Genomic DNA, 109,136 nt, shown 5'->3' with positions numbered 1-109,136 from the left:
GCGCTGACAATAGAGTTGAACTACTTAACACTTACTAATTTCTGGCACTTCTCTGCTCTGACATTACATGTTGCCACTCTCCATTCACAAACCAAGCAGGCTATTCTGTGGGGGAGTTACATTGCTACTATGGCCACGGTTATTCATAGCTCATTTTATATCGCAGTCTGTCTCTCCTCCCTCTTTTCTCTTCTTTCTCTCTCCTCTCTCTCCTCAATCCCTGTAGAGATGGCCCAACCTCACTCTAACTAATCACCATGGCAACCTGGTAATCCCTGAACAGAAAAATTCTCTCTCTATCTCTCTCTCTCTCTCTCACACACACACACACACACACACACACACACACACACACACACACACAAACACACGCAACAGGATTGCGTGCACACATGGGCGCACACATGGGAACATTCACACTTTCTCACACACACTCACACTTACACTCTAAGTGATGCAAACCAATACACAGGTGTTTACTGGTAAGGCATATCTTGCCACAAACATGTGCTTCCATGCACCATTGTGGGGATAAAGCTTATGTGTGTGTTGGCGAGGTTTTAAATACGCCACTGTTTGGGGGAAAAAAAAGGTTGTGTGAGTAAATGCTATTCGTTTGAACACTATTTATGTTTGCGTTTTGTACGTGCGCTCATATGTGTGCTCACGTTTGAATGTGTGAGCATGTGTGAGGTTGTGTGTGTGTGTGTGTGTGTGTGTGTGTGTGTGTGTAACTGTGATTAATTTCACACTCAGGTCAATGGTTTTACAGCTACATGAGAAAAGCACACAGATTCATTCTGGTTAGATTCTCATCTCTGTTTCCCCTGAAACCTTGCTTTGAATGTTGCTACCAGCTTGTCCATTAATTAAAATGGTTTGTCTTCAGTTAAAATCAAATTTCCTTTATTTACTGAATAAATGTCTTACAACAACAATATACAGCCCACATCATGGTGTGGTTGAAAAAAAATCTTGGCAATATCCAACAATCACTTCATACATACATCATATATTTAGGGTAAAGCAGGTCGGTTCATTCACAATAAGTAAGATAGCTTTTTCATAACCTCATATTTAGATTACAGCGAGGACACATGAATTGACATGATATTCACATATTTATTTGCACACTTAAACATTTTTGCTGACTGGGTACTGTAATGTTATAAGACCCCTCCCACTACACTAATTCTAATCATCTAATCAATAAAGCTCCTTCTCTCGACAGACAGAGTGGTTGGCAAATGAGCCTGATTTTCAGGATAGATCGATAGGCTGATTGACATGTCAGATGAATGAATGAATATACTCCAATCAGGTGTATTGATCTTACAGACCAAAGCCTAACTGACAGGCATGGTCATCGACTATTTCAGCACCTCTGTGTAAAGACATGAGATTATAAGCCTCTGCACCTACTTTGAAATTTAAAATTGGTTATAGTAAGTGCAGTGCATTGTTTCAGGTATTGTGGAGATTAATTTGATTTGCATGGCATTGATGGTCTATAGAGTCAATGGACAAAACAATGGGCAAATACACTTGGCAGTGGAAGAAGGAATGGTTTTCCTGTATCTATAAATACATTCAATATAGCTTGTGTGTGCCTGCTGGTGTATGTTTTGTTGATTTTAGATTGAAAACAGGCAGCACTGTCATCGTGGTTATTGTAGTATCTGATTTGACCACTAGGTAGCGCATTTAGACGGTGCAAACATGCCCAAAGTTAACATATAAACTTATTAAAGTAGTACACAGGTGAATCCAAAGCAGCACGTCTTTGAGTATGTGTGTATGCACATGTATTAGCAAGTTTATGTGTGTGTATCTGTGCGCATTTGTGCATATATGTGTCATACATGTCTCTGCCCGTGTGCATTTGTGTCCCAATGTGTTGTGTTTGTCCTCTATGCATGTCAGTGTGACCTGGGCACAGGATGCTGCAGGGTCATGTGCTCTGCTCCAGTGAAAGGCAGTCTGTGCGTGTGGTAGTGGTGGACCAGCTCAGGGATACTGGAGAAGACACAGCTACTCTGATCCAGTGTGTAGCCCAAGCCCTTACTGCTCTTGGTCTGGGCCACAATGATGTGCACACAACTCTGGCTGGTCCTACACAGGAAACAGGGAGAGAGACACAAAATATTGTCAGCTAAAATACCATCAAAAGCAACAGGCTAGCAAGTAGAAGTTACATAACCCCAGTTACAGCTAAGAATTATAAGATGATGAAAAACGGAAGCATTATATAGATTTTGTAATTAAAGAATTTGCTCTTTTATCTGTCTTTCCCTAAATGAGGCTGTGCGTTTTCCCAAGTTCAGTGGATGTGTAAATGGAGTTAATGATGTGGACTCTCAAATGAATGAGCAGCGTACAACCAATGTGCACTCAGGCGTATGCACACACACGCGCACACACACACACACACACACACACAATTCTCCTAAAGAACCTGTTCCTGGCACACTTATCAGTAGTGTCTACTCCACAAATGACACACATCTCATGCATGAACGCCTTACAGATTGCCACGATAATGCCAGATACTCTAGCTCCTTAGTGATATCATAAATATAGTCAAACAGGGTTGAAGGCAAAGCACCAACACCTAAATATGTTATATGATGTTTTTGAAAATTGATGCATTCATATCTTGTCTTTTAAATACACTACCTAACAGGATAAGTGCCATGATCATGCTTATTTTTAACTGCCAGGAAGACATGTGGAATAATAAAAGGAAAATAAAAATCAGAGAGCTATATTTTAGATTCTCAATGACACTATTGTAACCGAAATAAAACTGAGATCATGATGCGGCGAAACAAAGGGGGTTAAAAATAGCACCATAAATAAATATGTACACGTTGCATTATAAAGCGTGCATGTACTGTGCTCAACAAACACACACACACACACACACACACACACACAAAGGCGAAACACACATCTGTACACTCACTTCAGAGCGATGGAGTACTTGCTGGTTCCTGATTCGCTGTCTCTCACCAGGAAGCTGGCTTCCCTGCAGCGCTGCAGCTGAGCCTCAGCCTGCTGCCGACTCACACTGCCATGGTACCAGCTTGGAGAGGCGAGGGAGGGAGGGAGAAGGGGAGGAGGGGGGGGGGATGCAGAGAGAGACAGAAGATCACTGACATATAGCACGGTGACATATGGAGATAAGTCAGATGTCAACTTAATGATAGGTGATGATGGTGAGAGAGAGAGAGAGACAGAGAGAACAGACAGACTGACGGGAAGAAGGAAACAGGCTGACAAAGATTTACAGTCACCGTAAATCAGACAGACAGATTTATGTTGTGGACTGAACGCGTTTACAGTGTCAAAGGTGAACTTGAGAGGCCAGATAGATAAATAAATGCATAAACAAAATGCATGTGGCCGTGCAGAGGGTCGAGGGAGGCCTATTAGGACACAAGGTGGTGCTGACAGTGGCTACAGGCTAGAGCCATTTATAAACAGGCTGTATGTGGCCTTAATGCTAAGAGGCAAAACACACTGACATTCAACTACAACATGAGAGGAACAAATGCTAACATGCTCTGAGCATGTTCCTCACATGTTCCATTTGAACAGAAAGGCCATGCTTAGTGATATAAGGGAAAAGGAAGGTTTACAGTTGAAATGAGTCCCTCCTGTCTATTCAATCAAACCTCACCTCAAGGGTGAACTCTGCATCCAGCACCTCATTCTGAGAGTGTGCTTCAGGGGCTGCTGCTGGCTTACACTCTCAGTAATATATGTCCAATTTCACTTAAAATTACAGTGCCATGTTTAATATATCATATATGACATTTTGGCCAAGAACACTGGCAGCGTGTGGACTGTATTTGACCTTGTGAGCCATCAGATCAAATATTGATGTAAATCTGCTTGATTGCTTTACAACTTTCATTAAGGGAAAATTAATTGGCAGCCAACACTGAAGAGTGCAGTTTTTCCAGTGCAAACATAACTAAATCTTTCTGTGTTTTTACAGGCCGGGGGGAAAGGACTTCCAATTTACTCTGTAGAGTTTATGATAAATGTGGTGTTCATTTTGTTAAGTAATAACAATACAATGTTTCAGCCCTCATTTGTTTAATTAGCTCTACTCACTAATCTTGTTCAGGGTTGCAGGGGACATTGTTGTACATCGCAACATGCCGGAGGCAGGATAGGCAGGAGGCCATCACAAGTCTATCAAAAGTCTGATATATAAATGGAATAACACTTTAAAACTCTGCCCTCGTGGCATTTTAGAGTTTCCAATTCATATGACCTGCATGTCTTTATACTGTGGGAGAAGCCTGGATTTGAACCCAGGACTTATTTGCTATATACAGAGCTACATACTGTATGTATGTTTAAATTTATCAAATTAATTGTTGTTTATACCAAGGTATGTATATGGATAATTTAAAAATGCATCGTCATATTATTTCTTAGTCAGCAGGGTCTACTAATTCTTATACAATGATGTAATATAGATTCAAATATTTTCAATTTTTTTGCTAATACTTACCTTTTGAGTCTCTAATTGTAAGTGTTTATATATATATTTTTTAGAAAGTGTCTGTTGAGCATAATAATCAATTCGGGCATACTTTCCCCTTTGTCATGTTGCCTCTTTGCCTATAAAAAGGAGGTATAATTCCAATGTCCGGATATGTATTCTCTCTTCTTACCTCTGCTTCTCCAGCGGCAGACTGGGCTCCACTTTGGCTGCCTCCCCATCCAGTGGGGCTCCAGGGGAGGTAGGGGAGGGAGGTGAAAGTTTGTTTGGGCTGGAGGAGGGTGAGAGTGGTGAGAGTTTGAGGGTGGGGAAGGAAGGAGAAGGGGGTGTGAGAGGGGAGAGTTTGAGAATAGGAGAGGAGGGAAAGGAGGGAGAAGAGGAGGAGGACGGGGAAGAGGAGACAAGTGTTTTGTGGTTCCAGCTCTTCTGTCTCAGGGTATGTTGCTGCTGCTGCTGCTGCTGCTGCTGCTGCTGCTGCTGGCGGCCTGAGATTGAACCATTCTCTTTACTGGGAGAACAATCCACTGCCTCAAATTGAGCTGAAGGAAACAGGAGAGACAATATCGACCGGTCATGATAAAATTCTATCAAAGCGTGCCAGAGCTACCAAAGTAAACACATCTCTGGAAATTGATTCAGCGGGATTGTTTTGTTTCCTCTCTAAAGCAAACATAAAACTGTTGTGGCATTACTGTACAAATAAAACTCATAGCATCCTTCCTCCACACCCTAACCACCCCACCCCCACCCTTCCCATCATCCCATTCTCCCTTTCTCTACCTGACAGCGCTCTAACAATGTCCTCCTTTCTCCACTCCCAGGGCAGTTCGTACTCTCCAGCGGGACGGACGTCAGACTCTGGCCGTGTGACAGGGATCCACACCCCCTCACTGTCGCCCTCCAGTCCGCCCTCATATGGTGTGTCGTAGATATTTGGAGGCGTGGGCTTGCTCTCCTCTCCTTTCCCCTTTCTCTGGCCTCGGTCCAGGAGAACACACACTTTCAGGAGGTCTTTGGAGCCCCGTCTGCGAACCTCTACAGCAGAACAATCATGTGATTAGTTACTTTTAATGTGTAGATGATTTTCACTTGTCTCTCATTTGATAAAGCAGTTAGTAGTAGTGGGATCTAACTGAGTACATTTACTTAAGTTCTGTACATAAGTTGCTGCTATTTTACACTTAAACTCCACTACATTACAGAGGGAAATATTGTTTTTTTTACTCCACTACATCTATTTGACAGCTATACTTACTAGTTATTTTGCAGATGAATCTTTTACATACAAAACATATGATCAATCTATAGAATAAAATGCATGGTTATAAACAGTAACTATATAAAGTACTTAAAATTATCAACATGAAAATACTATTTACATGTTAATGCATTAATAATATTACAGTCTGTATATAAATTGTATGATTATGTTATTAAGATATGAATTAACTTAAACTTTTGAAACTTTAAGTACATTTTTCTTATGATACTTCTCTTTTGCTTATGTAAAAATTAGAATGCAGGACTTTTGTTTTTAATTAAGCATTTTTACTACCACTACTTTAACTTAAGTAAAGGTTTTGAGGTGTGCCCTGGTAGCCTACTGGTTAAGATGCACGCCGCATAACCACACCATCTAAGGTTTGATTGCAGCCATGGACCAGTCTGTCTGCACTTTTGACTGTCAAATAAAGGCAAAAATGATGTTAATGTTCTGAATACTTCTTTCACCACTGCCAGTCACTGATGTTGTATCAATGACTAATTATGGATCTGTTATCTAGGTAAAAATCGCAGGAGTTACCCTTTCAGCTATAGTTAGTATCCATTAATCTACCTCAAACAAATTCAAACAGTTTATGGCAAAGTAACAGCTTTGCCTGTACATACTGTATAATATTCGGTTCTATAAAATGGTCTGAATGTGTTGACTTGGTATCCTATCAATAATGTAAGTGTGCTCTCCCATTCTGGTGTGACCTTTGATGAACCTTGATATTATTTATGTGTAAAATAATTAAATTATGATACATAATTAATATTAATAATAAAAACAAAATCATTCTGATAAATTATTATCAGGTATGCACGTCTAGCAAGGTACCCAAAATTCATTTGCATGGTTGTGTACCATCTAACACGTCACATAATCTTTGGCAAAAAGTATTTGTTATGACAAGTGGTTACATATTTCGGGGGAATTTGACTTGTTGTGTTTCTTTGCTGTCCGACAGGTAGCCTGTGTGTCTGCACTATTGTGTGACCAAACAATGGAGTTACAGGAAGAAAAGGTCAACACAGCTGCTGATTGGCTGACTGGCTAGGCCACTTCCTGACTGCTGGGAAGTGATTGGGCGAGACCGGGGGGTGGTGGAGGGGACCTGTAGGTTTTGCGGTGGGGTGAGGGGGGTCTTTCGATTCTTTTCACACATAAGCAACCATAAAGTATTATGTGTGTGTTTGTGTGTGTATGTGTGTGCGCACTTGTCTATGTGTAGAGGGGGGGCACTGGGGCCAACTTCCTATCAAGAGAATGGGGCAAAGGAAACAGAGGCAGGAGACAGGAAGTTGGAAGAGGAAGCTGCACCCATTGTCCCTGCACAACACTGTTCCTATAGCAACCGCCAGCGGGGAGGGAAGTCAGCGTGCAGACTGAGGGTCTACTTTGGCTCTGAGTCCCTTTAAAATGTCCCTTTAGGAAGAATGTGAGATAGTGTGGGTGCAAACAAACTGAGCTTAAGTGTGTAAAAAGTGCTCCTTGGCTTGCATAATATTATGGACAGAATTATAAACTTCACAAGCTTGTACAAGCTGAAAGTGCTTTAAGAGATAAATAAATGTTGTCAGCAGTCAAACTGCAGTCCAGACACCACTTATCTTAATCAAATGATGGTTTGATATATTCAGATCTGCTATATCTCAAGAAGGTCTTGACAATGTGATGTTGTAACAGGCAGGGAAGCTATTTGGGCTGTGCATCTCTGTCATGTATTTGCATTTTTTCCTACATTCTACAGTCAACATTTCTGCCTTTACTTAATCAGATTTTTCGTACAGCATATGAATATGACTTATTGTCTTTTTAAGGGCAATCTCTCAGAAAACAGAGCAGTGCTGAATCAAAGACAGACTGGTTTGAAACCAGGAGGCCAAATTGGCTCTTTTATAGTAACCAGAAACTGTAAGAGTTGAGCAGGGGGACTGACCCTGAACCCTGCTTTCTGACCTCACCCGTGATGATGACCTGGGCGTCATAGGGCTCCATGTAGCCATCATTCATTCCTGCTCTCTCGGCCTCTCTTTGCTCCTTGGTTTTCTCTGCATCGAAAGGATCTGCATAGTCCTCCAGGATAATCAGCTGTGAGAAGGAAATAGACAAGTCAGAAAGCACAATGCACCTATTCAGATGTTACTTTTATGTGGAGACAACAGGGCAGGAGGGGAGGGATCAGTATGTGTCTCTGTGTGGTGTCCATGTCTGAGTGACAAGTAATGAAGGAACAAGCGGAAATACTTGTGCAAAGAGGTCAGCGCATTGTGTTTGTTCGTTTGATCTGACACAATGTAGTGAAACTGCATTGTGTTCTTTTGAGAGCGATGGAAACTGAATACAGGGTTATGAACTGAGATGGGAAGGGAAAACACAAAGGAAAGCAATGACCTCAAGCCCACAATGAAATTTCTGTTTTGCACTTTATAGTGACTTTTAATCAGCATGCAGCTATGACCACCTCTGTCTGGTTTGGTTTGATTCTAAATAAATAGCAGATGAAATATTAAGATCAAAGGTTGGTGCATGGGGTTTGCATTAGCTTTGTTTCCATCCCCAGGAGTTACTCACCGTTGTTTTAATGTCAGACTTTCCCTTCTCGCTCTCGGCCATCTTCTGTTCACTTATCCCGTTGAGTTTGGGGGTCTTGTCTTGCTTGTCCACTTTGATCATCCTGCTGATGTACGCTTGCGCCAGACTAGAGGTCCTGACCGGACGGTTCTCGTCTGATGTCTCGACCTTGGAGTTCTTGCGACCTTTTCCAGGTGTGAGACTATCCCAGACTGTCCCACCAGAGCCTGTGTTGTTACGGCCCAACTCTGTAGCCGAATTTTTCCTATTTCTCCCTGCCAATAGACCCCCCACTCCACCATCTTTACGTTGATTTCCTTTCAGACTGTCTCGAGAAAATGAAGGTTTTGGTCGTGTTTGGGGACCAGATTCGGAGGCCGAGCGGACCCGTTCATTTCCGTTCTTCAGGTTGATAGGGAAATCTCTGAACCACTTTGCCATGACTGTCGAAGTATTAACTCTTCTCACAGATTTAAAACTTAACAAATCTCTTGTCTTTCACACGCTCTTGCATTAGCTGCCCTTCGAGGATTCAGCTATTTTAAATTTCAACCGTGCGCAACAGCACCAACTTTACGCACAAATATTTTACGCACGCCTCAGTTGAAGTGATTGTGGTCTGAAATTACAAGATTCTCTTCAGCGTCTAACTCAGATAAGCCCACTTTATGGTGTTAAACTGATTTCTAGCGTCTGAATCTCCCTGACAACTTCTGATGCGTCTTGGAAGTCATTGGCCGGTGGCCCTTTGTTGCTGTCACCCTGCACCTGCAGTAACAACTATCCCTGCAGTTTGAAAAGTAGCCTCTGCAAAGCGTAAACTCGAAAAAATTGGAAGTTTTTCTTTGAACCCAGTAAAGATCCCATTCCCGGAGTGTGAGATGATGCGTCCAGTTTGTCGACCAAGCGAAGTGATGAGACTGAGAAGAAAGTTGTGTGCGCAGAATGTGGGATGTCGCTGGAGTTTGGGGAGTGGCTGTGGGGACTGGGCGGGTTTCTGAACTGGATCATCTGAAACTTCCAGGCTTTATCATTAGTGGTCCAACGTCAGTAAACGCCTGACATTAAACAAAATAATGATCCAACATGAGAAAGTTATGAGTTATTACGCAGTTTGAAAGTTTTGACATGTCCTTTTGAAATGTCAATATTTTGCAGTGCATTGTACTACAATTAAAATCACATCTGGGGTACTCATTGGAGGACATCTGCAGAGAACTAGGAGTCAATAGGAGTTACCCATGGTCTAATTTGTTTGAGCACGGTTTATTGTAATTTACAATGTAACAATCTATATATTGTAATAAATCTTAATCTAATGTGAGCTCTGAATTCATACAGTGGACCCCTCTAAAATACATCTTACTGACTTTTATTTATTTATTTTTATTGTTTATTTAACAGGGGCAATGTACATTTTTTGCACCAGAAATAGCTAAAAGCTCGTTTTATTTATATGTGACTGGGTACTTTTTAAATGAGCTATGGTAGATTGGTAAAATGCCTTTTTTAAATTAGTTTTTCTTTTTATTCAACTTATTCATCCTTCATGGAAATTAAAAATCCCTTTCTCAAAAGTGTGCTTATTGATATTAATCAAACCTAGCAGCATAAAACAGACAAAATCAAACAGAAACTGAAATTTAGAATAATGGACACAATTACTAAAACAAATCATGTGAAAGATTGCATCCTTGAAACAACCTAAATATCACATTAAAACAACCATATAATCACTGATAATGAGCAAAGTGTCGATAAAGTAACAGCACTTCTGCTTGAGAGGGGCACTGCATGTATTAAAAACTTAATTTTCCGCAGTCAGTTCTTTTACTGGAGGCCATGCAATTGCAGCAGAGGTTCCCAGCTTTTTGTTAGGGGCCCTGGATGAAGATGTTGATCTGCCAGCAAGTAGATAATTACGCCATCTACTGGTAAATTAAAGAAATAAATACATGGAGTCATCAGTCTGTATTCACCTTGGTCCATCACTGGCCCTGAAAAGCATTTGTTTATCTGGCTCTTACCGGAAGTTTTGTATTTATTTCAGCTGGACTGAAAATACGGGCCTCCGTGTTCACCCTAATTTAAGGTCATAATGTGCTTCAACAGATGGAATTATTGACACAAAGATTGCACCAATAGTAAACTTAGTAAATATCTATGATCCCGCCTACGTCAGCGCGCTGGTCCAATCACAGCGCTCTCTGCGGCGGGGCTGGGCGGGACGGTTACATCCCCGACAAAGGTAACAGGTTGCAGTCGCCACATAATGAACTTGTTGCTCGGTTAATTTGCGGTGGAGTTGTTTTCCACCCACTTTTCTGAGTGGACTTTGATAGATTGTATGTCTGTGAAAATATTTGAAATTATTATCAACATAAGGGAGGCGAAGAGACGAAGAGGAGGAGAGAAGTAACTTAAACGAAAGAGGTAACTTAACGTTTGATTTTCGACTTGTCATAGCCAGACAGCTAAACCAGACACACACAACCTGTCAGACAGTTAACTTTGCTCTTTATGGGAGGTTTGATGCTATGTGACTCTTACACGCACGTTTGCGTTTAGGTTGTTTTTCTAATCACAGTATTGTACCATTATGAGGTTTTTCTGTTTGTCAGTTTAGCTTGGTTGCTAATGTTAGTTTGAGGGACCAGTCCTCCCAGCTAACGTCACTTCAAGACAACTTTTGAATCTGCTTGTTATGTGATGTGAACTCTAATGTGAGACATACCTGCAAATTATTTATATACATACAGTAAGCCATAAGATCAAAGAAGCAGTAGCTGTGTCTCTGCACACCTGAACTACCAGGGGGATTTGTCAATGGAAAAACTGTGCATTAAGAAACAAACATTTTCAAACCTCTGAGAGGTCTCCAAGGCTAATTGTAACCATATTTCAAGTCCTTTAAGGCTTTTGAATCTAGGCAACATAATGATGAAACAGCCTGACATGTACTGAAACTGGTCTGTAATGCAGAGATGCCCCTCAAGATGACACTTGAGTTAGATTAGTTAGATGAAAATGATGACCAAGCAAGACAGAAGTGCAGATTATAGTTTTTAGGTGTCTTGAAACTCAGTAATTATAGCACTGAACTTGCTTCCAGCACTGACCATGCTGACACAGTTTGATTTTCGAAACAGGTCCTGGTGAGTGGTAAAAGTTAGTCCAGTGCTTACAGGTACAAACAGTAGATATACTCAAGTATGCAGATAAAATCCTGTAAATCTCTCTCTCTCACACACACACACACACACACACACACACACACACTCAGCCTATGAAGAGGACAGAGAGAAACAAGTGTCTGGAATGTGGGCAAAAGGGAGGGGCGTATTTATGTGCTCCTAATATGGTGTAATTTGTGTAGTATTTGGTAACACTGAAGTCTCTCTTTGTTATGCCAATGAATGTATTTGGATCTGAAAAGAGGAATAAATGGCTGTTTGTTTGGGGGAGACAGAGAGGCAGTGGCAAGTTTGGAGAGAGGCTGGAAAGAGGAAGAGGGCCTGGTTTTATGTCAAGAATGTAATGGACGTCATGTCAGTGTTTGCTTTATAGGATGCTGTAAACTAGTTGCCGCAAGAGTTAGTCAGTCATTTTATTAGTCCACAGGAATTTTGATAATGAGTAATAATTTGAAGTAATGTGTCAAGCAGGAATTCCAATTATTCTCGTGTGATGATTTGCTGCTTTTCTCTTTTTTTAATATCATTGTAAATTAAATTTGAGCATGAACATTAGGCCTAATTCTTGACTTTGTAAGCAGTAGTTTGACAAAAAAACTTGAATAAAGGTCCACTATGGGCTTTTTCCAGAGCTTTCAACCATGTCTCATGGTATTCCTTGGCGGATGCAGTTTGATTTTCCATCCTGGAGTATCCTTTTCAGTCAGAGAAAACAATCGATTTGAAGATGTCAGCATTGGAAATAGTAATTTTATAGACTAAATAATGGATTCATTGAAACAACAATCAGATTTATGATAAAATGATATTTTAATTGCAGCCCCGTTGCGGACATTAGCTGTGTCTGAATTGTTTGTGCATTGAATATTACATACTATTATTACATACACGTTCATGTGTTGAATGGAAACATTTGCATATTCAACTGCACACACAAAACTTTGCATGTCCAGGCCGAGGACGTGGACATCCAAACTGTTTTTACTCTCCAACATTAAGTTTGATATAAATAACCTTAATTCTTTGCTGTTGTCTGTAGCTTTATCAGTTTCCAGGCAGCCCACGGATGATCTGATCACATGAACCATGCTGACTCACTGAGTCAGCGCTGGCACTTTCATGACTCCGCACATTGTTGTTGTTTCATTTCTCTCCAGACCCGCTCTAATCTCCTAATTATATTTTCCATTCCATCTTGGATCTTAACAGGGGAAGCAGCTCCAATTCGATTTACCGTGCGAGAATTCAATTTGAGGCCAGAGGCAGAGGACCCGTCAGCATAACTGTAGGATTACATGACTGGCAACAGAATCAAAAAGCACCAGCTTCACTCTTACAGTAGCTGGGCAGGCAAACCTGAAAAAGTTGGTCTGTGGTGAGGTAGAAACCTTCACCTGAGAGCCTGTAGCCTGTTAAAAGAATACTAGGGCTGCAAATAATGATTATTTTCATTATCAATTAATTAACCTTCTGATTCTTACTTGAATAATCGTTTGTTCTATAGAATATCAGTCAGTAGTGAAGAATCACAAACCCAAAGATAATCAGTTACTGTCAAATAATATAAAAGAAAAGCAGCAAATCCTCAAAATTGTCAAACTGGAACTAGAAATTGTTCAACGTTTTTGCTTAAAAAATGACTCAACATAAATGGATTATCAAAATAATTTCTGATTAATCTTCTGTCGATCGACTGACAGATTAATCACCTAACACTTCAGCTCTAAAGAATAAAGTGTTTCTTTCAAACAAAGCAATAAAATTAGGTGTGACATGTATTTTATAATCACACAGATTAAAGAAGAACCTGTTTTTATGACCTAATTTCAACATGGAAAAGGATGTTTATTTTAGAGAGGCGTGGATGAGCTTTGTGGAGAAACTTAAAAGGGAAGGTAGGCTACACGGGAACAAAAATGTCAGTAATGAAACAAAGTGTTATAATCATCGGGCAGTGTAAGGGAGGGAACGAAAGAACAGGGGGGATAGTTTTGGCATTCTCAGAATTACTGCCCTCATTTTCCACCCCATATCCACTGGACAATAGGATGGGTTCCCCCTCACCCCTGCCCCTCTTTGAGCTGGCACTGCTTCCCTCCTTAGTGACGTAACTGAATGAAATTAAAATTATGTAGGTGAACAGATATATTGAGAGAGAGAGTGTCGTTACTACCTTACTATAGTAATAACTCTTCATATCTGTAAGTAAGTTTGACCCACAACTCTACAGATTATCGTGGTTCAGATCGGCATTTCACATTAAATCAATAGACACCGTCTTCTGCTCTCCTCATATGGCGTGTCTGTGGCCCGTTTGTAAAGTGCATGACATGTTTGCTTGACCTTGGTGTGAAGACTGTGGGCTGCAGAACTTATGCTCGACTGCACAAATGTGTTGTGACACGGTGCTTCCTCTGTGGTTCCCAAAGGGTGGAAAAGAATCGACTAACTGTGCATGTCTGATGAGCAGGTCTGTCTGCACTCTACGTATGCGCACCACAAACACTCAGATATCCTCAAAGGTCATTCACGTTGTGTCACTCCGTTCGCTGCCAAACCAGACATTTTTCTTCACCTGCTCCTGCTTCAAAGTTATTTTATGCATTAGTATTCACTTTCACAGCGAGGTGAAGTACAATATATTCACTCTTGGCTCTCTTTGCTTGACTGTTTTTTTGTTCTGCTCTTCCTCAGAAGTGTTTTTTTTGGGCTGCGTCATGCAGCTTTCACAATCTGTATGAAAATTTATGTCTAGGCATTCAATAATGTATGCGTGTTATCTGTTTGATGGTTACTTTTTAGTCAGTCCTTTGTGCGTCTGAGGAGGAGGGTTGCACACAGAAACAGCTTGACCTTTGGATTTTGTCACATAAGGCACTGATAAGAGAAGAAAAAACTGGGTGTGGTTTTTTTTTTTCTTCTCCTTTTCTCTCTCACTTCACCCTCCCTTTCTGTCTGCCTACCTTGGGAAGCTGCGGAGAGGTCAGGAGGGAATGTTGTAATAGGTGTGTGAGTCTGTTTAATGAACCATACCATTGTTTTATGACATGGGAATGGGGTCTTACAAAGTGACATAACACAGGGCATGATCAGTCAATCGATGAAAGACCGAGAATGTTCGGTACTTGATGTAATTGCCATTGCTGAATGAAACTAGCGGTGACTTTTAGCTAAAGCTTCACAGACTGTAGGTGTGATCAGTTTCAGTATAAGAGAAATAGTTCCAGAATTACTCATCAAAAGATGTCAGAGTATAGAAAAAGGGAGTAAAAGGGAGTCAAGAAAAAAGTAGAGAAATGACAGAATGAAAAGGGTCAGACCAGTTGCCATGGTACCTGCCTGTATTCAAGCTGTCAACGTTTTTGTTGAGGAAAATAGGCTTGGTATCTGTCTGGGAACGTTCCAAAAGTTGGGAAAGGCTTGGTTGGTCCTCTCAAGGGGAAAGTGATATGTGGGTGTGTGCTTTCAGGTTAATGACTAATGGAGTGCAGTGAGGACAAAGTCCACAGAAGCAGTCAAAAGCCGAAACTAAGTGTTACTGTGTATAAATCTATGTCCCTGTTTGCTCATAGCAAGGCTGCGTATCTGCATTTGACCAACAAAGTTTTGACATTTCAGGGTTGCTTGCTGACCTGTCTCTAGGTATTGTTTGTTTGATTTCCTAATTTGAGGGATAACAATAAGAGAAGAGCTGTTTTGATGTATATCAACCTGGCTATTGAGTTTCATCTTTATTTTTTCTCTGTTTTTTTGTTGTTTTGGGGAAAGTATGACCCTAACCCATGTAAAAATTATCTTCTTGCTTTGAATTACTGTACAATGATGTAAAAAATACAAATAACCATTGATTAACTCAGGTGATAGAGCAGGTTGTCCATTAATTGTAGGGTTGGTGGTCCACATGTTGGAGTGTCCTTGAACAAGACTCTGAACCCCATATTGTGTGTATTTGTGGGGGAAATATAAGTTGCTTTAGACATGATCTGCCAAATAAATTTAATGAATGTAATAAGACAAAGTATATGAATTGTATTTAGAACATTTTGGGTAGTAGATTATACTAGACAAAAGCAAATATGTAGCCTACTGGTCAGGTGAAGCAAAGTAGTCAATAGTTTCTTTCTTTCTAGGGCTGCAACTAATGATTATTTTCATTATTGATTAATCTATTATTTTCTCGCTTAATCAATTGGTTGTTTGGTCCTAAACAATGTCAAAATAGTGAAAAATGTCAATCACTGTTTCCCAAACCCCAAGATGACATCCTCAGATTTATAGTTTTGTCCCAACCTACAGGCCACAAACCAAATATATTCAGTTTACTATCACAGAAAACTACAGAAACCAGAAAATGTTCACATTTAAGAAGCTTAAAAAACAGCTTAAAATGATGAATCTATAGATGGTAATTAATTTTAGTTGGCAACTAATCGTTTAATTGACTAAGTGTTGCAGCTCTACTTCTTTTTATCTGTTCTCTTACCCTATCCTTGCTTTCTTACTCTTTTATTTACCCTGGTCTCTCTGTGTTGGCAGCATGAGCACACCATCCTCAGGTCCGAAGACTCCAGTGGACCATGGTGTCCAGATCCGCTTCATCAATGACCTCTATGACACCAGTGGCAGGCAGTATGGGTCCCAGCCCAAGACCAAGACTCAGATCGCCTCCAAATACGGTGTGGCGGTCAGAGTGCAGGGTATTGCTGGCCAGCCGTATGTGGTCCTCAAAGACGGACAGAAGGGAGACTCATATGGGGTCCAACTCAAGACCCAGTACTCCTCTGGCTACAATAGCCTTCCCCGGAAGAGAGAGAAAGCTGAGCCAGGAACACAGGGGGCAGATGTAGGGGGAGGAGGACTGCAAGGAGGGGCGCTACGCCGGGCTCAGTCCCATGGGTCACTGCTAGACAGGGAGGGAGGGGCAGGTGATGAGGATTTTCAGCTGTCTAGACCACCAGGGGATGGGAAGTCTGGTAGCTATGGGAATCTGGATGGAGGAATAGGTGTAAGGGGAGAAAGAGAGCTGGTTCAGCATGTTGGTGTGAGAGAGGGGGGCATGGAAAGGAATACCTGGGGTGGTTCGTATGAGGCAGGGCTCAATGGTTCAGTGAGAGGCAGTCAGTCCTACCCTAACCCTCCTCAACAAACAAATGAGCTTCACTCTACTCACAGACAGACCGCTGGCAACAGAGGAGTAAACAGGTTTGATGGTGGTAATGCTGGAGGCCAGCATAGAGGGTTCTCTCCTGCACAACAGGATCCCAGAGCTGCATCTCCTCTCATCACTCCTAACCCCTTCACCTCACCTCCGTCCTCAACTCACAGCAGCCTGGGACGCAGCCAAGGTGCTGTCACCAAGGTTCCTGGAGTCTCTGCTAATCAGTGGACTTCAACAGGGAGATATGCTGCTATGGAGAGACCACAGGCCAGTTTGACTGAGGCACAAGTAAGAATAAAATCTTTTCTGTCTTAGCGTTACAGCTGATTTTCATTGAGCTCCAAATGCCACAGTGCATGCAGCATTGCAAGAGTAGTTTTCTGATCTATGTCTTAAGGTGACCCCTGACCTTTTGCTGGACCAGGGTCAGAATGCAGAGATGAGCAGCGAGGAGGAGCAGGTCATGCAGACAATATATAACATCCTGAGAGAAGGGTATGGACCTCTACGCTGTCCTTCTGTTAATGGTTTAGCATAAAGAATTCTTTTTTTCAACAGTAATATTGAAATGCCAATAAATTATTACAGCTCGTTAATGTAACTTAAATGTCTTGACCATTTTCACTTTCCCTCAGGACCAACGACAGTGATGTTGTCATCAAGCACAAAGTTAAAGTCATCTTTCAGAGGATTCAGAACCTAAAGGTTTGTCTTTTTTTGGCTGTGGATGGCTTGTTCTTCTGCTGTTCCATATGGCAGATAAAGAAACAGTTAACATGAGCTTACACCTCTGTCTTTACCAGCCCAAAGAAAGCCCCGGGGACTGGATGAGAGAAAAGAGGGAACTTGAGAGAAAGATGGTTGAATTACAAACTGCCCTGCAAGAGGAAAGGAGGGTAAGTGGAGCAAAGCGAGAAGGTGGTAGAAAGTTATGATGTGGATAACTGTTACAATACATTAGAGTTTATTAGCAGTGATAACATGTTATATTTCCTACATTTTCCTCTGGTGGATAAGGGAGTTTTTTTCAAATTTTTGAATAGAATAAATAGCACATAATGTGTTTATTCTCAGTAGCATTACAATGTACTTGTTTATTCCAATATGTAGTCAGAATATAGTGAAATAATACATGCTTAGCCTATAGTGTGATGTTATGGTGCCTTTGATGATCCACCGAGCCTCCCTGAATTCAGCTGGCTGATTGGAACTGCACGCCACCAGAGGACGTTAACATTCAGAGAGTAACCTGCCACTTCAACTTAGCTCTAATTACATGGAGCACGTCCAATACCACACATAAACACTTATCCATGCCTCCTCGAAATGAGAGCAGCGACTATCAAGTGAAAGAAATAGCCATTGGTTGTAAGAAAGGATACTGTCCTCAGAGTTTTTATGTCTGTTTAACTAATCCAACCAGGAGGGCTGGGCGTTCCTTGGAGTGTGCTTCAGATTAATCCTTAGATTAATCCTTAAAGCCCTCTGGCCTGGTCAGAGGTGCACATACACAATAATCTAACTTCAATAATGACTCATTATATGCTGGTTTAAGGAAGTTGGGCAGGTCTTAATCTCTAATAGCTCCTAAGAACTTAATCCCTTATGTATATTAATCGGTGGGCTAATGCAAGGCTGCTTTACCATTTCCTAAAAGCTCATTGTTTATGCCACCAGAGCTACCTGTCTTATGTTTCAACGCTCTCATTTATTCATCGTGTCTGCTTGTGTTGTAGGGTTCTGCTAGCAATTCGGATCCTGCTCTGAAAGCCGAGCTGGAGTCCTGTCTGGATGAAAATCTGCAACTCCAGGAGATGCTGGATAGGAAGAAGAAGGAATTAAATGACACACAATCTGAGTGAGGACTCAACAGCATACACACACAAACACACAGTGAAAGGAAATCGAAGGCGCCCTGGTACCATTGTCTGTAAATCTTGGTGGTCAGGAGTGTGAGGGGGGTTGACAAACTCACTTTGTTTTCTCCTCACAATCGCCTCACAATTTCACTTAACAAGCAGTCACTCATTCACAAGGCCAAACAAGTATGCCATAGTAACTTGAATTCGAAGAATCATTCACTAGTGTATATGTTCTTTTTTCCTGCCAGGCTGACTCAGCTGCGTATGGATAGGGAGAATGCGGAGGCACGGGTCAGAGAGATGGAGGACCACCTGGCTGAGCTTCAGGATGAACTGAGAAGAGAAAACGGCAACAAGACGGTAAAACAGAAACAAAGAAAAACACACAGATATACAGGGATACATTATCTCAACCCACCACTGGATTGTTTAAAAATTGCCTCTTAAGATTGCATTTTCATAGTGTGGAATCATATTTACTGGCTGATAAGATGAAAGGGCTACTGCAGGTACAAGCAGCATTACCTTCTCGATTCCTTTTTAAACATGGCTGTGCAAACGGCAGTCTTAGAGTTTTGGGGAATCATGTTAATACTGTATATTACTGATGTTTGCAGGACCTGATGTCTTACCAGGCACAGGTGATGGAGCTCTGCCAAATGAAACAGAGGCTGGAGGAAACGTTAAGACAGAGGGAGAGGGAGCTAACAGCTCTGAAGGGAGCTCTGAAGGAGGAGGTGGCCACACATGACAAAGAGATAGAGGTGCTCCGAGAGCAGTACAGGGCTGACATGGAGAAGCTCCGGAGTAGCATGGAGCAGGTGTCCCAGGTACACACACACACACACACACACACACACACACACACACACACACACACACACACACACACACACACTGATACACACACACACACACTCATAGTAGTTTGTTGAACATCACTTACATCTGAAATCTGTTTTTAAGGCAGACAATGGGCTATAAATTCTTCCGTCTTGCCCTTTAGTCTCATGCAGGAATCGAGGCTGAGCGGTTGCGTGTAAACGCGTCAGTTCGTTCCCTACAGCAGCAGCTGGAAGACTGTAGAGACGAGAGCAGCCACTGGATGGAGCAGTTTCACACCACCAGAGATGAACTTCGATCAACTAAACAAGAGTGAGTCTATAGACATTTCAAACACATCATATTGTTCACAACATGTTTTCATCATTGTTGACCTAGATTTGGGATTTCCAGTGCTTACCTGGATATGGATTTTGTCATCCTCTTTACGTCGTTTCTCTTTGCACCTACTGTACTAATAATCTGTGTCCATCTCTTCTCTTTCATTCTACCCGGTCAATGTTTCTCCCTCTCTCTGTCAGAGAGACACCCAACAGCCCTGAAACACCGTGAGAGTCACCAGTTGAACAGTGTTTTGTGTTTAGATATGCAGATGTGTAAATGTGTCTAGCTGTGCTAACTACTGTCGCGCTGTAGTTTCAAGACCATCCACACTTACATCCTCTATTCAAGACTGATGTAAAACTCTGTTTTTGAGTCCACATTCAATTGCACACTGTGTACACTCTCCTCTGTGGGCCACTATGTGAATGTGGACTATATTTAGTCCTTTGGTTGAGCAGAAATGTTGCTGTACATCCGAGCTTTGGCAGATGACATTTTCACATTTGGCTGTTTACGTCTTCATTGTGTGCACTGTGAAAGTATATAAGCAAGAACAAAAAACTACAGAAAAGTGGTGTGGACGGTCTTATATATGTGTGTTTAGTACAAAACATAGATGTTTTTTGTGAATGTGTCTGACTGTTAAGTGGTAACAGGGAATGTTGATTTATTTCCTGTTTGAAAATTAATGAATTACTTATTTGCTTGTTGACTACATCAAAGTATTGTGTCACGATTAACCCATGCAATCCAACAGCTGCTGATCATATAATCAAGAAGTAATGTTATATGGAACAATTTGTTTAGATCAACTGTGTGTTCTCACTTTTCAGACTCCTGCAAGCCCGTTTGGAAAAAGAAGAGTTTGAGGAGGAACTGAAGGAGCTCCAGGAGAAAGTGAGCACAATGAAACAACAGATACCAGACCCCAGCCACACACAGACTCTTAACCAGGTGCAGTGAACACATGATCACTGATGCACAGGTTAATGACCTAATCACCTGTTTGGAAAGGAAATGAGGCACTTGAACCACTCTTTGTTCATATTTCTGTTCAGGAGTTCCAGCGTTGCAATGCTGATCTACAGAAGACCAAGTCTGAGTTAGAGAAGCATAGGACGGAGTTTGACAAAAAGGTCATGGAGGTCATCTCTGCAAAAAAATCTCACCAGGAACAAGAGGCAGAACTGAAGTATGAGATTGACAGGCTAAAAGACCAGTTACAGAGGGCCAAAGATGACTTTGCCAAGGCACAGGAGAAAAACAAACGGGTAAGTTTAATTTCACAGAGAGGTACCACAGCATACTAAAGTGCTCATTTAAAATCTTATTGAGGTTTTAGCAATGTAAATGAACAACATGGCAAGGACACCAAAGTGTGATGATGTGTATGTTGTAGTTCTGACTTTGATTAGGATGATGGAATTCATGTTTAAATGAGTAGTTTGTTAGAAATCCTTAATTTACATACTTTATGTACTCTCCATCATCTTTTATTATATTTTTTTCTGCATCCTTCCCTTGTTTTCTGGCCTATAGCTCCCAGACCCAGCCATCATCTTAGAGCTAGAGCAGAAGCTTAATGAGGCGCGTAGTGAAGCTAGCCAGCTCAAAGAAAAACTCTCACTGGCTGAGGAGGAACTGGAGTCCAGTAAAACACGTCTGAGCAGAGCTCAGGTGGACCTTAGATCGCTAGAAGATGTCCAGCAGGAGCAAGAGGAGGCCAACACACGTCTCAAAGAGAAACTGTCACGATTAGAGGTAAGGTTGCATCCTCGTACACACTACGCTGTCATAAACTGTGTTATGCTCAGTGTGTTAGAAAGCTGTTGACAAAAACTGGACGACCCCTGTGATTTTCTCAGGCTCAGCTGCAGACTAACGCCACAGAGAGTTCAGAGGCAGAGCTCGCCCTCCACACTGAGGTGAGAGGGTTGAGATCTGAACTTGATGAGGCCAAGAGAAAAGCCTCTAGACTGAGCCAGGAGCACCGTGAACTCAGTCTGCGTTTAGAGGACACAGACAAAGACAAGGAGACACTCAAACAGACCATCAACCAGCTGGAAGAGATCAAGCAACAGCAGGAGAGAGCTCTGGAGAAACTCAACAAAGAGGTAAGAAAGAGAGATCCTTTTATACCTTTTCAAACAATGAAAGCCTGCGCAGCCTGGAGCATCCTAACTGCTCATTACAAAACACACAGCACAAAAAAAATCACCCTCTTTTTTTCTTTCTTTCTTTTTTTTTCCCGGTTTGTCCTTTCTCCTCCCCTGTCACCCTTTCAGTGTGAGTCTCTGACCATGTCCTCAAGAGAGGGGACACAGGCTCTCAGGGTTCAGCTGGAGGAGCAGAAAGAAAAAGCACGCAAGGAAATGCAAGAGGCGCAACGTCACGGAAACGAGGCTCAAACCGAACTGGAAAGAAGCAATATAAATCTAAGGAGACTGGAGGAAGAAGTGAGTGTTTGTATGCATGCTTGCTCACTTGCTTGGCCTGGTTTTTGTTTTTATTATGAAAACTATGTCTGGTCTGAATTTTTCCAGTAGTTGTGACACATAATATTCATGGTGCACGCTTGATGTGTCTGTGATATAACATGCAAAACATATTTTTCTCATGGTGAACACTCAGTTTGGCATGACTGTTTCTAATATTTTTATGGCTCTAACTAGATGTCACGACAGAAGAAGGAGCTTCTGCTGGTGTGTGAGGAGAGAGACAACCACCAGCTGGATAAAGAGCTTCTCACCAACAGACTGCGCCACCTTGAGGGAGAGCTAGAGGCCAGCAAAAACAACCACAATGACAAAACCCGGGAGACTCGCATCCTAGAGGTAAGATATGTGCATCTGCTCACCTCTTGGTTTAAGAGAATGAATCCTTTGGGAGAACAAACCATGACTACAGGTCTCTCAGCTGTCTATTTTAACTTTGCTTTCTTTGTCTCATGATAGCTTTGCTCTGCATACAGCATATTATCATCTGTACATATTTCTGAACACAGTTGATTTAAAATCAAGTCAACGAACAGGTCGGACCCTGATGAAAGCAATGTAGCGTAAAACATTTTTGTAGAATCAAGATTTTAAAGAATAGTGGTTCAACCTGTTTGTCAGTTTGGTTTCATGAACTTGCTCATGCTTTTGCTCACACTGGTCTTCACCTTGCTGTGTGCATTCTCAGAATAAGAAATTAGGAAGTAGAAAAAAACAAGAATAAATACACACTTACACATCTGGACTCCACCATCAGTCTCCTCTCTGAGCACCTAATAAAGCTGATCTCATCTCGTCTCCGTCAGGACAAGCTGAAGCGAGTGGAGTTGGAGCTGGAGGAGGAGAAAAGCAGTGCGGAGATGCTGACTGACAGAGTGACCAGAAGCAGAGACCAGATCGATCAGCTCCGCTCTGAGCTCATGCAGGAGAGGTCCTCCAAACAGGACCTGGAGTTGGATAAGAACGCCATGGACAGACAAGTACGTACACATGAGTGTCTACTAACATTTGTGATTCATCATTAATTGACATCATCATTCTGCTAAAATGCACTTTTTTACTCCATGCACTCTTGTATATTTACTTTAAAGAACACAGCATTTAGCATTTTTTGTCTTTCCCTGCAGCTGAAGGAGCTCAAGAGTCGTGTGGCTGACATGGAGGGCCAGTCTCGCTCCTCAGCAGGGGTCTCTCAGCTGGAGAGCAAGATCCAGGAGCTTGAAGACCACCTACGGAGTGAGGAGAGGTACAGTGCAACAAACTGCTATGCAATAGATCATGAACATACTGCAATCTAACAGAGCTTTGTTCTGGATCACATTTTGAAATAGACAATATAATTTCACCCTTGATTATTTGTCAACTGGATATATTCTTATGAAATTTGCTGGATGGATACTATTGGTCATTGGCTAAGAAAAAATTAGATTTTGTTGGTGCTCCCACATTTATCTGGTCATTTAAACAATGAAACTGTTTTATGAAGTATTATTCAGCACTGGTGATGGTTTGCACCTTCTAATTGAAACATTTATTTAAGGTTCCTGCTTGTCAAACAAGAGAGGGATCACTTAGCAAGCATAATCTTAAAAACACGTGTTGGCATAAGCGTGCTTACATGCCTCATATGCTTCTTTTTCTTATATAAAGAGAGAAGAATTCTGTGTTGGCGTCCCAACGTCGTCTGGAGAGGAAACTGAAAGAACTTAACATGGTGCTGGATGAGGAGAAACAAACGCATACTGAGCAGAGAGACCAGGTATTACATGTTCACCACGTTCCGCATGTCAGTATTTGTTTTTACTCAAAGACGGGAGACAACATCAAACATATTATCCTATGTTGCAGCTGGCTCTGAGAGTGAAGGCTCTCAAGAGGCAGGTGGATGAAGGAGAGACAGAGTTGGAAAGGATAGATGGACTGAGAAGAAAGGCTCAAAGAGACATGGAGGAACAGATGGAGCTCAAAGAGGCCTTGCAGACTAGAGTCACAGCTCTGGAAACTGAGCTCAAGTAAGAGTTCTCTTTCTTTCACCTCCATTTTTGTTTCTTATCCGGTTTGTTACTGTGCAAGCTTTTGGTAACGATTATGCAAGACAGTTCCTGGCAGCCAGATTATCACAGCAGTGTGTGTGTGTGAGAGAGAGAGAGAGAGAGCACAAGACAACATCTCCTCCTTCTTATGTCACAATGAATAAACCTGCATGCAAATGATGCTATAACCAGCGAACCCAGATTCCTTTGCTGTTACACACAATTACAGACACCTGGTAGAGATTCACACAGTGTCCCTGAGGTGCAGTATTTCACAATGTGCTGTGTGTAAAACATATCAGCAATCACCCACGTGTGAATAGATATTTCATTAAACTAAAACGCCACATTACTCACGTCCCACCACGGGAAATTAAATTCCAGACATGCTCCCACAAGAACCAAAGACAGCCATAATTTTTCCTTTACATCACCAGCAGAGGGAGCACTGTGACTATCACTTTCAGAATGATTCTTGATGCCTGTGTGGGCAAGCAGAATATTCAATGTTTCAACAGCTGATAATTACTAATGATGATGATGATGATGGTTATCTGTTGCAGGAGGAAAACCCAGGCAGCAATGCGCCCAGCTTTGGATTCATCTGCCCTCAGCTCAGATGATGACGACAGCTTTTATGATCCCTCCACCATCACCTCCATCCTCACTGAGAGCAACCTCCAGACCAGCTCCTGTTAAAGCAGCATGTCAGGGACAGGGTGAGGTGGGAAAATGTAGCACTGCCAGGGGGGAAAGACTTGCACTATAGGCAATAAGGGAGGTGTACAAGAACCTGGTGGGTTAATGATATATTGTAGAGGTTAGTAGGGGAATAATTTTCCACACAAAAGTGAACGGAAGGAAACAAAACACCCTCAGTATTTCAGGGCTGTTTCCTTCAATTTTTAATGTACGCAGTACAGTTGGAAGGACATTGAATGCATGCAATACACTACCAAACACAAGGTACTCCAGCATACAAAAACTTATTACTACACAGACTAATAAAGAGAATAAAAGAGGAGAGAAATTAATTGAAAGTAGAGGAAAAAAAGAAAATACCTCTTTTTTTTGGTACAAATACTGTCAAACCATTTCAGGGTAGAGATTCCGGTTTAAGCACTTAACATTACCAAGTGTGGCTTTGACTGAATAATAGTGTTATAGTGTATAAAGATAATCACATCATTTCTTCTTTGCATCATTTCTTCTTGTGTAGACAGTTTACATGTTGGACTTCAGATTTCTCTGTAGAATAGCCGACAACTGACTGACTCGAATTCTACAATAATACTCACTGCTGAATCTGTACGCCACCAAGCACAAAAAATGTTGTAGAGATACTAAAAGACATGGACCAAATGCTGACACTGAGCACATACAAGTGACTGAAAACTGCAAGCAATGCAACACTATAATCCTTATACTATTTTTCTGAAAGTTAATAAGAAAGTTAACTGCTGCAAAATATTTTTACTGAAGGAAATCTGCCTTTGGTTTATGTAAAACAAAATATGCTGTATTTTCTTTTTTTTTTTTTTTGTATTTTTTTTTAGCTATGAATACGTCATTCCTGTGCCTGAGGATAGTCTGGGAGAGTTTACTCCCTGTCAAGTCACCTGGTACAGAATTATAAACAGTGAGTTTTAATGTCGCTCCTCTTAGTAAGTCTTTATTCATTGTGTCTTGAGCAGGTTCTCGATAAAACTAAAACATGTTAGTCTTTAGATTCTGTAGTTTGAAACTCTGACTTGTTGAGTATCACACATAAAAGTAGTTTTCAACTTTTAAAGCAAAAATAATGGCCAAAATATGTCTGTCTGAATTTTAAATATGTATCTGTAGAAGCTGCACAATTTCTATGCATTCCCTTTTATGAAATCACTGAAACATAAACTGTCATTTCATTATGATGCCTTAAAACTGTTAAAAAATAATTTATAATTGACTTGTTACTCTTAACGATTTTTGTAATGTCTTTGTATTTAACATTTGTAGATTGTATTTGAGTCTTTAGATGATTTTGTATACACTTTGAATAATCAGTTGGAAATATAATTACATTTCTCTGCAATATATTGTTTCTCCCCCTTTCTTTTCAGTGAAACTGGAGAATGATACTTAAAATGAATTGTTAGACTGTTGAGTATAAAGATGTATATACTGTAATTCACTGGAAAAAACTTCACACTGTGACTGTATTTCACAAAATAAATCTTTTCTGTTGCATTTAAATTTAGAGACAATAAAACTGTGAAGTTTACAGCAGAAGGAGGAAGTGCTGCATGGTTTTGATGGCCCGTACAACAGTGACAGTGGTAAAAGTACAAAAAACAAAATCCAGGAAGTCTGCCTTTATATTTGTCCTTAAGTGGTGCAGACAATCGTGCAAAAAAACTAAGGCACTCCGTCCTCCTTTGTTTTATTAAGTCCCTGTCATAACTAATAATTACACACAATTATCTACTTTTATTGTATACTGTAGATTTGTTTTTGCACATTTCAGGATACATTACTTCTCATTTTTTTTGCGCATTTAATGCCTTTTCAGTGCCTTTAATAGGAGGAGTCAGATCAACTTGGCTCTCTGCCCACTAAAGGAGAGGTTTATTGTCTATAACAGTTCCTTTCCCGTACATGTCATTGGAAGGTCAGTTGGCTTCTTTGGAAGGGATCACTATAGGTCAAAGTCTACTTCAATAAAAATAATTCACATGGACCTTGGATTTAAAGTTTAAAGCACAGGATTTCTTTAATTGAGTGCCCTTATCTCTTCCTCCTCTTTCTTCTTCATATAATATATCAATTATGTTTTGTTTTTGTTTTGTGAATTACCCCAAAACCAGCCTTGATACCAGTACTAGATGAGAAAATATTTGATTCTATATAGTTTGATTGATGAATATTACTAATTCATTTTTAATAATGCTGATAAGGATTTAAGCAGAAACTAGTATCCACCATTTGAAGGGGCTTGTGAGTATTTCATAAAGACAAGACAATAAAGGTGGATTGTGTTTATTGTTTTGGCTGCAGGGTTTGGCTTCTCTGAAATTAGTGGTAATGTTTGTTATGTAGGCCTGAGTTGCACAGAAGTGTATTGCTGAATGAGCTATTCAATGCTACCTACAGGAGCTGGTTAAGAACATAATGGTTATTATCACTACACCATAATAATAGATGACAAGGACTGTGTGTGTGCCCAGTTCTCAGCCTCCGTTTACACTGGCTGTTCATTAACAGGTGAGATCTAATTACAGCTTTGTCTTTTTCATACGTCAAACGTTTGTTTTGAACAAACAAATTGCTGTAATGCTGTGTATGCTTTATGACATGTTATAGCAGGAAAACTACAGCTGTAACTAATAACAATAGCAGCTTCTTTCCATTTGGGTTGGATATGGATAGAAGCTGCTATTTGGCCCCAGTAAGCTCAGTATGGCTTACTGGAGCCCTTAAATCATAAATGTTATTAATTAACCCTGTGCTTTCTGCTATATTAAAATGTCTGCTGTGAAAAAAGGTCTATAGACAGACTAGTTTATCCTTTATGAGTGCAAACATTTCTAATATTTGTGACACCCTGCATAGAGTGGAGATACAGCAGGCCTGCCAATGCAAGACTATCCATCCTGTGCCAGCCCTGTATTAAATGAAGCATCCTCCAGCGGTACATATTTCACAAATATACTGTTATGTTTGCATCAGCTGTTCCATTAAGGAAACAGAGCGTGTGTTGACATGCCATTCACTGAACCTGCAACAGTGCGATTAGGTGCCAGTGTTGTTGTTTTGCGCTCATATCTCTTGTTGCAGAGTTGTTTTTGTTCATCATAGCTGATAAGTATTGTGCAGGGGAAAAATCAACTGGGCTTATGTGTTGATGAACTACTGTATATGTTTCCATTTGTGTACATGTTCACACATTCACACACAGCTGGATTGTTCAGGCCTCTATTTTTCGCATTCAGTCACAAATTCAGAAAACAGGAGAATACGACACAACCCACCTCAGCTACACCCCTCGATACATTTACGTATGAACGATGTGTGTTTGTTGAAGCTCAAATTGTACAAAGAGGATTATGCTGTGATGCAGGTTGCTCCAGGGAGCAGAGGCCAGTGTCTTTGCGGTTGAGTGTCTTGTGATGGATGGCTTGTTGCTGCCAGGAGAACCACAGGGTTAGGCACGTCAGGAATGAAAACAGGTTCAAGCGAACTTCCACAGAATTACAAAATGAACAAATATAATTCCGGTTGATATAAGCAAAGTCTCTTTACGGTAATCGAAATAAATCCCTCCCTTTACGCTTCATGCCAAAAACCTCTTCATAACTTCAGGCATTTGTTTTTTTTTACATTTACATAAGAGATGGAAGTCGGCACCCTGGAGGGACACTTCACCAGCCTCTTAAGTTATTTATGTGTTTACATCCTATTTGGCATGTTGGTACTCACAACAAGACAGTGTTTGAATATTTTGAGACACCATAGTGACGTCTGTGTCTCAGAAGTTTATGTGTTTCTTGCTGATTTTGACAAACTTACTCTACTACCTGTGGTGCTATTGTGCGATTGATCTACAAAAGACCTGAAAAAGCCCTTTTCCTCTCCTGGTTGCCAGGAATTGAACTTTTAAATCTTTACTCTGAACTTTTTTTTTTGGCATGAAGTCACACCTTCAATATTTGCTGTAAAACCTGCTGCAGTGTCCATGATACTGCACCTCCCATCCAGTGCAACCAAACCTGTACAGTAGCAACATATAGTGTGCAATACCAGTTTTGTTAGTTTTGTATAAATTATGACAGAACATACTTTCCATGGGTGGGATTGGGTTTCCGTGTCATTCCAGCTTTCCAGGAACAAATGTACACCTCCGGGCTTATTTGCAAAGCGCTGGGTGTGTTGCGTTTTGAAATAATGATGTGTGTGTGTGTGTGTGTGTGTGTGTGTGTGTGTGTGTGCGCAATTGCATATGTTGTTTGGAAAGAATGCAGCCCTACTATACATCCATGTGCCTCCTGGTATCACTCATGTAGAAATACAAGTCTTTTTTAGGCTTGTTCACATTTAATGTGTGTTTCTAATTGTTCTGCATCCATTTAGATTCAACAAAGCAAAAATGAAAGGAGTGGAGGAAAGAATGTCACCTATGAATACGTCAGTGCTATAAATATCTATCAATCTATCTGAGTTGAGAGGACATGACCTCGGTGTCCTCAATAGTAGCTACAGCCCTGATGATAATGAGGGAGCGGAAAGGGTGGAAAAGAAACCTTTCCCTATGATGTTCACTTCACTAAACCATAATGTGCTGTTTATAGTCTTGGCTTGTGCACCTTTAAATGTTCAATCATTGTTTTCATGAACACATCATCACTGTATCACCTCCCAGTGACTCTGTGTCACTCCGGTGCACTTTTAACCTTGTGACCATTTAACTCCACACCAAAACATGAGCTTATTTTGTGTGTTCCTGTTTATTGGTCAGTCTTCTGAGCTGTTGTTTATCTGATTGCATCTTTAAAGTCATATCAGTGTGAGCGAGTGTGAATAGCAGGATTCTGAGTCACTCCATAGTCTCAGACATGGATGTATGTAAACACGCAGACCTCTCGTAACTGTCCGCCGTCTGATCTCTGGATCAGTCTGTCTGAGTGTGGTCGACTGTGTGATGTAAACACATAATTATGGCCCATATTGTTGCCTCACACACTGGAACACATGATGACTTATGAAGATTTAGGTGTGTTTTTTGTTGGTATGTTCTGGTTTTGTGTGTGTGTGTGTGTGTGTGTGTGTGTGAGTGTGTGGGAGAGCCTCATTCCAACTGATAAATCAACCATTAAAATGAACACCCACTCTGATATAAAAGTACATTCCTGGTTGGCAATCTATTGCAATGAAGCGTTATCCGAAAAACATTTACTTATTAAAAATCTCACTTTTTAAATATATTAATGATTGTCCGATGAATGTGAGATAATCTGTTTCTGTGCGTGTTGTTTCTGTTGCTGGTTCAGATGTGTTTAGCATCATCCCTCGTATGCCACAGTGAGCTGTTGTTTGCTCCTCAACAGCCATTAATGCCATTAAAGTCTTTATCCAATTTGAGGTCTGTGCCGGCCTGGTTCAGCTGCCGCTGGACTCAGCTAAATGCCAGCGGAGAAAAGCTTGTTCTGTTACTTGTGATTTGTCATCTTGTTCCTTTTGTGTGACCTCAGTCAACTCCGGAAAAATGTTGCTCATATTGTGTTATGAAATGCTGTAAGAACACTCGAAATACAGTAATAAATCTGATTCATTCAGCATGTTTTAGCCTATTTACTACATATTTTACAGTGCTGTTGACAATTTTCTTAGAGAGTTTTATATTTCTGAATGTGTTTGCCCTACATTCCAGTTTCAATTGATTTCAAAGACTTTCAAATGTTTGTTTTTTTTGGAGCCCTTATCTGAACCAAGGGTGAGGAAGTAAGGATAAAGGTCGTCATGCTGTACAGATAATAAAAACCCTTGAAGCCAAATTTGCGAGTTGAGATTTTGGGCTTTATAAATAAAATAGACTTGGCTTCATAGGTCACAGTGAGCAAGTCTGCATTTATTTTTGTCAAAGCTGCATTGTCCTTTTGTGGCAATACAGTTGTAAGTACAGACTGAACTGAAATGTCTGTGTGGTATTAACCAGACAACAGTAAGGCAACTTTAACAAAACTAAGAGTAGCATGATGTCCACTGTGGGAGATTATCTCAAACAAGCTCCAAGTCTCTGCAAAGTCATTTTAATACTGTACGGCCTTCTTTAAACTTCAGAAAAAACATTGAAAAACATTTAAGGATGCTTTGGAAAATGGAGCAGTAATGTAAAGTTCAATATTTGTGATTTGCTGATAAGAGGTTAAAATTGAATATAAATTACTTTATGATGAATAAAACGTGTGAAAAAACACCATAAAAATCCTTAAATCACTGAATTGAATTCTTGTTGTTTTCCATTGCTTTGTAAGCCTAGTAGACACTTTTTGAACAGGTTCAGTCAGGAGATACACCTAACAGTTAATGATTTATGGATAAACTGAGCTGTGCACTGATCAACATTTAGAAGACATTGTCTTTGGACAGTTGAATAAAATTGTTTTAGTCTTTATAGCGGCTACCACCATAACACAATAATCATGATGTTGTAAATGGGAAATAATGCTGTAGGACATGTTGACCTACGCTGTTTGTTTTCACTGAGAAACTGTTTTGCATTGTTACTGTTGCTAGTCTGACACGACGTTAAGCTGATGAAACGCCTTAAAGGACCCGTGTGTAGGTTTAAGTGGTGGTGAGGTTGAAGATTGCAACCAACTGATTACCCCCACACCCATCCTCATCCTCCCCTTCCAAGCGCGTAGGAGAACCTACGGTGGCTGCAAACCTTGCGAAAAACACAGAAGGCCCTCTCTAGAGCCAGTGTTTTGGTTTGTCCGTTCTGAGCTACTGCAGCAATATGGTGGTGCAAAATGGCGGGCTCTGTGGAAGAGGACTCGCTTCCTATGTAGATATAAAGGGCTCCTTCTAAGGTAACAAAAACACAAAGATCCTTATTTTCAGGTGATTGTACAATAATAAAAATATACTTGTCAATATTATATTCAATTTCTGCCAAGTCTGTTCTGCTAGATGCCACTAAATCCTACACACTGCACCTTTAAATGTTCAATCAAGAAAAAGTTAAGTACAATACACAGTACATGCTAATGCTGCTGCCAATACACAATTGATTGTGTCAGTTTACTGCTCTGCAATTTCTTGCCAACATACACAATGTATTCATCTGGCTGTACCACCACATTAAAAACAATTATTATCGTCTTTATGTGTGGATGACATCACACCATAAATCATCTTATTTTATTATTATACACTAATGAAAACATACTTTTGAATGTTATATTCCATTTCTGCCAATCGGTCCCCTCTGAATCCTACACACAGACCCTTTAAAATCCCAGGAAAGCTTATCCTCCACTCGTCTTGTATTTTGTACAGTTGTTTAACAGATTAGGAGTGAACACAAGCGCGAGGGAACATTGTCATCACCTAAAGTAACAGTCACGCGTTACATTGTAAAGTTCCTGAAAACTATTGTGCCAGAAGTTGCCGTACTGGAGCCAGCAGGTACTTCCAGCCGTGTACTGACCCTCCCAGTAAAGAAATCCCCTGTTCCCACAGTGCCCTATTTGGCTGTTTCGGTGTGCTAGTGGGCGGGCAGGCGTGGATCACTCCCACAGTGACGCGATCACAAAAGTGTGCTGAGAGGCAGCCAGAGAGGAAGGAGCAGCACACACATGAACACACCGGGTCAGAGGACTGATAACAGCAGCAGCTACCGTGGACGAGCAGCAGACAGAAATTGACAAATTCTTTTCACGGAGGAAGGAAGCTTTATATATTAATTCATCATTTGATTTATTTATTTATCTGTGGAGTATTTACTATTATATTAGTGACGAAAGATGAACGGAGTGACGAGAAGTCTGTGCACATTTGAGGACATCAGAAACCAAGAACATGGGGTAAGTTACTTATTCATTCACAGGTGTTTTTCCTTCTTCTATTTAATTATAAGTAGACTTGAATGTGTTTATTTCAATTATGGGCGCATTATGGGAAACATAAGCAATGCATGGATTGATGCATTAACCAGAACACCAAGAGAAAAAAACTACTTTTTCTCCCACTTTTTGCTCAATTTTTTGAATCTGTTTGTCCTTTTTCAGTTATTGTTTTTCTTTACTGCTCAATTTTGTGGACTTTTGTGGAGGCTCTGTGTTATTTTGTGATTCTGTCATGGATCTTTAGGCTGAGTGTCCTCATCTGTTCTAAGTGGTGTATTTACAATTAAGTCTCTGGTCTAGTAATTAAAGTATTAGCCCCCTACCTCCCAAGACCCACCGTGCACACATACTGTAGATGTAGAGACAGAAGCTCAGTATTAAGTTAACATCTGTGCCTGTCACAGGTGCCTTCTGCTCACATCATTTAAGAGCTTACAGTTGCAGTTGTGACAGACAGTGAAGGCAGCTCAGGAAACTAAAGCTTTGCTGGTGCAGTATGAGCACCACCTGTGCATGTGAAGTTGTTTTAAACAGGATTAAACTGCACTCTTCTTTGATTTGCGTGCATGCTTTACTGCCTGATACTTTTTAATGAGTGATCAGCAGCTTCCCAAGTCACGCATCAGGCTTTACCCCTGTCCACTGTCTGTATAGTAATGGTTTAATCATTTACCTCACCTGTAAAAGAAGACTGTTAACCTGCACTGTGGTTTATGAGGTTGCGGAGCAACCAGACACTTTCATATTATCAGCTGCCTCCTGCTGAGCTCAATAGTAGAGGCAGCAGACAGATCGGCTGCGCTCATATCAGATTATTTTCTCTAATAGAGACAAACCTCTCAGCCAGGATTGTGTTGAATAAAATCTAACTGATTATGGTTATAGTAGTTAATAGTTTTTGATACGAGTGCAGAATCCAAAAGCCTGATTGTACATCTGTGTCAATGCTAAAGGTCCAGACTTAAATGAGAGTGACTGTTGTGTAACAGTTCAACCGCCAAAAAGGGTACAAAGTGTACAAAGGGCAGCACCAATCACACTTCTAATGAACTGATTTAATTGTGTGAGAATGTGTCATGAAGCAATATGTGAAACTCCATATTTACTCAGCGTTTATTCAAGTTGTCATGTTGTTGTCATTTTAACACGTAGCTGCTACCACATTTGCATCACCTTCATACAGAACACAAATTCGTCTTTATCAGAGACAAATCCCATAGTCAAATAATCATACAGCTACAGTATTTACATATCTGATATGGTTATACAGGTCAGACTAAATATAGGAGCCAAAGTATTTTACTTCTACATGTAACATACAGAAATGACTGTGCACGTTTGAAAGATAATAAATAAAACTGACACCCTTACTATTAATCAGGGATACGTCTGTAAGGATACATGAGGAGAAGGAATGTGCCTGATGTAGCAGAGAAAAGCCTTCAGTGTTGTTTTGTTGATATGTGAGTTTCCCGGAATTGAGATGATATGATGTGAAACTAAAGAGGAGGAACAACCAGCTCTGGATATGAAACAAAATGTTCTATAAAGTTTAAAAAATTGACCAAATTTAACCTTTTTATTCATAAAATGATTTGAGACTTGTGGTGCAATTTCCCATAAACATAATGACGCAATATACCGAAACCATTTTCTGTCCTCTCAGGCACTTTTTAAATAATGCCACAATTATCCCTCCAGACATTTAGTTTCCCTGCGTTGTGTGACTTCAGACATTCCCTCCGTTTTTCCTTATCCCCAGTCATCATCTCAGTCAGGAGTGTCTGACATCACTGGCTGGGAATGGGCCAAACATGACATATACATGCATCTATGTAGAGGAACGAGAGGGGCACACCTGCTTCACACACAACACAGAGAAGGAAAAATAAACAGAGTTTCTCTTATTTTCTGTAGAAAATATACTCTTATCAGTGAGGGAACTCACTGATATAGGACAAGTCTATCTCACTTCATGACTCAGGACTGTGCTCCTAGGCTAGCCGTATACGGTCATGGTCCACCTAGTCAGGTATTCACATGATGGTAACACACACACAATCCAACAAACGTTTCACTTCACACCCCAGCTCGACTCTTCCCTTTAAGTTTACTTAACCTTTTAGTTTGCACAGACTGTTGACTAACTGAAGAGTCAGGACTCACAGTCAGTCAACACTTAACTATCCTTTTAAACTGCAACTCATCGAGTGACATGAGCTGTTAGATGCTAAATGATTTAATCAAGAGAGGACATACTTTAAACTAATCATTTTCATTATCTATTAATCTGCTCTTTTTTTCATTAATCGATTAATCATCTAGTTTATAAAATGTCAAAAAATAGTGAAAAATGCCAACATTTTACACCCAAAGGTATTTAATTTATCATCATATATGACATATGAAACATATATGATATGAAAACTTCTCAACACAACCATTTTGTGAAACAAAATGTTGCATTGTGTCATGAAAAATGACTAAAATGATGATCAAAATAGTTGCCAATTAATTGACTAATTGTTGAAGCTCTACCTAAAACTCACTAGTACCTGCTTAGGATGAGCGAGTCAAATGTTGTTTGACCTTGTCCTCCCATTCCATTCCTGCCACAATTCTTAGTCTTGTTTACTTATTCTTCGATCAAATATTTCTGCGTCTCTGTCATAGCTTTGCTAAGTTTAAACTGTATTTTACCACAGCAAAGTTCCTGCTCAGCTGTTTGTGTTAAGACAACATTAAACACAGAGGAGTTTGGCAGATTATGCTAATGATGACAAAGGATTTTTAGAAAAACAAATTTATCTTCCTTATTCCATATATAAGTACGGTATTGAAGGAAGTATGACTTTTGCACTAGTAAAAACATTCAAAGCGATGCCTGCAGCACCTGTGTTGTCAGCTCACACCTGTCGGCTCAGGGCCTCATCGGCAGAAGGTTTACGACGCAGATGGATTAACGACATAAGTGACATCTGTGCAGCAGGTTTGGGAAAGCAGAGGGACGGAGTGATTTAATGGATGGCGAAGTGCAGTCACGCATACAAACTCAAAAACACTTGAGGAGTTGCTTGTAGAATGCAGGTACAGCACCTGGAGGCACAAGAGGGATGATTTACTATCACAACCACTTCAGAAATCAGAACACCTTCATATAATCTTTGTGGTTTTATATATCACGTAGAGCTTTAAGTAATATCTTTCCTTTTGCCCCAGATTCTGTTTATCAGCAGCATTCCCAGGGAGGTAGTCACCCCCCTCAGCTAATTTAACCCAGATGATTTACAGGCCTCCTGATGCCAAAATCCAAAACAAAAGTGTCTTCATACCCGTTAAGCCCTTCAGCCTGGCCGTACCCCGTGATCTTTTGTGCCCATTGTCGGTGTACCCAGCAGTGTGGCCGCTGTGTGTGCTTAGTTTCAGATTTCTGCTTTGTTATAAAGGTAGTGTGTACTTTGTGTATGTGTATATGTATTTGTGTGTGTTTCCCCGCGCGCGAACGGCTGTGTACGTGTGCATGCATGCGTCACCGTCCATGAGCACATCCCACTGGTCCCTTTGTCTGTGTCCCCGGGAAAGTCTAGTATTACAGGTTATCTTTGTAGGTGATATAGATGTCATTTGTGTGTGTGGATATGAAAGAGAAAATAGACAGAGAGGCTAGTGTGTAAATAGTTGATGGCAGAGCGAGGATTAGCAGAGTCTTTGGTTGTCTATGAGGGGCCAGAGAAGTTGTATAATGATGGATTCCTTCTTAACAACTCTCCCACTGTTCCCCTTTCTCTCCCCCTCTTCTCTTTTCCTTCCCTATTAGAGCTTTCAGGTGTAATTTGAGAGGAAAGCATGTTGAATAAGAGAGGAATTTTTTGCTTTCATTTTCCTAAGTCCTGTTTGTTGTGGCTGACCATCTGTTATTTCCTCTGCCCACTTGTATTGTTCTTGTTACTCCTTTTCTGATCTCTCATGGCTTTTTCAGGCTCATCTGTTTCTCTCTGCTTGTTCTTCCATTACTCTACTTCCTGAGCAGATACCCGGTTAATCATAAAGACCTCCTGTATGCTACACAGCTTTTCTTTCATAACATCTCGCCGTTCTTTATCATGGCATTACGCAACACAATCCAGTTCATTTCCTCTGTCTGGTTAACATCATGCCCAGCACACTCTGCATATCAGACATCGTGGTTTCTACACAGTAGAAGTGCCTTTATTCGCTTTGAATGCCATTCATAAGCTGCCAAAACAATCAAGCTTAAAAATTCAGTCTTGATATTTGAAGCAGCAGTTGACAAATCTCACTTTAGTAGCTGTTCTGCAGCTTTTGAGTATATCACCTGATTATAGATGTAAAAATCTTCTTTTTTTGAGCACTTCAAAATGGAAATTTTACCACCTACAACTGGGCATCTGCTGACGAAGATCACAAGTAGGGCTGCAACTGATGTTTATTTTCATTATCGATTAATCTGCTGATTAAATTCTCTATTAACCGAGTAATCGTTTGGTCTATGAAATGCCAAAAAACTGTGAAAAATGTCCGTCACAGATTCCTAAAAGCCAAGGTGATGTCCTCAAATTGCCTGTTTTGTTCCACCAACAGTCCAAAATAGAAAAATATTGAATTTACCATCACATAAGACTAAGAAAAGCAGCAAATCCTCACAAATGACTGGCTAGAACTGGGGAATGTTTGGCATTTTTACTTTAAAAATGACTGAAGCGATTAATCACTTATAAAAAAAAAAAAAAAAAAAGTTGCAGGTTATTTTTCTGTCAATCAAATAAATGTCAACAAATCCTTGCAGCTCTAATCAAGAGATATAGTTGAAGCTACTAAATGGACCTTGAGGTGAGATTGTCTTGTCAACTGCCGAAACAGGGTGTGCAAGGTAACATACTGAACCTTTTGTCCTGCATGTTATGTACCAAAGGAAAACAACGAAACCAAATACGGCTGTACAAGAGGATAAATAACAAATGAAAATACACACACACCCAGTCAGGCATACTCCATACTCTCATAGAGAAATGCACACATGGTAATCCTTCACCAGATTCATTTCTTACTAACCAATTATGGGCAATATAATATATCACCAATGAATGTGATGATTTGTGCTCTTCAGTTATGTAATTGGTTGCATGTGTGCGTTTGTTTGCCGTATTTAACCACCGCAGAACATTGCATCCATTCCTTCTTTGCCTGTTCTGTGTCTCAGAGTTGACATAAATTTAAACACAGGGAATACACAACGACACATAAACAGAACAGCGTGAGTTATATAATGTCTTTGACCTCCTCTCTCACATCCACATACTTATACTTGCACACACAGACACACTGCGTATCAATTATAAGGGGGTTCCCTGAGCCGGAGGACACACACCCACACACATCCTGGCTGAGACTTTTCCTGTTAAAGGGACTTCTATCCTGAGTCTAAAAGAAAACTGAGAATGGGCATCCTGGTTGCGTTATGGTTAAGGTGCATACCATAAAACCGCAACGTCCACAGCTCGATTCCCAGCTTGGGGTCCCCTGTTGCATACTACATCCCCCTCTTTTCCCTTATTTCCTGTCTCGCTATACTAACTCTCAAATAAAAAAAGGCAAAGTTCCAAAACAAATCATCTAAAAATAAAAAAAGGAAAACTGAGAAGGTCTGTGTGTTTTGCTTTTTTTCCTTTTTTTTCTGTTTGTTTGTCCAGTGTTGCATCTGTGCATTGTTTTGTCTCTGACTTACTCCTCCCTCTCATATTGTTCGCGCGCCAGAGTGTTTATGGCTACTGTGGGATTTTGTTGCCATGGAAATGTTCCGTCTAGCTTGACATTACATTTTCTGCCCCCTTTCCCAGAAATCCAGCCACTTCTTCCAATTGGCTGTGAGCATTTGGAGAGTTTCCGCCTAAGTCCCTATGACGTCCATAGCACACAATTTAAATCAAACAATCTGTCTCTGTCCAGCTGTGAAAAACTTTTGCTTTTTCTCTGACGCTTGCACCCCTCTCTTCTTACTGGATACTGCCCTTCTCTCCCTCCTTCTCTGTCTCGCCCAGTGAGTATGACTCAGTCTCTCCTCCTCTTTTTTTTTTCTCCAACTGAAAATAGTGCTCAATCAGTCTCTCCATCACATAACGGTCTCTTTGTGGATTCACTTCATCTTCTCCTTTTCTGCATCGGCTTTTTCAGGAGGGGTGCAGGCGACTGCGGCTCACACTGCACGACCAGCACCAGGCAGCTCGGAGCGCAGAGCAGCAGCACAGGGACAAGGTAAGAACTTCTTGCACATGATAACTTGGCCTACAATCTAGACTGTTACACCAGAACAATCAACATAATCTGAACGTTTGAACAGCAAGGAATAATAATGGAAAGTAGCATGAATTCAGTCAGTGTTTTAAATACATGATTTGGACACTTGATGCCTCAATCAAGTTCTGCTATAATCTTTTTTAGATACCATGTTGCAACGTTTAAATATATCTTTTTTGTGGATACACTGGGTCATATTTGTTGTAAGACATGAGGGAGAATGATCTGCAATTTCTTATGATTATTTTCACAGTATTTGTGTGTTTCTCGGCGCTACTGTACATACATACGCACGCATCACGCCGCATTCCTACACACAAACCATACAGAGACACAAACCACATGTAAACATGTAAACATGCCATAGCTACCATCAGCTTTTCATTGGCGTGGTTCCTACACAGAGCTGCTCAAAACTTCTCAACACAACCATTGTTCAACCAAAACCAGCGCCAAAGTTATATAAAAAAAAGGGGACCACCAGAGCGGCAGAGTTACATAACATCTCCCCACCTTCTTCTGCGTGTCCCTCCCTCTCTCTCTCTCTCTCTCTCTCTCTCTCTCTCTCTCTCTCTCTCTCTCTGCTTATGGTTTTAACCAAGTCTGTCCACCACTTCCAAAGAAGCACAAGATGTTTATGGGATACTTTAGATCTCCATAGTGATTATGGCTAAATGTTTTTGCCTCCTGATTATAGAGCCTCATAGTCAGTCATATACACTTGAGAATAATTTACTCAGGACACGACTGAAGAAAAGAGTTTATTTTTGACGCATTCAGTTTTTCCAGTAAACAGTTTAAATGCATCTTTCATGTCAGATGGTCCTGACACCTTCATTTTAAGTTTTAAATCCATGACAGGAATTCATTGGTGTTCTTCCAAATACTGTTTTGCAATATTGATCAGAAACGTGCACCAACTCCTCCTCTAGTGTTAACAAAGCACAGTGACCTCATTCATGTTCACAATTGCTTATGATGTTTGGAAATGTACACACCCATCCTCTCATGCTCTCGCAACACTGTTAACTCCTCTGATTTCTAATCTCTCAAGCCAATCGGACGTGCGTTCGCACTTGTGCAGCCGGCCAGTGACAGGACAGCTCTGACCCAGGAACCGGTGAAATCTACAGAGGAGCAGGTGGAGGTCATCAAGGTGGGTGTGGCACATTGACTGATGTTTTGTTTTTTTGTTTGTTTTTATTTCTAAATATGATATGTATGACTATTTTTCATGATTCCTCTGGAGTTAAACATCCATGTGTCCCTCTCTGTTGTAGGTGTATCTAGAAGCCCGCAAACAAGAGCAGCAGAGACATCAGCAGAGCCTGAAGATGCTGTCAGATGAAGTTTCACAGATACAGGAGGTCAGTCTCTGGGCAGAATCTAACTCTCGAGTGTCTCACTTATACACAAACACACATTGATGTTACGGTATCTCAACCCTGAATCCTGGATTATGTAAGAATTTGCATGTTCCTCATGGCTCTTACACTCCTCTCTTGTTCTCCCTCTGCTCATGATGAACGTCATGTGTCATGTGTTCCACCTACTGAAAACACACAGAATTATTATTTTAAAAAATAATATCTCAGTAACTCACCATTATGTTTGTATTTCACACAGGTGAGATATTGCCTGAAGTCACTGAGGGAGCAAATGGCAGCCAAAACCAAGGTAGGTCTATTTTGAGCTGCTTTGTGCCCTTGCTATTGTTTAAGTCACATCCTGTATGCTTAATGGTATTTCCTCCACTTCTCTCATCCTCATCTTTCACTCTTCCCTTGCCCGTTTCCTTCTTTTCTCTCTCCAGCCGCACACAAACGGGTGGAGGGTCAGCACTCCGTTCAAAAAGAGTGTCTCATCTGCCACCAAGGGAGGAGCTAAAGCTGAGGAACAGGTGAGCAGCCTCTCATGTGAACAACCTCTATTCAAGGTTGTGTGTAGACAGTATATGTACGCTGGAGCAATGCACGTATCAAACCTTGCACGCATTTTCTTGTGGGGACATTGTGTGCCAGTGTGGTTCATTTGATGCCTGTAAAGCGATCGCTTGACACTCAACCCCAGAGGCACAAAAGGAAAGCAGGTGTAAAGTTAAACAGGGGGACAAACAGATACGTGATATAGAGTAAAAGAGAGGATTCAAATGACAGTGAGAGTAAATCTGCTTACAGCACCCCAGGGTGTATGAAAATGTGCGAGAGGGCTGTTCCAGCACACACTGTTCCTCTGCCTGCATGTGTTATTGTATTCAGTCCCTCCTCATTGTTCCCAGCATTCCACAGATGTTTCATCCTTTAATAGTTATGTTGCTGTCTTTGAGCCACGCACTTTTAGCAACCACTACTATTTGCATGTCAGCACTGTTTTGTACGAAATCATCAGCGCTGACATCATTGTGTTTTGGTTTAATTGTTTTTGTACCAATTATAGCATTTATCTGTGAGTCACACTACGTTTTACTCACAGCAGTGTTGCAGAAGTAGGGAAGAAATACATGATCCAACCGCTCCAGTGACGCACATTACTACGCCTATTTTCTTTATTATGACAGCCACACCCACTGGGCTTGCTTTGTTCACTCCTCAACATAAACAAGATTTTACATTACATCATTATAAAAGTATCTATCTGCTGATCTAACCTTTCATTCTTTCTTTGTCAGGAAGCAGATGATGAAGCAGAGAGAACCAAACTGAGAGAAGTCAGTAAGCGCTTATATGCGCAGCTCCAAGATGCAGAGAAGAAACACCAGGAGGAGAAAGACAGGCTGCAGGTAGCATAGACATATAGCTTGTTTTTACATTCATTATGCATTGTTACAAATAATGTACTCTGTATTTCGGATGCACTAAACTCCCTGTGTCCTCTAGGCTGAAGGCAGCAGGCTGAGGGAATGTCTGAGTGAACAGGAAGAGAAGTTGAAGAGCACAGAAGAAGCCAGCGAGAAGAAAGACAAGCGCATTGAAGAGCTCCAGAGGCTGCTGGGAGGGATGGAGCAGGAGAGCTCCACCCTGAGGGAGGCTATCCGCAACCGCGAGGAAGAACTCCGAGAACTACGCAAGATCAGGGAGGAGGGCCACAAAGGAGAGCAGAGGTCAGCTAATACACATACAAACAAACAGAAAAATGTATTCTTTCCCAATCAGTGACAATCCAATCACTGGTAGTGTCTTATAACTGTCTGTATGTATTTTTAGGACTGAGCAGTTGGAGAAGGAGGTGGCTATACTCAAAGAAAAGATCCACCATCTGGACGACATGCTGAAATGCCAGCAGAGGAAAGTCAGACACATGATTGAACAGGTGAGACTCACATGTGTGAGAATCTGCAGAGTAAACGCATCATCTCCGTGTTCATATTTGTGCAGGCCTCACTGTTTGACTGTGTGTTTGCTCGTCTTTAGCTCCAGAACTCTCGCATGGTGATCCAGGAGCGGGACCGCGTGATCAAAGAGCTGGAGGAGAAAGTAGCTTTCTTAGAGGCTGAGGTGAGGGCTGCTTTCTGTCTCCCATAAAAATGTCTTTTTTTATGACATTTCAGTGGGAGTGAGAAACACCTTTTTTTTTTTTCTTTACTGGAATAATGTGAACTGACCCTGTGACTTCCTGTGTGTGCAGAACCGAGAGATGCATGACCAGATGGACTACTTCCTGGGAGGGCAACGGTCTAATTCCTACCTTTCATCAGAGCGTAACCCTCAGATTGTCTACAGGTAATTTATTTTACCCTTCAGATTCATACACCTGCAAACCTGGCCTTAAACAATACATGCAAACACACACATTTACTCACTCACACTCAAATATCCACCAAATCTAGTCGTACACCTGCATACAGTAAGTTGCATACCGGTGAATTGTTTTCATGCTGTTTCTCTCTCTTCCTCTTGTCTCCTTAGTAAACCAATCAGGCCGTCCAACTCTTCTAACAAACCCCTCCCATTCATCAAAGTCATCGAGATCAAGTCATGAAGCGACCGTGCAGAGAGAAGACAGTTATTGGAGGGAAAAGCTCAGAACCACCAAACTGTTTTGAATGCAGACTGAAACCAAACAGCGGCTCCACTGTACTACCATTTGTTATGAGCTTCTCGAATGACAACACTAACACTAAGCATTTGCACCGTGTACACTCTTGAAGGAAACTGTGTGGTGTTTGTTGGCTCACACACACACACACACACACGCACACACACTGGGGCTTGTTGTGTGTCTGTGCGTGTGCATTTTGAATGACTGTGTGTCAGCTTTAATGTAGATACATTAAACATACTGATTCAGCTGATGTGCATTTTAAGTTTTGCATGTAATACTTCATATTGTATGCAAGTGTTTTCTTGCCCTGCCCTGTTTTGATTACTTTTTTGACCTTTGAGTTGATATTGTTTAATCAAAACAGAACTGCTGTGCAAAGTGCAGGATGGCAGACCTTTTGCCGTTATGTTGTTATAAAGTCCATATACAGAAATGTAGTATTAAAATGGTTAACTACACTCTCATGACAGATCAGTTTCATGTAAAAAAAAAAATCATTAACCAGATGATCTAAATCCTGTGTTCTTGTACTCATCAGTCACTCATTCATGGCTCACTTTGATGTTAATGTGTAAATATTGACTGTAGCCTATAAAAGGTATTTAAGTTGTTCTTCCAGTGGAGCCATTTTTAAATAATAATAATAATTATGTGTTTTTTAAGCCCTAGACCACTGTCGGGCACTTTATGAAAATGTGAGGAAGGGGTCTGCGGAAGGAAAAACAACATTGTCAGAGGCAGTGAAGATATCTGGTGACATAATAGCTTCATAGAAGTGTTGTTATCCTTCATATTTCTTGTAAAGCATTTCAGTTCCTGTTCACTGTGTTTTTGTACATAACATTCATGAATGTGTTTTGATGTGATTTCTGCCTAACAGCTTTCTCCTTTGTATTTATTTATATTAAATAAAACCTCTAGACAGCTGTTGTAGAGGAGATTTTGTATGAAGTATATTCTAATCTCTTATCTGTGTTTGTGGTTCTCAGTGTAAAATAAAAAAAAATCCCTAAAAATGAATACAATGCTTCATTTTACCTTTGAGAACATTTACAGTACCAGTCAAAAGTTTGGACACACCTTCCCATTCATTTGAAAGAAAGAGTCCAACTTTTGACTGATACTTTAAGTAGATACTAAGAAGGGGGCGCCCTCTCCTGGACACTATGTATACTACAAGTTGGCAAACTGCACTGACCTTGTGTAAACACATCATACAACACTCGTCTGTCACAGTTTTATTTGGATGGCAACTTGTACAGTAAGTACCTCACAGAAAAAAATCATTCAGGCTCACTGGGAACCCTTTATCCCAAATGAAATAAACAGTTCAGACTTGTGGGGCCCAGACTACCTCAAACAGAAAAAGAAGACAAAAGTCACAAAAGAGACTGCCCCAGATGTAATAATGCACATCAACGCAGTGCATTAATGCACTGGAGTACTGTTAAATTACATTGCACTGAGAGAATTGATTAAATTAAAAGAGCACTTAATCATCAAAATTCATTAAAGCAAGTATGGCTTCTGTAAAACACCAGTTTAAGGCTTAACAAAAAAAAAAACCTGCTGTCGAATTCACTGCAACAAATGAACAGCAGAGACACATAGATGTAAACACAAGTGGCATTAACAGTGCTTTTTTTGTGTGTGAAGTAACAATTAACACTGGTAACTATTAGCACATTTACGCACAATTAATTTTAACAAGTCTGCATAGGCCTTTACATTGTGCAATAAATACTGATTGTCTTATGCCATTGCATAGCCCCATAGCTGTAGTTTTATTTTGGTCAAATCAACCCTACTTACTATAGTCCCCTACTATAGTCTACCCAAATTTAGCACTCATGCTTGCAATAATACAGAATAAATGCATAAGCTACACTTAGGTTAAGAGCACTGTCTCAGTAGTCTGATATGCAATATACTGTAACCAGGCAATATGTTTAGAATATAAAGGCAGTGTTCACTCTGTAACTATCTGGCAGTCGCCACTCATAGGCACTTTAATCACCGGCACTGCTACCTTCTCCTTGACCTTTCCTTTAGGCAGACGTTACATATTTTCAGAACGTACTGTCCAGAGTGTTGTAGTTGTCTTTGAAGTTCTTAAGCTCCATAAAGTTTCTTGGCCGCTTGCTGCGCTGCTGTGCTGCAGATGTGAGGTAGGTGGTTTGGGTGGGGGACGAGGAGGAGCTCGCAGGCTCTGTGATGGTGGTCAAGTCTTTTGCTGCGGTCTGGTGGTACTGGCTCGGAGTGCTGCTGCTACTGTGAGACTTCACACTGAAGGGACGAAGGGAGAAACAGATTGTTCCCGGTGTATAATTAACATTCCATGTTGGGATTAGCATAAAAGAAAAGCTGTGAGGGAGTAAGAGAGTGCAGTGGGGGGGAAAAGAGTTGTGATTACTCACACAGAGGCCAGTTCTGTTAGAGCTTCCTGGTATTTTAGAAATTCTGCTTCACCAAAAGCCTACAGACATTAATGAGGACATCAGTAAGGACATGCAGGACACACACAATTCACCCTTCAAAATCTGTCTTTAAACACATTTAAAATGTTCAAATATTTATAACATTTATATATATATATATTTTTTTTTACAATCTCTCATATTTACTGTATCTGTCTGACTTTTCAAAGTTTTTAAATTCAGTTTACTTGTTATTAATTTGGACTGTTTGATGAGATGAATTAATGACAGTGTGTCTGTGGTACACACACACTGACCTCTGCACCATGACGTGCTCTATTGTAACCATCCAGCACAGTGTCAATGAGAGAGCTTTGGCTGTCTCGGAACATGCAGTGGGAATTTCGCAGCTGCAGAAGCCAGGTCCGAAATCTTTTCCCCGTCACAGCGGTAGACGTTCCTCCCAGTTGACGGAAAGGGAGATCTACTGACAGACAGTGCTGGTATTAGAGTGATAGTGTGGAGGGATTCATACTCTGTCGTGGTGAAAGCAATCCAAACTGTGATTAAGGTCAGGATTAATCTTACCAGTGTCTCTGACGGCATCCAGTGCTCTCATCCTGTACAGGTAGTCACAGCAACCTGCAACAAACACACAGACTCCTCCATTCACTGGCATAAAAACTACTCATGTGCTGTAGATACTTTCAAGTTTGATGTAAGTGTTTTTCTGTATGTCTCCTACCAGACTGTTCTCTCTGCTTTAGCCGATCATCATCTGGAGACAGCAGACGAGGCTCAAAGTGGATTTTCTGAACCTGGCACAGTTTGGCTTCAATTTCTTGTCTCAGCTCCTACAGCACACACAAGAAACACCACACTATCAATATTATAGTTAACCAGCAACACACTGTGTTGGATCACACTTCTGGTTCATAATGGTGTGAGTGTTACCTTAGGAGCATTGTGGCCGAGGGGAACATGTGGTCCTCTCCGAGATTTCATGGCAAATCGCATAATTTGTCTTTTCACAAATATGAACAGCAAAACAAACACCTAGAGGAAAGTCAAAAGTTAGATAACCCCCAATATTTTTTTGTTTGTTTATTTACTTTAATCAAGTGTAGTGAACAAGATGCCAGGGGATGATAAACAGAGCCAAATAATAAAATGAAAAACACAACAAAAAAATTATGTAAATAATTAAATCAAAATGAAAAGTTGAAAAAAAAAATACAAAAGGAAATATTAATATTACTAGTTACTACATACATTTGCATGTTTAACTGCTTTTTGCATTATTTGAAGCAAAAGCTGCTTACATAGATTATTGGGTTTCCTGTTAAACATGTTAAAACAGGGCTTAACTTTAAATTTGCTCTTATGAATATAGAATATGGCCTCATAAGTATATCAGGCTATTAATACAGAAATGCTTAGAGTTGTTCAAGGCAAAGGTACATTTTTATCTTTCCAATGCTTGCAAGTGCTTTCTGTATTTAAACCACAAAAAGTACAATTTTATTTTATTATTTTTTTAAATCCTAAGCATGTAATCTGAAAAATTACACAAATATCAGTATTCAGAAGAATGTAGAATAGGGTCCCTTTTAAAAACTTTTATTTATTAGTGAACATACTGTATTACTGTTAATATAGGTGAAATGATTATTTTGACTGTATTTCACATATTTCTATTTTGTATACATCACTAACTCTGTGTTATCAGCAATCATCTAATTTACAGTAAGCTACACTTAAGTAATACTGGAAACATAAAAGATAAATATACACAATATACACTAATGTAACAAAACCTCAATACATTGCAATGTTTTGACAATATTGCAGATTTGGTGAAGTGATAAACAATTATGTTTTAATGATGTCAAGTGGTTCAAATAAGGAGAAATGTTTACAAACACATGTTGCACTGATGTGCTGATCTGTGTCTTTTAATGGGTATTTGAACTCTACGAACTACTGTATGCATTGGTTTAATGTGTAAAGACAGCACTTTGTGTTTATGGATAAGAATATAGCAAGTAAGTTTAGCTCCTTGAAATAAGGGTTTTACATACTGAAACTCTGGAAAATGAGCCAAGTTACATGTAAAATTCTGGGTCGACCTCAGCATTTGATAGTCCCACAGTTTCTTATGTCTTATGCTGACATTTCGGTTGTTGTCATCGTGAGTTTAAACATTTAAACTTGACTCAGCTATAACACAGTTAGATCAAAATTACTGATAACAATGCGCAATAAACTCACCAGACTACCGTAGGCCATTACAAGCACAACGTTGACGCTCGACAGACGAGTATTACTTTGCATTTTCACGCAGATATTTATTAAACTGATTAATGTTAACGTTAAATAACAACTTCAAAGTGCGTCCAGCGGTTGATATTTGTAAGGCATGCGGTTTCATTTAAGTAGTCGCTTTTAATACGTGAGGCTGACGTTAAACGAAAGACAGAAAACGGAGAAGTTAAGAGGAGTAAAGTGCTTCTTTTTTTCTTCTTTTTTTCTTTTTTTACATTTCGCTGTCTAGTTTGTTGACTTCCGGGATAGTCACGTGACAGGTACGGGCAGAGGTGATGTCACGTCTGACGTTGTTTCTCTGGCCTCTTGTGCCACCTAATGTTGAAAGTAACTTCACAGGCTCACCCAGCAAACAAATAAATCAACACACAAACAATATTGATAAAGAAACGCAAACTTGAAGACTATTGTCAGTGAATACAGTCATTTTCAGCTTCAACTGTCACATAAATAAAAAGATACAAACCAGTATACCGCTTAATTCCCCCATTTATACACCCTTTATTTTTGTGTAGCTTCATATTGAAATCCCTACAGACTATCTATATGCACAGTACTATCTATATGCATGAGTGGACCCACTGATTCAATACTGTAAACTATCATTTCTCACAACACTCGTGCACAACACTTGTGCTGTACACGTGCTGTATCACATGCTGAGTCCTACACGCTAAAGAATGAATTTAAAGTACCAGTGTGTCTGTGTGAGCAAGACAGTCATTTGCATCCATCCTGCAGAGACACTGAGTGCCATTCTTCTGTCAGGAACAAGGGTGGGTGTCTCTGGAGTCGTACTGGAGCTATTTACCCCTAGTGACAGACTTATCTCTGTCCTGAGATGACCATGGGACCCTGCAGCCACTCTTTGTTAGGCTGGTCATTGATTGGATCATTAGAATACTAAGACTTGGCCTAGGATCAATGCTTCTGACTCAGTCTGTTCTGACTTTTGACAGGACAAGACTTTTTTTTTTTTTCGCATTGCAGCATGCTGATGTGGTAACCACAGTTTCCTCTGTCTTAACGGAAGAGAGTAGCAGGTGCATGCAAAAACGCGCCAGCAACAAGATGAGCCTCTATGTGCCAACCAAAACTGTAAGTACTGGTAATTCTTTTTTATTTATTTAATATATCTTATAATGAGCTTAGCAGTTTGTTCCTCGTACATCTGTATTTCAATGGCTGTTTGTTCACCTTCCCACTTTGCAGAATCCAATTTTCCCACGAACAAAGCTTCTTCTTCAGTCTGAATATAAACTATCAGCAATCTCAGATGCCTCTCCCCTTCAGTCCACATTACAGTCCCACAGACTCAGAGCACTGGAGGACAAATGTGTCTGCTCTGGAGTTCTGTTTTGTTGTACATATGTCATGTGAGAAGTGCACTTGTGACAATATTTATCCCTGCTGGTATTTCTGGGTCTACATGAGCTCTTTCTGGTCTCTGGTCCCAATTAAAGGTGCTCTGTTATTATGTATTTTGATACCTGCTCAGCCCAGATGACTGGACTCAGGTTTGCCTAAGGTGTGGTGATATTATAAGCCTTTGTTAGGAAATGTCATTCTTGTTCCGTTTCACACAATTATATGAACTGTATCTCCTCTCCCTTGAGCTATGAAATGCTGATGTCACGCTGTAGAGCGAGAGACAGAGTTTGAACTGTCTGTAGAATGTGTATGTAAGCATGTGTGTGTGTGTGTGGAAGTGGTCTGTCATAGGCTACTTTTGGGGACAAATTTCAGACTTATGACCAGTTAATTGGTGACAGCTTGTCCAATTGGGGATAAAAATCCGTGTCCTTAGTCGGGAAAAAAGCTGGTTTCTGGGTCAGTGGTTAAGGTTAGGGTTTGGCAAGTAGTGGTTATGGTTATGGTTAGGGTTAGGATAAGTCTCCAGGAAATAAATGTAAGTCTATGTAATGTCCCCAAAAGTAACCATTTTCTGATGTGTATGTGTGTGTGTGTGTGTTTGTGCACTCCCTGTTGAGATATTTAGTGTAACACATTGAATTGTAGTCAGGAATGCAACCCTGTGAGAAGATGAAAAATAGGGAGAAAACAACAATGGGGGGAGGAGAGAGAAAGAGAGACAGACAGAGAGAGAGAGAGAGAGAGAGAGAGAGAGAGAGAGAGAGAGAGAGAGAGAGAGAGAGAGAGAGGAAGAACAGAGCAGAGAGAGGACGAGAGGATAAACCAGTGTGGCCAGTTTGCGTCACTGTACACAGTCCATCATGCAAAGCTGATGGCAAGAGAAGAAGACAGAAAGAGAGGGAGAGAGAGAGAGAGAGAGGGGGGTTAGGAGCTGATGTCATTACAGAGCACTGCCTATGCCCATGTCAACACAATGGTCTAGCATAAGTACAGGAGTCACTCGTAAGAAAGGTAAGGTGCATGTGTGTGTGTGTGTGTGTGTGTGTGTGTGTGTGTGTGTGTGTGTGTGTGTGTGTGTGTGTGTGTGTGTGTGTGTGTGAATAAGTGAGTAGATTCATGAGCAAATTTGTAATTGTGTGAGTGAGTAAATGTATTGTGTTTTTGTCTGATCTCTGGGTGCATTTGTGTTTTTCTCGGCGTCAGTTGCAGTCAATTGGAGTTTAAAGTAAATGGGGCCATGTTGCCCAGGTTACCCAGATGGGAGGCTTTGTAACCTAGCAGAACAGGTGTTTCTGTAAACCGACACTCAGACTCAACTGCACTGGAAAGCACCACCTGGAACTGTTACATGTTGTAACCTAGACTTCATAAAACACCATTTACAACTTTTTCTAATTATTCAGCATGTGCCTATGTCATTCACCTCTTCATTTGTTTTATGTCAATAGTGATGATTGGATCCTAACTCCAAGATTATGAATGATCAAAGATGCTTTCACTGGCAAAAAGCCTGATAACCCTGATGAACCATTGTCCATCAGTAGCCTAACTATCTTGCTCTCACTAAGCTGTATGTAAATCAAAGTGACTTTGTCCTCTTCTCTGTCCATCTTATCTGATCATTTCAACTGAAACCATTGTTACAAAGTTTCAATCAGTTGTTGTCTTCCTTCTACTGTATAAGACTAATACGTGCAGCACATTGTGGCACTTTAATGCATTGTTTTCACTGAGTGGATTGCTGTTGGGTGGGTTTTTCCAGTTTTTGCTTCAGGTTTAGCTGACGTTGACAGGTAGTAATGCTGCTTGTGTAAACAGCCACTATGATATGTGTGTGTATAACAGAGAGCAGTATCTGAGTCTTACTTTTGTGTCAATGGGCTTATTGAGTCAGTGTGCGGGGAATGTTAGGAAGGCAGGGACGTGTTGCAAAATTACATAACTGACAGGGGTTTGGAGTGAGCACAGTGTTTTTGGTTCTCTGGCGCTCATGCCCTATCTTTTGTTCTATTTTTTTTCTCATCCCGTTTTATCTCCCTTTTGTGATTGCCATATCTTCTCCATTCGCTGTCCACTTCATGCTTCTCTGCAATATTTTATGTTTCCTCTCCTTAACCACTATATGATTTCTGTTTGACCACTGTGAGCAGCCAGAGCAACCGCAATCCACATATCACAACATTCCAGCCAAATCCGTTCTGAGGATGGAAATTTGTACATTTTTATGCTTGGCAGGAAATGGGAGCTGTTCGCTGAAGTTGTGCTGGGGAACTGAAGACTCCTGGGGACAGAACAACAAAAAAATCAAGAAGAGGGGTCCAGAGGAGACACCGGCTAACCACGAGTAGCATCATTGAAATATCAAACTTTTTAAAGCAGGATTTGTGTCATTACAAGAATCTAAACATGCAGGGATTGTAGTTGTTCCACTGGTTTTTGCACACTTAAAACTGCAGCATTCAGACAAATTGCTTCCACAGTGCAGTCTAAAGGACAGTTGCTTGGAATCTCTTAAATATCAAGTTCACTCTCCCACTCTCTTTTTGGGATTTGGCACTTGACAGGTGGTCATTAACTTTGTTTACTCTCAGACAATGGACTTGTCCTTGCTCCCTACTCCAGTGAGTGAGCAAAACAGGCAGAGGGCAGGAGCACTCTTCACTGTCCGATCGGCCAATTCTCCCTCTTACAGTCTCACTCGCAGGCCAGGTGTTAGAAAACCCAAGGCTTCTTCAGAGGAGGAGAGGGAGAGCGTGGCGGAAGCAAGAGAAAGAGAGACATACGGGAAACACACTGGCACAAATGCTGCAAACAAGGAGGACAACACAGTCACTGGACATCAAGCCAGGACAGGCAGCAGTGACAAAGGTCAGTGTGAGGAGAAGGAAACATCAGGCCACAAAATGTCTACCATGCTGAACCAGAATGGCACAGCAGACAAAACAATCACAGACTTTGGCATTGACAGAAGTTGTAACCCTGCATCTGAAAGCCGGGGCAGGACAGAGTGGAGAGGGTACGACCTGACAAGTAGAAGTAAGAGTTTAGATTGCAGAGCAGGGGCAAGAAGCCCTGATCGGGGCACCAGACCACCTGACATGTCATGTAAACAAGGAGGGGACATCAATAAACAGGGAAGGATAGGAGTTGAGGGTATGAGGGGCAGGTTGGTGTCTTCAATGAAGGCCTATAACTCCTCAGGTACAAGTAATGTTCAAGAGAGGATCCCAATGAATTACATGAACCAAACTTTGGACAGGGTCAGTAGGGATCATTCCCTCCCCTCCAGACTTAAGTCACAGTCTGGACCTGGCTGTGGTTTCAGAGAAACAGCCTCATTTGGGCCCAAAGGAGGCCAGAGTATATCGGAGCGGATACAGAAACTCTATGGGTCTGCTGGTTTTGGTAAAACAGAGGATTGCAGCAAAATTAGGGACTCCTCTATCCCTGTGAGAGACTGTTGTGATAGAGAGGAACAAGCTACAGTGTCCCATTGCAAAGGATCAACCCCGGATTCCCAAATTTCACCACAGCAGAGGTCATACGAGAAGGCAACAGGAGGGACCTTCCCCAGGCGTTTCTCCTCATTTGAGAAAAGGAGCCTAAGTCCAGTGCAAAGCAGGAAATCATTCACCTGGACAACTCAAAAAGACACCTCAGGTTCTGACAGTTTGCTTTCTCCAAGGACAAGTGGGAGCAGGGAAACAACACGAGGAGGACAGTGGCAAGACCAGATCCACAGCAGGTATTCAGAGGAAGGTGGAGTTAGCTGGGGTAGAGGGTTAGTAGAGATGGGAACAAGGTCTCTGGATAGAGCCAGGAGCAGGCACACTATAGCAGCTCAGATTAGATCAGCTAGGGCTGCAGGAGGAATTACTGCTCCTCCACAGTCAAACACTTTCTCAGAAGAAACATCTTTCGGAGGTCCATCTGGAACCAGAAAGAGAAGAGCGAGTGAAAGTAAGGATCAGGGAAGGGCAAACCATGGAGAGGAAAAGGGTGAGACACTGAGAGAAAGAACTGGGACAGAGGGTGGAGTTGAATTGAAGAGCAGTAATGCTGATGAAGATGTATTTGAGTCAAACTCACAGAGTATCAGAATCAAAACAGTGGAGAGGAAGACGTTTCCAGAGAAGCCAGCAGCCAGTGTGAGAAATAAGATCAATCAGTTTGAGGCTCTGACACAGAGATCCCAGGGTATAGCAACAGGCCAGGTCCTGATGTCCAGACGGACTTTTTCTGTGCCAACGCAATTCAGCAGGGCCCAAGATGAAGTGAAGAAGAGTGGGTCAGCAAAAGCAATAGGTGAACTGAGGGACAAGTGGGAGGGATTGAGAGAGGGAGGTGAGAAAGCTGAGGAGAAAGTGACAGGAGTAGGAAAGAAGCTTGGGTCAGAAAGGTCTTTATCACTGGACGAAGTTGGACTAAGATTAGGGAATAAAGAGATCGGAGGGAATAATTTGGCAGAGAAGGAAGGAAAAAGTACAAATAGTAGTAACAACTGCATTGATGATTTTGGTAAATATTTAAGACTCAAGCATACACTAGAAATTCCCTTAAATGGAGGAGCTCAACAACATCGCAGAAACTTTTACATAGATGAAACCGATTTCTCCAAACTCTCAAGCCCTGAGGAAGCAGGTGATAAAGGCGTGACGGCCGACAATGCAGCATCCCTGCAACTGCCTAACTCCAAAGACACTTCCACTGGTTCTCTTCAGTCTATTGAGCTGTCCTGTGTGCAGAGAACAACACCCACTGGGATTACTTCACCTGTTGGCGATGATGACAAGACTCCAACAAACACCCCAAACCAGTCGCCCTTTCTTTCACCGCAAAATGACACTCCCACTGCAGAGAGTGAAAATAAAAGCATTTCTGTCTCCGCACAAGCAGCCAAAACTCCTGAACCAGACTCCCCACCTCTCCTTCGTCCCCTCGCCACTTCCTCCTACAGCAACCTCCCCAATCTCATCTCTCCAGATGCCAGCGCAGCCTCTCCAAAAGGGAAGAAGCTGGAATTGGACATGGATGCTTGGCTAGCTGGCTTAAACTCAAAGATTAAGGTCTGGAATGATGACGAGGATGATTATGAGGATGATGATGAAAGTACACAGAAGGATGAAGATTCAAACTATGATTCAGACTCCGGGGAGTCCTCGGTGACCATCACTAGTAACATGAGCCAGTCAGATCGCAGGAGCTTCTGTGTCAGGTGGGTACTATTAAAATGATCAGAGTCCTGGTTTGACCTAGGTGTTCCTTTCAACAGTTTTTTCACCCTCTGTCCTCACTGTAGTCTTTCAGACCTGTGTAACTTTGCTGGAGTTGACTATGAGTCAGAGAATGACAGCGATGAGTGGCAGTCAACAGGCCGGCGGTCTGCCTCGCTGAGCTCAGATGTGTCAGCGCTGTCATGTGTGTCTGTAATGCCTAGTGAGGAGCTCGACAGGCTGCTGGAGGACGTCAGGGGTCTGGGAGACAACACCCTGCAGGTACCAAAAGAGTTGCAGCTGGCCTTTAGAACTATTTACATGCTTTGCTCTGACATTTAACCAATTTCCTTATCATTACCATGAATTAGGTCACTTTTACAATTCTATTTTTTATCTGTGTCTCTATCTCTCTGGTTACAGTCGGTCATTTCAGTGGCCCCTCTTTGCTTGGCATTGACCTGCATCTATATATGATTTAACAAGAATACATTACATAAGTGGTTTCCAACCTAGGGATCAGGCCCATCCAAAGCGTCACAAGTTAAATCTGAGGGGTCAAGATATGATTAATGGAAAAGAAGAACAAATTAAGTTCTGCTAAGTAAATTGTATTTATTTTTGGGGGACTTTTCTCTAATCTTAGCTTGTTTGTGAAACATTTGGCCTAAAACAGTTATTTCATTGAAGCCATGTAAGAGGGGAAATGTCTGACTATGTAAGGGGTCACCAGACTATTATTATACTTCTAAAGATATTTCTACTGATTAGGAATCAGACCTAAAAATTAATATTGAGTTGATCCTAGTGGCTAAGGTTTCTCTGTGTCCTCTCGATGTGGAGTCCAAGGTTCAAATTCAGATTGGAACCTTTGTTCTGTGTAACCCCACTTTCTTTTACATAGATACAGTAAGACTGCTTAAAAGTCTCAAACATACACAAATCACATTGGGAGTATAACTAGAATTTCTTCCTCATTCTGTCTAACTTCCCTATTTGCAGGACTATGATGATGTGCAGGTGGTCGTCCTCCATAAGGAGGTAGGAGTGGGACTGGGCTTCAGTGTGGCAGGAGGCGTGGACCAGAGCAAGCCAGTCACTGTGAGAAAATACCCTTTTTTTGCTTTCTTCTGTAAAAAATATTTAAATGTATGTCTGTAGCTTCTTTATTTGTTCCTCAATGTCTTCTCTTCAGGTCCACAAGGTGTTTCACTCAGGTGTGGCAGCACAGGAAGGCTCCATAAGGGAAGGGGACCAGGTCTTGTCGATCAACGGCACAGCACTGTGTGGCTACGCTCACTGGGAGGCCCTGAGGGTCCTGAGACGAGCAAAGACTCGCGAGATGGGGGTGGTGGTCCTGAGGAAGGGAGGTGTTAGTAACATCTCGAAGGGGGGAGCACAGATAAATAATCCGGGACTAACACAGACTCAGATCACTGAGACAGGTGAGAAGTCATACTTTACCAGACTCTGAAAAGACATTAGTCCTACATCTGCAGTAATATCAAGTGAGATACTATATCTGTGTTTTTACACTCCTCTCAGGTCAGCGTGTGTGTGTGCGTCTGGTGAAGAACAGCAGGGATCTTGGCTTCAGCCTGGAGGGAGGTGTAGGTTCCAGTCAGGGGAACAAACCGCTCTCCGTACAGAAGATCTTCCAGGGTGAGAACAGGAGCTCAGTATGTCAGATCTTCATAGAGAAAAGGTTGACATTTATACATGATTTGAGTATTATGCCATCTGTTTTGGCTGAAAGAGGTGGACATAAAATACATGACATGGCTAAAAGTATTTAGATACTCGAACAAAGCAAGCACTTGAACATTATACCCCTATGTGATTGTTGAACATCTCATTCTAAAACCATGGGGAATAATCTACTGCTTTAAGAGCCTCCACTCTTTTGGGAAGGATTTCCATAAACTTTTGTAACCTCACTGCAGGAAAAAGCAGGCCGGACACTGATTTTGGCTGATAAGGCCGGGATACCAGTTAGAGTTTCAGTTCATCCCAAAGGTGTTGAATAGGGTTGAGGTTAGTGCTTTCTGCGGGCCATTCAAGTTCTTCCACACCAAAATCAGAAAACTATTTCTATATGAACCTGACTTTGTGTAGTTGGACTTTAATGCTGAAACAGGAAAGGGCCTTTCTCAAACTGTTGGAAGAACACCATAAAGCAATACTGCATGGTTAGTTCCTTTAACTCGAGAGCCCCAGACCAAAAGTACATAAAAGTCTGTGAACCAGTATAGGTTCATTCTATCTTCTCAAGTGAAGTAAAATTTCATTTCTAAAGTATGAGATTTATTAATTGATTCAGATTCAAAAGTTTATTAAAGAAGCTTCAAATTTGCATTATTAAATAAAAAATTAAATTAAATGCTCTCATTCTTTCACCCTCAGGAGGTCCATTTGACAAGGTTTATCCTGGCGATGAGGTGGTGGAGATTGAAGGTATAAGCGTGGTGGGGATGAGACGCCTGGAGGCCTGGACTCTAATCAGACGACTGCCCCCTGGGCCTGTGGACGTGGTACTGTGCCGGCCTATTACACATCTGGAAAAATGAAGATTATTAAAGTGCTTTGCACACAGTGAAGTTCAGGGAATGATAAAATGACAGATAAAAAACTAAAAGCCATCCATGAGAGACAACATAACCTGCAATTAATGCACTATTTGAGCCTAATGCCATTTAAACAATTCATTTATAGTTATAGCCATTATAACATAGCTCTAAAGGGAAAAAACATAATCCTGAAGACCAGGTGAAAGATGTGTATTGTTTGTGAATTACAGATATTTGGCTCTCTTTTTATATCTTAAGGACTGCATCTACCTCAAGAGCTGAGATATTTCTGCACCAGCCAATATAAAAATGCACTGATGGGTCATACGTCTGTGAAGTCTTGCAACTGTAACTGTAAAGCAATTGTAACAGATAGTTTGGTCACTTATAAGCATGTAATGTGGCACCTGTATATGACACATGAAGAACATTGTTACACATGTTGTAATATATTGTGAATAGTCACTAACTGCATTTAGAGTTTATATTGCTTTTTAATAAATCCTAACTTAAATTGATGCTTTTTATTCTTGTGTCCTGCAGAGGGGGAAAGAGTGATGTGATATTATCTTTTCAGCACACAGAGAAACGGTGGGGAGAAAACAGTGAAGCAGGGGAAACAAATCTTTCCTTTTATGTTACCCGTCTTATCACATCTACTCAAGAGGAGATGTGATAAGATAAGATGTCACTGTGCAGCTTTTACAATCTCCACACACCATGTCAAAGTTTATGTTTTAGAGAGATCACCTCTTTTTTACTCTTTTTTACTCAAATCTTCAAACTCATTGCAGATAAAATAGCAATAAAAAATGATAAAAATCAAAGTATATTCACCATAGGGGATGCAAAACTGACTTTGCATGTCAAATAGTCTTGGTGTGTTTTGTATCTTATCAGATATCAACTCATTTTCCTGCCTCAGTCATGTGCCTCCCGGAAATTTATCAGCAATAACGTGATTCTTTACTCCTACACAGCAATTATTTGGGGTTACATAATCATTAGGAGTCCAGAGTCCAGACAGAGGAGAGATGAGGGGGGAGGCATTCCATGAATGATATAATTATTCACCGTATGTTATGGCCTTTTCGACTTGAAATCCATTGACATTATTTACCAGTTATGCCATTTAGATTTTAAATTATCAGTCACAGAACCAGCTCCATTAGCTTTTTAAGCATAAGTCTGATTTGTTTACTGGAACACATATATTTAGATTATTGAGGAATGGTGATGAATGAATGATATTGATCAAATTTAAGAATTTCTTCCTCATACACAGACCACTGTGGGGAATTTTAGAGTATTTTCCATGGCTAAAACCTAATGTCAGTCAGGCTAAAATTAGCCTCCTTTAGATTTCCATTTTTGATGGAAATCAATCATATTGATGAATATTGGTCCTTGAATAAATAATATAAACTACTGACAAACAATTATATGAAAACTTGTTCCCTACAAACGCACTAGTGACTTGAAATTTATGACTTTCAAAGTTTTAGAGTCAACAGTTGTTGTGCAGATATTGTAATGTCAACAAATATATTATATATATATATATATATAGGTCATATATTATAATATTACTATATTTATTTCAGTTTTGTTAGTGTTACCTGTTGCAGTCTCTCACATGGACTCCTGTGTGGCACCTTGAACAGATCGATGACATATAGGTATCACTTTAACACACAATGTTATAAGCAGATATAAGTAAGTGAAATATTATAAAGTATTTGTCAACAATCAATCCATATTTCTCCTATGAAGACATATTTTATGTTATTACAACTGTGTTTTCCTTTATTATGATTCTGTTAATACACCAGTTTCCTTATAGGTGCCCACCGTACAAGAGGAGTTACGGTTGTTGACAAATACATTAATTAACACTTATATCTGCTAATAACTACATTATAGTGTGTTAAAAACCATTAACTATTTATATATTGTTTATGTATGATAAATAGGGCGATTTATAGTATAGGTGTTACGAAATAAAGAGTGCTTGAAAATGAAGAAAACCTGAGGTATATCTATCTGCCATTTAGATCTGCTTTCTTTAATTATTACGCTGCTTTCTGTTGCTAAAGTATATCCTGTGGCTCATTGCCCTCTGTCAGTGCTGTCAACACATAATCTGAATCTGACTCTGTTTATGGCCTCTGTCTAACAGCTGAGGTACATTACACTCTCTGCAACAGCCAATCCTGAGATGTGACAACCCAGTAAATGAGTAATAGTGTTTGACCAGCTGTGGAGACAGGGAAGGCTGAGGAGAGACGTCCAGGTTGAGGTGAGATACAGTGCACTGGTCTCTCCAGATGCTCAGGTGGAGGTTGTAGCTGGAAACTTTATTTTTTTGTCACTTTCTTAACTAAAAGCACCACATCAGCTGCTGACAGATAGACAAACAGATTGGTTGGCAGAGCTGAGGCCAGCAGCTGGTCTGTCTGACAGCAGAGACAGAAAAAGAGCTGAGAGAAGAGGGATTTCATCTTCATTTTCAACTCCAGCCATGTTGAAGCTGCGCTTTCTGAGAGTGAAGAATGCCCTGGTGCGAGAGTTCATGGCTGAGTTCTTGGGAACTTTTGTCTTGCTGGTAAGTGACATGTGACTCTGTGAGCTGGCTTTTTATTTTGAGGGTACTAACAAGATCCACACAGGATTCAGAGAGCAGGGGGTTTCTTCAAATCCCTTCAAACATAGAAGTAAAAAGCTTGCAAAACATAAAACAAAACACAATAAGAGAGAAAGATTTGTACATTTAAAGAAATAAATAATAACATGAACAGTATCATAACTTTTCTAGACTTTGCCTTAATTTACACAAATTTCCTTTTCCTATTTACAATTTACTTCTTTTTAAATATTTTTTCTTCATTCATGTTATTATTATTTTTATTCATTAAAAATAATGTCCTGGAATTACAGCATATTAAAAAACTCATATTGTCATTGTATTTGTATGTCTGCTCCAAAGTTTGAAATGTATCATATATACATTTTACATAAATAAAAGAAAAATTGCGAAGATTGTCTACAAATTTTTGAATATTTCTTGTACATACGACACTGGAATCGCTGCTGAAGTTTTAGAAAGACTGACGTCACATGGAGGCGGCTTTCAACAAATACAAAAGTAAATAATTAAAGCACTTCCCAGAATCAGAGTTATTGGGATGTACCAAATGTATCCAGTATTATTCAGTTAACATGTGGACCAATGAGGAAATGTTTCCATTCCTATTTTAACTGAATTAGTTTATTTTGTTTTGCTAAATGAAGAAAGTCTTTTGACTGTCAGATATATACAAAGCAACAATAAACTTGACATAATCCATCAAATGAATTAGTTACAATAACTAATGTAAGTTTACATGAAGATCCATACCACATCTCATAATTTCACCTTCTTTCATTCAGCTACTGCTGCCAACAACTTTGATGTCCTTGGCCTTCACATTAACTGTTATGACAATATAATTGAGTTTAAGGTGACCTCGATCCTGTAATAAATACATAACTTAATTAGTGATTTATTGCTCATCACATTTGACCAGAAAACACATTGTTGAGGTATGGTCTTTATGAAATCGATACATAATTTACAAGTGTGTGTTTACTTGTTACATGCTCTCATCTGTGCCGTTCAGAATCTTATTGTTTGTTTTATGGCCATTTAGATAAGAAGTGACTAGTCTCATCACAAAGTCTAGGTTTATGAGGTTAGTCTGTATTGTCTGTAATAACTGATCAAATGCTTGTTATATAAATATATTATATAACTCAATCCCAAAGAGAACATTACAAAATGTGCACTTGTATGTTTGCCTGTCTGTGTTTGAGGTGACCTTTGATGTCTGTGGATTTTTGCCATGGAAGGATTTTCTCTTTTTCCTGTACAGTTTACAGTATTTCTAAGACTTTTCATGCCATATACTGAGTTCTCTCGCTCTATCTCTCTATCTCCATCTTATCTGCCGTGAAGCTCTTTGGCTGTGCTGCTGCAGCGCAGGTGAAAACCAGCAGAGACACTAAAGGCCAGTTTCTGTCAGTCAACATGGCCTTCTCTGTGGGTGTGATGTCCGCCATGTACCTCACCAAAGGCATCACAGGTATAAAAATGGACATAACTTTTTTTCCAATGATGTGATGTTTTAACTTATCACACTCTCAGCCCGACATCCCTGGGAAATGAACATAAAATCTAACAGCAGAATTAAGTTTACTGCCTCATATTCTGAGTTATGACTTTTCCATTACTGCAGACATTCACTGATCTGATCGCTCTAGATTTATCACATTAATAACTAGCAGTCTGGGCAAAGAGTCCATGTCCAGCTTTTTCAAGGTCTTCAGTCTGACTGATATCTACCCAGCAGACAACTACTCTGGGTTGACACGCTATATGGCTACAAATAATCAGATATTTCATTACCTTCCAATCTCCCTCACTGTAATTCACTCCTCTCTTCCTCTTCCTCCATCTCCTGTTTTTTTCTGCAGGTGCCCATCTGAACCCAGCGGTGACTCTGAGTTTCTGTGTGTTGGGGCGGGTGCCCTGGGGAAGGCTGCTGCCCTACTGCCTCGCCCAGGTGGTGGGAGCATATGTGGCATCAGGGCTTGTCTATCTGGTCTACTATGGTTTGTCTTTCTGGCACCTCAAACTCTTAAATCATTGACATACAGATGGGTGATAAAGAAAAAATATACTGCATAGAACGAATTCAGATTATTAAAAATCTTGAATATGAAAATTATATGAATAATACAACACCTGTCTGAGATTTTGGGCTGGCTTGTTAGATATCACTCTTCACCACCATCAAAACACCAAATGACGGAGTATCTGTTGGAAGAGTTCAGAAATTATACCCATTACAAAGACTTCCATTTGTTGCCCATCTGTACTGTATATACATACACATTTCAATCCGGTTTGTTTTGATGTTTGCTATATTTGCATATCATGACCTCTGTTTCTGCCTCAGATGCTATAATGGACTTTAGTGGAGGAGAGTTGACTGTTTACGGCCCAAATGAAACAGCCTCAATATTTGCCACATATCCTTCAGAGTACATCACTTTGTGCAGAAGTTTCCTTGACCAGGTGAGTTGGAAGGATAAGTTGCCTTTTTCACAGCCGACATTTTGACTTGTCACAGTAGGAAAAGCACACTAATAACATTAAGTATGGTTCCATTTTATTTGAGTGTGCCAGTAACTCATGACAGTGTGACAGTGAGCCAGCATGCCTAATACCAAGACCCTGAAGCAGAAGTCAGCCATCATTAATTTTATTATTTACATCTGTGTTTTCCTACTGTGACATGTCAAAATGTTCATAAGACAGGTTTTCATCAGCACTTTAACAGCTGTTTCTTTATTGAACCTTGCTGTGTTTATACATTTTATTAGGTAGTGGGCACCGGCATGCTGATGTTGTGCATCCTGGGTTTAGAAGAAGGGAGGAATACCCCCGCTACCCCAGGGCTGATCCCTCCTATAGTGGCAGGGGTTGTCCTGGGGATCTCCATGTCAATGTCAGCTAACTGTGGCGCTGCAATAAATCCTGCTCGGGACCTGGGGCCACGTCTTTTTACACTGACTGCAGGCTGGGGCCCCGAGGTCTTCACGTAAGTATCTTATCTTACATATACAGCGTACAAGCACAGTACTAAACACACACAACTTCTCTGATTGCTAATTTAAGAGTCTGTCACAGTAAACATTTAAGGCCATCCTGACATTTAAAGGCCATCCTACAAAACTGTTATAATGACATTTGAAAAGGGACATCGTTTGCCATTCTTATTGGTCTTTGACCTTGTGTGCCTCAGAGTATCATGTATGTCAAAGGTTATCAGCATTTAGTGCTGTTTTTAACTGGGTCACTTATGTATCAGCTTGTTACAGAACATCTGATTATGATCTGCTGTTTGTTTCATAATGCAATGTGTCTCTATATGATCTTATCGTGCAGTTTTCTGTGGTTCACAGCCATTACAAACTCCAAATTAACTCTAAAACAAGTTGGCAAGCACAAATAATTGCCTACTTACACTCAGAGCAACATTATCATCCCTTTGCAGTCATGTTTTTGGCGTCTTGGAAAATTTAAGTTAGCTCTGTTTTGGGCTCCACCAACAGAAAAAAGTGTCTGAGGCTTCAGGTTGCTAAATGTTCTAGACCAGCTAGTCGGTATTCTTTGTCTATCTGAAATTTTCACAGAGTTGAGACTGAACCATGCGGTAAATTGAGACCCTTTTAAAAACATGTTTGACATTTTATGTCTAGAGAGATGAAATGAGGGGAGAGACAGATGGGAAATGCAAACATGCACATTACGGTTCATGATTGGTTGCTTTAACTCCTAGACTACCAAGATAGTCTATCTGTAGAGCTGTAGAGAGGGGTGATAATTGTCTGAGAGTTTGTCACAATGCACAAAACCTCTCATATATACTGTATTGTATGTTGATTAAAAAATATGAATGCAGCTGCAGAGAGGAGAGAAGTGTCTAAATGGCTGCAGAATATTGCACTTGACTACAAATACTCTTTACTATATCTCTGAATCCTTTTGTCCTGTTCTTCAGGTGTTACAACTACTGGTTCTGGGTACCCCTGGTGGCCCCACCTATCGGAGGCGTTTTAGGTAGTTTAATGTATTTGATCTTCATTGAGTGCCAACTGCCTGAAAATCCTCCAAGGAACCAGTCCACTATCTCCACCATCAGTGAAAACATCAAGCTTGAGTGTCGGTGACAATCGAGTTAAAGGCTGCACAAGTGTTACTGAAATCATCATAAATTATGTTTGTGAAAGCAGAGGCAAATGTTAAGACAAATGCACACACATCTTGTGATCTTGTGTTGAATAACAGAATATGCTTTTTATATATAATTTATGTAGTGAGCTTCTTAAACAGTAAAGTTGGAGGCAGCTGAAAAAGATATCAATTGTCTGATAAGGCTCTTTGGAATTGTTTTAAATATTGATTTATTCTTAGTAAATTATATCACTATGTTGTATTCACGTTTTATGAAATGCTAAAATGAATATTGAACATGTGTTGAGCTGATAAAGCTTTACTCTAAGAAAAGAAAATACCTCAGTCTCACTCTTAAATATAATTCTATTCAACTTTGAAACAGTGTTAGTATGTCAAATTTTGTGTAAACTACAGTAGGTACAAAATAATCCTGACTCCAGAGCTTTTAACTGTATCACAGTTTTCATCAGTTATACAGTATAAATATAATTATTTATGCACTTTAACTTGGAGTTTTTATGATGTACCTGTCTTATTTGTTTCTGCTGATTTGTTTAAACTTATATTGTGGCACTTCACATTATAAAAATTTCAGTCTCATTAAAAAAAAAATCCAAGAACTTCATGTCTTTCTTGAAATATTTGAAAAGAAAAACTGACTTAATTTCTACATTATTGTTAGTATCCATTCCGAAATCCTTACAGAAAAAGGCAGCTGTACGTGTTGTTGAGTTGATTATCTCTTAATCTGGTGGCAGAGAGGGAAACCATTTTGTTGTTTCACCCTGCTAGTAAGCAAATGTCTTTGCTAATATAAATATGCTGCAGTGTTTACTGTATGTGAGGTAAACAGGGTCAAAGCCTGGTTGACATTCCTCTGGTCTCTTGAGTCCACTGGGAATACAGTACACTCAAGAGAAGATTGTGACATTGGTTGATTACAGAGTAATGATGTGTTTGAATCTTAGAGGCATGTTCACAAAGGTCAAGATTGTAAATTGGTGCGTTATTGACACAAACTGTAAATGTTATCAATTCATAAGCAATAGTAGGACAAGAGGGCAGAGAAGGACAAGACAACAATCTCAATGGTCTTTGGTAGCCTACTTTTTTTCTGCTGTAATATTTTCCACAGAGGTCTGAAGTGCACTGTCAGGATAACAATACAGTGACTATATTGAACAGCCATTAATCTAACAAGAGAGATTAGTCTATTCCATCCCTGGTCTGATGTGGAAGAAGAAAATTAAAATAGTTTGCATGCAAGGCCATCTCTTCATCTTCCACAGTATTCTTTCTGCTCCTCATATTATTCTTCACTTGAATATTATATAAGCATACGTCTGCATGCTAAAATGTTTTCAAGCAATAAAAATGAGTGTTGATAAGATTATATAATTATGTGTTTTAAAAACACTTCAGTTCAGTTTGACGTTATACCATTAGAGGGCAACCATTTTGGGTAAATGAACTGCACTCACATTCCTCTGGTCTCTTGAGTCCACTGGGAATACAGTACACTCAAGAGAAGATTGTGACATTGGTTGATTACAGAGTAATGATGTGTTTGAATCTTAGAGGCATGTTCACAAAGGTCAAGATTGTAAATTGGTGCTCTGCGACATTGACACAAACTGTAAATGTTATCAATTCATAAGCAATAGTAGGACAAGAGGGCAGAGAAGGACAAGACAACAATCTCAATGGTCTTTGGTAGCCTACTTTTTTTCTGCTGTAATATTTTCCACAGAGGTCTGAAGTGCACTGTCAGGATAACAATACAGTGACTATATTGAACAGCCATTGATCTAACAAGAGAGATTAGTCTATTCCATCCCTGGTCTGATGTGGAAGAAGAAAATTAAAATAGTTTGCATGCAAGGCCATCTCTTCATCTTCCACAGTATTCTTTCTGCTCCTCATATTATTCTTCACTTGAATATTATATAAGCATACGTCTGCATGCTAAAATGTTTTCAAGCAATAAAAATGAGTGTTGATAAGATTATATAATTATGTGTTTTAAAAACACTTCAGTTCAGTTTGACGTTAACCCATTAGAGGGCAACCATTTTGGGTAAATGAACTGCACTCATAGCACTTTTCCACCTTAACAGCTTTACAATTTTTGCCTCTCAGACATACACACACCCACACACACACCAATGGGAAGCTGCAATGTAAAGGCGCCGGCAGTGGTATCAATGTCTTGCTCAAGGACACTTTGACAGGAAGAACTGGGGATCAAACCATCAATCCTGCAGTTAGTGGAGAATCCGCTCTACTTCCTGAGCCGCAGCCACTTTGAAGTTTTAGACTATAAAACTATGGAAAGTGATTTAAAAAGATCTGTTATGTGACATCCCATGAATTTCCACTATCACAAATATTATTATAAAATGTGTTTACATCCCTCTTGTTGAATCTACAGGTGCAGTGTATCCTCCCCCAGCAATTGCACCATGGTGGGTTACACAGATGTTGTTGCGACCTTGAGCAGTGAACAGATGTTGGAGCAGGTATTGCTGATAGAGCAGCAGAGGGCGGTATGACACCAAAAAAAAAAAAACAAGCACATGGCTATTGATAAATGGCAAAATGTATGTTCAGACTGCCAAGTTTTTTTTATGCGTAAACTAAACTGTAAACAGAAAATATATCCTAATTTGAAGCACTTTTAAAAGTTTTGCTTCCAAACAGTGGGCATTCTTAAATATAAACCACCACAGATGCGGAGCAAAATGTCAGATCATCAGTGAATTTGTCCACAAAGTCTTAGTGCAGAAGGTGGAGATGGAGGTGGAGAGTGAGAGGGAGACTCAGCCCCTCCTCTCCCTCCTCTCTCCTCTCTCCTGGCCGAAGCCAAGCTTTCCCTCACCTCACCTCGACACGGTGTCTCCAGCGCATCCCCTCCCACCTCAGTGGCCTTACATCACGGGCCAGCGTCGCCTCTGATTCAAACCCCCGAAACCTCACCATGACCTCGGCGAGAGGAGCAACGAGGATGTCTCCACCAGGAACGTTTTTATAACGCCAACTTAAAAAGGTAAGGTCGTGTCTCCTGAGCTGTTGTGGTGATGGTTAGCTTCCTCATCATATACACCATGGCCAGCCGGTTTGCTTTATCAACTGATGATATTGATGTGTGTCTCGGTTTTCCTTGTGAAGTGCTCAGCTCGTCTTACTGCACCAGACTATGTAAGTTACTGTAAAGCTGCTCAGTGTGTGCAGCAGCTACGCTTCTTAGTTTGAGGGGATTTTAAACCTCCCACAAGAACTTATTGTAGCCTATAGAGTTTATAGTCATTACATTTTTCCCAAATTCAAAGTGAAAGTTAATCATGTCACTGTGCATTGACCCAAAGCCACTATAGCACACTAACTGCATTTACTCTAATGGATGTCTATGGACTGTGGACCTTGTGGTGTAAAATTAAATTACTTATGAAGAAGTCCACAGCCTGCCTTCAGAGCAGACCAGTTACACTATACTTAACTTTGTTAGAGTTATTCTAGTCTTTTGCTGTTTCACTTTGTTATTCTGCATTTCCATACAGTAATCCTGTAGTTCATTTTAAAAGGATGTCATGCAGATATCACAAAAAGTGAAGTATATCAGAGGAGATTAGAAACTCTGTCAAATACTCTAATTTTATTATCTGAATATAGAGAATGTGTTAAGTATGTTGAGTATACACAAAGGTGAACACAGCAGACATTAGGACAGATGATTAAAACAACAACAAAGCAAAAGGCCACTTTATGGTTATTGGCAACAACACACATCGGAACAGGAGGGAAATATATTCCCTTTTTGGGCTGCAACTACCAATAATTTTCATCGTCAATTATTCTGGTGATTATTTTCTAACCGATTAGTCGTTTTGCCTTTAAAATGTCAGAAAATAGTGAAAAATCCCCTTTATAAATTCCCAGAGTCCATGTCTTTATATGTCTTGTTTCATTTTACCAACAGTATTCAGTTTACTATCATGTTTGACAAAGAGAAACATGAAATAATCATTTATGAGAAGCTGAAAACAGCTAATGTTTAATGTTTTTGCCAAAAAACTATTAAAATGATTATTCCATTATCAGAATAGTTGAATAGTATCGACTAATCAATTAATTGACTAAGGTTGTAGCTCCAGCCTCTTTATAAACTTAGTTACCTCTCAACAGATACACAACCTGTCTTCAGAGGCCACATGCATTGAGAGTTTAATGGTTGTTGTTTCAGTTTGTTGCTTAGTTTCTATTTGAAAATAACAATAGAATTGACTGTTAGTCCAACAAACAAAGACATCGCCTGGGGTCTTAGAGAATTATAATAGAAATTTTAATCAATTAACGAAAAAATAATCGGAAGATTAATCAATAATGAAATTTATCTTTAGTTGCAGCCTTAATTTGTTTTTATAATAGTATATCAGAGGAAAGTAATACTTACATAGGTCGCCCTTAATCCACTTTAAAATTATGTGAAGACAGAGAATGTATAGAGTATGTATATTAGGTGCAACTAACGATCATTTTCATTATCGATTAATCTACTAATTATTACGCAGATTCATCAATTAATCAGCTTTTCAATAAAATGTGAGAAAATAGTGAAAATGCCCGTTATAATTTCCCAGAGTCAATGGTTACGTCTTTACATGCAAAACCCAAAGATATTCAGTTTACTACCATGTATGACAGAGACAAGCATTCATTTATCACATCTAAGAAGCTAAAAACAGCAGTTTTGGGGGGGATTTTTGCTTTAATAAAAAGACTAAAACAATTAATTGATTATCAAAGTAGTTCCTGATTAATTTTCTGTTGATCAACTGATCGATTAATCAACTAATTGTCTCACCTCTAATGTGCAATGATTGGGAAGATAATATTTCAGACAAAACAAATCAAAATAGCATCTTATTCCCCTATTGGCACATCAAAACCAGGAGGGGAAACAACTAGTCAATCTATAAATTTCATTTTTCCTTTTATAACTGGCCTTCGGAGCAGGACAGTTATAACGACTCAACTTTATCTTAAACTCTTGTTGTTTCAGTCAGTTGTTCTGTGATGTCTTGTGAAAATAACGTGACTTATCTAGTCGTTCATTTTAGAGGGATGTCATGCATCTACCGCTGTTTTATAATTTATAACTGTAATATCCCTGAGGAGACTAAAAACACAGTGTTATACTCTCAGGTCATGCACTGCAAATCCACTTTTGAGCACCACAGACCTACAGTGTGTCTCTACAGGAATATTACAATATATAATGATTAACATGTGAAGAAGTGAAGCTGGTGTTGCCACACATTTTATTAGGGATTTTTGTTGCTCCAAATCCTCTAAAACATCTGCTTGACTCCACTGAGAGAGATGAAAAAAAGATTTTTGCCCAGAGGCCAAGAAATCTGCTCAGATATTCAGTGTGTTCCTATTGTTTCTCACTCCACTGGCTCCCATCTTTATTTCATAAAAGCACTGCAGGTCTACAGGGTTATATGAGGTGCCAGCCACAGATGTAGAGCGTGAGAGAGAGGGAGGGAGGGATGTGACAACTGAAAAACAGAAGAGAGGTGAGAGACCATGACAAACACCTCTCACTCTAGACAGATAAGAAGATTTAGTATAAAGTAGTGTAGAAAGTGAGAAGAGAGCATGCAATAAAAGACAAGAGTGTATGATAGGACAAGAGACGAGACTGGAAACTGTAGCTGAAAGCTGATCGGCCTAACTCACATGGATATAGACAGAGGAGTTTTTTCTCAAGAGTATCGATTGGAGACTCGCTGCCTCGAGTCCCTGTCTGCCATACTGTTTGTACCTTCTAGTATGCACTACAAACCCCAGCCAAAGATGTATAATGCCTCGCCTCTGCAACCCCATCTATCATCTTTCTGCCTCTCTGCACTGTCACTTATCCGAGATAAAACACAGCGAGTGGAAGCAGTGAGGTGTGTAATCTTAACAGGTCAGCATAAATGGAAAGAGAGGAGACACGTGTACAGGGGAAAGTGAAGAGGAGGAGAGGAGGAGATGTTTTGCTGTGCTGTGAGTCCGGCAGGGGAGAAATGTCGCTCCATTACTCTTTCTCATGCACCGTAGGAGGAGACTGACAGTGAATCTGGAGCGAGCCACCAGTCCCCAGACACAGCGTGCAACAGAGACAGATGCAGCTCTCTGCTGAATGTCATTTCCTCATTAGGGCTCTAACAGACCAGAGATGGTCTGGTGTGTGTCCTGCTGTGTAGGGGGTTGTAGTGCCTGACTGATTCTCACTTTCTCTCTATAATGCAAATAAATGGTTTTCATACTGTGCATACAATGTTTTCGTGTCATGATACTACAAAAACATGCCAGAAAATATCACTTACTATGGGTTTGTTGAAGTCCAGGCATGTACACTCTCCTCAGTAGAGCTGCAGCAGCTCAGCAGAGTAGTCGATTAATCGAGTGACAGAAATTTAAACACCAACTTTTCAGGTGATCAAATAATCATTTTGAGTCATTTTTCAAGGAAAAATGCTAAAATTCTCTAGTTTATCTTCTTAAATGTGAATATTTTCTGGTTTCTTTAATCCTCTATGATAGTAAACTGAATATCTTTGGGTTAGTTGAGACAAAACAAAACATTTAAGGGTGCATCTTGGGCTTTGGGAAACATGGATCAACATTTTTCAACATTTTAAAGACCAAATTACTAATTGATTAATTGGGAAAATAATCAACAGATTATTTAGTAATTAATACTTCTCTACTGTCTTCTTTCCTTCTGCAGACAGTCCCATGGGCCATAGCAGAAGGAAGCTGGCAGAGTGGAGATGTTCAGAAAGAGGCCTCCTCCAGGTCAGTACCCGACACTAAACACCCTCATCGCCTGTCCATTCACGTAAACTTGTTCTGTTAGTGTCGGTGTTCCTGGTGGCTTGATGAGGGTGAAACTATGGGATAAAGGATGAGCACCTCTTGGGCAGGCTAGCTCAGGAGGACCTTCAGAGTCACTTTTCACCTGGCATGACTGGCCGGAGTATAGATAGCTCTAAACCACATTAACATACAGGTATAAATGCAGACAGGAAGTACAGAAGATAGAGTCTAACTTGTCCAAACCAAGTCTTGAGGTATTCAGAGATGCAATGAGAGAACACTGCGCACAATAGGTGTGACTGTAAACGACTTTCATGTTTTTATCCTTATTAATGTATATAGTTGTTATACTGTACATGTAAATGCAAAGGGGGCCACAGTGGAGAGGTGCCCATGCAGGGTTGTACTTCAGAGCCTCAGAGATCTTAGTAGTAAGCACTGCAGGACATTAAGGGGGCCCATAAATTCTATTTTGGCATGTCAATAAATATAAAGTTTGATTGTAAAGTTGGTTTCTTATTACTCATCCTGGTGAAGACTTGCAGTCTACGCTGAGTGTGTGGGTCTGATGCACAGCATGCAGCAGTAGAGAGTATTGATTTTTGTTGGGGTTTTTTGCAAGGGCAAGAAATCCTACTCATGATAATGCATGTCATCCAATCTCACGTCTTTCCTCCCTCTCACATCTGTTCTGTTTAAATGAACTAAATACAAGAATACCAGTCACTTTCATTATTCGAACTGAGCTGTCGACACCTGGATTCATGTAGCTCAGCTATATGTGCTAATATTCATTGGACAATTATTTATTCTGGAGAAATACTTAACATGATGAATGTTTAAACCATTACATGTTCCAGAAGTGGCGGAGAAGCAATTTACTGCAGGTACCTAAACTGCAGCAGCACATCTTTATTCATGTGCGTGTCGTAAATAAGCTTCATGTAGCCTACAATATCAGGACAATGCATAAGTGAAGCGTGCGTCCGGTCATTTTTAATGTGTCGGCACGAGGCTTGCAACGCAGCACGTGCTCAGACACCTGCCAGGCCCTGCGTGCACTGCAGTGTACCATCTCCATTTAAAACGCACAGGAAACTGGACCGTTGCACGAGCCACTTTGGCTCCAAACGCCACAGCCGAGATCCAATCACCGCGTACCGTTTAGAGCCAACATGGCGCCCAGTTTCCAGAACCCAGCGACTCGCTCAGCTGTGGAATCCCTGCAGAGGCGGTTGCCATGGTAACCGCATAGTCTATGTGGTTACGTAATGCTTAAAGCAGGCAGTGTTTATGTTGTGGGTGATGCAGACTTGCACATGGTGATGCGACTGATCCATTTGTCGTTAATAATTGATAAAACACCACTGACAACCTTAAAGATACGTATAACTTTGCCAGCTAATTACTAATATTTAGCTATAATAAATGGGCTATAAATCTTTGAGATTTATAGCTGGAGCATGTGCCAAATAAGCGACTGATAAACTGTAAATTTTGTGACTGCCCTCAGAAAAATTACCTCAGTGTTTCTGCTGCAGGAAAGGGAGAGAAAACAGAAGATAGCACAGATGGAGCAAGTGCGTGTGTGTTTTGGGGGGTGAGAGAGGGAGTCACACAGAGGCAGGGATGGGACGGTGCGCGGTTAATCCAACTTGACTGAAGTTGAGACCGGAGCTTCAGCCCCGTCCTTGCGGAGATGTGGCGGTCATTTGTCGTTGAAACAGCGCACATCTAAAATAAATTTTTAAAAAAAGAAAAGAAAATTGAGACGGTGACCTTTAGAAAAGTCAAGATGACCGTACCGAAAGACATCCCGGAAAAATGGTTTCCAGTCGTTCTTTCCCTGCAAAGAAAGAAACAGAAAGGACTCAATGGATCCAAATCGAAAAAGAGGAGGACAGGTACGAGTTTCTGTGACAATTAAAGCTGTGGTTGGACGGATCATTTGACAAAGAGCTTTTCATTGTCGCAGAGTCTTTACTGTTGTTCTTTTTCAGCGTCGTCAGGAGGTTGTTGACTGTAGCATCAAATAAACATTCTTCATCCTCATCTCAACTGAGTCCAAGTTTCATTCCTGTCCCTTCATAACACTCACTCCATTTCATTCTTAAGTATGTGTTAATGTGCACAGCTCATCATATTTTATGTCAGCATATTTTATGTCAGCATATTTTGCTTTTTGTAATGTTCCACTTAATGTCTACTGGTCATACAAATCACTAAGCGATCCTATCTGTTCACTGCCATTATCTGACATCAATTTCCAAGCAATCTAATGATATGGAAAGTACAAAAATGCTCATTCTTCATAATTCACTGTGCACTTTTTCACTGTCAACCAGTGTTTTGGCTCAATCTCAACTTTGCTTTTACCTGTTTTCAGTCCTACATCCCAGTAAACAGGAGGAGTCTAATGTGTCTTAAAGTCATTGCTCAGTTTTAGTGGTTTCCTGACTATTAATCTGTGTAAACAAAACTGAGTTTATCTGAGTTTTCTGCATGCGTAAATACGTTGATGTCCTTGTCTCTGCTGCCTGAGACACTGATCAATCTTCCAGGCGCCAGCTTCCGCTGTCACTGCACTGCCTCGTCTGTATCCTTATTCCTTAGCTTAACTATCACAAATCACACTGAATGTGCACCTTCATTTGACCTCCAGCATATCAGTCTGTCACTGTGTCACTCGCATCGCTTTCCAACAAATTAGATCACTGTGTGCGTGTGCGTGTGTATGCGTGTGCGTGACTGCAGATGATTAGATTTTCATCTAATTAAATCAGCCACAGTGAGCAATGATCACCTCTCCACAGAGTCTTATCCTTACTTAGCTTTAGTCATGGCAAGGACAATAACATTTCCCCATAGCGCAGATTAGCGCAGTGTGCTCTTTGGTCATTACTGTTATGACTTCAGCCGATGTTTTCTGTGTTATGAGAGTGTGTGTCCCTCATGGAGACATAAGGAGATTCAGAGCTGTGGCACGTGCCCTCACATGTCCAGCCATTGGGGGGGAGGGGGGTGTTAAAGAGACAGGGATGAAAGAAAAGGACTTGTTTTGGACTGCAGTTAGTCACTCTGTGTAAGATAGTATGATATTAAGTATTTTAGTTAGAATCAATATTAATGTACTCCTTTATGTCCCAGTTGTTTATAGAAACCTTATGCTTATGCTCACTGCAAATCCAGTAATTTCTCAGTAATGGAGCTTTATAGATTTATACAGACTTGCTGTGCAGCATCTTGTCTACATCAGGGCTTCTAATGCCCTTGAAGCTGTCAGAGACATTAAACACTTAATGGGCAGTTTGCTAAAGATGCTCATGCATTCAGGTTGGGTTGGTCAGGAAGCCTGTGCCTCTGTGCTTACCTGGCACAAGCATCTTGTCCTCTTCGTGGAGGGCTAATGCAGCCTTGGCACTGCCTGTCAGACAGAGCTCTCTGGTGAACACTTGCCCCAGAAAGCAACATAACGACCTTCAGGTAGATTGGAGAAGGGCCAAAAGGAAAAAAGGAAAAAAGAGAGGGCGAGGATTAGAAGAGTTTCAACAGAATAGGTTTTGGAGTATCTGTGTCTACAGGATCATACCAATCTAAGATATTGTCACACTAACCAGAGTTTAGAAGAGACAACGTCATGTGGTGCAAATACACTCAAAGTCTAGCAGTTGTAACATGTCAACCTAACTTTAGCACAGTAGCTCTAATATAGGCGAGTCGACTGTCATGCAAAACCAAATTATATTTAACTTCTTGTTCTGAATCTAATAATGACAAGACATCTTAACCAGTAAAACAAGAATATCTTAAATGGTTTTAGAAACCAAAGAGGCCTATTTTTATTGTTTGTAATACATATTTAAAATTATTACCGTTAGTTGGTCAATATGATTATTTATACTGTGAGACAATATAAATTTGACAACTGTCAGATATTTTGCCATAGTGTTTAGGTGAAATCTATCCCTACAATATTTCTTGGTGCATGTCACTGTAGGCAATATAACACATCAATGAGCAGCACTGTTTCATGCCAGTATTGAAGTTTTATATGATTTTTGCATCAATACAATGAAGCACTGTGATTTGTCTGGTATTTCCTGATTTTGCCTGCCTGGCTATTTTATACATAAACGACTTCTCAATTGACTTTAACATTATATCTTAATATTGTCATATAAGATTGAAAACTCTCAAACACTGTGATTGAGGGTTTTATCCATATCATCCACTCCTGTTGTTACAGCTGTTTGGACTCTAAAATGTAAAACAAATGGAGAGAATCATTTATATTTTCTAACCCGACTAAATCCACTTTGACAAAAGCCCAGCTGGTCTGTAGCCGACCGAAGCTCATCTGTCGCACCAAATGTGTCTTATAACGTGACAACAAAGAGGAGCTGTTATGGGTTCTCTTTAAGTGTCCTGTTTGTTTGGTGAAACTGAACACAGCACAGAGACGAAGAAATGAAAGGTAAGACAGGGCCTCTCAGTGCTGCAGAAACACAGGAAACCGCATTGTCTTTGTTTATGTGTGTGCACATAATTATGGGGCAATGGCATCTGTTGTGTGATGTCCCTTCCTGTGGCACCTTGCAGCCATCAGTCAAAAGTATGTCAAAGACTTTGTGGTTTTAGAATTACAGTACCTCTGTGCATAACATGTTTTGGCCCTGAATTTTTATATCTGTGCATATGCGTGCATGCGAATCGTGTACAGCTCTGTGCAAAACAGGCCAGTCATTTCATTTAAAAAGCTTTCTCATCAATATTAGAGGACGCTGGCCTGGTAGAGGAGGAGGGGAACTCCCAAACTACTTTGCATCAGCATGAACAGAAACCTAAAAACAGCAAGAGGATAAAGAACACGGTCAGGGGGAGAGTGGTACAAGAGCTCAAGCACAAGAAGAAGAAATTATCTTATTTCCTATAGATTAAAATCTGTTCAAAAGTGTACTGAGTGTTTATCTGTGACTAGCTGTAATGAGGCCCAGCGACTCAAACAGACATACACACACTCATCAGTAGTTAGGTGTCGTGTATCTGGCCCAGATTGCACATCCGGTCATTAAGAGACAGAAGTTGCAGCTAATTACAGATCAGAGGTAATTGGTCTGCTTGTTAGAACCAGTGTGTGTGAGGGAAAAAGAATGATTGTGTCTGCCCCTCTGTCTCCTCTGATACTATTCAGTCAACCTCCAGCTTTATTGAATTATAAATAAACTCACAAACAGTAGACCATCCTTCTGGTGTCTGTCTCCTTCACTTTCTCTCCAGGACTTCAGAGGATGTTACTGATAATGACATTTTTTAGGATTTATATCTGATTTATTTCAGATTTATATCAGATATGTCCTTTAATTCATTTTGACACACACACAGATGCAGAGATTGTAGTGCTCTCTGTGTGTTTTATGTTTTGATATAATCTTTCATGACTCATTTTGTGTTTTTGCAGAGGAGGAGAGAAGGGTCAGAGCCAACGACAGAGAGTACAACGAGAAGTTTCAGTATGCAGTAAGAGAGCTTTCTGTTTTCTCCTGTACATGTTCCAAAATGTAGAGCTGTCTTTAAAGATAAGAAAACAGTTAAATGTTTGAAACAATTCACTTGAAATAAAGTCAAGATTTATATTGGCTTTCTATTTTTACCCTCCTCCTAATCCAGAGTAACTGCATCATGACATCCAAGTACAACATCATCACCTTTCTGCCCGTCAACCTGTTTGAGCAGTTCCAGGAAGTGGCCAACACCTACTTCCTTTTCCTGCTCATACTACAGGTGAGGAAAGGGAAAAGGGAGAGAGAAAGAAAGAGTCCAAGCATGTTTAACCTGTTAAGCGACACTGTCCAACCCGTAGGACACTTAAGCCTTAGTGGTATTTTCAGGATTACTTATACTCATTCTGACTTTTTGGTTGTAAAATTTATCTTTTAAATGAGACCAGGGTTATGACTGTAACCAAAAGGGTTGAAGAACAGTAACCTTCTTATTTTGGGTACATTGTTTTCAGGCTTAGGGTGCCTGGTAAGAGGTTAATTATTATGTGGTGGGTGAGTAAGTTTACAACTTTAAGGGACAAAGATGCATCAGTAATTGATGGTTAGTGTAAGACATGCAAACTGAGCTCTAATTGCTGATAATAAACCTCTTGGGAGGTATTAAACAGGGAAGGTTGAATATTTAAGGTGAAGGAAATAGGAAACCCATTAAAAATCCAAATAATCTCAAAAAATAAATAAAATCTCTGAGGGTGGGTGATTAGAGAGAATTAGTGAGCTTATTGTAACTTCACAGCTTTCTGCAGGGACCTCAAAGCACAACCAGCGACATTGCTGATATTTTAAGCCTTATGAAACCCTTTTCAAAGCTCAATGGGAAAACACAAAGTTATACGGTAGTCAAGCTAAAAACAAGGCTTTCTTTCTTATGCTTGAAGGAAGGTATCCACCTCAGTGACAGTATTGTTAAGAGAAGAGTTTGACATTTTGATACTCTGAGATACTCTTTCTTTGGAGGATTCGCTGCCTCTCCTATGTCTGTACAGTAAACATGAAACTACTGCCTGCGACCAGTTAGTTTAGCTTAGCATAAAGACAAGGTGAAACTTCGGGGACTTGTAAATAGTACAGCACACAATCTCCCTAAAAACGGAAAATTGTCTCTTTTATGCTTTTTTCTACAGTTAAAGCAAACAAAATATAATTTGTTAGTTAATGAGCTTTAGAGGTGCTGGTAAGTGGCTTTTGTTAGCTTAGGACTGAGCTAGGCTAATTGCTTCCCCCTATTTCCTGTCTTTGTGCTAAGCTAAGCTAACTGGCTGCTGGCCCCTGTTACACATTTACAATATAGACATGTGAGTGGTATCAATCTTCTCATATAACTCTTGACAAGAAGGCAAATAACCATATTTGAAATGTTTGAAATGTTGAGCGACTACTTTAAAAGAAGCACCCCAACAAACCTCATGCTTTTCATCAAGCATGTTTGTGTATTGAATTTTGAGTGTGCAACAAAATAGTATGTGAATTCACTGCTGTTCACCTGCAGACTTGAAACCTTCTTACCAGCACGTGAATACATAGTATGATGCAGTCAGCAGGATCCCTGAGGTGCACTCAGGTTCACAGGGATCTATGAGGTCTGCTGTGTGGCCTGGGTCAGATGGAGCTGTATCACATACTGCCTTTGCTTCCCCATTCAGAGTAATCTGGAGCTCAACTCTCTCTCTCTGTGTTTGTCTAGTTGATACCTCAGATCTCCTCTCTCTCCTGGTTCACTACCATCGTGCCTTTAGCTCTGGTCCTGAGCATCACTGCAGTAAAGGATGCCACAGACGACTATGTGAGCACTTATTTTACGCATCACACAAGCTTGCACGTGGATAACATTACAGTGAAATACAGTACAAGGACTCCTGATAACTTTAAATGTAGCCTCACAAACAAGCGGCCTCTGTTAAATATGGTGAGCCTGAATCAGCTCCCTCGCAAGAGCTCACGTTGATCTTTGTCTCCTGTAGTTTCGTCACAAGAGCGACAACCAAGTGAACAACCGTCAGTCTCAGGTTCTCATCCGTGGCTCGTAAGTTTGCTAGCACTGTTGAGGTGTCTTAAACAATATCAACAATATCTTTTCATCTTATACTCTTATCTTCACTTTTTCTCTTTGTTTGCTATCTCAGGCTTCAGAATGAAAAGTGGATGAACGTTCGAGTGGGTGATATCATTAAACTGGAAAACAACCAGTTTGTGGCAGTAAGTGTGTCTAACATTGATTTGCTACATCGGTACACAAACACACACATGCACACACACACACTGTCTTTATAGCAGTGCATTAATTTTGTGGTTTAAAGGATAAGACTGGCATTATTGTGTTATGTGTTTCTACAGTCAACATGAAGACCAAAATCATGAATCTATTAGTTTGTCTCTAAATACTCTAAAGCTATGATGTTAAGTGGATTTCAGTATAAGTGCGTCATTAGAAGACAATAACAACTGCAGATAGTTACTAAGTTGTGTAGATGCTAATCATTTTCATCAGTGATGCAAACTATCTGTATCTTTCTAATTCTGTTTCTGTGCCGTCAGTGCTGTGCAGTGGATGCTAACCCCAGCTATTGTATCTATTTCCAGGCTGACCTGCTCCTGTTGTCCAGCAGTGAACCTCACGGGCTCTGTTACATTGAGACAGCCGAGCTGGACGGGTCAGAAAACACACCACACCTTACCGTCGACCTACAGTACCTCACAATCCTGCACAAGCAACAGGAAACTACAGTACATCTAAATCACTGTTGTATTATCTTGCAGAGAGACCAATATGAAGGTGCGTCAGTCTGTCTCGGTGACATGTGAACTTGGAGACCCAAACAACTTGGCTTCATTTGATGGTGAGATTTGAGAACCAGCTAATCTCTCAGTTTAGTTTCTCATTCTGTACGTCTTCCTTTCTCAGTAATCTAAAGGTCAACAGCCCTCAGTCTGTGTCTGAGTGTTAAACACAAACACTATCCACTTTCACACCCTTGCGCATTAACAAAGAAAATACACACGCAGTTTCTGCCCTCTCCCGTCAGCACTGAACTACAGCTTTTCATCAACCGCCCACCAGCGCACACAACCAAAGAGTTTTGTGTCAGCAGAGCACGCCCACACACACACACACACTCCTCACCTGCTCAGGAAAATGCATCACTGCAGCAAATGAACCCACACTTTGCCACAGATCAACTTACACAAGGTGTGTGTTTCAGCCTGGATGTGTGACAACGGCATGATGTCCCAGGGATGATTAAACCAACACTATATCATACTGCTAGGAAATATATCTAGTACTGTAATTGAATTTGGTGGACATCCATGATGTAGCATCTAATTTAGATTTGTGTGTGTTTGTGCACCTTTTGCTTGTCTCCTGTGTGTGAAGGTGAGGTAGTGTGTGAGCCCCCCAACAACAAGCTGGATCGTTTCACCGGGACTCTGTACTGGAGAGACAAGAAATACACCCTGACCAACCAGAACATGCTGTTACGAGGATGTGTCCTCCGCAACACTGAGGCCTGTTACGGCCTGGTCATCTTTGCCGGTAGGTGTGTCTGTGTGTGTATTTGTGTGTGTAATGTATGTCTGTGTGTGACACACATAGCAGGTCCAACTTTCTCCTGTTTTCTGTTCCAGGCCCAGATACCAAGCTAATGCAAAACAGCGGTCGCACCAAGTTTAAACGTACGAGCATCGATCGTCTGATGAACACTCTGGTCCTCTGGGTAGGACACCCCAAACCTCTCACTTTCATGGCTCATAACTATTTCAGGATGTGATCTCAGTGGCTTGAATCTAGTTTCATATCTTCTCTGATAATGTATTCAATCCTGATTTGGGCTCAACTAGCCAGAGATCCAAATGTAAGATATCTGATTGTACTTTTCAGGTTCCTACTCTTGCTTACATGTACTTTAATGTTTACCCATCTGTGCATCAGATCTTTGGCTTCTTGGTGTGTATGGGTGTGATCCTGGCTGTGGGTAATGCAGTGTGGGAGCGAGAGGTGGGCTCCCTGTTTCAGAGCTACCTGCCTTGGGACCCTCCTGTAGACAACTTCCTGTTCTCAGCCTTCCTCTCCTTCTGGTCCTACGTCATCATTCTCAACACCGTGGTGCCTATCTCGCTATATGTCAGGTGAGGAGACGTCAATGACAAAGAGACATACTGTATTAAAAAAAACTGTGATGAAAGACAAATATGAAAAACCCCAAAACTGAACAGATGCTGTATTAATACTCAGGATATACTGATATTGCAGTTGGCAGTTGTTTACACCAACTGTTACATTATTTACTCCAGGTATTAGGCATATTCTAGGCATTCCCCCCCACTGTTGTCTCCAGACATCTAAGAGGCCTCATAATTCATATAGTGCAATTTCTTGGTTAAATCTTATCATATAATCATTTTAATGCTACATATAAAGCAGGCCTAAATATTTTCATTTAAGCTCTGTTAACCTACACTGTACAGTACAACCCAACAACTACTCGCTTGTCATGGCAGGTGACTATTAGGTGACTTTTACTCTACTGTTTGTTTGTAACTGTTTGCATATCAGCGTGGAGGTGATCAGGCTGGGTCACAGCTACTTCATTAACTGGGACCAGCAGATGTTCTGCTCACAGTGTAACACAGCAGCTGAGGCCAGGACCACCACTCTGAATGAGGAACTGGGCCAGGTGGGCATCCACACTTATACAGCAAACACAGTGTGTGATATTTCATGCATGCTTATGGATTATCTATTCCACCCACCCACCCATCCATCCTACAAATATTTAGTTTTAGCTTGTGTTGCATGCTGATGCTTTTGAGGCTTAGTTCCTGATGCTTTTTTAGATATATGATCATTTCAATAGTCTGTTACTGCCTGTAATACAGACAATCAGTCTTAAATGATTTGAAAGATGTATTTGCATACATTTTTAAATAGATTTTGCAGTAACAATATAATGGAACCACATGTTTCATGCTGCACAAATTGGTGCCTCCAGATTAAAAATAAATCTAGATTTGGAAAGCAAGAAGCTTCACAAATTGGTCCTAAGAATATCTCACCATCTTGAGCTGTACTTTGTAGAAGCAGTCGAACATGTATGCACTCCACCCTAAACCCATTTTACCCAATTTTAATTGTTTCCCTTAGGTTGAATACATCTTCAGTGACAAAACTGGAACTCTCACTCAGAACATCATGAGCTTCAATAAGTGCTCTATCAATGGACAGACGTACGGTAAGTCTACACACAGACACACACACTTGTGCTGAATCAACACGTGCACACATACATATAACACAAACATATAACACTTACACATCTGGTGTTTGTGTTACTGTTAGGTGAAGTGACAGACCTGTTGGTACCTCAGCAAAAGGTAAGTAGCCAAAACAATCTAAACATTAAAGCACACATTCATACACTGACACATGTATCTACTACTACTTTATGACATGTTATCAGAGTGTCCAGCTCTCCATTTATCTTCCAGAGACTGGACTTTACTCCCTTCAACCCCCTGGCGGACCCGGACTTCTGTTTCTATGACGACACCCTGCTGGAATCAGTGAAAGTGGGAGACTTGCACACTCACGAGTTTTTCCGCCTGCTCTCCCTCTGTCACACTGTCATGAGTGAGGAGAAGAGTGAGGGTGAGAAAGATCTGGGAGGCTGAAAGGAAGCAGACATTCAAACTAACACACCATCTGTCAATTTTTTATAAGCCATAATTTATTCATTTTTCATCTGTCTGTTCAGGAGAGCTGGTTTACAAGGCCCAGTCTCCAGATGAGGGCGCTCTAGTGACAGCAGCTCGGAACTTCGGCTTTGTGTTTCGCTCACGAACGCCTGGGACGATCACCACCACAGAGATGGGACGAACAGTCACCTACACTCTGCTTGCTATACTGGACTTCAACAACATACGGAAGAGGATGTCTGTTATAGGTGTTTAACACTCCTTAATCTGAAAACAAAAAAAAATCTGGAAATGTATCAGTTTTCATTTTTTTTACATAATATTTTTGTTGTTTTTTTCCCCAAATATGAACAGAAAAATAGTAAAACATGACAGCATCAATATAAAACCTCCATTGTATATAGCACTAAGTACAAAATTAGTTGCTTTAATGAGTGTTTTAATTTTAATTATTCGAATTTATACATTACGTGGGAAAATCTGATTAAAATTAAAACAACAATCCAGGCAAACGTCAGTTTTTAAAATACTATCTGCAGCATAACCACTGAATAGTTTAAACATTTGCTGTTTATTTACTTGGAGGGAATCTGGTGAAAAATCAAATCAAAATAAACTCATTTGCATTTTCTTTTTTTTTTTTTCATGTTTACTGTAATTACAGTGATCAGCACCTCCATGCAGCTGGAAAAAGCAGCAATTTTGGGTGGATGTGGACATAAAACACAACTGAAAATTAGCTTAAAATGATCTGGTACATTTAACAACTTCAGGTATTTTTTGATGAAAATCAAAAAACACAGAGTCAATGAGTGTGTGTGTGTATACTCCTGAAAATTCCCCACTGCACACACACAGAGGAAGCAAATGTTTGTCCTGTGCTTGGACTCTTCATTCAGAGTCTGAGAGACTATAAACAGAAAAGACACTTACTGTGGATGTAAAACACCAGTGGGCCATTGCAGCGGACTGTGCCTTTTCTGTTTAAATCACAGATTCGTATTTAAATCATAACCAACACTCCTACATGCTGGCAGGAGAAGGGCTATTAGTCATGTTTACATTTTATCCGTCAGTGAGAGTTCACTGTGTGTTCCTGTGAATTGTCCATGTGTAAACTGCTGGAAAACTGCCTAAAAATCACAGGTCATAAATCACTTTCGCCTAATCAACAACTTTAGTCTAGCAACAGAGCAGTGAGACCACATTCATACATCAGTGCCAAACGATATTCAGACAGCCTTTGTGACACACTGGAGGAATAACATTATTGGAAGGTGATGGAGGAGTAGTATGGATTCCTTGGAGTATCTTATCTTAATTACACTCTATCATTCAATTTCAGTGCGTAACCCAGAGGGCAGGATCCGGCTGTACTGTAAAGGAGCTGACACTGTGTTGTTGGAAAGACTCCACCCCTGCAACCAGGAACTGATGAATATCACCTCAGACCACCTCAATGTGAGTAAACACAAGAGTGGTCAACGCTCATATGGGTTTGGATGTGGATGGAGCTGCACTGCCATCTAGTGTCTTCTCATTTTAATGTGCATCCTGCATGTTCGTGTCAGAATGTTTGTGTTTATCTATTAATGTTTGTATATTTCTGGCTCTAGGAGTATGGAGCAGATGGGCTGCGGACCCTGGCTCTGGCCTACAGGGACCTGTCAGAGGACGAGTGGGAGGCGTGGTCCGAGAGCCACCGCTGCGCTGACAAGGCCACCGACTGCAGAGAGGACCGTCTAGCAGCCGCTTATGAGCAGATAGAACAAGACATGATGGTTAGTGACTTGGTCAGGGAGTATGCATGCATGCGTGTGTGTGTGTGTGTGAGTGTGTGGTTTGTATCTAGTGGATAGTCTCACTTTCTTTTTTTGTTTCTCATGCAATGTATGCACAGTGCCTTCCCCAAACATATGACATAAAAAGGGAACTTAGCTTTAGCTGAAGATGTTTCTCAGACACTAATTGGTGAGGGGAAATTCCTTTCTGTTATATATAACATTGTCAGGTCATCACATTGCAGCGCATTATCTACTTGATCATTGATTTAATGAGAGAGAATGGTATTAACTTGTTTTTTTACTATATTACTCAAATCATTTCAAGTCATAACATAGAAATTTCTTTTATTCCCCCTTCAACTTTCCTGTAGTGTATAATACTGGAATTTGTGACTGTGTCTGCCTGTGTGTTTAGCTGCTGGGTGCCACAGCTATAGAGGACAAGCTGCAGGAAGGCGTACCAGAGACCATCGCTGTCCTCTCCCTGGCTAACATCAAGATCTGGGTTCTCACTGGAGACAAACAGGGTGAGGCACACACCTTCATACCCACTTGCAGGACTTCTTTTGCACCCTGTTGTTCAAAAGGCACCATACTCTGCAAAATACCCAAGAGCCACATCTTTGTGCGGAGGTGTTTGCTGAGAATATCCTCTTGTAGAGATGGTGGAAGCACACTGAAGGGTTCGTCATCTCCCAGACCCCATGACGCAACCTTAAATGTCTTGGTTTATCCCGGCCAACAGTGCAAAACCCAAAGATATTCAGTTTACTGTCATTGAGGACTTTAGAAAACAGAAAATATTCACATCTAAGAGCTGGAAGCAGAGAATTTTTGAGTTTTTTCTTTAAAAATTAATAGATTATCAAAATAGTTGGCGATTAATTTTCTGTCAATAGACTAATCAATTAAAGCTCTACACTACTATCAAGCATTCATATGTAAGTAGTGCTGCACCACCATTGCACTCCACCACTGTTGTTTGCTCTGTGATCAAATCTACTGCAACCACATCAGGAAGCCACCCAAAAGTAGCAATCTCAAGATAGTGTTCCCTTGACCACACTGACCAGGAGTTGATCATTAACGAGGCCGGGTCTGCACTGCAGCTGCAATCATGTAAACATACAAGAGCATGTAAACCAGTGCAAAAAGCATTCAGGCAGTCTAAGATGGTGAACAGTGAATGAAGCCAAAACCTCATAACAATGCTTTTCAGTGTGTTGCTAACCTTTACGGAAGTTTCGCTTGCAATTTGTTTTAAACTTGTGCTGTCAGTCACTTTATAAGACAAAGTAAGATCTTTAAAAATGCTTTTGATCCATCTGAGCTTCTGTACTGGCACCAGGCCTCTTTATCATTCAGCTCCAGTATGTTAAGCTGGTATGTAGCAGTTAACTCACACTCTGGTAACATACTATCCTCCTCCCTCTCTCACACACAGAGACGGCTGTCAATATAGGTTACTCCTGTAAGATGCTGACAGATGATATGACTGAGGTGTTCATCATCAGTGGACACACTGTCCAGAGTGTACGGCAGGAACTCAGGTCAGTCTGTCTGGATGGACGGCTGGATGTCCATCTCTGCTTTACTGTGTCTGTCTTCACTGTTGGAGGAACACTGTGATCTAAAATGACAAAAGGCAGGTGTTGGCCAGAGAGAAACTAAGAAGTATATGCATGATTGGGCTGAGTAGGTGTGGGACCACAGTGGTTCATGTATGAGAATCACTGAAGAATGTGTGACCCCTGCTTCAACTCAGCCACTCTCAGTACTTTTTAAAATTTGTACCCCACATGCCTCACTGCAAAAAGTCTCAATTTTACAAAGTTAATACATCTATTACTGAGTACTTAAATCATATTTTTCTTTTCAAAAGTGAGCATATCAGCCATTTCTGGTGGAAAATTAAAGAATTTTGTAGAAATAGTGACATTGTCATAATGCATGATTGTGTCTTGTTTTGAATTGTTATTTTTTAAATTCTGAAACAAGAGAAGTGAAGTGAAAAAAGCGAAAACAGAATTATCTTTGTTTCTCTTAAATTAAAAAAAAACTTTTTTGGACACCATAATGGACATAATGAATTATGTAAATTGAAATTTCCAAATGATGTTTGTTGATATTCTGGTTACTTCTACTATGTTGCCTGCTGTATGAGCACAGACTGTATTTTTCTTATACATGGATTTTACAAGTGATGTTGACTACATACTACTGTTCCCACAACTAGTGTGAAATGCATTTAGCTGTGTTAACAGTACAACAAAAGTTGGGAAATTCCCCTGCAACAGGATGGACCTGAGAACATACAACACAGCATACTAATACAATCTTAATGATTGAAATATTTAAAATGCACAAAATACCATAAATACAGAAGACAGTACCCTAAAAAAACTGTACCTTAAAGTGCCAAACATGGCCCAAAAATATTAAAATATGCTAAATACAGAGCAAAAACCTGACGCCATATTGTGGCACCATCTGACGCACAAATGATCATACAAAGAGTTGCTGATTCAGGTGCTTCTGAACACTTGATACAGAGATGAAGGCCACGGGCTGAAACATCAGCAATCACAACAACAATAACACCAGGGTATGGGCACAGCTAACCTCAGTTTAGCATTAGCATGCTCTTTTTCCATTTTGCCACTTCTTTATTTTTATCAGTTCTTTGACTTGTTTGCTCAGCTGTCTGTTTTCCATCTTGGCGATGCCTCTTTCATCTCTCTTTTTTCTCCTTCATATGTGTTGTGTTTTGGTGTTGTCATTGTGGCACAGACAAGCCCTGCTGATGTGGAGTATGTTTTTCCTCCTCTTCAGGAGGGCGAGAGAAAGGATGATCGAGTTGTCACGAAGCAGAGATGGAGTGAAGGAGCAGGGGATGGAGAGATGGGTGGAGACCTGTTTCATGGGTAACGGCTTCAGTGACAGACAAAATGGAAATGGTACAGGAGGAGGAGCAAGGCACTGCAGCTGTTTCCCTCCCCCTCAACCACCACCCTCTAACCTCATGGAAAATATCTCTGGAGAGTTTGCCCTTGTAATCAACGGTCACAGTCTGGTATGAATAGCACGCCTCCACAGTCACATATTACACATACAGAGCCAACTGCCAGGAGATAATAATCTTCCAGTGTTATTTACATCAATAAACCATGATCTTCCTCCTAAACTATTTTTCCTCCAAAGCTGCAACTATCACTATTTACCCTTCACCTCACACTAACCTCACATCTCTCTCTCCTGTTCTCCAAAAGGCCCATGCACTAGAAGCAGACATGGAGATGGAGTTTGTGTCAACGGCGTGCGCATGCAAAGCAGTGATCTGCTGCAGAGTCACCCCGCTGCAAAAAGCTCAGGTGGTGGAGCTCATCAAGAAACACAAGAAGGCCGTCACGTTGGCCATAGGAGACGGCGCTAACGACGTTAGCATGATCAAGAGTGAGTTGTGCGGACGATGGATGAGAGGAGAGGGGGAAGTGTAACTAGACGAGACAGAGAGGAAAGTAAAAGAGAGAAGTTGGATTTAGCTACATGGGTGCAAATGTCTACCTTTGGGCAATGGAAATTCTCAGCAGAAGTGTAGTAGTAGAGGTTGTTTATCTACATAGTGTTACTAGTAATGACACAGGTTGTGTGGAAACATATGTTGCAGTGTGTGTGATGTCTTCATCGAGTTAGGGACTGCTTTCTTGGTGTCTTCTGTTCGGTGTGTGTTAAACCTTTTAAACTCTACTGACTTGCAGATGGACGCATTACTCCAAACCTGTGCTGTGAATCCAAGTTTTGTTAAAATCCACTAAAATTTTTGTTTAACTTTAAGTGAGATCCCAAATTTTCCACAGATGCCAAATAAAACAGACTGAAGTTTGTAAATGTGTATATTCATCATTTATATGTAGTACATTAAATTGTTTATAAGACATTATAATATTGTTTTAAGCGGCTATAATGACAATTTCAAGCTCTACTTACACACACAAACATGTCCTTGTAGCTGTTCACAATTACATTATAGTGTGTTATAAACTATTTATGAAATGTTTATTTGTTGTTTATAAATGCTATATATGGAGGTCAAAATGTAAAAAGTGTTACAGAGTATTTACTCAGAACATATTTGCTACCATCAGATATTGCAGAATAAGATGTTTTTTCTCTCAAACGAAAATGAGAAAACAAAATGAGAAAAGTGGATGTTGAGGTGATAACCCAATAACCCAAAGTTTTGTTTCTCTATCTGTGGGTGTGATAGTCTGTGTTTTGTAAGTGTTGCGTGTTTGTCTGTCTATGGACATCATGTGTACATGATGGTTCCTCATATGACTTTAAGCAGAAACACAGTAAATGCAGCAGTGATGGGTGGAGTGGTTCACATCCTGTGATTTATGCTCTTCAAGATGTCAAAATTTGCTGGTTTTTTCTCTGAGGCGTTTTTTTCATCTGTAGCTCTTGTTATAAAGGGTTTACATGTTGTAATGCTTTATAGATCAGTTATGCAGCATATTAACATCTAATAAACGGTTTATAACACACTATAGTGTTGCTGAAAACAAATATAAGTGTTAATTAATGCAAAGTATTTTTCAGTAATTATAACTTCTTCCCTTTAAAGATATATCTTATCTTAAGTCTAGTTTTTCCAACTACAGCCAACTTTATTTTACTTCTCTCATGGTGTCCATCTCTCCTCTCCACTCCTCCAGGTGCTCATATTGGAGTTGGTATCTCAGGTCAGGAGGGGATCCAGGCTGTGCTGGCCAGTGACTACTCCTTCTCCCAGTTCCGCTTCCTGCAGCGCCTTCTGCTTGTGCACGGCCGCTGGTCCTACTTGCGCATGTGCCGTTTCCTCTGCTACTTCTTCTACAAGAACTTTGCCTTCACCATGGTGCACTTCTGGTTCGGCTTCTTCTGTGGCTTCTCTGCCCAGGTCAGAGAGTAGAGGTCATGTGATCAAGGTCAAGAGTCACTGTCACAATTGTGATTATCAATCATGTGTGTGTGTGTGTGTTTGTGTGTCCATCTCCTTTCTCTTGTAGACGGTGTATGATCAGTACTTCATCACACTCTACAACATTGTCTACACTTCCCTCCCCGTGCTGGCCATGGGGATTTTTGACCAGGTCTGTACAAATCATTACTACAGAGCTTTAATGTATTCTGTCATTGTGTTCTTTCCAGGAAATAGAAGATTGATAGATTGTTTTTACTGTGAAGTCTGCTATGACAACAGTAGATTAAAGAAGGACAAAGCCATATTTTAGATAGCAGTTTGTCTGCCGGCCAGTCCACTTTAGTCGAGACTGAAATATCTCATCAGCAATTGGATGGATTTGCCATGGATTTTGGTACAGTCAGTGTCCCCAGAGGATGATGTCTTCCGACTTTGGTGATCCCCTGACTTTTCCTCTCGCATCAACACAAGTTTGACATTTATGATCTTTTGTGAAATGTCTTTCCATGACATTTGATACAGATACCCAGAATATTAATTCTAATAACTTTGGTGACCCCTTGACTTTTCCTTTTTGTAGTTTTGAGTGAAATGTCTCAACAGCTTTTGGATGACTGCCATGACATTTTGGCACAGACATTTATGTTTCCCCTCAGGATGAATTGTAATTACCTAACTTTCAAGTAACACTAGCAAGACTTAATTTAGTTTTAATTTGTCTAGTACTTTTATTTTACTTTCATGACCACATGCAGAACTAATGACATTTCCATTTGATCCATAACTTTGTGTTGCTAATTTGATAATGAGCAAAGTGCAAAATTAAGATGGTGAATATGGTAAACATCATCTGCTAAATATCAGTGTTGTCATCAAGTACAGCCTCACACAGCTTCTAGCATAACTATAGACTCTTTGGGGCAAATTCACAAAAGGATTGTGTGGCTTTTGCAGCTGCTAAACCTGTGCAAATGACACAAAAAGAAACCGTGTAATTCACAAAGCACCCGCAAAAGGTGAAAGGCACCGCAAACTGCGCTGCCATTCAAATAGCGTCTCGGTGTGCCTTTGCTATTTGCATGTATGTAAATAAGATAATATGCATACACTTGGCGCAAAATTAGCCCCTTCTATGCAAATGATCCTCACTGCAAAAACCGTCCAATTCACAAAGACTAGAGCTAGTAGCCAAATGCAGTTAGAGTGAAATTATTAGCATCTCCAGAGAGTTGGTGGTAACTGAAGGGCTCTCTCTCTCTCTCTCTGTCTCTCTCTCTCTAAACCTGAATCTGTGTGAAACAGCTGACCTGTAGATGTGTAGCAGATCACAGAACATTAATTACTGTCAGATCCTGACCGATCCATTTTAATGAAGTTACTGCTGCTGTGCTGCTGTGCTGCTGTGCTGCTGTGCTGCTGTGCTGCGTGCGTAAATGCAAACAACTTCTTTCTCAGTTTGGAGACGCGCTCATCATTTCAGCTGCTGTGTGATGCTGCAGCCAGCTGTGGGCAGCAAACAGAAAATCACTACTGATGTTTCTGCAAAATCCTGGATACATTCAGTGACACATGAACAACATTATTGTAAGATTCAGACATTAATCTAACATGTTTCAGACCTGCCTGAGTCACCTTAATAGCTGTAGCCTATTTTGATTCAAAATGTCAGTGGATTATGTTATAGATGCAAAATACTTGAGAAGTAAAAGAAGCAAAATATATGAAAGTTGGTTTGTGATTGTGGAGAGCTCTGTGTGTATGCATTTCTGCTAATTAAAGACACGCAATTGGAGGCTTTGCACTTGAGGCTTTGCACTCTCGGCAGTTTTCATTACGGACCAATCTGGGTGCTGAGATGTGGAGAAAAGCCTGAAACACTGGGAACAGCTCCACTCACTCAGTCAGACCCAAAACAAGGGCAAATTGTACTCAAAATCTTTTGTGAATCAGAGATGGCGCAGATAGCAGTTGCAAATAATGCACAATTCATGGTGCTATCAGTGGCCGCAATCCATTCTTTGTTAATTCACACCTTGCCTTGTTTTACCTAATACAGCCCCTCACTTCCTCTCTTATTGTAGGATGTCCCTGACCAGAGAAGTCTGGAGTATCCTAAGCTGTATGAGCCTGGGCAGCTCAATCTCCTCTTCAACAAGAGAGAGTTCTTCATCTGCATTGCCCAGGGCATCTACACATCAGTGGTGCTGTTCTTTGTCCCCTATGCCATCCTGTCAGACGCCACTCAGAGCACCGGAGAGCCCCTCGCGGACTACCAGACCTTTGCTGTCACCACGGCAACAGCCCTGGTTATTGTGGTCAGTGTACAGGTGAGTGAGGGCAGAGTGGTGTAAACTTTCCTCACAGCTGGCAGCTGGTTATTCAATTTTTTTATATATATATTGGCTATTGGCTATATATATTCAAATACTGCCTGCGAGATCAAAGTGTATTAACTGTGCTTCTTTGCTGTTTCTTGCATGTGTGTATCAATGTGTAGATTGCTCTTGACACAGGCTTCTGGACACTTATCAACCATGTGTTTGTGTGGGGCTCTTTGGGCTCCTACTTCACCATCATGTTCGCTCTGCACAGTCAGACTCTCTTCAGGATCTTTCCCAATCAGTTCCACTTCGTAGGTCAGTCCGCTTTTTTCTTTATTTGTCTATCACACACACAAACACCCACACACACCTAGTGGAGCATGACTAATACTGGATTTTTGTGGCAAATATCAATATAGATATTTTTGAGAATAAAACATCAGCCAAAATTTGTTCTATTTTTATACAAATGCATAACATCATTTTTAAATGTAATGGAATAAAGAGGATATTTTACAGATATCAAAAGGCAAGGCAAGTTTATTTGTGTAGCACATTTCATGCACAAAGGCTGTTCAAAGTGCTTTACATAATGCAATAAAAATAAACAACATGAAAAAAGAAAAACAGCATAAAACATTAAAATACTAATTAAAAGAATAGAAACATTAACAAAAGTTAAGTACAGAGACATAAATATAGTATACATAGGTACAGATGTACAACTACTTAAGGTTCTGTGGTACACAGTTACAAAAGGCTGCTTCTACATGTTATGTTTGGTTTGCTCTCAGGGAAAAGTTAGCAGCCCTTCCCCATGTTGATATGAGAGGTCAAGAGGGTTCATATGGTGAAAGACAGTCAGAGATGTATTTTGGTCCTAAGCAAATCAAAGATTTAAAGACAAGTAGCAGTACCTTGAAACCTATTCTCTGTCACACTGCAAACAAGTGCAGAAATCAGAACTGGAGCCATGTGTTCAGATTTCTTGGTCTAACCTGCTGGAAATGAAAACATGGGCATGTTGTTCTGCCTGGACATGAATCCTCTGATTCTTGCTATGTTTTTAAGATAAGTCCAAGATTACACCAAGACTTTCCAACTTTTTTTTTGTTTTTTTGTTTGTTTGTTTGTTTTGTTTTCAGAGACAGAGAGTTGAGATCGTCCAATCATTGATTTTTTCAGTGCCTTTGAGAGAGAGAATCTATGGGACTGTAATCGCTTGGTGAAAAATTTGGGTGTTGTCTGCATAATTATTATAGTGGATGCTATTGTTTTGTATCATTTGGCCTAATGGAAGCATGTAAATGCTAAACAAAAGAGGACCCAGGATTGAACCTTGGGGAACTCCAAACACTACATTCGTCTGCTCGGCTTTCCCAGTTCTGTAGATAGGACTTGAACCACTTTAGTACTGTGCCTGAGAGGCAACACTTGGAACTAATAAGAACTAAAATCTTGTCTGAATCAGTTTCTAAACAAATATCATTTAGAACCTAATGAGAGTACTGTGGTGGGGCTGAAATTCAGATTGAAACATCACAGTAACTATTTGAGGTTAGAAAGTTACATAGTTGCAGGTAGACAGCTTTTTCAATTATGCCAACAATAAACCTATATTATCAATTATGATATAAACAAATAATAGTAGCCTACATCTTCAACAGTAAACTTAAGTGTACTCCAAATAACTATAAATTAAAGCAATTTCATTTCATTCCACCAGCAAGATCATTCACATGTAAAGTTGTCTTATATCCATGTGTGAGTGTGTGTATACAGGACTTTTGAGATGCTTTACATTGTTAAAATATAGTTGCTCATGTTTGTGTATGTATATTTCTGTATGTTTCTGGGTGCAGGTAGTGCCCAGAGCACGTTATTGCAGCCAGTCGTGTGGTTAACTATTGCATTGGCAACAGCAATATGCATAGTTCCAGTTTTGGCATTCCGCTTCCTCAAGTTGGACTTGAAACCTCAGCTCTCAGACACGGTGAGAAAACACAAGCACACTGATGAGTCCATCTTTTTCATTGCAACAACTGTTAGTGTCACGTCTTCCCAACAGGTCTGTTTGAAACCAGTGTCAGTCAATGATTAACTATGCACGTCCAAACAGGTCATCTAAGTGTGTTTGTGATGATGAGTGTAGGCTTACCGTCACTGTCCTCATGCACTCTAAATACCTTGCAAATATTGACTCAATCAGTGTAACATAATGACAGAAGTTTGTACAAGTTAAGAGTGAGCATATCCTTCTCCGTCACTGTGTCTCAAGCTTGTTGAGCATCCAACCGAAGCTGCTGTCAGCAAGCTGTGAAGAAGTTCCTCTTTTGATTTGTTTGTATTTTCTCTACAGTCATTTATTCTGGTTTCTGTCTCGATGATAAGTTTGTGTATTAAATTACAAACAATTTTGAGTTTGAGACAGAGATATCAGGTAGAAAAGTGGCAAAGACGATTTGATCAACTATTGGAGAGCACTTCTATATGTGCAGGATAGCTAAAAATAGAAATAGCTAAAAATAGCCCAGAACACAAAATGCAAGGCACACCGAAAGTTGTCAGTGGAAAAGTACAGGATTTTACAAACCCATTTCCCATTTATAAACCCCCAGTATTTAAAAAAATGTGAGCTTAAGTATGAGGATTTGGAGTATTTGTGTTAGATAACCTGAAATAGCATTTTGCAATTGCATTGATGTTTTTTTTGTGTCCATATTGCTCATAAAGCGTCATATTTTGAACTTTCATGAAACATTTTGGTGTGTAAACCACCCAAATGAATGTAATTTTCTATCATCAGCTTTTCTTCTCCTTTTTTTTTGATAACAGAATCTAGCATAACAACCTGTTCATTTCAGCCAGAAGCTCTCTTTCAAGTCTGCTGTGATGATCGAACAAAAACGACATGTCATTGAATCCAGCAATGATGTCCCTCTTCCTCTCCTTTATTCCTTCTCCAGGTGCGCTACACTCAGCTGGTGCGGCAGAAGAAGCGGAAGCCAGTAGGTCGTAGCGTGGGAAGTGCCTGGCGTGGCGTGGGCAGTGTGTCAGAAGGCCGTCTGGGCGCTCGCGGCAGTTCTCGGAGGTCAGGCTACGCATTTGCCCACCAAGAGGGATTTGGGGAGCTGATCACCTCAGGGAAGAACATGAGGCTCTCGTCTCTTGCTCTGGCCACCTTTGCCTCCAGACACAGCTCCAGCTGGATCGACACCCTCCGCAGGAAGAAACATAATCACAGTCACACTCCTCCCAGTGCCTCAGGGGAGTGCAGCCCAGCTCCCAGTTGTGTCTCTGGGTCAGTTCCACCACTCTCAAACTCCTCCTCTGTTCTGGGCGGCTCACAAGATACACCCATCGAAGAGGAAACAGGTACAGCACCAGCTCAAAATACACAGACTGTTCCCACCTCATCCGCACAAACTCCACCAATTTTAGCAGCAGCTTCAGAAACAGTTGCACCTCAGAGTCCAGCCCAAGCCCCCAATGCTGGCGTCCCCCCCTCCACAGCAGTGAAGTCCCATGGGGGAGACTCACCTGGAGGCTGGACGCTCACTCTGGGGACTGTGCAGGTGAGCTACCGTTATTTCCCATTCATATATCCATATCAAACAGAAAACACAACCATACTAACAGTTAACTCTTCCTCTGTCCATTAGGAAGCTCTGTTCAGTTGGAGGGCTCGCACCAATGCATCCAATAGCCCAGGACCACCTGCTGTTGCCAAGGAAACCAGTCAGATCGAGTGAAACATTCAGTATAAATGGAGGAGTTACTCGTTCGCTACTGTCCATCAGATCTTTACACACACATAGAGGATGTGTTGAGAGTACTGAACGCACATGGACTCAAGGAAGTGTTATAAAAAAAACGCTATGTTGTTTAAAAAAACTCTACGCACAGCACTCCTCTATCTGTTTCCCAAATGATTCAAAACAAATTCATTAAATCCAAATCACAGGAGGAAGTGGCACATCCTCATGACACAGACTCTGCCAACTATAAATTGGGATTTAATGGTGAGATAATCGTTCCCACAGCGTATGATGACTGTGTTTGTGAATGACTTTCAAAATCATATGATTTATATAACTGAATAACAGTAGCAGGTGCAGAAACAGATGTCAAGATAACTTACTATTAAATGTTTTAGATTGTTTCCAAATAACACAGTTATTTCACAAATTCGCTTCTCTCACAAGCAAGCATACACAGTCACACATCAATTCTCAAAATCAACAATGATTTGAATGAATGAGCAGAATCGCAGGACTTTCAAGGAAGTGCAGGCATTATTAGTAAGTGTTTTTCTGTCAAAAAATATCCTCAAGTGTCTGTGTTCACTATAGTTCTCAGTGAGAACGGTACTTTTAGTTACAGAACACTGCAAGACTTTTCCCCTTTTGTCTCATCGATCCGTTTCTTACCTCTACTCCACGTTTTCTTTGTTTGCATCATATTGATGTGTTTTATAATGGCCCAGTTAAGTTGCACCTTAAAGCTCTCTGCTGCTGTCCCTCCTCTTTGCAAGTGAGGCCTTTTTTTGGTCTGACAAAGGGCCAGATCATGTTATTGATTGTACCTCTGATGCAATGTCTCACACCAACACAAAGAAACGGAAAGAAAAGACAGACTGCCACTGGCTTACTCTGCAAAGGAACTTTGTGGGGAAAAAAGGCAGTTATGGAAGTTTAAAGGCAGTTTGTCAAAGTCTCACTCCTACATATTGACATTTTGTGTGTGAACAGTCGTACTGATTCATACACTTGAGTAAAGTGCTTTAAATTTTTATTTGTCCATGAATGAAGGGAAAGTGGTTGGGGATAATCATGCCTTAACAATGCCAAAATGTTGGTCCTACGAGCTCTTTCTGGTTCCGTTAAGTTCTGCTTTATAGAAGAATATAACATCCCATCTGTGTTGCAAATGCTCCTGACTGTGATTGGAGTGAGATCATCATTAAGTAGGGTAACCTGAGGAACAATATAAACCTGTTCTCGGATCTGTCCCTGTACCACAGTCATCGACAAAGCAGCTAAATAAAAAAACACCAGAATGTTGACAAGGTTTGTGAAAACAAGGCAAAACCATTTGGAAATGAATGTACTGTGCAGCATGAATTGTTCTCGGAGGGGTCTGCTTTTAGGTGGAACATGGAGCTGTTGAGTGTTGGTCAATAAACATGTCATCTCTCTTTCATGTGAGAGAAACATACTGTGTCCATGTAAATGTCATTTCAAGTAGCAATCAAAGTTTGAGGTAGAAATGACTGTGCTGCAAGATGTGGTTGAATGTGTTGAAGTAAAGAGAAACAGAACTGACATGTGAGACTTTTTAAGGTTTAACCACAACAAATTGCACAATGATTTATGTAACTTTGGAATAAAAGAAGGGTAAGCATATGCTTAATTAATGCATGACTCATGATGATTTAATACTTTAAATTAATACATTATTATAAAGCTGAAGATTCCCACACTTACAGTATATCATAAGAATATAATGTACCATATATGATAAAAAATAAGGATGATGCAGTCACGGGAAGTACAGGATTTTAAGAAATATAGATATAGTATAGTAAAAATCCTTCAGTATTTTAGACAGAAAATAGAAGATTATAATAGCAGGCCTATATTGAGTTTGCACTGAGGTTTTGTTGTGACGCCGTGGAGGATTTCCTCTGTGTAACGGCGCTGATCAAGGGGAAGAGAGCTGGGGTTACACAATAACGGGTCTTACGGACAGCAGACTGCTGCTGACAGAGGAAGCCGGTAACTCTTTAACAAGCCTGTCTGAAGTGGAGGGCTGTCACTTGTTAGACAGACTTTCATGTAGAAAGTTTGTTTTAAGTCACAGCAACTTCCAGCTGTCACCGTGTGACAAGTGTGACGATCATTGATTACTGTCATGACTGGTTAAAGGCAGATTCACTCGCAAACATGCGGATTTTCCTCCCTTTGCTGTGTATTCTGTGCGCCACACCGGTGCACAACTTTCTCGACGGAACCTGCCTCAGAAAAGGTAAGCTCTGACAATAAAAGTCAAATGACCGATGACTAATTATGACTGACTCACCGATTTAGTTTTGATTTTAAAAGTCTAAAAGCAGAAGTACTCAGATTATGTACATAAGTAAAAGTACCAATACACCAATGTAAAAATATTCAGCAAGGAAAGTACATAAGTGTTTCTAAAAACGCAGTTAAAGTATTGCGGTAAAAGTAGTGGTTTGTTCCTTCTGACTGATATATTATTGTATATGACATCATTAGATTAATACTGAGAACATCAGTGTTAGAGCACTATGTTACTGTTGTAGCTGCTGAAGGTGGAGCTAGTTTGAACTTAATCCAGTGGTTCCCAACCAAGGGTTCGGGCCGCTCCAAAGGGTCACCAGATAAATCTGAGGGGTCGTGAGATGATTAATGGGAGAGAAGAGAAGAAAAAACAAAGTTCTGATACACAAATCTGTTTTCAGTTTTTAGACTTTTTCCTCTAATCTTTGATTTTTAGTGAAATATTGGATCATTTAAAAATTGATTGAAATGAAATCATGTTAGAAGTTTAGAGGGAAAATCACTATTTGGTGGAGCTGTTAACAACTCATAGACATCTGAAATGTGACCTGACTACACACTGCTTTTTGTAAGACGTCAAAAGCCAAAAAGTTTGGAAACCACTGGTTTCATCTTTAACAATGTGTTGTATTTTAAAACCTTGTTATACTATCCATTGTGTTAAATCTTCATCTGAAAAGTAAATAAAACTGTCAAATAAATGTAGTGGAGTAGAAAGTACAATATTACCACCACTGTAGGCAATGCAGTGTAATGTGGTTTTGTTCCCTTAGAGGTCCATAGTTATCCACATGATTCAGATTCTTTTCTCTTTTTGATGACGATGATGATGATGATACTAAATTGTCAGATCAAGTCTGAAAATGTTCATGCATCACAGCAGCTCTATTTGCAACATCACAATCACAGAAGACAGTATTCAAGGCCTTTCAGCAAATATTTGATCTGGGATTAAGTTCCATTAATTTTAGGATTGACTGTTGTATAAAAAGTGCTTCGGTCTAATCTTGTTAAATCATGGAACCCTGTATCTGATGATTTGATGGTAACAATTTGTATTCACTGTTCAGGACATGGTTGGGGTCAGAGACGATGTTGTTGGCCAGTCTCTTATATGTTATCATAGTAGGCTGATTCATGACTTTGAAGTAGTGGACAAACACTCACAGAAGTAAAGAAGAACAAAAGTAAAAGTAAAAGAGAAAATAAATTCTGTTTTGTCTTTTTGCAAATTCAATGTGGTCTTTCCAGTATGACAGATGGTCTGTCATTATACTCAAGTATTCGTATGAAAATACCTGCTTGATTTTTTCTTTTAAGATGATACAAATCACAGCAAACAGATAAAAACTGTACTTGGTAACAGCATACTATGTGCGCAGATCAATTTAGCCAAAAATTGATTTATTACTGTGAACCTCCACAGATTATATTTCACATATTTCAGACTGAAGTATGATATTTTTTAAATAGTTCATAAAGAAACATAACACTGTTATAAATAATCAGTATCATCATCCATTTGAAATTATTTGTGGAAAAGAGAAAAAATGTTACCTTATATCCTCACATTACTATTTGTGTTCCACAGAAAAAAATTCAAGTGGTGTCATTTGTTGAGTTTTCAATCAAATTAAAGGATACGTTCCCAGTTTTTCAAGTCAGTGTTAAAACAATAGTCAGGAACCCAAATTAACTTTGAAACAGGTTTTGTTTGTTGTAATCATTCCTCCTGTTCACAGTGACCATTGAAAGATCCTTCACAAATACACTTATATATATAATAGTTGGATAGATGAAGCCTTATATTAGTGTTAGGTAAACTTTTAAATACATTTTTGCACAAAACAAGGACTGTGGATTTTGTCCCCCATCACTTACATTGTAAACACGTTTGGAGGGGATCTTCTAATGGTGAGTGTGAGCAGAAGAATGACAACAGTGAGCAAAATCTGTTTAAATGTTCATTTGGGCACCTGACTGTTGTTTTAAGACAGGGTTAAACAGTGAACACATCCTTTAAGTCCTTCATGAATTTAGGCCCTCTTGGCCTTCTTCCTGACACCAAAATGTTTCCACATATTAATTGCCAGCATGTCTATGTTTATGTCTATTGGCTAATCAGCATCTACTATAAATCTACTTAGTTGTATTTGTTATACTGAACTAAAACCACTGGAGGCGTTGGGGTTGTAAAGCTGTCAGAATTCATTTTAATCCTTTTGGTAACATACATTTAAATTACTGATTTATTACTGAAATGCACATTCAAATTGTATAAATCTTATATGAAAAATAAACCATTCCACATCCTGTGGTAGTTTCTCTCCATCTTCTATATCTGGTCTCTAGGGGACAAAACAGAAACTGTGCAATTGCAGGAGAAATGGAGAGAATGTGTGTTTACGCTGTATAAGGGCAATGGACTTCTGACATCAAGCCCAGACAGTCGGCTAGAAACACAAATACAGTGAAAGACATATCTCAATAATTGGTTGCGTGAGTTCTGAGCTCGATCAGAAATTTAAATAAGTGAGAGATGACGAAGATTTAGATCAGAAATAGAAACAGTTTAGAGGAAACACATATTAAAAGAGGAATTTCAGAAGGGGTTGGTAATTTTGGTCATGCAACGTTGCATTCTTTTTTTTGCTGTGCTTAGTGGACCGCAGGGCAAAAGAATTTGTCAGTTTGTTCAAAATACTGTATGAATTTACAGTTTTAAAAAAAGTCCTAAATTGTTGTTTTTCTCTGCAGAACCTCCCCCTGGTGTGTTGGTTTTATCCTCCGGCACTAAGTTGGATTTGACCTGCAGCGGTCTTGTGAAGGTGAATGGAGTAAAGGTCAGCATTACCAGAAAAAGCTCAAACATCAACAGGAGATCTTCTGATGCAACTCCAGTTACTGCAAACATTATAACCAACACCACGGTTTCAGTGAAAAGTGATGCAAGTGTAAATACAGGATACCACACTCATCCTGCTGAGGCAGTAGTCAACACTGTGACAGGAGAAAACAGACGCGTTGGATATACAGATACAGGATACACAGCCTATCCCACGTCTCAACCAGTCCAGCCTACCAGTGTGAGCAGAGTGCTGACGGGTGAATCCCACAGGGAGGCTGAAGACATGGACGACGAGGGTGATTATGAGGAAGAGGAAGAGGAAGGGGAGGAAGGGAGCAGGGTGACAAGGGGTATAAAATCCAGGCCTCAGTGGAAGTGGAACGGGAGGACGGTGGGGAAAGGAGACAGAGACTGGGGAGAAGTCACGTTTGAGAGGACAGGGGCCACACTCTCTATGGCCTCAGTGAGACCGAAAGACTCAGGGAATTACACGTGTCATCACAGAGGCAGAGACAGGTTCTCCTTGAAAGTAGCCGTTGCAGGTGAGTCACAACGGCAGTGGAGTTGAGTCAAGTCATGTATAAACATAATGTAAACGTAAAAAGCAAGTCATGCCACACATTTTGAATGTAAGGGTGTTGGTGTAAATGACAGATCTTATGCATTTTTGCGCGTGTGTGTGTGTGTGTGTGTGTGTGTGTGTAGAGAATCCACTACCTGAACATATCTTGTGGACTTTAAAAGTATAAAGAGTTTAAAAAATAAAAAAAAAGTAACATTTTTCAATCATTTTATTGTATTATTCATTATTAGATTAAATTATTACATTAACAAATATTACCTATGTGTTTCTAAATAGATACAGTACACATTCTGTTACAGTCTGTCATCCTGCTCTTCTTTGTTCTGTAAAAAATGCTCCATGATGTCAAGTGCTGTACGCATGTTTTATAATCAAATGCTTTGCTCTTCTCTCTCAGGATAATTTAAAGGCCCCTTTTCAATTATTGCAGTTTAAGGACACCTAAATATAACAGGGCCATTGTTAATGTTACTATTAACACCTGTGCTTTTTTCCTGCTAGGACAAGTCAAAATGTCTGCTGTGAAAAAAGTCTATTTGACATGTCACAGGAGGAAAAAGCGCAGGTGTAAATAATAAAATTAATGATGGCTGAATTCCATTTAGCTGCTTCAGTTTCAGGGTCCTGGTATAGTGCATGATGGCTCACTGTCATACTGTCATGGCTTTACTAGGACACTTGAATGGAACTGAGCCATCGTTAATGTTATTAGTAACAACTTTGTTTCTCCTACTATGATTAATCAAATGTCTGCTGTGAAAAGTAATTTTCAAGTAAAGTCAGGAGGGTTAGGGAGTTCAAGCACATTCACTCCCAGACAGTCCTGAGAAGTCTAGGGACATTTAAATTAAACTTAACCATTTAAAAATGACAAACACTTCCTGGTTCCAGCCTCTTAAATGTGAGGATTTGTTGCTTTTCTCCATTTTATGTCATTGTGAAATTGTAAATTCAATATATTTGGTTTTTGGACAGTTGGTTGAGCAGAACAATCATTTAGATGTCATGTGATGGGCATTTTTTCCATTGTTTTTAAGATAATCTAAAAAATAATTGGAAGTTGAATCCCTAACAAAAGTAATCATTAGTTACAGCCCTAATCCTACCAGTGAATGTGAATGTGAGTGCTCAGTGGTTGGTGTAGGAAAATGTAGGAGAAACAATGAATGAATGTACAGTATCTCTGCATGTCTTCTATATGTGTTAGATCCTCCTGAGACTCCCAGTCTGTCCTGCTACAAAAAGTCACCCAGTAGTAAGATTCGCTGTGATTGGACACCTCAGATGCCTGTTACTAAACGTCTTAACTGTCACCTCTTACTCAGAAAAGGGTAAGGACAGAAACTAACACTATAAGTGTCTCTTTGAATGATTTATATGTGGTGTGAAGATGGTTGTTAAAAATGTATAAAACATCTTTTAATGGTCCAATCTGTAATATTTTCACCATGTAACCATAATGTGAGTTATATTTGCGTACATACGGTAAGAGCTGTTTGGATGGTTATAAATGGACAATCAAATAGGCATAGAGGGTTCCATCCTTATATTCAATAATTTTATATAATTTCATTTACTTCAAATCATTTTTGTTAACGTTCTTTGAGACTTTTGATTATCCCTTCTCTGTCATGGTTATTTGCCAGTTTGTCAGTTTTTTCCAATTAAAAAATAGAATATTTACCTGTTTTAGTTTAACGTTTTAGACTAAAAATTTAAACATTAATATGCAGAAGTTAGCCACTTGTTTGATTTTGGGACTTCCTGCAGAAACATGTAGGACAGTAGTAGGCTGTGGAGGGTGTGATATAATTTTGAAATGTGTAGTACTTCATACGGCTGTTTCTTTTTTTTTTAAACTACTTGCAGTAGATATCTTAGGTGTGATTGTGTGCACTGTGGTCAGAGACACAGAAGAAAAATAAAGTTTTAGCCACATGACAACAGCAAATCAAGTAACCTTCTGCAGATGTTATACTGTATCTCACCCCTTACTGTGTGAGTGACCCTGTCCTTTCTTTGTCTTTCCCGCTACCTTCTCTCAGCCCATCAGAGACATTCCTTCCTTTGCAGTGTTCATACTCATCTCGTTGTTGGTGTGCTCTTGACCACAATGAGGACGAGCTGAGAACCCTTCATATGGCCTACTTGTGTGTTACAAACATTGCAGGCAACGCCACCAGCACTGTCCTGACCTTTACACCTCTGGACATTTGTAAGTGGAATGTGTCGAGGGCTGGTCTGCCCATGTTATATGTGTGTTTCACTTGATGTGAAGGTAATTATAGCACTCTGAAGCTGAACTTACTATATTCCTTCCTGCACCCTCAGTAAAGCCGGACCCTCCATCACGTGTGTCTGTCCGACAGGAGGAGGGAGAGGAGAAGAGGATGACGGTCACCTGGAGTCTCCCGACGTCCTGGAAGCGTCAAGACACATATTATGAATTAATTTATGAGCTAAAATATCAACCCTACACGTCCTCATTTTCTCATGAACAGGTGCGTGCATGGCAGTTTTTGAACTCTGTGTGTATGTGTGTGTGTGTGTGTGTGTGTGTGTGTGTGTGTGTGTGTGTGTGTGTTCAATAGTTAAATGCATTGTTAGCTTTCCTGAAACAATGAAACACTCTTCTGTTTCAATTAATGACAGTGTTGGTTACATTTCTGAGACTGCATTTTTCAAAAAGCCTATTTTGTCTGTGTGATGTGGTTGTTTAACCTGGTTATCTTACCTGGTTGTCTGTCTATCATTGTAGATACAGATGATCAAGGGCGAACACTCCTACACAACCTCCTATACTATCACCGATGCAATGCCCGGTGTTAAGTACCTGATACAGCTCAGAACGAAGGATGAATATGACGGTCAGTGGAGTGGCTGGAGTACACCCGTCTATGCCAGCAGTTGGACGGGTAAATTCACATGTGCACACAAACACACACATAAAGAAGCAATTAAGCCATTTCAAAAATAGAACAGGACAGTAATCCAGTAATACATGATCCATCCGGGACACAGACAAAAGTAGTCATGACAACCTCAAGAGGCAGGGCTCCTGTTTCCTTCCCATATGATTAGTTTTTCCAAAGATGTGTATATAAATATCCTGCTGTAAGGGCATACTTATACTCCCTCCAGTTGTATTTCCCTTCGTCTAAGAAAGCAAATAAGTGTTTTTCACAGGATGCTGAATATTATATATAATATATTATATAATATGGTCAAAAAATGCTCTGGTTTATGTTAAACATATTTGCAAGGCCAGTCAAATATACTTGATTTAAAGACACTTTAGTTTACCTTTGGATTAGGTTTGGAGCTCAGTGTCTTATAAAGGAGCTTCTCTCACACATTATTCAAAATATTCATTCAATAAGTACATCAACAAAACGCTTTGGTCGCCGTAAACATTCTTCAGAGTATGAATTATATTTAAAAGAACTTAAAAGAACTTGAATACATGAGTATTAGTGCGCAATCTACAATGTGTTTATGCTACACTTTTTTCAATGTATAGCTGAATATTCTGTTGCTTCCTTTCCATCAAGATTTTTGATAACATGTATGTATGTCTCTTTCCTCAGCTCCAGTCGAGTTGTCAAATGATCTGACTACTACAATGGTAAGAGTTTCAATGTGTCAATCATTTATGGAGAAATCATTGATGCTCCCTCTCTCCCTCTTTGTCATTTTTAGCCATGCTAGCAGCATGGCCCTAGTGATGGTAATGTCAGTCTATCCACTGGTCAGTCTACCAGTTTGGTCCTGAATTAAATATATCAATAATTGTTGGATGGATTGCCATGAAATGTGATACAGATAGCATTTTGGTGAATGCTTTAATTTATCCAATACTTTGGTTTTTGATTTTTACTAACCAAAAAAAAAATTTCAAAATTTCAAATTCTATGATTAGAGATCAAAATTATATTAAATATTTTCCCAGTATGTCTTTTATAGTGAATTATTGTCATCAAGGTATTTGGCAGTTGGTTGGTCCAGACTGAAATATCTCAACAACCATTGGATTGATTGCTATCAAATTATGTATAGACATTCATGGACCCCAGAGAATAAATCCTACTGACTACTACAGGGTGAACCAATGCCAGCAGGTTGACATTTTTGGCTTTTAGTGAATGTCTTCACAAACTTTGGACAAATTGGCATAGAAGTTTCTACAGACCTTCATGGTGCCAAGCAGATGAAGCTCACGTTCACATTTGTGTTTTTGAGTAAAAATGCCTTCTGGAGGCTGGAGGAGGCTGGAGTCATGAAACTTGGTGCACAAATTCATCACCAAGGTGATTACACACTTTGAAGATCCCTCAACTTTTCATCTAGTGCTATCATCAAGTCAAAATTTCAAATGATCCAATACTTTGGTTAATGACCAGATATTTGCAAAAGTGATGACATTTCCGTCTTAGCTATACTTTGTATTTAGTGCTAATTAGCAAGAGTTAGCATGCAAACATGAAAAACTAAGATAGTGAGCATTGTAAACATACCTGCTCAATATCAGCATGTTACCATTGTCATTGTGGGGATTTTAGTGACATTAGCATTTAGCTCAACGCATCGCTGTGCTTATACATAGCATGAAAGAATACTCTTGTTCCCTCACACATGTGCTGTATACAGTATTCACTGCTGTCCTAACTCACACCATCTCTTGTGTCACCTTCTTTAACTAGCAGTTACCAGAGGAAGCAGAGGAAGGCTCTGGTACCAATGACATTCCCACTTCTGATGGTAAGACAGCTAGCAGACAGCAAAAAATTAAGTGCGTGTGTGAAAGAGAGAGGAAGGGGGGAAAGAAACTCTCTAATTGCTGTTAGCGCTGAAAATCCCCTCTGGTTCACTGGGTTTTAACAGGAAGCCGTGTCATCATAATAACTGAGTCTCAACAACGAAACAAGCCACAGGAAACATGGCTCAACATACCTATCACACACACACACACACACACACACACACACACACACACACACACACACACACATTCAGTCACACCCAAACATATACTTTGATGGATGCTATTCAGGTCCACTAGGATTTCTCACAGTCTTCCCCTCTCTTTACACCAGAATCAGTGCGTAGTGGTGAAGACGACCCAGTGAAGATGCATCACGTCCTGTGGATCTCTGGTTCATTTGTTCTCTTGTCAGTCATTTTGGCTGTCTACGTGTTCAGGTGATGATATGTCTTATGTTAACTAAATGTATGTCTGAGTAAAAAAGCGTGTCACTAAGAATGTTTCCTTGAAATTCCCTGCTCTCCAACAAAAATGGGTACATTTTCAACATGAGTCAAATAACCAAGGACAGTGAATCACTGTCATAAATTGCAAACATCAGCAAATTATTTGTGACAGTCCACTTTTAGCATGGCAACTTCTTCATTTGAACCTTTCTCTTTTCATTTCAGACACAAGGAAAGATTTATGTCGAAACTCCACAGGCTGAATATCATCACCCAATGTGGGGACTCGTCTCAGCCTCAGCCCTCCACCCCAACATCTCCAGAGGGGCAGGCTCTGATGACCTTTGCCCCTCCGCATTACAGAGAACCCAGAGTGAGCGAAGGCAAAGAAGGGGAAGAAGAAAATGAGGAAGAACATAGGGTGAATGGGAGGATAGAAGCCATGCACTTCAACAACTCAAGTTATTTCTTGGTCCAGAGGGAGTGACAGTCATGCAGGAAACAGCAGGGGTTAAAAGCTAACAAGAACATTTGAACTATAAACAATCTTTGTATCTCTGGATTGTTGACAAAAGAATAATGGACTTACAATTGTTATGATTGTCCTATGATTCTCAGTTTGAATCAAACTCAGGAACAGCTTGAATATTTTCTGTCTCTATCTCTATTTTATGCCTAAAATACCTCTAAAATGACTTTTTTTGTTGTTGTGTTGTCAACCAAGCAGCCTTTAAGCTACTCTATTCTAAGTCTGTGCTATTTTATTTTATTTTTTTTATTTTATTTTATTTAGATTTCTCAGTATATACAATATTCATTTCCAACATCAACCAAAGAAAGACTAATAATCTTAACGGCAAAGAAAACAAGACAGGAAGACAAAACGAAACATAATAAAACAACAAAAAACAAAACATAACATAACTTTTACTCCACAAATCAAACAAACAAGCTCAACATCAGTATCTTCATATCTGATCAACTTAAATGATATATGTTAAATATAAATAAACATACACATACATCATATATAACTTGAATACCATTCTACTACAAAAAACAAACAAACAAAACAAACAAAAAGCAAAGAACCTCAAACCAGGTTTCAGTATAAAGGCCACATTTTTTATGGACCTAATGCTTGTAATACTTCTTCCTATATGATTTCTAATTGAGTTAATTTGTACTTGTTGGTGGCTATCGTCTTTTCCATACTCAAATAATAACACATTTCTTTTTTCCAGTGTAGTAGTGTAGGAGGGTATGTGGATTTCCACTATTTAAGTGTCAGCTTCTTTAATATGATTGATGAAAAAAGAATAATCTATCTCCACTTATACCTCACTGTATCTTGTAATAAATCTTGAAATATATAAATTTATGGATTAAAATTAAATTTTACCCCAATACCTCCGATAACCAATATTCTATATCAAACCTAATCTTCTGAATTTTGCTACAGTCCCAAAAAGTGTGGATCGATGAATCTGTAATTCCACATTTAAAACAGTTCCTCGATATATTTCTATTATATTTATTGACTTGAACTCTTGTAGTAGGTTCTCTACATTATTTGATATTGGATTAAAAGCAAGTTTTCATTAGCCATAATACCTCTTGTTGAATTCCAACATCCCCTCAACCTTAAATTAATATAATTTCTCTTTAAATCTCGGACCCACAAATATATTCTAAAGTGCAACAAAGTTTCTACAGAATATGATTTCTGCAGGATTCTGTAAACTTGACCTGTTGATTTATTATCTGTTGTGAACCAAATATAATTTCCTCTAAATTTCTCCGCTGTCCAAATGAATGGAAGTCAAAACCTTTGAGTTGCATATACCTGAAAAATTCTTCATTAGACAAACCAAATTTATTCTGCGGATCATTCCAAGAAATAAATTTGTTTTTCATTCATTAAATCATTAACAGCTTCCATGCCTCTGTCCCTCCATGTAGACCAGCTTAATAATGAATTTTGAAGTATTTTTTGGAACTGATATCAACTCACTCAAAATACTCTTCAATTTTCTCCATGTTGCTGCCAAGTTTCTTACTATAAAATTGAGAACTGATGTTTTTATCCTTTGAAAATATATACAAGAAAAGGTTTTGAGGGTAGCTTTGTGCATTTTCAACATGATTCCATTGATCCTCTATTGTATTTTTGGCTCTATGGCTTACTGTAGGTAAAATGCTTGAGTCGAAAGGTCATTCTAATTCAATCCAATTTTAAATCTGGGAGTATAAATCCCCCTTCTAAGTTTGGAAGATGTAAAACTTTCCTTTTAATTCAATGATTTTTCTTCCCCCATATAAAGTCTGTAATGATATAATATATTTTTTAAAAGAATATTTTAGATTGGGTCATTGGTACCGTCGAAAATAGAAATTAAAATTTTGGAAGCCACATCATGTTAAATAGATTGATTCTTCCTGTCTGTGCCATTTTAAAGTGTGTTTATAAACTGTAGAGGTCTAGATGTAGGCCTGATTATGGGTCTGTGTTTAGAATAACACCTAATTTTCTGGTTGTATATAGTTTTGCTGAGGTTTATTAAACAGATCACACAAATCCAAGCTTACTGTGTTTTTTTCATTTAAAATGAGCTTTGGACCATGCTCAAATTAACAATATTAACAATGTTAAAGACTATTGTTAAAGAGAGTGTCTGTGTATTATTGTATAAGAATCAAATCACCAGTCTATCTTAAAAAGCACAGAAACATGCCACATGGTACCACAGCTACTACTGTGATTCACTGTTCTTGCAATATGAACAAAAAAAGTTGTAGGGTGAATTAGAGTAAGACATTTTTTTCAATTAGTACTTCATCAATATATTTTGATATGAAGTTAATACATAATATCCAACCCCAATACCATTCAGAAATCCCTGACGTGTTTTCTAATCATATCAGAAAAGAGAATGGCTATATCACACCTGGAGAAGAAATGGCAATAATAAAAATGTATTTGTCTTAAATGATGTGTCTTTCCTAATGTGGGACAGTTCAAGCAGAAAGGTTGAAATCACCTTAACTGATACAACAAAAATGTTTGGTCAATAACACTAAAGGCCAAAGTGTATGACCATGTTTGGTCATTTCAGTAATTACAATGTTTTTGCTGTGACAAATAGAATAGTAATGTATTATATTATGTATTATGTATTACTATTAGCAATAACATAATTTGTAATCTGCCTAAAAATAGCTAAAATTTGAGCATTACAATATTAAGACCCCTGAATAACTATTGGTATTGCACATTTAATGTGCTTATGGGCATGTTTCACTTATTTAA

The 109,136-nt window shown here is 40.0% G+C and overlaps 8 protein-coding genes and 1 long non-coding RNA gene across 15 annotated transcripts; 6 read left to right on the top strand and 3 right to left on the bottom strand.

Annotated features, from left to right (window-relative positions):
* Nucleotides 1-889: 889 nt before the first annotated feature.
* she (Src homology 2 domain containing E) lies at nt 890-9,294 on the bottom strand. Its single transcript, XM_044359934.1, has 6 exons — nt 8,361-9,294; nt 7,751-7,877; nt 5,300-5,554; nt 4,692-5,058; nt 2,966-3,085; nt 890-2,112 (listed from the first exon to the last, which is right to left on the bottom strand). Exons 1-6 carry the CDS (start codon nt 8,799-8,801, stop codon nt 1,920-1,922), a joined length of 1,503 nt encoding a protein of 500 aa, XP_044215869.1. The 5' UTR covers nt 8,802-9,294; the 3' UTR covers nt 890-1,919.
* A 1,303-nt stretch (nt 9,295-10,597) lies between these two features.
* Nucleotides 10,598-26,540, top strand: LOC122987794 (cingulin). Of its 3 annotated transcripts, none has more exons than XM_044359821.1 (21): nt 10,598-10,793; nt 16,091-17,000; nt 17,137-17,207; nt 17,348-17,417; nt 17,516-17,608; nt 18,449-18,570; nt 18,823-18,934; nt 19,192-19,404; nt 19,581-19,729; nt 19,939-19,965; nt 20,575-20,695; nt 20,800-21,012; nt 21,281-21,502; nt 21,607-21,855; nt 22,027-22,197; nt 22,414-22,575; nt 23,043-23,216; nt 23,364-23,482; nt 23,887-23,995; nt 24,085-24,248; nt 24,833-26,540. In XM_044359821.1, the coding sequence occupies exons 2-21, from the start codon at nt 16,092-16,094 to the stop codon at nt 24,966-24,968; spliced, it is 3,606 nt and encodes a 1,201-aa protein (XP_044215756.1). In that variant the 5' UTR covers nt 10,598-10,793; nt 16,091; the 3' UTR covers nt 24,969-26,540. The 3 variants fall into 3 exon arrangements, with proteins under 3 accessions (XP_044215756.1, XP_044215754.1, XP_044215755.1); XM_044359819.1 differs by having other exon boundaries at nt 17,110-17,207; XM_044359820.1 differs by lacking the exon at nt 19,939-19,965 and having other exon boundaries at nt 10,599-10,793; nt 17,110-17,207.
* A 6,038-nt stretch (nt 26,541-32,578) lies between these two features.
* tuft1a (tuftelin 1a) lies at nt 32,579-44,254 on the top strand. Its single transcript, XM_044359655.1, has 12 exons — nt 32,579-32,836; nt 39,071-39,151; nt 40,248-40,349; nt 40,474-40,560; nt 40,820-40,870; nt 41,007-41,093; nt 41,862-41,972; nt 42,070-42,293; nt 42,397-42,502; nt 42,604-42,687; nt 42,818-42,912; nt 43,099-44,254. Exons 1-12 carry the CDS (start codon nt 32,777-32,779, stop codon nt 43,169-43,171), a joined length of 1,161 nt encoding a protein of 386 aa, XP_044215590.1. The 5' UTR covers nt 32,579-32,776; the 3' UTR covers nt 43,172-44,254.
* Nucleotides 44,255-44,459: 205 nt separating this feature from the next.
* On the bottom strand, nt 44,460-48,259 carry c8h1orf43 (chromosome 8 C1orf43 homolog). 2 transcript variants are annotated; one of them, XM_044358520.1, is made up of 7 exons: nt 47,923-48,259; nt 46,606-46,707; nt 46,397-46,505; nt 46,240-46,293; nt 45,969-46,138; nt 45,652-45,710; nt 44,460-45,520 (listed from the first exon to the last, which is right to left on the bottom strand). In XM_044358520.1, exons 1-7 carry the CDS (start codon nt 47,983-47,985, stop codon nt 45,304-45,306), a joined length of 774 nt encoding a protein of 257 aa, XP_044214455.1. In that variant the 5' UTR covers nt 47,986-48,259; the 3' UTR covers nt 44,460-45,303. The 2 variants fall into 2 exon arrangements, with proteins under 2 accessions (XP_044214455.1, XP_044214456.1); XM_044358521.1 differs by having other exon boundaries at nt 45,969-46,135.
* A 435-nt stretch (nt 48,260-48,694) lies between these two features.
* Nucleotides 48,695-57,648, top strand: si:dkey-92i15.4. Of its 2 annotated transcripts, XM_044358518.1 has the most exons (8): nt 48,695-49,074; nt 49,189-50,361; nt 51,586-54,565; nt 54,650-54,845; nt 55,566-55,664; nt 55,759-56,008; nt 56,109-56,225; nt 56,967-57,648. In XM_044358518.1, exons 3-8 carry the CDS (start codon nt 51,945-51,947, stop codon nt 57,128-57,130), a joined length of 3,447 nt encoding a protein of 1,148 aa, XP_044214453.1. In that variant the 5' UTR covers nt 48,695-49,074; nt 49,189-50,361; nt 51,586-51,944; the 3' UTR covers nt 57,131-57,648. The 2 variants fall into 2 exon arrangements, with proteins under 2 accessions (XP_044214453.1, XP_044214452.1); XM_044358517.1 differs by lacking the exon at nt 49,189-50,361.
* A 1,461-nt stretch (nt 57,649-59,109) lies between these two features.
* aqp10a (aquaporin 10a) lies at nt 59,110-64,832 on the top strand. The gene is made up of 6 exons (XM_044358519.1): nt 59,110-59,735; nt 61,125-61,251; nt 61,643-61,780; nt 62,128-62,246; nt 62,555-62,772; nt 63,736-64,832. Exons 1-6 carry the CDS (start codon nt 59,652-59,654, stop codon nt 63,902-63,904), a joined length of 855 nt encoding a protein of 284 aa, XP_044214454.1. The 5' UTR covers nt 59,110-59,651; the 3' UTR covers nt 63,905-64,832.
* LOC122986963 lies at nt 61,715-66,723 on the bottom strand. The gene is made up of 3 exons (XR_006404419.1): nt 66,636-66,723; nt 61,914-61,985; nt 61,715-61,805 (listed from the first exon to the last, which is right to left on the bottom strand). It is a non-coding gene; the product is annotated as an uncharacterized LOC122986963 (long non-coding RNA).
* Nucleotides 66,015-96,319, top strand: atp8b2 (ATPase phospholipid transporting 8B2). Of its 2 annotated transcripts, XM_044358515.1 has the most exons (30): nt 66,015-66,957; nt 70,693-70,760; nt 76,240-76,298; nt 76,449-76,562; nt 78,027-78,125; nt 78,304-78,365; nt 78,466-78,538; nt 78,923-78,993; nt 79,100-79,179; nt 79,716-79,874; nt 79,967-80,055; nt 80,271-80,467; nt 80,895-81,015; nt 81,483-81,570; nt 81,678-81,712; nt 81,827-81,986; nt 82,093-82,281; nt 83,379-83,494; nt 83,650-83,814; nt 84,233-84,344; nt 85,262-85,367; nt 86,650-86,890; nt 87,087-87,270; nt 88,536-88,759; nt 88,869-88,952; nt 90,865-91,110; nt 91,281-91,419; nt 92,967-93,097; nt 94,071-94,679; nt 94,767-96,319. In XM_044358515.1, exons 2-30 carry the CDS (start codon nt 70,736-70,738, stop codon nt 94,854-94,856), a joined length of 4,068 nt encoding a protein of 1,355 aa, XP_044214450.1. In that variant the 5' UTR covers nt 66,015-66,957; nt 70,693-70,735; the 3' UTR covers nt 94,857-96,319. The 2 variants fall into 2 exon arrangements, with proteins under 2 accessions (XP_044214450.1, XP_044214451.1); XM_044358516.1 differs by lacking the exons at nt 66,015-66,957; nt 70,693-70,760 and adding an exon at nt 72,263-72,685.
* Nucleotides 96,320-96,854: 535 nt separating this feature from the next.
* il6r (interleukin 6 receptor) lies at nt 96,855-108,404 on the top strand. Of its 2 annotated transcripts, none has more exons than XM_044360478.1 (10): nt 96,855-97,131; nt 99,945-100,577; nt 101,826-101,949; nt 102,664-102,833; nt 102,950-103,119; nt 103,377-103,533; nt 104,206-104,243; nt 105,319-105,376; nt 105,712-105,817; nt 106,052-108,404. In XM_044360478.1, exons 1-10 carry the CDS (start codon nt 97,050-97,052, stop codon nt 106,311-106,313), a joined length of 1,800 nt encoding a protein of 599 aa, XP_044216413.1. In that variant the 5' UTR covers nt 96,855-97,049; the 3' UTR covers nt 106,314-108,404. The 2 variants fall into 2 exon arrangements, with proteins under 2 accessions (XP_044216413.1, XP_044216414.1); XM_044360479.1 differs by having other exon boundaries at nt 96,876-97,131; nt 105,322-105,376.
* The last annotated feature ends 732 nt before the right edge of the window (nt 108,405-109,136 follow it).

This window comes from Thunnus albacares, chromosome 8 (genome assembly GCF_914725855.1).
Source record: "Thunnus albacares chromosome 8, fThuAlb1.1, whole genome shotgun sequence".
Classification (NCBI taxonomy): Eukaryota; Metazoa; Chordata; class Actinopteri; order Scombriformes; family Scombridae; genus Thunnus; species Thunnus albacares.
This window is presented reverse-complemented; position numbering and strand designations above follow the sequence as displayed.

Excerpts from the sequence above, each read along its gene's own strand:
- si:dkey-92i15.4 (XM_044358517.1), top strand. The coding sequence starts at position 51,945 with ATGGACTTGTCCTTGCTCCCTACTCCAGTGAGTGAGCAAAACAGGCAG. Across the intron at positions 54,846-55,565 it reads TGGGAGACAACACCCTGCAG|GACTATGATGATGTGCAGGT; the intron begins GTACCAAAAGAG and ends CCCTATTTGCAG. Across the intron at positions 56,226-56,966 it reads CGTACAGAAGATCTTCCAGG|GAGGTCCATTTGACAAGGTT; the intron begins GTGAGAACAGGA and ends TTTCACCCTCAG.
- atp8b2 (XM_044358516.1), top strand. The coding sequence starts at position 72,577 with ATGACCGTACCGAAAGACATCCCGGAAAAATGGTTTCCAGTCGTTCTT. Across the intron at positions 80,468-80,894 it reads CCTATCTCGCTATATGTCAG|CGTGGAGGTGATCAGGCTGG; the intron begins GTGAGGAGACGT and ends TTTGCATATCAG. Across the intron at positions 84,345-85,261 it reads TCTCACTGGAGACAAACAGG|AGACGGCTGTCAATATAGGT; the intron begins GTGAGGCACACA and ends TCTCACACACAG.
- tuft1a (XM_044359655.1), top strand. The coding sequence starts at position 32,777 with ATGAACGGAGTGACGAGAAGTCTGTGCACATTTGAGGACATCAGAAAC. Across the intron at positions 39,152-40,247 it reads AGCAGCAGCACAGGGACAAG|CCAATCGGACGTGCGTTCGC; the intron begins GTAAGAACTTCT and ends TAATCTCTCAAG. Across the intron at positions 40,871-41,006 it reads AAATGGCAGCCAAAACCAAG|CCGCACACAAACGGGTGGAG; the intron begins GTAGGTCTATTT and ends TTCTCTCTCCAG.
- il6r (XM_044360478.1), top strand. The coding sequence starts at position 97,050 with ATGCGGATTTTCCTCCCTTTGCTGTGTATTCTGTGCGCCACACCGGTG. Across the intron at positions 100,578-101,825 it reads CTTGAAAGTAGCCGTTGCAG|ATCCTCCTGAGACTCCCAGT; the intron begins GTGAGTCACAAC and ends TATATGTGTTAG. Across the intron at positions 103,534-104,205 it reads CTATGCCAGCAGTTGGACGG|CTCCAGTCGAGTTGTCAAAT; the intron begins GTAAATTCACAT and ends CTCTTTCCTCAG.
- LOC122987794 (XM_044359819.1), top strand. The coding sequence starts at position 16,092 with ATGAGCACACCATCCTCAGGTCCGAAGACTCCAGTGGACCATGGTGTC. Across the intron at positions 17,609-18,448 it reads CCCTGCAAGAGGAAAGGAGG|GGTTCTGCTAGCAATTCGGA; the intron begins GTAAGTGGAGCA and ends CTTGTGTTGTAG. Across the intron at positions 21,013-21,280 it reads CACAGGAGAAAAACAAACGG|CTCCCAGACCCAGCCATCAT; the intron begins GTAAGTTTAATT and ends TCTGGCCTATAG.
- aqp10a (XM_044358519.1), top strand. The coding sequence starts at position 59,652 with ATGTTGAAGCTGCGCTTTCTGAGAGTGAAGAATGCCCTGGTGCGAGAG. Across the intron at positions 61,252-61,642 it reads CCTCACCAAAGGCATCACAG|GTGCCCATCTGAACCCAGCG; the intron begins GTATAAAAATGG and ends TTTTTTCTGCAG. Across the intron at positions 62,247-62,554 it reads GCAGAAGTTTCCTTGACCAG|GTAGTGGGCACCGGCATGCT; the intron begins GTGAGTTGGAAG and ends ACATTTTATTAG.
- she (XM_044359934.1), bottom strand. The coding sequence starts at position 8,801 with ATGGCAAAGTGGTTCAGAGATTTCCCTATCAACCTGAAGAACGGAAAT. Across the intron at positions 5,059-5,299 it reads CATTGTTAGAGCGCTGTCAG|CTCAATTTGAGGCAGTGGAT; the intron begins GTAGAGAAAGGG and ends TGTTTCCTTCAG. Across the intron at positions 3,086-4,691 it reads CTGCCGCTGGAGAAGCAGAG|CTGGTACCATGGCAGTGTGA; the intron begins GTAAGAAGAGAG and ends CGCCTCTCCAAG.
- c8h1orf43 (XM_044358520.1), bottom strand. The coding sequence starts at position 47,985 with ATGCAAAGTAATACTCGTCTGTCGAGCGTCAACGTTGTGCTTGTAATG. Across the intron at positions 46,506-46,605 it reads TCGGCCACAATGCTCCTAAG|GAGCTGAGACAAGAAATTGA; the intron begins GTAACACTCACA and ends TGTGTGCTGTAG. Across the intron at positions 46,294-46,396 it reads AAAGCAGAGAGAACAGTCTG|GTTGCTGTGACTACCTGTAC; the intron begins GTAGGAGACATA and ends TGTTTGTTGCAG.